The 144,179-nt window shown below is 44.3% G+C and overlaps 1 protein-coding gene across 1 annotated transcript; it reads right to left on the bottom strand.

The window, feature by feature from the left end:
- Nucleotides 1–61,740: 61,740 nt before the first annotated feature.
- On the bottom strand, nt 61,741–128,337 carry LOC121584204 (5-hydroxytryptamine receptor 7-like). Its single transcript, XM_041900036.1, has 2 exons — nt 127,691–128,337; nt 61,741–64,387 (listed from the first exon to the last, which is right to left on the bottom strand). Exons 1-2 carry the CDS (start codon nt 128,155–128,157, stop codon nt 63,649–63,651), a joined length of 1,206 nt encoding a protein of 401 aa, XP_041755970.1. The 5' UTR covers nt 128,158–128,337; the 3' UTR covers nt 61,741–63,648.
- Between the last annotated feature and the right edge of the window lie 15,842 nt (nt 128,338–144,179).

Raw genomic sequence — 144,179 nt, 5'->3', positions numbered from 1 at the left:
GTTGACATAAGGAAACCGCTCGCCCACAGGACACCATACACGCTGTCTGCCGTCTGCCTGACGCAGTTGAAACTGGGATTCATCAGTGAAGAGCACACTTCTCCAGCGTGCCAGTAGCCATAGAAGGTGAGCATTTGCCCACTGAAGTAGGTTACGACGCTGAACTGCAGTCAGGTCAAAACCCTGATCAGGACAACGAGCACGTAGATGAGCTTCCCTGAGATGGTTTCTTCGGTTGTGCAAACCCACAGTTTCATCAGCTGTCCAGGTGGCTGGTCTCAGATGGTCCCGGAGGTGGAGAAGCTGGATGTGAAGGTCCTGGGCTGGCACAGTTACACGTGGTCTGCGGTTGTGAGGCTGGCTGGATGTACTGCCAAATTCTCTAAAACGACGTTGGAGGAAACTTATGGTAGTAGAGAAATGAACATTACATTCTCTGGCAACAGCTCTGGTGGACATTCCTGCAGTCAGCATTCCAAATGCACGCTCCCTCAAAACTTGAGAAGTCTGTGGCATTGTGTTGTGTGACAAAACTACACATTTTACGGTGGCCTTTTATTGTCCCCAGTACAAGGTGCACTTGTGTAATGATCATGCTGTTTAATCAGCTTCTTGACAGCTGATGAATCTGAGGAGTATTTCTGTCTGTAATAAAGCCCTTTTGTGGGGAAAGACTCATTCTGATTGGCTGGGCCTGGCTCCCCAGTGGGTGGGCCTATGCTCTCCCAGGCCCACCCATAGCTGTGCCCCTGTCCAGTCGTGAAATCCATGGATTAGGGCCTAATTTATTTATTTCAATTGACTGATTTCCTTATATGAACTGTAACTCATTAAAATCGTTGAAATTGTTGCATGTTGTGTGTATATTTTGTTCAATATATATGTTTACAGACTAACAATCTATGTAGACAGGTGCGTCCGGGTCTGGCCCTCTTGGCCCCCGGCCTCTCCGGTTGCTTGCTCCGTCCCGGATTTGGCACACCAGATCGAAATAGCCATTTAACTAGCAAACCCTGGACCTGTGTTGTCTGTTGTGCTGGTGTCGGTATTTGGAGTGGCCGGGAGGCGCGGAGGTCGATCTGAGAGGCACTGTCACAGACTATTAAATAACTCTGAAGGTGAGGAAATAAAACGATGATGTGTGTCAGACGGAACCACTTAGGAAAATATAATGATGAATAAATAAATGAATTGAAATGTACCACTAAATCTAGACCAATAACTGTACTTCAACAACCAATTTAATACCAATGTTTGAATAATTGTACTTGTAGTTTTTGCTTGGTTTCTTGTGTTATTATTTATGTTTATGACTTGCTTGTAATGATATGTCTGCTGTTTTCCCATCCATAGGGAAGAGCTGGGTGGGGTTGTTGGGAAAAGTGAAGATGGGAAATTGGGTGAGGGGTGGGGTTAAAAGTGGGTGGGCAAGAAAATAACAATTAGTGTAGGATGAATTACTGTTCAGTTGTATATTATGTGATTGTGCAGGAATAATTGTCAACATTTAATAAAAAATGTATTTAAAAAATGCCTACCTGGTATCATGATCTCATGATTATTTGCATCAATCCAGTGGCCATTTGTTTTGCAAACTCTTTCTCATGTGCGCTACAGAAACACTGCTAATCCAAATTTCTTAGATTTTTCCAAGACCTCAAAAGTGGTCTCCTAATGTGGTTTAAGCATTGTTGTGGACTTAGAACATCCAATTTGTTAGTTGTATTATTTTAAGAATGTGACTTTGAGAGTGAAAACCGTTTTACACAAGGGCGCCTTTCCTGCACCGGGCGGGCCGTTTTGGATTTATTTTGACAAATTACAGTATACAGTACCCACTTCTGCAGGCACCACTACACCACTGGTAAATGCGTAAGTGAAGTGCACGATTCCAATATCTAATAGGCCTAGGTTACACACATGGGTGATTATAATAGTGATTAGTAATAATGCTTTCACTTTATAGAGCACTTTTATTGCAACGCTGGTGATATTATGTGTCAAGGCTATAGCCTAATATTTAAGTTGTAGTAGCCTGTCACAATTGAAATGGTAGGCCCATTCCATAGCCTAAGTAGGATGAATAATAATTTATTGAATTCATAGAGTGCTTTTCATGACAACACCGGCAACAACGTGGTCTATGTTTAGTTGTAACCCGATGGGAGTCACAGATCATCTGACAAAATATGTAAGGAAGAACAAGTTTAATGACTGTTTCTGAAAATGATTTGGTTTCTTGAAAGTGTAGGCTATAGTATTCAATAGCTACCTGTTTGTTTATGATGAGAAAATATTTTCTATTCATGTAGTCTCCTTCATTTGGTCCAGAGGGTTTTTGAATGGGGATATGTGTCCCATCTATAGCACCAATGACGTTTGGAAAATCTGCGGGTTGAATTAGGCACATGTGCGTCAATCTAAGTAACATAATTTAAAAATCCCCATCAAAATCCATCACTTTAAGCTATCACGTTTTTTTGAATGTGCTGCATCTCAATCCACCACATCCGCCTATGTCGACCTTCCGCATCTGCAGTGGAAGGTGGCCGAGCTACAGCTGTGTTTGTCAGACCATCAGACATCCCGAAAATTGGTCTTCTCACGAAAACGTCTGTAGGGTCCGAACAGTTTGGCCTACAAAACTAATGGCCACTCTATGGAAAGGAGAGACTCTCACATACACGATGGTGTTCTCTGTTTTGACTCTATGACCCCCACAAGTGTCACTGGACTCGTCTGAAGGTAACCCATACAAACAAATGGAAGTATGGAGGTAGTTTTGTGCCAACAGAAATAAGGGGTTAAATATGTGTCCAAAAAATATATATACACTACCGTTCAAAAGTTTGGGGTCACTTAGAAATGTCCTTGTTTTCTAAAGAAAAGCAATTTTTTTGTCGATTAAAATAACATCAAATTGATCAGAATTACAGTGTAGACATTGTTAATGTTGTAAATGGCTATTGTAGCTGGAAACGCCTGATTTTTTATGGAATATCTATATAGGCGTACAAATCAAATCAAAATCAAATCCATTTTTATTTGTCACATGTGCCGAATATAACAGGTGTAGACCTTACAGTGAAATGCTTACTTACAATGCAGTTTTAAGAAAGAATACCAAAAAATATAAACTAATAAGAAATAAAAGTAACAAATAATTAAGGAGCAGCAGTAAAAATAACAATAGCGAGGCTATATACAGGGGTACCGGTACTGAGTCAATGTGCGGGGGCACCGTTTAGTCGAGGTAATTGTGGTAATATGTACAAGTAGGTAGAGTTATTAAAGTGACTATGCATAGATAATAAACAGAGAGTAGCAGCAGCGTAAAAGAGGGGTGGGGGGCAATGCAAATAGTCTGGGTAGCCATTTGATTAGCTGCTCAGGAGTCTTATGGCTTGGGGGTAGAATCTGTTTAGAACATTTACATTTACATTTACGTCATTTAGCAGACGCTCTTATCCAGAGCGACTTACAAATAGGTGCATTCACCTTATAGCCAGTGGGATAACCACTTTACAATGTTTTTTTTATTTATTTATTTTTTTCTGGGGGGGGGGGTTGGAGTAAAGGGGAGGATAGGGGACATAGAGAGTCAAAGGATGCAGAAAGAGAGGAGAGGAGGGTTGAGGAGGCAGAATCAGGAGATTGGAGGGAGAAGGATTGAGCAGAGGGAAGAGATGATAGGATGGAAGAGGAGAGAGTAGCGGGAGAGAGAGAGCGAAGGTTGCGACGGCGCATTACCATCTGTGTAGGGGCGGAGTGAGTAGTGTTGGAGGAGAGGGAGAGAGAAAAGGATACAAAGTAGTGGTCGGAGACTTGGAGGGGAGTTGCAGTGAGATTAGTAGAAGAACAGCATCTAGTAAAGATGAGGTCAAGCATATTGCCTGCCTTGTGAGTAGGGGGGGACGGTGAGAGGGTGAGGTCAAAAGAGGAGAGGAGTGGAAAGAAGGAGGCAGAGAGAAATGAGTCAAATGTAGACGTAGGGAGGTTGAAATCCCCCAGAACTGTGAGGGGTGAGCCATCCTCAGGAAAGTAACTTATCAAGGCGTCAAGCTCATTGATGAACTATCCAAGGGAACCTGGAGGGCGATAGATGACAAGGATATTAAGCTTAAATGGGCTAGTGACTGTGACAGCATGGAATTCAAATGAGGAGATAGACAGATGGGTCAGGGGAAAAATTGAGAATGTCCACTTGGGAGAGATGAGGATTCCTGTGCCACACCCCGCTGACCAGATGCTCTCGGGTATGCGAGAACACATGGTCAGACGAGGAGAGAGCAGCAGGAGTAGCAGTGTTTTCAGTGGTAATCCATGTTTCCGTCAGCGCCAAGAAGTCGAGGGACTGGAGGGTAGCATAGGCTGGGATGAAGTCTGCCTTGTTGGCAGCAGAACGGCAGTTCCAGAGGCTGCCTGAGACCTGGAACTCCACGTGGGTCGTGCGTGCAGGGACCACCAGGTTAGAGAGGCAGCAGCCACGCGGTGTGAGGCGTTTGCGTAGCCTGTGCGGAGAGGAGAGAACAGGGATAGGCAGAGGCATAGTTGACAGGCTGCAGCAGATGGCTACCATAATGCAGAGGAGATCGGAATAAAATGAACTAAACATCTGGGAAAGGAGAAGCCTCTTGGACCTAGATTTGGCACTCCGGTACCGCTTGCCGTGCGGTAGCAGCGAGACCAGTCTATGACTAGGGTGGCTGGAGTCTGACAATTTTTAGGGCCTTCCTCTGACACCGCCTAGTATTGAGGTCCTGGATGGCAGGAAGCTTGGCCCCAGTGATGTACTGGGCCATACGCACTACCCTCTGTAGTGCCTTGCGGTCGGAGGCCGAGCAGTTGCCATACCAGGCAGTGATGCAACCAGTCAGGATGCTCTCGATGGTGGAGCTGTATAACCTTTTGAGGATCTGAGGAGCTTACATATCGTGCACCAGCTGTTGTTTACAAATATTAATAGACCGCCACCCCTTGTCTTACCAGAGGCTGCTGTTCTATCCTGCCGATACAGTGTATAACCCGCCAGCTGTATGTTATTCATGTCATCATTCAGCCACGACTCTGTGAAACATAAGATATTACAGTTTTTAATGTCCCGTTGGTAGGATATTCGTGCCTCTAGTTCGTCCATTTTATTCCCAAGCGATTGTAAATTGGCCAATAGTATCGATGGCAAAGGCAGATTAGACACTCGTCGCCGGCTCCTTACCAAGCACCCCGATCTCCTTCCGCGATATCTCCTTTTCTTTCTACTGCGAATGACGGGGATGAGAGCCCTGTCGGGTGTCTGGAGCAAATCCCTCTCGTCCGACTCATTAAATAAAAATTATGAATCTAGTACAAGGTGAGTAATCGCTGTTCTGATGTCCAGAAGCTCTTTTCGATCATAAGAGATGGTAGCAGCAACATTATGTACAAAATAATTTAAAAACAATGCGAAAAAACACACAAAATATCACGGTTGGTTAAGAGTCCATAAAACGGCAGCCATCCCCTCCAGCGCCATTACTCACCAGAGGACCATTATCAGCAACCATCAGTCCTGTGTTCCAATGGCACGTTGTGTTTGCTAATCCAAGTTTATCATTTTAAAAGGCTAATTGATCATTAGAAAACCCTTTTGCAATTATGTTAGCACAGCTGAAAACTGTTGTGCTGATTAAAGAAGCAATAAAACTGGCCTTCTTGAGACTAGTTGAGTATCTGGAGCATCAGCAATTGTGGGTTCGATTACAGGCTCAAAATGTCCAGAAACAAAGAACTTTCTTCTGAAACTAGTCTATTCTTGTTCTGAGAAATGAAGGCTATTCCATGCGAGAAATTGCCAAGAAACTGAAGATCTCGTACAAAGCTCTGGACTACACCTTTCACAGAACAGCGCAATTTGGCTCTAACCAGAATAGAAAGAGGAGTGGGAGGCCCCGGTGCACAACTGAGCAAGAGGACAAATACATTAGAGTGTCTAGTTTGAGAAACAGATGCCTCACAGGTCCTCAACTGGCAGCATCATTAAATAGTACCCCGCAAAACACCAGTCTCAACATCAACAGTGACGAGGCAACTCCAGGATGCTGACCTTCTAGGCAGAGTTGCAAAGAAAAAGCCATATCTCAGACTGGCCAATAAAAAGAAAATATTAAGATGGGCAAAAGAACACAGACACTGGACAGAGGAAGATTGGAAAAACATGTTATGGACAGACAAATCGAAGTTTGAGGTGTTCCGATCACAAAGAAGAACATTTGTGAGACTCAGACCAAATGAAAAGATGCTGGAGGAGTGCTTGATGCCATCTGTCAAGCATGGTGGAGGCAATGTGATGGTATGGGGGTGCTTTGGTGGTGGTAAAGTGGGAGATTTGTACAGGGTAAAAGGGATCTTGAAGAAGGAAGGCTATCACTCCATTTTGCAACGCCATGCCATACCCTGTGGACGGCGCTTGATTGGAGCCAATTTCCTCCTACAACAGGACAATGACCCAAAGCACAGCTCCAAACTATGCAATAACTATTTAGGGAAGAAGCAGTCAGCTGGTATTCTGTCTATAATGGAGTGGCCAGCACAGTCACCGGATCTCAACCCTATTGAGCTGTTGTGGGAGCAGCTTGACCGTACGTAAGAAGTGCCCATCAAGCCAATCCAACTTGTGGGAGGTGCTTCAGGAAGCATGGGGTGAAATCTCTTCAGATTACCTCAACAAATTGACAACTAGAATGCCAAAGGTCTGCAAGGCTGTAGTTGCTGCAAATGGAGGATTTTTGTACGAAAGCAAAGTTTGAAGGACACAATTATTATTTCAATTAAAAATCATTATTTCTAACCTTGTCAATGACTACATGTCCTATTCATTTTGCTATATTTCCTATTCAAACTAATTTCATGTATGTTTTCATGGAAAACAAGGACATTTCTAAGTGACCCCAAACTTTTGAACGGTAGTGTATATATTTCCTGAGCTTTCTTATATCTCCTAGATATAGGACAGACACTTCAAAACCTTATCCTTATGATACATTTTTTGACTGACTTTTTTGCCTTTTAAGACCGTGTCTGTCCCCCCCCCCCCCCACACACACACACACATATTTTAAAAGGAAACTTCCAGTGACATAAAAATGCAACCAAATACAAGGAGTTTGTTACAAAGTGGGATTTAAATAGATTTAATTGTAATTTTTTTGTCGACGATCTACACAAAAGAATTCCAATGTTTAAAAAAAATATATGGAAAATAAAACACTAATATATCTTCATTAGATAAGTATCCATCCCCCTGACTCAATGCATGTTAGAATCACCTTTTGCAGCGATTACAGCTCTTAGTCTTTCTGGGTATGTCTCTGAGAGCTTTGCACACCTGTATTGTACAATATTTGACCATTGTTCGTAAAAAAATTATTCAAGCTCTATCAAGTTGGTTGTTGATTATTGCTAGACAGCCATTTTCAAGTCTTGCCATACATGTTCAAGGCAATTTAAGTCAAAACTGTAACTAGGCCAATCGGGAACATTCAATGTTGTCTTAGTAAGCAACTCCGGTGTATATTTGGCCTTGTGTTTTAGGTAATTGTCCTGCTGAACGGTGAATTCATCTCCCAGTGTCTGTTGGAAAGCAGACTGAACTCTATTCCGTTTCTTTTTATCAACAAAAAAAACTCCCTAGTCCTTACTTTAGGGCCTTATTGCAAACAGGATGCATGTGTTGGAATTTTGTATTTTGTACAGGCTTCCTTCTTTTCACGCTATCATTTCTGTTAGCATTGTGGAGTAACTACAATGTTGTTAATCCTTAGTTATCTCCTATCACAGCCATTAAACTCCGTAACTATTTTAAAATCACCATTGGCCTCATGGTAAAATCCCTGAGCGGTTTCCTTACTCTCCGGCAACTGAGTTAGGAAGGGTGTCTGTATCTTAGTAGTGACTGGGTGTATTGATACACCATACAAAGTATCATTAATAACTGCACCATGCTCAAAGGGATATTCAATGTCATTTTTCTTTTTACCACTCTACCAATAGGTGTCCTTCTTTGCGAACCATTGGAAAACCTCCCTGGTGCTTGTGGTTGACACTGTGCTTGAATTGCACTGCTCGACTGAGGGACATTACAGATTGTATGTGTGGGGTACAGAGGTGGGGTAGTCATTTAAAAATCATGTCAAACACTATTATTGCACACAGAGTGAGTCCATGCAACTTATTATGTGACTTGTTAAGCACATTTTTACTCCTGAACTTATTTAGGCTTGAATAATTGACTCAAGACATTTCAGCTTCTCATTTTAATTAATTTGTAAACATTTCTAAAAACATAATTCCACTTTTACATTATGGGGTATTGAGTGACACAAAATTTAAATTCAGGCTGTAACACAACAAAATGTGGAAAAAGTCAAGGGGTGTGAATACATTCTGAAGGCACTGTAAAATGATCTATTCAATGTCCATTAATTCATTTCCCTTTGTAATGCATGGCAAACAATGCAGGTCCATATAGCCTGACAACTCACTAAATTCTGCGTAGCATTTGGCAGGAGCAAGGAGTCTGGGTAGCCAGGCAACAGGCCATACTGTCGTACAATAATCTGATTGGCGGAGAAGCCCCCTCAAGTTAACCTTGTAGGTAGAAGGTTTGCTATAGAGCATTCGTTGCTATGGTTTCTGATCAGGCTATACGTCGAGCTCACTTTCTGAAACCGGAAATTCTGAGGTTGCTCAAATTCTGGTTTGACGGATCTCACTAACTCACTAATCCAGCTTTCTGGAATAACCCTCAGGTATGTGCACTTTGAGAGCAATCCATTTCCAGGAAAAAGAGAAAAACAACAGACACACTCTCAGGCCCCCAACTTCCAGACGACTAAAGTTGTCCATCCTTGCCCTACAGTCTGGTGGAATGTGACTGTAGTCAGACGGACACAGTTCCATTCTTTCCTTTTGAACAGAGCAGATTGTTCCTTTTGTTTGTTGAATGTTACAAACGCAAATGTGAAATGTACTTTTCTTAGTCTCGCTCTAGCCCTCTAATTAACTTACCCTCAGTAATAGGAATAGGGAGGCTGCTGCTGACTGAGGTTTGGCCAGTCAGAGCCTCCTCTGAAAAATGACCACAGGGAGGTGCTGTTGCTCCACTACTCTCTGATCAACAGTATGAGTGGTGGGTCTGGGTGTGAACCATTCCCAGCCCAGACAATACACATTACAGTACCTTCTGTGCTCAACTGAGGAGACACATTATACATGGGGTCCACAGGATATACACTGAGTATACCAAACATTAGGAACACCTTCTATTATGATGAGTTTCTAGGCTATCAAGTGATTATGAATGTAAGGATGTACTTAGACACTTTTGATGGGGAGTTCAAATAATATATTTCATATGGTACCATGGTTAGTTATAACAGACAAAGGACATAGCCCTGCCTCTGCCATCTTCCTAACTCCAGAACAAAGATCCACTCTCTCTCTATATACACTCTGTTACAAGCCTCTCCACGAACATCTGGTAAACCTCCATGGGCACTCCCATTCTTTGATGTTATTACTCTTTACCCCCAAGTCATATATCCTGTCCATCAATCATTTCTAAGATCAACATCAGTAATCTCCTTTGACATAACGGAATGTAGACTCTGTGGCAGCAAACCACTTACTGTATCTACTAACTCTCCCCTGGTCCACACAATACTATGACATGACATCATTATACCTTCCTAATATTGAGTTGCCTCAATTCGTCAGGGCATGGACTCTACAAGGTGTTGACTCCAATGCTTCCCACAGTTGTGTCAAGTTGGCTGGATGTCTTTTGGGTGGTGGACCATTCTTGATACACACGGGAAACTGTTGAGCATGAAAAACTCAGCAGCGTTGCAGTTCTTGACAGAAACTGGTGCGCCTGGCACCTACTATCATTCCCCGTTCAAAGGCACTTCAATATTTTGTCTTGCCCATTCACCCTCTGAATGGCACACACACAATCCATGTCTCAATTGTCTCAAGGCAAATCCTTGTCTACACTGATTGAAATGGATTTAACAATTGACATCAATAAGGGATTATAGCTTTCACCTAGATTTACCTGGTCAGTCTATGTCATGGAAAGAGTAGGTGTTCTTAATGTTTTGTATACTCAGTGAATGTGGATCATGAATATATACACACCCCAAGTCAAAACTACAATCTGTTTGCATGGACTTGCATCACTCCCATATAAATAGACATACAGTGTGATATCATTGGGCGATCCTGATGTAGTGTAAGTAAAGCTATGTGGAACTGGGGAGGTGCAGCTTTTTAGACATGCTTGAGCAGCCCCACTCCTTGTTTATTTATTTCCCACATCCTGCCTTCCAATTGCCTTTCACGCTCTCCCCGCTGCATAATCATGTTTGGGGTTTTGATAATCATAATGCTGATCCTCACTGTGTGTAAGCCACTGATGGCTGGATGCCGTACAAGGTCTCCCACTATTTGCCCTTAACGTTTCATTTGCCCTTAATATAGCAAATCTCTGATTTAACTCATCTGATTTGTCCCGGGGAGGGGGCACCTTAATTGGGGAGGACGGGCTCATAATAATGTCTGGAACGGTGTAAATGGAATGGTATCGAATGCATTAAACACATGGTTTCCATGTGTTTGATACCATTCCATTCACTCCATTTCAGCCATTATTATGAGCCATCCTCCCCTCAGCAGCCTCCTGTGTGTTTGACCAATGTTGTCTGACTCTCGGTCAGTCCGTCGGTAACTTTTATCACACAACCACTTCTTGTCTCTGAATTTTAAGAACATCTGTATCAGCGCTGAGCAGAGACGTGGGAAAAAATGATCCATACAGACGGACCAGCCTGTGCTCCTCTTGCTGAGAAAGAGGTATCAGAACAAGTAACATTTCACCAACATTGTCTTGTCGACCTTAACCTTTTTCAGCTCTGAGAGGAGACAGTGGAAAGGATCCATACTGTACTGCCAGATGTACTCCGCAGCCTGTTCTCTCAGCATGCTGAGCCGGGCCACCAGCCTGAGCCTTGACTAATCAGCGTCAGCTGTTGTCCTCAACACATTTCTCAGTAGGATATCCTGTTGGTATATTGAATCTGGAGTCTGGACGCTCATGTTTTGTTTACTTACTCCCCCGCCGTCGTGAGTCATGACGGGAGGGAGAGTCCTCCAGAAGGGTCCACTTTCATCATCATGTATGTGTTTTATTAGAGGGAAAGTATCATGGCTCACCCAAGCCAGCCAAAGAGAGAAAGAGAGTCACACACAGACACACATACTTGATTAATAGCATCATAGGAAAACAATTCATTTGTGTTTGTGTCAGAGGCCCCAATAGAAGGCACACACATTATCTGTAAAGCAACATCAAAAGTGATGAATAGACAATAAAAACGTCAATACAAATTAACTTTGGCTGTGTGTGTTTCTGTATTGGAGGAGGGTTCATGCCCTTTGTGGTTATAAAGGAATTCATAGGTTCTGAGAAAGGAAAATGGATCTGAACATGAAGGGAGTTAGAGCTGGATTCAATGTGCATTGCTGAAGTATTGCGGAATATCTGCGTTAAAATGTAGGGAGAATGGGGTAAATTGAAGGAAAAGGTTTAGTTCAGCCACCCCTTGTTTCTAGGAAAACATACACAAAATGAATCATGTGACCAAATATTTAGGAAGAAGTCATCATTTCATGGAGTCTGTGAAGGAAGAAACCACGTGGAAAAAGAAAATGTCCCCCATACAAATCATAATTACATTTAGTCCGTTTTATACAATGTGTCATGTACAGTGGGGAAAAAAAGTATTTAGTCAGCCACCAATTGTGCAAGTTCTCCCACTTAAAAAGATGAGAGAGGCCTGTAATTGTTATCATAGGTACACGTCAACTATGACAGACAAAATTAGAAAAAAAAATCCAGAAAATCACATTGTAGGATTTTTTATGAATTTATTTGCAAATTATGGTGGAAAATAAGTATTTGGTCAATAACAAAAGTTTCTCAATACTTTGTTATATACCCTTTGTTGGCAATGACACAGGTCAAACGTTTTCTGTAAGTCTTCACAAGGTTTTCACACACTGTTGCTGGTATTTTGGCCCATTCCTCCATGCAGATCTCCTCTAGAGCAGTGATGTTTTGGGGCTGTCGCTGGGCAACACGGACTTTCAACTCCCTCAAAACTGTTCTATGGGGATGAGATCTGGAGACTGGCTAAGCCACTCCAGGACCTTGAAATACTTCTTACGAAGCCACTCCTTCGTTGCCCGGGCGGTGTGTTTGGGATCATTGTCATGCTGAAAGACCCAGCCACGTTTCATCTTCAATGCCCTTGCTGAGGTTTTCACTCAAAATCTCACGATACATGGCCCCATTCATTCTTTCCTTTACACGGATCAGTCGTCTTTGTCCCTTTGCAGAAAAACAGCCCCAAAGCGTGATGTTTCCACCCCCATGCTTCACAGTAGGTATGGTGTTCTTTGGATGCAACTCAGCATTCTTTGTCCTCCAAACACGACGAGTTGAGTTTTTACCAAAAGGTTCTATTTTGGTTTCATCTGACCATATGACATTCTCCCAATCCTCTTCTGTATCATCCAAATGCACTCTAGCAAACTTCAGACGGGCCTGGACATGTACTGGCTTAAGCAGGGGGACACGTCTGGCACTGCAGGATTTGAGTCCCTGGCGGCGTAGTGTGCTACTGATGGTAGGCTTTGTTACTTTAGTCACAGCTCTCTGCAGGTCATTCACTAGGTCCCCCCGTGTGGTTCTGGGATTTTTGCTCACCGTTCTTGTGATCATTTTGACCCCACGGGTGAGATCTTGCGTGGAGCCCCAGATCGAGGGAGATTATCAGTGGTCTTGTATGTCTTCCATTTCCTAATAATTGCTCCCACAGTTGATTTCTTCAAACCAAGCTGCTTACCTATTGCAGATTCAGTCTTCCCAGCCTGGTGCAGGTCTACAATTTTGTTTCTGGTGTCCTTTGACAGCTCTTTGGTCTTGGCCATAGTGGAGTTTGGAGTGTGACTGTTTGAGGTTGTGGACAGGTGTCTTTTATACTGATAACAAGTTCAAACAGGTGCCATTAATACAGGTAACGAGTGGATGACAGAGGAGCCTCTTAAAGAAGAAGTTACAGGTCTGTGAGAGCCAGAAATCTTGCTTGTTTGTAGGTGACCAAATACTTATTTTCCACCATAATTTGCAAATAAATTCATTAAGAATCCTACAATGTGATTTTCTGGATTTTTGTTCTCAATTTGTCTGTCATAGTTGACGTGTACCTATGATGAAAATTACAGGCCTCTCTCATCTTTTTAAGTGGGAGAACTTGCACAATTGGTGGCTGACTAAATACTTTTTTCCCTCACTGTATATGAACTCAAGATGCATTTTTATTGTTACAGAGCAGACATCATCATGCCCTGTGTATACAAACGTAAAACAAGCAGGGATCTAGCTCCCCTTGAGATTCTTGCAAGAGCAAGACATTTTCATCACTAATGATATGTCACCCCCAATGTCAAACCTTCTGTCTGTCGGTCTGTGTCTGTGATTTTATAAAGAACAAGAACAAAACAAAAAGAGTGTGATCTCATCTGTTTCTTTCTTATGGCTGCTAGAACATCCACCATCCTCCTCTGCTTCCTTCCTTCTTCTCCATTTCATGTTTACAATGGCACTAATGAATCCTATCTGTTTATCAGGCTTGGAATGCTACAGAGCCATAGCCAGCCTGTTATGATGCACTGCCATGTTCCTAAATCATGCGCTCAATTGAGAGGCAGCGGGTGTCACGGTGGCGGCTGTGTTAGCTATGTTAGCCATTTTGTCAGGCAGGACAAAAGCCCAGCGCCCCCTCAGGGAAGCGGAGATGGGATAATGATCCCTAATTAATTGTGCACCGGGGGTCGTGGGCCTCATCTCTCCTCCACCGGCAGGCACACAGAAGACATATGAGTGGATGATTCACCCTGTACAGGAGATGAGGCAGGTTGGGGGGGTGGGGGGATGATCGCCCAGAGACGTCTGTAAATCACAAGGGCTGTATTCAGTGATTTGAAACGTTATGAATGTTGCAGATATAAATAGAATGAAAATAGCTGACATGATTCCCTGTTCTATCTGACAGAAAATAATTTAACCACTCAATACATATCTATTTGAATGCTCTGTAATGTTACATATTCCTAAACAAGCGACTTTACATATTTTTTTTGACAACCGTTACCATCCACATGTCTAAGTGGTTGGGAGGGAAAGGATTACTGAGCTGTTTGGGCTGAGATTGACATTGAGTTTTCTCTCTACAGTGTTGATTAATAATCAATTAAAGTCTAAATAAATTAAATCCAGACATTGTAATGAGCTGTCCAATAAGCAGTTGTGCACATCAAAATAATTAAGCAAAAAAATGTTCACCAGATGAAGTCTGAAGTGGTTGTTAAGTAGAGCATTCCTAGAACCACTTGAAGTGTAGTGGATGTATTCACTAATGAATATTCAGTAGTTGGGCACTTGAAAGGGATTCAGTCGAAGGGGCTTTAGACCCAGCTCAGTTGTTTATTAATTACATCCCCTACAAAAATGGATGTTGAATATGTATGTGTGGAATCATCATTAACACATGTTCATATTTTATAGGCATGATGCAACACAGGGAAATCCTTTATGAAAGAAGGCACCTTACTTTTTATGAAAGAGCTATAGAGGTAGTCATTTGAACTTACAGTATATTGATTAATTGAAGGACATGGGGTGGAAAAAGCATGGACCTCATTTTTGATCATGTGGATGTGATTATTTTTGGTTTTCAGAGGTAGATGCCTGTATGTTGTTTTGTCCCTTTCAGGACCTTAGAGACAGGTTGGTTGTTTAGCAACAAAACCGACCCATGCGCAACTATGGGGCAAAACAGATGAGGTTGGCTTAGATTGTTGACAACATGTAAACTATATTTTGTGTCCTATGCTTATTGAAAACATAAATACATTTGCACAACGGGCACTTTTTGTCTCTCAAATACATCATTACAGTTGTTGGGTATCTAGCTAGCGAATTTGAGCCATATTAGCATTGACATGAAATCAGTCAAAACACCTCAAAACAAGACATGATATCAAGAACAAGATGAAACTAGCTGAAACAAGTCACTTACATTTTCCCACATGGCAGTTTCTTGTTATTGTTGGTAGCTATCTGGCCATACAGAATCACAACAACTCACCCCATTGAAGAGTGAACATCGTTTTTGTGATGTTGTCATCTAACCCATCTATGCAATAGGACAGGGTTCCACATAATGGGACTAAACGTATGGTTGGTGTGAATATGTGTGTGACTGTGAATGGTGTAAACCCGAGATTATTGTTTAATTAAAAACCCTTGAAACCTTCATAACAGTGTCTGTGTGGTGGCATTGGATCTTAGAAACCTGTATTAATATCTGTCCTGGGAAATTAGCAAATCCAGATTGTCTAGCCCAGCTGATTTGTAGGGGTCCAGATTTTTCAGCTCTTTCAGAACATCAGCAGTCTGAATTTGTGTGTAGGAGAAGCAGGGGGGGGGGGGGGCATGGGCAAGTTGCAGCGGAGGCTGCAGAGCTGGTGGCCGGGGTAGTGGTAGCCAGGTGGAAAGCATGGCCAGCCGTAGCAAAATGCTTGTTGAAATTCTCGATTATTATAGATTTATCGGTGGTGACAGTGTTTCCTGGCCTTTGGGAGGAGGTGCTCTTATTCTCCATGGACTTTACAGTGTCCCAAAACTTTTTGGAGTTAGTGCTACAGGATGCAAATTTCTGTTTGAAAAAGCTATCTTTTGCTTTCCTAACTGATTGTGTATATTGGTTCCTGACTTCCCTGAAAAGTTGCAAATCGCGGGGGCTGTTCGATGCTAATGCAGTACGCCACACAGTATCGTTCGTTGTTATTAAACTCGCTAACTGCACCAACTGCACTCCCTGCGTCTACGTTACACGTACATTCAAAATTATTTGTCAATCCTCATTTATTTGAAAAACACAGTTTCCATCATAATTCGTTGCAATAAAGAAAGTTAGTCCCCCAAAAAATCCACCCATGTCAAAGGGATAAACATGTTGTCGATCTTTAGAACTGAAAGATTATTGGATTCTGTGTGTGTAGCCAGACAGGTAGGATGACTGACAATGGTGAAGGTGAACAGGTGGTTGGTTAGGTGACTGAGAGGAATGGAGGAGACTGAGGCAGGAATTATTTTAACCAAAGTGGTACATTTACTGGATAGTTTTGTGTGCTGTATAACAAAGGAAACATAATAACATGTATCAAATCAAATTCATAATCACAAAAGTCAAATCATAACAACAATCATACTCATGAACATAACACGTTACAGTCTTATTCTAAAATGGATAAGATAAATTGTTTTCCTCATCAATCTACACACAATACCCCATAATGACAAAGTGAATACAGGTTTTTACATAAGTATTCAGACCCTTTGCTATGAGACCTGAAATTGAGCTCAGGTGCATCCTGTTTCCATTGATCATCCTTGAAATGTTTCTACAACTTGATTGGAGTCCACCTGTGGTAAATTCAATTGATTGGACATGATTTGGAAAGGCACACACACCTGTCTATATAAGGTCCCACAGTTGACAGTGCATGTCAGAGCAAAAACCAAGCCATGAGGTCAAAGGAATTGTGCCTAGAGTTCCGAGACAGGATTGTGTCGAGGCACATATCTGGGGAAGGGTACCAAAAATAATCTACAGCATTGAAGGTCCCCTTAGATGGAAGAAGTTTGGAACCACCAAGACTCTTCCTAGAGCTGGCCGCCCAGCCAAACTAAGCAATCGGAGAAGGGCGGTGACCAAGATCCCAATGGTCACTCTGTCAGAGCTCCAGAGTTCCTCTGTGGAGATGGGAGAACCTTCCAGAAGGACAACCATCTCTGCAACACTCCACCAATCAGGAATTTATGGTAGAGTGGTCAGACGGAAGCCACTCCTCAGTTAAAGGCACATGACAGCCTGCTTGGAGTATGCCAAATGGCACCTAACGGACTATCAGACCAAGAGAAACAAGATTCTCTGGTCTGATGAAACCAAGATTAAACTCTTTGGCCTGAATGCAAAGCATCACGTCTAGAGGAAACCCGACACAATCCCTACGGTGAAGTATGGTGGTGGCAGGGACTGGGAGACTAGTCAGGATTGAGGGAAAGATGAACGGAGCAAAGTACAGAGAGATCCTTGATGAAAACTTGCTCCAGAGCGCTCAGGACCTCAGACTGGGGTGAAGGTTCACCTTCCAACAGGACAACGACCCTAAGCACACAGCCATGACAATGCAAGAGTGGCTTCGGGACAAGTCTCTGAACGTCCTTGAGTGGCCTAGCCAGAGCCCAGACTTGAACCTGATAGAACATCTCTGGAGAGACCTGAAAATAGCTGTGCAGCGACGCTCCCCATCCAACCTGACAGAGCTTGAGAGGATCTGCAGAGAATGGGAGAAATTCCCCTAATACAGGTGTGCCAAGCTTGTAGCGTCATACCAAAGATGACTCAAGGCTGTAATCTCTGCCAAAGGTGCTTCAACAAAGTACTGAGTAAAGGGTCTGAATACTTATGTAAATGTGGTATTTCCGTTTTTTATGTCTTATACATTTTCAAATAAATCTAAAAACCTGTTTTTGCTTTGTCATTATGGGTTATTGTGTGTAGATTGATGTGGGGAAAAAAACAATTTAATCCATTTTAGAATAGGGCTGTAATGTAACAAAATGTGGAAAAAGTCAAGGGGTCTGAATACTTCCCGAATGCACTGTATCAATGGCATTATCGTCCCGTGATGATCTGTAGGGCCGTGATCATTGTCCATTGATATAACACAATAGGTTTGAAGTGTGCGCTCAAAGCCGCGCTCGGCGGTAATAACTATAAACAATAACTGAATGCCCGCTCTCCCGTGCGCAACAGACAATTCAGATAAAAGATTTGGTGGCCTTACGTTGATTTGTGGACGCACACAATGTCTGGAGTTGGGGGAGAGAAAGCAGCGAGGTCAGGTGGTGGTGATTTCCTCCTTTTAATGAGTTGAGATCTGTCGTACATTTCCACCTGACCTAATTAAAGCTCTCTGGCCCAGCTGCGCAAGTGGCCATGAATTAAAGGGCGATTCCACCAACTCCATGTGCCTTTTCCACAATAACATTTCTCCTATATCTGCCATTTCCATTACACGTCAGAAATATTTTTTGCGGCATTGCTTTTGTCTAATAAACCTGGGTCAATGGAAATATGCTTAGTAAGTGAGTGAAAGCCTTTTCTGTTCACATAGTTTACCTCGTTTTGGGATGGTGCTTTTATAGCTATGCACCATTTGCATTTGGGAACCCATTGATGGCAAATAAACCCCGCTTGACTTCAACCTGTTGTGCAATGGTGTATGGAAATGGTATGTTACTGTTAGGTTTGCTGATGATTGCATCCAAAACATTGGCTCATTGAGGGCTATGAGATGCCGATCGGCAAAGTGCCCGTTGCCAAAAACCCGATGGATAGCACTTGGATGCAAAAATCCTACAAGATTGGTTTTGGGAAACAATATTTGATGAACCAACCTGTATCTAAAAACGTGCTCTCTGTGAAATGCAGCGTGTGTCAAATCTGCCACCAGAGCAATATCAACCATCTCTCATTCGATTTCCCATTATCTCTGTCTTTTATAGTATTTCAACAATGGTTTCACTTTCACACATGCCTCTAATTTAATAAAGTACAATACTTTGTATTTTCATAACAAATGCACTGATGTGGTCAAATTAAATGATATTTGCCATACATTTTTATTTGGCACAACATAATCTGAAACATAGCCAAAGTAAACTGCAAATTTAACCAACAAGTTTGTAGATTCACAAGCTTGATATAGTCATTGCCTGCTAGGAATATATGTCAAAATACTAAACGTTTGACTACTTTAATATACATATAATTGAATTTGTCCAAATACTTATGACACCTTCAAATGGGGGGACTAGATACATGAAGTGCTTTCATTTCTAAATGGTAAAATAGATATGTATGAAAATACCCACAATTAAAAGGTGACATTCTGTACTTTCGCCTGATATGAAACATTTGATCTCAAATCCAAAATGCTGGAGTATAGAGCCAAATTAAACGTTTAAGCTTCACTGTACAATATATAAGTTGGGGAGTGTATGTACTGTAACAACACTTGGCCAGAGGTGGGCCCCTAATCGTATAACCCCGAACCTTTAAAGCTGCAATATGTAACTTTTTGGGTGACCAATTTCAAATAGAAATGTGAGTTATACAGTGAGGGGAAAAAAGTATTTGATCCCCTGCTGATTTTGTACGTTTGCCCACTGACAAAGACATGATCTGTCACACCCTGGCCTTGAGAGCCCGGTTTTCTTTAGTTGGTTTGGTCAGGGTGTGAATTTCTATGTGTAAGATCTAGATATTGTAGATCTATGTTGGCCGGGTGTGGTTCCCAATCAGAGGCAGCTGTCGATCGTTGTCTCTGATTGGGGATCATACTTAGGCAGCCATGTTGCCTACCTATGTTGTGGGATCTTGTTTCTGTGTGTTTGGCTTGTTTGACGTTAGCCTTTAGAACGTCACGTCACATGTTGCTTTTGTTGTGTTGTTCAGTGTTTATTCAATAATGAACATGTACGCATGCCACGCTGCACCTTGGTCCAATCCTGTACTCAACGAACATGACATGATCAGTCTATAATTTTAATGGTAGGTTTATTTGAACAGTGAGAGACAGAATAACAACAACAAAATCCAAAAAAACGCATGTCAAAAATGTAATCAATTGATTTACATTTTAATGAGGGAAATAAGTATTTGACCCCTCTGCAAAACATTACTTAGTACTAGGTGGCAAAACCCTGGTTGGCAATCACAGAGGTCAGATGTTTCTTGTAGTTGGCCACCAGGTTTGCACACATCTCAGGAGGGATTTTGTCCCACTCCTCTTTGCAGATCTTCTCCAAGTCATTAAGGTTTCGAGCCTGACGTTTGATAACTCAAACCTTCAGCTCCCTCCACAGATTTTCTATGGGATTAAGGTCTGGAGACTGGCTAGACCACTCCAGGACCTTAATGTGCTTCTTCTTGAGCCACTCCTTTGTTGCCTTCGCCGTGTGTTTTGGGTCATTGTCATGCTGGAATACCCATCCACGACCCATTTTCAATGCCCTGGCTGAGGGAAGGAGGTTCTCACCCAAGATTTGATGGTACATGGCCCCGTCCATCGTCCTTTGATGCGATGAAGTTGTCCTGTCCCCATAGCAGAAAAACACCACCAAAGCATAATGTTTCCACCTCCATGTTTGACGGTGGGGATGGTGTTCTTGGGGTCATAGGCAGCATTCCTCCTCCTCCAAACACGGCGAGTTGAGTTGATGCCAAAGAGCTCGATTTTGGTCTCACCTGACCATGACACTTTCACCCAGTTCTCCTCTGAATCATTCAGATGTTAATTGGCAAACTTCAGACGGGCCTGTATATGTGCTTTCTTGAGCAGGGGGACCTTGCGGGCACTGCAGGATTTCAGTCCTTCACGGCGTAGTGTGTTACCAATTATTTTCTTGGTGACTATGGTCCCAGCTGCCTTGAGATCATTCACAACATCCTCCCGTGTAGGTCTGGGCTGATTCCTCACCGTTCTCATGATCATTGCAACTCCACGAGGTGAGATCTTGTATGGAGCCCCAGGCCGAGGGAGATTGACAGTTATTTTGTGTTTCTTCCATTTGCGAATAATCGCACCAACTGTTGTCACCTTCTCACCAAGCTGCTTGGCGATGGTCTTGTAGCCCATTCCAGCCTTGTGTAGGTCTACAATCTTGTCCCTGACATCCTTGGAGAGCCATTTGGTCATGGCCATGGTGGAGAGTTTGGAATCTGATTGATTAAGTGCTTCTGTGGACAGGTGTCTTTTATACAGGTAACAAGCTGAGATTAGGAGCACTCCCTTTAAGAGTGTGCTCCAAATTTATACAGCTCGTTACCTGTATAAAAGACACCTGGGAGCCAGAAATCTTTCTGATGGAGAGGGGGTCAAATACTTATTTCCCTCATTAAAATGCAAATCAATTTATAAAATTTTTGACATACGTTATTCTGGAAATTGTAAACCCCCCCCCACATCGAGCATTATATTGGTTACTGCATGAACACCCCCCCTCGAGTACACCATCTTCATGCTTGTGTGACACTTTTGATATTCTGGATTTCCCTTCATTGTGTATGCAATTACATTTTGGGTCAAAAGGGAAATAAAAGTATTATCTGAATTTTTCGGGGGCGAAGGACACTGTCTACTGGTGTCCTAGCTAGCTAGCTACCGGTGTCGCCCTCGCTTCCTGTGTACCAGAGTCCTCCTAGCTAGCTAACTAGATAGCTAGCACACAGTGCCCTTTGCTCCCGCCTGCCGAATACCTACCCTCACTGTCTACCAGTGTATTAGCTATCGTTAGCTAGCTACCTATCCCGCCTGCTGTGTACCGGAGTCCTAGCTACAGTAGCACCCAGTGTCCTTCACTAACGCCTGTCGAACACTTGCCGTCAGTAACAGAACAACGGGAAAGCAGTGCGGAGAGGCGGGGGCAAAGTACACTGTCTACCGTTGTGCTAACTAGCTACCTATCCCGCCTGCTGTGCTTCGAAGTCCTATCTAGTTAGTTAGCTAACTCGCTAGCTAGTACACAGTGTCCTTCGCTCCCGCTTGCCAAACACTTGTCCTTGCCGTCATTAACAGAACTGCGGGAAACCAGTGCCCGACAGGCGGGGCAAAGGTCACTGTCTACCGGTGTCTTAGCTATCATTAGCAAGTTAGCTAGCTACCTAACTGGGTGCTAGCTAGTTAGCTAGCTAGTGTCCTTTGCTGACGCCAGCCGAACGCCTGCCCTCGCCGTTGTTAACAGAACTGCGGGAAAACAGTGCCTGATAGACGGGGGAGAAGGACACTGTCTATCGTTGTTCTAGCTAGCCACCAGCTAGCTACCCCACCTCTTGTTCTGTGGGGTTTATTGCCGGTTGGCATTCAAAGTTATGGTGCAATACCGCCGCCTACTATACTGGTCCTAGGTGTCCACCCTTCTCAAAACATGTCCATTGTGACTAAGTGTAATAAATATATGTATTACTTTATTTGCAAATGCTGACCATCTTTTTAATTTAGGTCAAATTACTCCTCCTCAGCTACAGCACTCAAATATGTATTTCAATAGTTGAGTCAGATTTTGCACAATCGGCGAGCCAGCCAGTGGAGACTGTAACTGGAGAGACGTTAATATCCTGACAGGGCTCATCCAAAGGCTATCCACCAAGAATCCTAACATAGTCTGTCAGGTGTCTGAAATTGTTCCCTGTATGCCGAAAAGTGCACTAGGGTGCCATTTCATATTTGCCCTCTGCGTGAAAGACGTGTCAAAGAGGGCAGAGACAAACTTGTAATGACAACAAAGACACTTGCAGCATGCCATCCATTACACCCAGTGCAGCTGTCTTTGTGAGTCACTGGATAGCGGCAGCTTTGTGTGTATGGTGATGGCTTATTGATGAGACACCAACCATGCCTTTAAAAGGCAGATCACATCTGTACCTGTGTCTTCCTGATGAGACTGTCCTGCAGGGCCAGACTAGACCTGTGGAGCTGCTGTGAAGAAGGCCTGATGAGGTGCCACCACACTACTCTGTGTACCACAGACACATACAGCACAGGGAGGCTATAGTTACATAGATAGAGCACAACACAAACAAAGAACATCTAAGTGCATCACATGTGAAATTCCCTCTTGAAGTAAAGGATTGTAAGTTAAACTTGTTCTCCTTTACTGTTGCATCTTTGTCTGTGAGAAGACACAGGCCTATTCACTGTGACTGCGGTGATGGTATTTTATTATCCGATGTTGTCTGAACTGTTTGTTTTCATGTTACGGATGGTGTTTGGTCCACAGAGCCTTGTGTGTCGTCTCCTCCCGAGCCTGACATTATTTTCACCTCTGTGACTCAGTGGCGGCTGCTGCTGCAGTGCTTGACATTCTGATGTGGAACAAACAGCCGGCAGTCCACTGCCTCACCATCATCACCCAGCCCATTTAGATATATCCCCCTCTCTCTCTTTCTCTCTCCCTTCCTTATTACCATGATTTAATTTGTGCTTGCCCTTCAGCCTATTGTGTTCTGTGGAGGAAATGTGTACAGCTCATTGGTAAATCCGAAGCAAGATTAGACCACTGTGTGGATATGAATGACCTGTTTAAAGGTGAATTCCACAAGTATTTGTAATGACTGGGTTGTATTACTGTAGCATTACTGTAACATTGGTAACACTTTACTTGACACACAGCGTCATAACACGTTATGCCACAGTCATAACCATGTCATAACAATCTATTATAATATGGTCATAACACTGTCATGACACATATACTTTGACCTGTTGTGACATATATTGCATTATTTTATGGCTGGTTATGACACCTACATAAGAGTTTAAAAACCCACAAAACCAACCACAGTAGTTATTTTATGTCTGGTTATGACACCTACATAAGCGTGCCAAAACCCACAAAACCCACCACACAAGGCAAAACATTCCATTACACCATAGCCTACATGTCAACAGTGTGTTTATGTTTGATTTTTTTATTGACCATATTCAATTATCATTGTAATTGCGCACACATTGATGTCAGACATGCTCTGTTGCTGATGACTGAAATGAATGTAAAGGACATGGATGTGTGAAACTTACTCCTCAACCTTAAGTGTCTCGCTTGTGTCGCCTCATTAGCTAGCTTTTGAGGTGGCGCGATTGGCTAAAACCCTTGAGGGCGGTCACGTGTGTTTGTCGAGGCAGAGGTCCCGAGTTCGCGCCAGGTACAGTATGGGGCGAATCTGGAGGAAGTGGTACTCGCTAAGCAAGCAGAATGACGTCCTTTACAAATGCAGGAGCAGATTCCAGGTGCAGGACAAGACATCCTCTTTTTGACTGATGACTGACATAAGGGCATGTACATGTATGTATTTTTTTAGTCCAAGTAAAGTGACAAAGGATGGTCATAATGCTTCATGACAGTGTCATGTTATTTAAAATGTTATTTAAAAAAACATGACTGTAAAGAATTCATTACAACAACAACAAAGGATTTAAGAAACTTTCAAACGAAAGGAAACTTCTTGGCAGGTAAGAAACTCATTTGATTAAATGTGGGTTTTGATACTTTTATGTAGGTGTTATAACCAGCCATAAAATAATGCAATATATGTCACAACAGGTGTAAATATATGGGTCATGACAGTGTTATGACCATATTATGACAGGTTATGACAAGTTATGACATTATGACATGGTTATAACGTGTTATAACAATGGGTGTCAAGTAAACTGTTACCGTAACTTCCTATATTGTTTCGAGTTTTACTTACTTTCTTCTCTTGACACAAAGGCCATCTGAGAATCTCAAGAGCAATCCCAGGAGCCATGCCCCACAATGGCTCTGTAAGTCAGAGCGAAAATGAATCCTAGCTTGTGTTAATTAAAACAGTGTTGTGGCTGTTTGTCACAAAGGAAAACTATTTGCTAAAAGACTGACCTGTGCCATAAGTTACTCAACTGGTTGCTCTGTAATAATGACCATATTACAACAGTATTTTACCAGCACAATGTCCATTCAATTGCCACCTACACTCTGTTCCTTACAATACATAACCAAACAAAAGAAAGCATGCATTTTCAGAGATGTATTATTTACAAATATATATGTCTGAATGGCTGGTGGGGTAATAGCGAGGCCGTAGACTTGGCTGCGTCTGCCACTATTCTTCTCAGCCTGCTTAGACAGTAATAACAGGTGTGTGTGTGTGTGTGTGTGTGTGTGTGTGTGTGTGTGTGTGTGTGTGTGTGTGTGTGCGTGCCCTTGTGTTTGCCTGTGTGTCTGAAGGCTGTGGAGAATGGGATAGCAGCATTGATGACGCCCAAGGCTGAGCCCCATGGTGTATTGTGTGGGGGAAGTGAGTGTCTGTGAAGGAGACCTTTGGAATAAAAGCCTTCTCGCTGTGAGGTGTCCAGGTGAAGAAAAGATTATGCTCTCATAAAAGGAGACTCAATGCAAAGGCCTCCCCTGCCTTACTCCCAAGCTGCCATGTCTGTCTGAATCCTCTTGATTTCCTCCTAATGGAAATGAACGGTGGTGGTTGTTGCATTTGAATTATTTTGTGGTTTGTTTGGTTTTGTTCACAAAGGCAACACAGCAGTCATGAAGCAGGGAAAAATCAGACTTTCTAACACAGACACAGTGGGTCACACATGACAACAAAGGAAGACTGTTTGATGTCCAGAATGGTGAATCAGAATGGGGTGATAACTAATTGTTCCCACTTCTCTGCCTGTCATACTGTAATGACGTGCTTACAGTAATTTGTATTCTGCTTTGTCTTACTCACTGCAGCTGCCTCCTTTACATACATCAGCCTATTGTGTGTGCTGCTTTTCTATAGCCTAGCTACATACCAGTACATTAGATAGCCATGACCATGTGTGACATACTGTACAGGTAGCAGTAAAATCCATCTCCTCAAACCTCACCCTCTCTGCTCTTACATCATACACTCCTGCTCTCACTCCTCCAGGAGTTGCTGATGGGTCTTGGCGCGTGAGGGAGAACACAAAATAAAAACACTCAGAAGATGGCTTAGGGAAAGCCTTGTAGGAGAGTTAGAAGAGAATAGATAGGGCTTTGAGGTGCTGGACACTTGTGGTACGAGGTTTTCTAATCTGTTTTAACTGCCTCATTCCCCAGTCACAATTTATCAGTACATGTAGGGTAATGACAATGCTTTATTCAAGTGGCAAACGTGACTAATTTTAGCTATGCATATGCTTGATAATGGGTTTCTGTTGTTATAATGAACACATATGTATTATGTATCGTCATTACGTTGTGCTTTGTGCCAGTCCTGGTAATCCCCAGATGTTTGTTCTTCAAGTTCTTCAATTATCTTTATCATCCTATCCTAACAGTGGAAATTATTGTCCTTGGATGTTACCTCAGCTAATCTTAACTGCTGTTGTGACATTAATATGATGTCTCATTACATAAAGGATTTCTTGTTTTTCTGTCTCTGGTGGTACGGAAAATACATTTCATTATGACAGGCATGTTTTACCTGAGCCTCTTGCTGTTGGGTAAATACAACTAAATCTAATCTCAAAGCCCTGAGATCTACTCGAATCAGACCTCATCTCAAATATATTATAGCACTGATCTATGAATAAAATGGACTCAAACTGTTTTGTATTCCCCACCTACATCAGGAGACTGATTGAATTCATCATCAGAGGAAGGGACAAATGAAATACTGAATGTATGATTTGTTCTGTAGCCTCAAGAGTTGAGCTGAATTTAAAAATGTGTGACCAGAATATAATGTGCTAGGAAGTGACTAAGATTGCATGGGGGATATATTTGTTTACTGCGGTAGGTAGCTCTGGATGTGTTTAATCCTCCTTATCCAGTCAGAAAATGTGTGTGACTCACACATTTCATATCACACGTGATAGAAAGCATGCAGTCCAACAGTGATTAAGAATCAAAGTACTGTCCTTCAGAAAGTATTAATTCCCCTTGACTTTTTCCACATTTTGTTGTATTACAACCTCAATTCAAAATGGATTACACACTACACACAATAACTGATCATGACAAAGTGAAAACATGTTTTTAGAAATGTCACGAGTTGCTAAGCCAGAACCCAGAAGCAGACCAGGACAAGGTAAGTTGAAACGAAGGTGAGTGTTTATTACAAATTCAAGAGTGATGCTGAATAATCCAGGGAACAGAGCGGGCGGCGTTGATTAGTTGTTGGGGGTGCAGTGGTTGATCCCATCCTGGGTCGGCAGCCGCCGACCACCAGGCAGAGGTTGGATGAAGGTTCCGGACGGGTGACTGTTCATGGCTAACGATCCGGCAGGGACTGGATGTTAGGCCAGAGCTTAAGAAGGGTGATGATCAGGACCAGGTGTGCAGATTGCTGATGGGATGCAGGTGCGGAAATCAAGAGAGCTCCCCGGAGCGTTCCCGAACCCTCGGGAAACTGGAGATCACGAACAGAAAAACTAGTCACCAGACAGGACCCGACTCAGACTGCCGGGATCGTTACAGTACCCCCCCTCCGACGAACGCCACCGGGCGGACTCCCCGGAGCGCCAGGATGGAGGCGGTAGAAGTCACTGATGAGGTCAGCATCTAGGACCTGTCGCCGCGGAATCCAACTCCTCTCTTCAGGACCATACCCCTCCCAGTCCACGAGATACTGGAAACCCCGGCCCCGCCGTCTGGAATCCATGATGCGACGCACCGTGTAGGCAGGACCACCTCCGATCATCCGAGGAGGAGGAGGAGGAGGCGGAGGAGGCAACAGAGGACTGAGGAAAACAGGCTTGAGGCAGGAGACATGAAAGGTGGGATGGACTCTGAGCGTCCTCGGTAGTTTGAGTCGAACTGCCACTGGATTGATCACCTTCTCCACCACAAACGGACCAATGAACTTCGGTAACAACTTCCTAGACTCAGTCCGTAACGGAAGATCCCGTGTGGCCAACCAAACCCTATCTCCGATGGTATAGGTGGGAGCGGGGATCCGGCGACGATTCGCCTGGAGCTGATACCGGTCCGAAACTCTAAGGAGTGCCTTTCTGGCCCGATGCCAGGTCCGGTGGCAACGACGAATATGGGCCTGAACAGAAGGCACTGAGAGCTCCTTCTCCTGAGAAGGGAACAGGGGAGGTTGGTAGCCATACAGGCACTGGAAGGGAGACATCCCAGTGGCAGATGTAGGGAGAGTATTGTGGGCATACTCAACCCAAGGCAACTGAGAGACCCAGGAGGTGGGGTTGGAAGAGACCAGACAGCGTAGCGTGGATTCCATCTTCTGGTTGGCTCTCTCCGCCTGACCATTGGATTGGGGGGTGAAAACCAGATGTGAGACTGACTGTAGCTCCAATGGCCAAACAGAAGGACTTCCAGACAGCAGAGGTAAACTGAGGGCCACGGTCGGAAACGATATCACTGGGCAAACCGTGGACCCTGAAAACCTCCCTAACCAGGATCTCGGACGTCTCCGAGGCAGAGGGAAGCTTGGCAATTGGCACAAAGTGGGCGAACTTGCTGAATCTGTCCACGATAGTCAGAACGACCGTGTTCCCCTCAGAAGCGGGCAACCCAGTGACGAAGTCCAGGGCCAGATGCGACCATGGTCGCCGGGGAATAGGAAGGGGGTGAAGTAGTCCAGAGCTGGGCCGATTGGTACTCTTATTCTGCGCACACACTGGACAGGCAGCAACAAAACCCCGAGTATCCTCGGCCATGGCAGGCCACCAAAAACGTCTGCGAAGAAACGCCATTGTCCGAGCCACGCCAGGGTGACAAGCCATCTTGCTGGCGTGGGACCATTTGAGGACAGCAGGACGAACCGACTCAGGCACAAACAACCGACCGGGTGGGCCGTTACCGGGCCCGGGCTGAGTCCGAAGGGCCGCCAGCACCTCCTCCTCAATCTTCCACATAACTGCTCCCACGACGCAGTTCCGGGGGAGAATTGTCTCGGTCTTGGACCCACTCTCCTCCGTCTTGGAGAACATCCGGGACAAGGCGTCCGCCTTGCCGTTCTTAGATCCAGGTCGGAACGTCAGGGAAAACTTGAATCGTCCGAAAAACAACGCCCACCTGGCCTGGACGGGAGTTGAGACGTTTAGCCGATTGCACGTAAGCAAGATTCTTGTGGTCAGTCCAAACAATAAACGGTTGCTCCGCCCCCTCCAACCAGTGGCGCCACTCCTCCAAGGCAAGTTTCACCGCGAGAAGCTCCCGGTTACCCACATCGTAATTCCTCTCCGCAGGCGAAAGGCGACGAGAGTAGTAGGCGCAGGGATGGAGTTTACTGTCCGTGGAGCATCGCTGCGACAGGATGGCGCCAACTCCCACATCAGACGCGTCCACTTCAACGACGAACTGACGGGCCGTGTCCGGTTGAGAGAGAATCGGTGCGTTGGTGAATCGCCTCTTCAAATCCAGAAACGCTCGATCCGCCTCCGGATTCCACTTGAAGGTCCTGATACTGGAAGTCAAGGCAGTTAACGGAGCGGCCACACGGCTGTAATCCCCGGATGAATCTGCGGTAGAAATTCGCAAACCCCAAAAATCTCTGGAGCTGCAATCTCGTACCGGGCTGGGCCCATTCCAGAACCGCTCTAACCTTCTCCTGGTCCATCCTAATCTCTCCCCTGGAGATGATGTACCCGAGAAAGGATGTCGTGTGGGCGTGAAACTCGCACTTCTCGGCCTTCACGAACAGGCGATTCTCCAACAATCGCTGCAGAACCTGCCGGACATGCTGGACGTGGTCGGAAGGTTCCTTCGAGAAGATCAGAATGTCATCCAGGTAAACAAACACAAAGAGACCGATCATATCTCTCAGGACGCCGTTCACCATACTCTGGAATACCGCTGGAGCATTGGTCAGTCCAAACGGCATCACCTGATACTCGAAGTGACCCATCGGTGTATTGAAACCCGTCAACCACTCGTCCCCCTCTCTGATCCGGACCATGTGATACGCATTGCGTAGGTCTAGCTTGGTGAACATCGTAGCACCCTGTAAGGAGTCGAAGGCAGAACTCATCAAGGGCAGGGGATACTTGTTCTTGACCGTGATGTCATTCAACCCCCGATAATCAATACACGGTCGAAGAGAGCCATCCTTCTTACCCACAAAGAAGAATCCTGCCCCCAGGGGTGATGACGAGGGACGAACGAGACCAGCAGCTAGGGACTCCTTGATGTAGGTCTCCAAAGCCTCACGTTCAGGTCGGGAGATACTGTATAACCTTCCCTTGGGGTAGACAGCTCCAGGGAACAGGTTGATGGCACAATCATATGGTCGGTGGGGAGGGAGTGACAGAGCCTTCTGCTTACTGAAAACTTCCCCAAATCGTGATATGTCTCGGGAACCAGGGACAAATCTGGGGGTTTAGCCTCAATCACCTGACTGGGAACCGAATGGGGGCAGGCAGTCTTGAGACAGTTAGCATGACAATCAAGGCTCCAACTCGTTACCTTGCCCGTCACCCAATCGAACGTGGGATTGTGTTCCTTCAGCCAGGGGTATCCAAGGACCAGAGGAACATGGGAAGACGGCAGAATGAAGAATGAAATCATCTCAGAATGATTCCCCGACAACCGCATCTTAACCGGTTCAGTCCTCATCGTGATACGTGCCAGACTACTGCCGTTCAGAGTGGTCGCTTCAATGGCTTCCCGCAATTGCTCCTTGGAAAGCCCCAGCTGTTCCACCAACTCGGCATCAAGAAAGCTTCCATCGGCACCTGAATCGATAAAAGCGTTAATCGCTAAGCTCTGATTCCTGTTCACCAGGGTAGCCGGGAAACGGGGTCTGACAGAGGTACTGAGAGGTTGAAACTGGCTCGCTAAAAGTCCTCCCAACTTTAGCGAGCCGGGCAGTTTGACGACCGCCGGGAACAAGTGGAGATGTAATGTCCCGAGCTACCACAGTAGAGGCAGCAGTTGGTCTTACGTCTATGTTGACGCTCCTCCTTGGTTAACCCGTGCCGCCCCACTTGCATGGGTTCAGAATCGGGAGAGAGGACCTCTCCACTAATCCTTTGTGGTGGAGAATGATCGACGTGTTCTGGTCCACCAGCCGACCCGACTGGGAACTGAGAAGCTGATCGATTGGACGGACCCCATTGCTTCTCCCTCCTTCGCTCTCGGACTCGATTATCCACCCGAATAGACAAGGCTACCAAGCTGTCCAGGTCACTAGGCTCCGGATAGGAGATCAACTCATCCTTGAGCTGCTCCGACAGACCCTGGTAAAAGGCCGCTTGCAGAGACTCCTCGTTCCACCCACTCTCCACAGCCAACGTCTTGAACTCGATCACGAAGTCGGCCACGCTGCGAGTTCCTTGGTGAAGCGAAAACAGGCGCCTAGCTGCGTCCCTCCCTCGGACGGAATGGTCGAAGAGCTTCCTCATCTCGGCCGTGAACCCCTGGTATGAAGCCATGCAGGGGTCTTGTCGTTCCCAAACGGCTGAAGCCCACTCCAGCGCTCGACCACGCAGCAACGCAATCACAAAGGCTATCCTAGCCTTGTCTGTGGCATAAGAGTAGGGCTGTAGATCGAACACTAATCCACACTGCATAAGGAAGGAACGGCATCTTCCCAGCTCCCCCTCATATCTATCCGGCGTCGGAACCTTGGGCTCACGGAAGGACACAGCTCCAGAAGCGGCAGGCGAGATGGGTGAAACCGGTAGTGGATCCTCCACCGGAAACTTGCGTTGGTTCTGGACCTCCGTCAGACCGGTAGAAAGGTTCCGAACTGACAACGCGATCTCCTGTAGTACCGTGCTATGATGGCCCAACATCTTCTCCTGATGGGTAATGGCATGGCGAACAGAGTCCAGGTCCGCTGGGTTCATTACGGGCCGGATCGTTCTGTCACGAGTTGCTAAGCCAGAACCCAGAAGCAGACCAGGACAAGGTAAGTTGAAACGAAGGTGAGTGTTTATTACAAATTCAAGAGTGATGCTGAATAATCCAGGGAACAGAGCGGGCGGCGTTGATTAGTTGTTGGGGGTGCAGTGGTTGATCCCATCCTGGGTCGGCAGCCGCCGACCACCAGGCAGAGGTTGGATGAAGGTTCCGGACGGGTGACTGTTCATGGCTAACGATCCGGCAGGGACTGGATGTTAGGCCAGAGCCTAAGAAGGGTGATGATCAGGACCAGGTGTGCAGATTGCTGATGGGATGCAGGTGCGGAAATCAAGAGAGCTCCCCGGAGCGTTCCCGAACCCTCGGGAAACTGGAGATCACGAACAGAAAAACTAGTCACCAGACAGGACCCGACTCAGACTGCCGGGATCGTTACAAGAAATGTTTCCAAATGTCTTGAAAGTATTCACACCCCTGAGTCAATACATGTTAGAATAATGTTTGGCAGCGATTACAGCTGTGCGTCTTTCTGGGTGAGTCTCTAAGAGCTTTGCAAACCTGGATTGTACAATAGTTGAACATTATTCTTAAAAAAAATATTCAAGCTCTGTCAAGTTTGTTGTTGATCATTGCTAGACAGCCATTTTCAAGTCTTGCCATAGATTTTCAAGCCGATCTACAGTTGAAGACGGAAGTTTACATACACTTAAGTTGGAGTCATTAAAACTCGTTTTTCAACCACTCCACACATTTCTTGTTAACAAACTATAGTTTTGGCAAGTCGGTTAGGACATCTACTTTGTGCATGACACAAGTAATTTTTCCAACAATTGTTTACAGACAGATTATTTCACTTATAATTCACTGTATCACAATTCCAGTGGGTCAGAAGTTTACATACACTCAATTAGTATTTGGTAGCATTGCCTTTAAATTGTTTAACTTGGGTCAAATGTTTCGGGTAGCCTTCCACAAGCTTCCCACAATAAGTTGGGTGAATTTTGGCCCATTCCTCCTGACAGAGCTGGTGTAACTGAGTCAGGATTGTAGGCCTACTTGCCAGCACACACTTTTTTTTCTATAGGATTGAGGTCAGGGCTTTGTGATGGCCACTCCAATATCTTGACTTTGTTGTCCTTAAGCCAATTTGCCACAACTTTGGAAGTATGCTTGGGGTCATTGTCCATTTGGAAGACCCATTTGCAACTTCCTGTCTGATGTCTTGAGATGTTGCTTCAATATATCCACATAATTTTCCTTCCTCATGATGCCATCTATTTTGTGAAGTGCACCAGTCCCTCCTGCAGCAAAGCACCCCCACAGCATGAAGCTGCCACCCCCGTGCTTCACGGCTGGGATGGTGTTCTTCGGCTTGCAAGTGACCCCATTTTTCCTCCAAACATAACAACGGTCATTATGGCCAAACAGTTCTATTTTTGTTTCATCAAACCAGAGAACATTTCTCCAAAAAGTACGATCTTTGTCCCCATGTGCAGTTGAAATCCGTAGTCTGGCTTTTTTATGGCAGTTTTGGAGCAGTGGCTTCTTCCTTGCTGAGTGGACTTTCAGGTTATTTCAATATAGGACTCATTTTACTGTGGATATAGATACTTTTGTACCTGTTTCCTCCAGCATCTTCACAAGGTCCTTTGCTGTTGTTCTGGGATTGATTTGCACTTTTCGCACCAAAGTACTTTAATCTCTAGGAGACAGAACGCATCTCCTTCCTGAGTGGTATGACGGCTGCGTGGTCCCATGGTGTTTATACTTGCATACTATTGGTGTACAGATGAATGTGGTACCTTCAGGCGTTTGGAAATTGCTCCCAAGGATGAACCAGACTTGTGGAGGTCTACCATATTTTTTCTGAGGTTTTGGCTGATTTCTTTTGATTTACCCATGATGGCAAGCAAAGAGGCACTGAGTTTGAAGGTAGGCCTTGAAATGCATCCACAGGTACACCTCCAATTGACTCAAATGATGTCAATTAGCCTATCAGAAGCTTCTAAAGCCATGACATCATTTTCTGGAATTTTCCAAGCTGTTTAAAGGCACAGTCAAGTTAGTGTATGTAAACTTCTGACCCACTGGAATTGTGATACAGTGAATTAAGTAAGAGATGACTAGGTGAAAAATCTGTCGATGTGCCCTTGAGCAAGGCACTTAACCCTAATTGCTCTTGTAAGTCGCTCTGGATAAGAGTGTCTGCTAAATGACTTAAATCTTAATACTCCATTGGATCTTAAGGAGTAGGTGGAGGAGAATGGCCACCCAACCCAAGCTTGCGCAAACCTTTTATTTTCTATTTCTGATAGGTGAGTTTCTTGTATACTGAACAAAAATATAAACGCAACATGCAACAATTTCAACTATTTTACTGAGTTACAGTTCCTATAAGGAAATCAGTCAATTGAAATAAATGAATTAGGCCCTAATCTATGGATTTAACATGACTGGGCAAGGGCACAGCCATTGGTTGGCCTGGGAGGGCATAGACCCACCCACCCACTGGGGAGCCACATTTCATGTAATGGACATACACAAAATAGTCCAAATTGGTGAAGTGAAATGAATGTTTCTAAACATTCTAAAAAATACATAACGGGAAAGTGGTGCGTACATATGTATTCACCCCCTTTGCTATGAAGCCCCTAAATAAGATCTGGTGCAACCAATTACCTTCAGAAGTCACATAATTAGTTAAATAAAGTCCACCTGTGTGCAATCTAAGTGTCACACGATCTGTCACATGATCTCAGTATATATACACCTGTTCTGAAAGGCCCCAGAGTCTGCAACACCACTAAGCAAGGGACACCACCAAGCAAGCGGCACCATGAAGATCAATGAGCTCTCCAAACAGGTCAGGGACAAAGTTGTGGAGAAGTACAGATCAGGGTTGGGTTATAATTATAATAATATAATAATTATAATGAACATCCCACGGAGCACCATTAAATCCATTATTAAATTTTTTTAAAGAATATGGCACCACAACAAACCTGCCAAGAGAGGGCCACCCACCAAAACTCACGGACCAGGCAAGGAGGGCATTAATCAGAGAGGCAACAAAGAGACCAAAGATAACCCTGAAGGAGCTGCAAAGCTCCACAGCGGAGATTGGTGTATCTGTCCATAGGACTACTTTAAGCCGTACACTCCACAGAGCTGGGCTTGAAGAGTGGCCAGAAAAAAAGCCATTGCTTAAAGAAAAGAAAAAAGCAAACACATTTGGTGTTTGCCAAAAGGCATGTGGGAGACTTCCCAAACATATGGAAGAAGGTACTCTGGTCAGATGAGACTAAAATTGAGCTTTTTGGCCATCAAGGAAAACACTATGTCTGGCGCAAACCCAACACCTCTCATCACCCCAAGAACACCATCCCCACAGTGAAGCATGGTGGTGGCAGCATCATGCTGTGGGGATGTTTTTCATCGGCAAGGACTGGGAAACTTGTCAGAATTGAAGGAATGATGCATGGCGCTAAATACAGAGAAATTCTTGAGGGAAACCTGTTTCAGTCTTCCAGAGATTTGAGACTGGGACAGAGATTCACCTTCCAGTAGGACAATGACCCTAAGCATGCCACTAAAGCAACACTCGAGTGGTTTAAGGGGAAACATTTAAATGTGTTGGAATGGCCTAGTCAAAGCTCAGACCTCAATCCAATTGAGAATCTGTGGTCTGACTTAAAGATTGCTGTACACCAGCGCAACCCATCCAACTTGAAGGAGCTGGAGCAGTTTTGCCTTGAAGAATGGGCAAAAATCCCAGTGGCTAGATGTGCCAAGCTTATCGAGACATACCCCAAGAGATTTGCAGCTGTAATTGCTGCAAAAGGTGGCTCTACAAAGTATTGACTTTGGGGGGGGGGTGAATAGTTATGAACGCTAAAGTTTTCTGTTTGTTTGTCTTCTTTCTTGTTTGTTTCACACAAAAAAATGTTTTGCATCTTCAAAGTGGTAGGCATGTTGTGTAAATCAAATGATACAAATCCCCCCAAAATCTATTTTAATTCCAGGTTGTAAGGCAACAAAATAGGAAAAATGCCAAGGGGGTGAATACTTTCGCAAGCCACTGTAAAGGGAATAGGGTGCCATTTGGGAGACGCTCTAGTGCTGCTACTAATGCGTCCCAACCTCAGTATGGAAAAGATTAACTGAAGCACTCCACACTTACATTTGCTGTTTGTCTGTCTGTTGGTGTGTGTTTCATTATTGCCCTCCAGGCATGAGTCTTTTGGGTAGAGGGAAGAGGGAGGCAGTGGACACTCCAATGAATATGTATGGGGACATTTCTGTGTCTTGTTTATCATTACCACAGTTTTTTTTATATTTCTCCCCTGATATTGTTACTTTCACCAAGGATTTTAGCCAGATGGCAATGCATGTGGTGCCATATTTCATACTGTGTGTTTGTAGTGTGTGAATGTGCTTCAGTGAGTACTTGAATTTGGAGCTGAGATGTAAAATATCAAATATGTATCATCAAATGTATTATCATAATTGCAGTGTAACTGCAGTGTCCTTTCAAGAGTGAGTAATCTGGATTCAGATATCAGCAGTGGAGATCTCTGAGACTAAATCTACATTTACTCTGACTCTGCTCCCCGGACGCATGGAGACCAGGGACACAAATGGAGATGACTCTGTCCTGAATACATTTCCCCCCCCAAAAAAACCACTGGGCACAGATGTCAGTTCAATGTCTAGTTTTGATTTACATTTGGTTGAGTTGTCAGCTAACGTGAATTCAACGTGAAATCAACAAAACATTTCACCATGTCATTGGATTTAGGTTAAAAGTTTGGTGAAAAAAAGACAAAATGCCCTTATGTTGATTACTTTTTGTAAATAAAATCAGTTTTTCAAGTTGATTCAACGTCATCACATTGAATTTTTGGGGTTCAAATGATGTGGAAATAACTTTGATTCAACCAGTTTTTGCCCAGTGGGAAGAGCTCTCTCCCCTGTCTCCCATGTCTGAGACAACCTCCTCCCTAAAAACCTTGATGAAAATAACAACCACTGTCAGTGGCCAAGGAGCTTTTCTGTCCTATCTGATGCTATCTAAGGAAAATGGATTTGGACTCCTGCTGAACATCATACTGTTCCAACCTCCATTCTAAGCAAATGAGAAATGGAAATGACGTAAATAAATGAATGAATTGATATAGAAATTAAAATATATACTGGTTAAAAGTAATGACTAAATGTTCCACCCTTAAATATAGTTGTGAAATGTTCTTGTTTTAAGTATGATTAGTACTTAGTAGTGACTAATTATTATACTCCGAAACTGTGTGAGATGTGTTAGAATCTACTACCTGGTAATGTGTGAGTGTAGGACCAGTAAAGATTATGACATTGTGTTACTATTTAGCAATGTGAGTAAGAGTTAGGCCAGACAACAAAGGACAAGGAGAAATGTCTACAGGCAACTGAGAAACCAAGATAACTGAGGAATTTAGGGAGGAGGGAAACTGTTAGGCTTGGAAGAGTGTGTGTGTGTGTGTGTGTGTGTGTGTGTGTGTACTGATGGAGAGAGTGTCAGGAGAGCAGTTTTAAAGTGGAAAACTACAGCCCGCCTACAGGTGGGGAGGGATTTTCGTATGACGTGTGCGTATAAAAATATTGTACGACCATTTTGTGGCAGAATTCTGAATGAATAAACATCTGACTATGCAGACCGGGACTCTGTCCGTTTCTTGATTTTGGGAGACGCACAGAGACACTGAAATAGTTTGTTAAATAATTCACATAACGTTAATGGATTACAAATTACCCACCCAAATGGGCAAAGTTTGATTCATTATTATGAGGAGGAGTAAGAGGGGTTTGAGATTCACTTCATTTGGTTGTTTACTGTTAACTCAGTGACGCAATCAGGCTGTATTTGGGTTTTTGTCATCCCGCTCCGAAGTGGACAGTGTTGATGTCTAATCTGCATGTGGTAAGTAAGGTAAAGGATGCTTCAATAAGCAGTAATGTTGGGCTGGTAACATGAAATCAAATGTTATTTGTCACATACGCCAAATACAACAGGTGTAGACCTTACCGTGAAATGCTTACTTACAAGCCCTTAACCAACAATGCAGTTTAAAGAAAAATAAGAGTTAAGAAAAATATTTACTAAATAAACTAAAGTAAAAAATAAAAGAGAAACAATAAAATAACAATAACGTGGCCATATACAGGGGTACCGGTACGGAGTCAATTTGCGGGGGTACAGGTTAGTCGAGGTAATTCAGGTACTATGTACATGTAGGTAGGGGTAAAGTGACTATGCATAGATAATAGATAATAAACAGTGAGTAGCAGCATCATAAAAATGCAAATAGTCAGTGTAGCCATTTGATTAGCTGTTCAGCAGTCTTATGGCTTGGGGGTAGAAGCTGTTAAGAAGCCTTTTGGACCTAGACTTGGCGCTCCGGTACCGCTTGCCATGCGGTAGCAGAGAGAACAGTCTATCACTATGGTGGCTGGAGTCTTTGGCAATTGTTAGGGCCTTCCTCTGACACCCGCTAGTATAGAGGTCCTGGATGTCAGGAAACTTGGCCCCAGTGATGTACTGGGCCGTACGTACTACCCTCTGTAGCGCCTTGCGGTCGGAGGGCGAAGAGTTGCCAAACCAGGCGTTGATGCAACCAGTCAGGATGCTCTCGATGGTGCAGCTGTATAACTTTTTGAGGATCTGAGGACCCATGCCAAATCTTTTCAGTCTCCTGAGGGGGAATAGGCGTTGTCGTGCCCTCTTCACGATTGTCTTGGTGTGTTTGGACCATGATAGTTTGTTGGTGATGTGGACACCAAGGAACTTGAAGCTCACAATCTGCTCCACTACAGCCCCATCGATGAGAATGGGGGTGTGCTCGGCCCTCCTTTTCCTGTAGTCCATGATCATGTCCTTTGTGTTGATCACATTGAGGGAGAGGTTGTTGTCCTGGCACCACACTTCCAGATCTTGGCTGTCTCATTATTGTTGGCGATCAGGCCTACCACCGTTGTGTCATCGGCAAATTTAATGATGGTGTTGGAGTCGTGCTTGGCCACGCAGTCATGGGTGAACAGTGGGTACAGGAGGGGACTAAGCACGCACCCCTGAGGGGCCCCCGTGTTGAGGATCAGCATGGTAGATGTGTTGTTGCCTACCTTTACCACCTGGGGGCGGCCCGTCAGGAAGTCCAGGATCCAGTTGCAGAGGGAGGTGTTTAGTCCCAGGGTCCTTAGCTTAGCGATGAGCTTTGAGGGCACTATGGTGTTGAACGCTGAGCTGTAGTCAATAAACAGCATTCTCACGTAGGTGTTCCTTTTGTCCAGGTGGGAAAGGGCAGTTTTGAGTGCAATAGAGATTGCGTCATCTGTGGATCTGTTGGGGCAGTATGCAAATTGGAGTGGGTCTAGGGTTTCTGGGATGATGGTGTTGATGTGAGCCATGACCAGCCTTCAAAGCACTTCATGGCTACAGACGTGAATGCTATGGGCCGGTAGTCATTTAGGCAGGTTACCTTGGTGTTCTTTGGCACAGGGACTATGGTAGTCTGGTTGAAACGTAGGTATTACAGACTCGACCAGGGACAGGTTGAAAATGTCAGTGAAGACACTTGCCATTTGTTCAGCGCATGCTCGGAGTACACGTCCTGGTAATCCATCTGGCCCTGCGCCCTTGTGAATGTTGACCTGTTTAAAGGTCTTACTCACATCGGCTATGGCAAGCATGATCACACAGTCATCTGGAACAGCTGGTGCTCTCATGCATGCTTCAGTGTTGCTTGCCTCAAAGCACACATAGAAGTAATTTATCTCGTCTGGTAGGCTTGTGTCACTGGTCAGCTTGCGGCTGGGCTTCCCTTTGTAGTCCATAATAGTTTGCAAGCCCTGCCACAACCAACGAGCGTCAGAGCCGGTGTAGTAGGAACAGATTACAGTTACAGTTGTTTTGTAATCAGATTAAGTTACTCCCTAACCCTGTGTGTGCGTGTGTGTGACTGCGTGTGTTTGTGCATGTGCGCATGTGTGTGACTGTGCGTGTGTACGTTGTGCTATTGTTGCATGACCGCAAACATTTTTATTTGTAAGTCATTTTCATCCAAGGTGAGCCGTTAAAAACTAGTGTGCCTGAAGTTTCTAAAATCAATCAGAAGTCAAGGTTTATGAGATATTTGTGTGTGTGTGTGTGTGCATGTGTGTGACTGTGCGTGTGTGTGTATGTTGTGCTGTTGCTGCATGTTTTTATCTGTAGGTAATTTTCAGCCAAGGTGAGCCATTAAAAAGTACTGTGCCTGAAGTTTCTCAAATCAATCAGAAGTCAAGGTTTATGTGATTGAAAACTATGTAGAAACGCACACTGTCATGAGGCAAAAAGGAAACTGGTTTGTCTTTTATCTTGGTGTATTTTGTTCAGTGCCATTGATTTTGTATGACTGGGCTTTCAGACCTGCAGCTCAGTGCATCTGAGCTAGGTGTGTGATCTCTTTAATTGTATGGCTGGTCAATGCGAGGCGAGAAACTTTTTTTCTACTGTGGAACCTTGAGCTTGGGTTTCTGCCCCAATGTACACTTTGCAGGCCAATATACTGTACGAAACAATTCCACTAGTCAGTGTCAGCACATTTATAACCCAATGTACGAAGGGTCTCTGTTTTCTGTCAGGCAAACAAAATAGAGAGGAAGGGGTTCTGGCCAGAGCCATATAGGAGAAAACTGTATGTGTATACAGTATGTCTCTGCTTCTGGCTTTTGAGACTGACAATTATAATCTCTTCATCACCAATTTAAGCTGCATATTTTAAGTAGTCAGTTTGAATTGGAGATCGCTACGGCATGGCTATGGCAATAGAAACAAGGTTGTGGATTGGTCATGTTTTTTTTGTACCATCTCTGTCCATGCACAAGGGATACCACAAAGTGAACATTTAATAATAAACTGTTTAACAAAATTAAATGACATTGAGTGAGCATATCTGAGAGCAAAAATTGAATTTCAAAGATTCCCTCCCTACCTCCCATCGTGTAGCAGTGGTCAGAGAAAATACTCACAGGAGAGTAACTAGAGGAAGAAAAGGTTGAAAGAGTATTACAAGAGGAGGCATATTTAGCATGACCTAAAGCAGTGACGGTTTTTGATGTGTGACTAAAGCCTTGTTCACACTGGCATTTGAAGTGACTGAAATCAATTTTTTTTGCATATCTGATTCGAATCTGTTCATTTTACTGCACTCTGAACAGCCAAAAAGCACAGGGAATCAGATATTTTAAGCCACATTTCAAATCTGATTCCTGGCCATGCGACTTGGGTCTGTCAAGGCGTCAGTGTAATGTGGTAGGATGAAGTCAGACGCAGGACACAGAGCTAATCGAAAAACGTACTTTACTCGTAGTTATCTTAATGAACATACCTCCACGCAGGGAGGAACAAATTTGGTCACTTGTAACTTGCTGTTTGGACAGTCAGTATTCCAAAACGGATTTGAAATACGAAACTGGTTTGAGCATTAAGGCCCGCAGTGTGAACAAGGCTTAATATACTTTAATGCATTGTGGGAGGCCCTTGTAGCAGGCTCAGATCTAGGAGAGTCTGACAGACAGGGTGTCAGCCAGGAAGAAAAAGTCTAGCAGCTGCTAAAGTTATTGATCAGAACCAATGTGCTCTGACACCAGGCAGGTCAGGGGTGACTGGCTGTGTGACAGCAAGAGAGCACCTGGCTGTACTATCAACATTTACATTTTAGTCATTTATTAGATGCTCTTATCCAGAGCAACTAACAGGAGCAATTAGGTTTAAGTGCCTTGCTCAATGGCACATCAACAGATTGTTCACAGCCTGGCAACAAGGGCGCATCCAATTATTTGCGGTTGTTTTTTGACACAGCTGTTGATGTCATTAAATATCAATTATATTTGTCAAAACTTTTGAATAACATACACAGAATTTGAAAGATATAGTAGTTACAGTGGGGGAAAAAAGTATTTAGTCAGCCACCAATTGTGCAAGTTCTCCCACTTATAAAGATGAGAGAGGCCTGTAATTTTCATCATAGGTACACGTCAACTATGACAGACAAAATTAGAAAAAAAATCAAGAAAATCACATAGTAGGATTTTTAATGAATTTATTTGCAAATTATGGTGGAAAATAAGTATTTGGTCAATAACAAAAGTTTCTCAATACTTTGTTATATACCCTTTGTTGGCAATGACACAGGTCAAACGTTTTCTGTAAGTCTTCACAAGGTTTTCACACACTGTTGCTGGTATTTTGGCCCATTCCTCCATGCAGATCTCCTCTAGAGCAGTGATGTTTTGGGGCTGTCGCTGGGCAACACGGACTTTCAACTCCCTCCAAAGATTTTCTATGGGGTTGAGATCTGGAGACTGGCTAGGCTACTCCAGGACCTTGAAATGCTTCTTACGAAGCCACTCCTTCGTTGCCCGGGCGGTGTGTTTGGGATCATTGTCATGCTGAAAGACCCAGCCACGTTTCATCTTCAATGCCCTTGCTGATGGAAGGAGGTTTTCACTCAAAATCTCACGATACATGGCCCCATTCATTCTTTCCTTTACACGGATCAGTCGTCCTGGTCCCTTTGCAGAAAAACAGCCCCAAAGCATGATGTTTCCACCCCATGCTTCACAGTAGGTAAGGTGTTCTTTGGATGCAACTCAGCATTCTTTGTCCTCCAAACACGACGAGTTGAGTTTTAACCAAAAAGTTATATTTTGGTTTCATCTGACCATATGACATTCTCCCAATCCTCTTCTGGATCATCCAAATGCACTCTAGCAAACTTCAGACGGGCCTGGACATGTACTGGCTTAAGCAGGGGGACATGTCTGGCACTGCAGGATTTGAGTCCCTGGCGGCGTAGTGTGTTACTGATGGTAGGCTTTGTTACTTTGGTCCCAGCTCTCTGCAGGTCATTCACTAGGTCCCCCCGTGTGGTTCTGGGATTTTTGCTCACCGTTCTTGTGATCATTTTGACCCCACGGGGTGAGATCTTGCGTGGAGACCCAGATCGAGGGAGATTATCAGGGGTCTTGTATGTCTTCCATTTCCTAATAATTGCTCCCACAGTTGATTTCTTCAAACCAAGCTGCTTACCTATTGCAGATTCAGTCTTCCCAGCCTGGTGCAAGTCTACAATTTTGTTTCTGGTGTCCTTTGACAGCTCTTTGGTCTTGGCCATAGTGGAGTTTGGAGTGTGACTGTTTGAGGTTGTGGACAGGTGTCTTATATACTGATAACAAGTTCAAACAGGTGCCATTAATACAGGTAACAAGTGGAGGACAGAGGAGCCTCTTAAAGAAGAAGTTACAGGTCTGTGAGAGCCAGAAATCTTGCTTGTTTGTAGGTGACCAAATACTTATTTTCCACCATAATTTGCAAATAAATTCATTAAAAATCCTACAATGTGATTTTCTGGAGAAAAAAAAATCTCAATTTGTCTGTCATAGTTGACGTGTACCTATGATGAATATTACAGGCCTCTCTCATCTTTTTAAGTGGGAGAACATGCACAATTGGTGGCTGACTAAATACTTTTTTTCCCCACTGTATCTGGTGAGTAGCTATGTTTCCATGAACTTGACCAGTGATTTTTTGTCAACATTTAGAAAGTTTGCATAGAAAATAGATGTGACAATTGACTGCTATGGAGCATTTCCATTGAACTGTCTTGTGTCGATAAATAACAGCTGTACGTAATGACGTCACACCAACAACACAAAAACAGTGTTCAATACAAACAAAGTGCTTGAAGTGTTTCCATTATCCATTTAGGCAAATTGCATATTAATAAATTGGCGACAGCCTGTATGCCCTTCCACCTATATGTTTCATGTCTCAGGTAGCTCGCAAAAGCCAGCATGGACAGAATGCAAGAATTTACTAATATTTGCCATATTGTAATAATTCTCACCGTATCGCCACAGTCCGTGCCATGGTGAAATCTGAAATAATTAGATGGTGAAACTTGCATCCAGCCAACCACAAAAGCAAGGCGAAGAAATTCAGTCATTCTTTAAAGTCAAGGCAATCCTGGTCCTGCAAAGAAACATAATTTTTATAGTTGAAAAATAGATTTAGCAAGCAGTAAGCATTTAGAATTAAATGTGGAGTGGAGCTTTATAGTTACATGATGACATCACGTGCCCCACCTACCATCAAAATTATTTTACAATTATAATTTATTCGAAAAACACTGTCCATCATTTGTCGCAATAAAGAAAGTTAGACAAAAGAGAAATCCACTCCTGTCTAACAGATAAAATGTTGTCGATCTTTAGAACATTTCTCCTATAGCTACCGTTTCTGTTTTTTTAAATTTCTTTTGTCTAATTAACCTGGGTCAATGGAATCCTGCCTATTGATATTCTGTGTCTAACAACATTGCCCTTTCAAGCGTTGATCTTTGATTTAAAAGGGATACAGCCTGTATAGATAACAGCAATTAGATACAGTCAAATATGTAAGGATTGGTGTGAGGTGTGACCAAGGTGCGGTGCAGGATAGACAGTAGGCAGTAGGCAGAAATGGTGAAACAAGGCTCTTTACTGGTGGTCCCAAAACCAGGATACAAAATAACAGACTTGTCACAATAAAATAAAGGAGGAGCAAATTGGTCTCCAAAAACAGGCTGAAAGCAAACATACGAAATACTAACTACGACTGAAAACAACAATGAAACAGGGAGAACATTTCTCAAGAACCTGTACATACGCCTCGTGATCAGACACTGATTAGTACTGTTTGGCATCGAGAAACTAGCAGAGAAAACAGAGCAAGGGAACACAGGGAAGTGAGGGCATAAATACACAGGTGAACAGGTAGACACAGGTGACACCAATATGATAATAATTAGTCCAGACTGTGAGTGAAGAGGTGCCTAAGGTTGTCGGAGGATGACACCTAGTGGGTCGCTTCGGAACTGCGACCCCCTCCTGTAACACTGCCCCCCAACCGACGAACGGTCCCAGCCATTCACCTCGGCGCCCCCGGGTGGAGGCGACAGAATGTTGTTATTAGCCCTGGGTCCAGAATGTTCCTCCTGGGCACCCAGGACTCTCCCCACCCGCCGGCAGTCCAGGATCCGGTCCACAGTAAAAGCTGGCTGCCCTCTGACGAGGCGCAGCGGGGGAACCGGACGAGGAGGAGGGGCCAGAGGACAGGTGGCGACGGGCTTGAGGAGGGATACATGGAACGTGGGATGCACTCGCATGGTGGGGGGAAATTGCAGGCGGTAGGCCACTGGGTTGAATCGCTGGACCACTCTGAATGGCCCGACAAACCGGGGGGACAGCTTCCTGGACTCCACGCGGAGGGGAAGATCCTGCGTGGAGAGCCACACCCTCTGTCCTGGATGAAAAACCGGGGCCAGGCAACGCCTGCGGTTGGCCTGATGTTGAGACCTGACCGAGGCCAGCTTAAGTACCGCCCATACCTGCCTCCAGGTGCGGCAACAGCGACTGATGTGGGCCTGGACCGACAGGACCGCCGCCTTCTCCTCCTCCCCGATGGACCTTCGCCCGGATTGGGCTCCCGTAACAGCGCTGCTCTGACCAGCCTATCAATTCCCCACGAAACTGGGGCAGCAATCAGGGCATTGGGGACAATGGGGTCATCCCTCTCCACCAGGTCCACGGGGTCGAACTGACGGGAGAGCGCGTCAGGCTTGGTGTTCTTCGACCCCAGACGATATAAGATCGTGAAAAGGAACCTGGTGAAGAACAATGCCCACCTGGCCTGGCGCGAGTTGAGCCTCTTGGCCCCCTGAATGTAGGCTAAGTTCTTATGGTCAGTCCATTTGACGAATGGATGGGCGGCCCCCTCTAGCCAATGCCTCCACTCCCCCAGGGCGAGCTTGACCGCTAGCAGCTCACGGTTCCTCACGTCGTAATTCCGACGGGAAAATAACGCGCAGGGGTGAGTCTTACCATCCGTGAGGAACCGCTGGGACAGGATTGCTCCCACCGCAACGTCTGAAGCATCCACCTCCACAATGAACGGCAGGGACAGATCAGGATGCCCTAGGACCGGGGCCGATGTAAATCAAATGCGTTCCCCGCTTCCGGGTTCCAGGCGAAGGGGCGCACGCTCGTCTGGGTGAGGGCTGTCAGGGGAGCAGCTAGGGAGCAAAATTAGCAAATAAATCGCCTATAAAAATTAGCGAACCCTAAAAACTGTTGTAGTTGCTTGAGAGATGAGTGCTGGGGCCAATCCAGTACCGCGCTGACCTTGGCTGGGTCCATCCGTAGGTCCCACTGGGTGACGATGAACCCCAGGAAGGAGACTGACACTTCTCCACGTTGACATAGAGCTGGTGACGAAGAAGGCATTGGAGGACCTGCCGAACGTGCTGCTGGTCCTTTGAAAATATTAGAATGTCATCCAAATACACAAAGACGCTGCATTCGAGGAGGTCCCAGAGCACGTCATTGATCAACGCCTGGAACACCGCAGGCGCGTTGGCTAGACCGAACGACATGACTTCGTACTCGTAATGCCCACTGGGTGTGTTAAAAGCCGTCTTCCACTCATCCCCCTCCCGAATCCTCACCAGGTTGTAGGCATTTTGTAAGTCCAGCTTTGTGAAGACCCGGGCTCCCTGAAACGACGCGAATGCTGTCGTCATCAGGGGAAGTGGGTAGCAGTTCAATTGCCCTCGCTTGGGCAGGCACCCGGGCAGGAGATAGATAGCGCAGTCGTATGGCCTGTGAGGAGGTAGGCCCTTGGCACACCTCTTACTAAACACCTCCCCCAGATACCAATATACCCGGGGAACGCCTGCCAGGTCAGGGCCGGTGACAGAGTCTGTAGCCACCGTCCTCCCGGTGGAAACCGCCGCTAGGGCGGTAGGCGGTTCAGAGTGGGGGACCTGGGGAAGAGGTGAGGACTGTAGGTGGTCTGGGACGGTGGTTTGGGCTGATGAGTGGTCGGTGGAGACCGGAACAGGACAGAGGCGGAGCCTTCCTCCAGGATGAGCCGCCCCGTGGACCAGTCTATCCAGGATTTGTGGGCGGCCAGCCAGGGGTGCCCAAGGAAAAGGGGACACTCCTGAGAGTCCACAATGAAAAACTGGATATCCTCCCATAGCCCCCCTGCCACCCGGACACACACGGGGACAGTGCGCCGGGTGATGAAGCCCGACCCCAATGGCCGGCCATCCAGGCCCATGACCGGAACTGGCCCGGAGAGTAACGGAACGCTCCACTCTTGGGCCAGCCCCACGTCCATCAGGTTTCCCACGGCCCCCGAATCCACCAGTGCATGCGCCCAACGCGCAGTGCAGTCCGGGAGAAAAGTCTGGGAGTCTCTGGGGTTGGGGTTGGGGTTTCGGTTCCGGCTCGCTAGCACCCCTCCCGATATTAGCGAACCCTCCCGTTTCCCGGCTTCTTCGGGCATGAGTCGCAGTGCTACCCTGTCTGGCCGCAGTACAGGCAACGTCCCTGGCACAGACGTCTCTGCTTCTCCATCCTGGACAAGCGCGCCTTGCATCATCCCTCTCTCGTGCGGCCTCTCACAATGCCGATTGTCTACCCGCACCGAGAGTTCGATGAGGCCGTCCAGTCACTCAGGCAGCTCCCTGAAGGAGAGTTCATCCTTCATCCACTCCGATAGCCCCTGCGCGTAAAGGACGACCAGGGCGGCCTCCTCCCATCCTGCCTCTCGAGCCCGGGTCCGGAACTCCACGGAGTAGTCCGCCAAAGAACGGTCACCCTGCCAACAGGCCGTGAGCCGCCTCGTGCCCCGACACCACCCGAGAGGTGTCGAACACCTTGCGTAGCTCCCGGGTGAATTGGTAGGAGTCAGAGCACGCCGGAGTTTGGCTCTCCCACTCTGCGGTAGCCCAGGAAAGGGCCTGACCATCAACAGAGTGATAATGTAGGCCACCGGGCCCTGCTCCTTTGGGAAGAAGGAGGGTTGTAGACTGAATACCAGGGAACACTGGGTGAGGAATTCCCTGCAGCCCTCTGGACGTCTGTCGTACCTCTCCGGAGGTGGTAGGCGGGGTTCCCGCAATGTCGCAGGCGAGACTGGAGATGCCGCTGCTGCGGCTTCCTCTCCGCCGGCTGCCGGGGCTGGTCGGGTGTCCACCCGGCCCTGCACGGCGATCGTCAGCTGGCGGAGATTCTCGGTGATCTGCTGCAGGCTGCGGTCATTCTGGTTCGGCATAGCTCCCTGCATTGCCAACGATGGTTTTGCTTGTTTGTCAGTGGGCTGGAAGCAGAAAAACAGTCAAGTTCGATCAGGAACTGTGTCAAGTGGGCGGGGCTACATAAAGTGGATACGCTGTGATCGGTTGTGACTAGAAGGAAGTGACTTTTCATAGCAGGTTAGAAGAGCATTTTTCTAACTTTAACCTAAGTCTCCTAACCAGCAACATTAATTATCCTAACCTGCGGCGTAAATTCTCCTAACCTGCTATGAAAAAGTCCCTTCCAGTAGTAACTTTACTCCCTCTAGTCAGAACCACTTTGTTCCCTTCCCAATTCTGTCCCATCCCCAATAGTGACCAGATTGTTTAAAGATGTTTTCAGTGAGTTGTGAATGTACAGTAGATACCGTATGTATGATCAAAGTTGGTGAGAAATCTGGATTAGAAATATGACAAATGATAATGATAATGTTTTGTAAGGGAGAAAACACTGGTTTGTTACATCTGCATGTGCACTGAAATGTGCTTCCTTACCTGACTTGTGTGTGAGGGTAAAGCTTATGACTCAACAATACCGTGTGGGTGGAAAATTTGACTTGTCATAATCATCAGATTAACAAAGAAACTCGCAGCACGATACCAGACATAAAAGAGAAAAGCATGAGAAAAAATATAAAGTATACTTATTGTATGTAATGCTGTGTGTGATCTTATAAAGGAAAAACTGTTTAGGATCTTATCTGACCGCCACAAAGCAGTTGTCTCCCCCACTGGCCTGGGGAGATAGAGTGGAGGTGAGGCAGAATGCCTGCTAGACTAGAACAGATAACAGAACAGCAGGACACTCACTTGGAATAAATATGAGATGGAAGCAGAGAATGAACAATAGTAGTATTCAGGCTAACGGGCCGTCTGTTGTGGAAATTCTACTTTAACGATAATGAGGAGAGACAAGGTCAATCACCAATCAGGATATTACTTTATTCAAAACGTATTAATAAGGGAGCAGGTCATACCATACACACTAATGAATAGAGTGAGTGCTCCTGTGATACAGAAACACAAGGGATTTATATAGAAACCCCAAAACTGCTTAGTCATGGTTGGTTCCACCCCTCCCCGGCAGATCATGGCATCATAAGCTATCTTGTTTTCTTCTTGTGGCCAGGTGTATCGGGTGTGTGAGGTTATAGCGCACAAATAAGTGTCAACGGCAGTTCCGTTACTCCTTTCGCTACCAAGCTAGCCTCCGTTCTCTTCTATCTCCCCACAGCTGTGCCCTTCAGGATGGGCTGAATAACTGTGGTCACTCTCAGAGGCTCTTTGTCTCATGCCGTGTGACCAGGTTACTCAGAACCAAAGAGAAATTGAAACAATACAGGTCTATCTGTTCCTCAAGTTTATCTCTATCCCATGTCCTTGACTACACACTTAGACCAGCTGCGGGGAGTGAACATGGAAGAGATTAACCATCCTTTCTCAGAAGCACAGCATTGGCACTAAAGAAATGTCTTTACTATTGCTAAGCATATTAATTGTTAAGTAAATTACATTCATGCATTTGTACTCATTCATCCCTGTTTTTCTTTTGCTGAGCCCTGACAAAAAAAAAAACTATTCTCTCATCATTCCCTAAAGCTCTGATGCTAAACACTGAGGCTGTCAACAGCATGATAGGACTGATTGAAGGACCTGTTTGTGGGGATTACTTTCTGTACATTGTGAGAATATGCAAAAAATGTCATTTAATATGCAGCACCTTCCCACACAAGACTCTGGTTGATGTCACAGTACTGGATATATATATATATATATATATATATATATATATATATATACAGTTCGTAGGAGTGTAATCTTGGCACTGACCCTATTGATTATACTGTGTTAGAATGCAAGACGGTGAATCAAGACTCAAATATACTGTGATGTTGGAAAGTAATTACTTATTGTTCCAGAAAAGACAGAGGTATAGGGCTGTATGGTGGGTAAGATCCACTTTAACTCAAAGGGCGGAAGGGAAGGGCTGCATCATGTAGGCTACAGTAGTTATTGCTTTGATGCCATGTTTATGTTTACAATCATGTTTTCCCTTTGCTACATGAATGAAAGGATATAGGCCTCCTGCTGTGTTCACTGACAGAAAGCAAACAACAATTACTGACTGTCAGTCAAGTCGACACGCTATCCCTTGTGTGTGTGTTAATCTCATGCTTGTAGAAGTGGCACTGTTAATAGCTGTCTCTCGTGCAGCGGTCGGCCCAGAGGCTATGTTTGTCTGTGGGAGGAACTTGATATTTAAGGTCACACCAAATCAATTGGATTACTCAGTAATTTACATGTTTACTGGTAGTCTTATTTATAGCTGTGGCTTGAACGAGGTTGGTAGGAGAGAGAGTGGTGCAAGGGGAGAAATGAGTGTGTATCAGTGTGCCTGGCTATGCATGTTTTGGCCTCCCAGCATTATGGTTCACCTACCACTGCATTAGTCCAGTAAGATGCCCACAGTACCTTTATTCATCCTAACAGAAGGAGACATAGGCATTAAGTGAATTAAAGTACTTCTCAAGTGTGTGGTGGTACTGGTAATAACCCTGAAGAAGGCACAGTGATGCCGAAATGTTGGTGTTTTACCCAATAAATTACTGGGAGTTTATATACAGTGAGGGAAAAAAGTATTTGATCCCCTGCTGATTTTGGACGTTTGCCCACTGACAAACAAATGATCAGTCTATAATTTTAATGGAAGGTTTATTTGAACAGTGAGAGACAGAATAACAAACAAAAAAATCCAGAACAACGCATTTCAAAAGTGTTATGAATTGATTTGCATTTTAATGAGGGAAATAAGTATTTGACCCCCTCTCAATCAGAGAGATTTCTGGCTCCCAGGTGTCTTTTATACAGGTAACGAGCTGAGATTAGGAGCACACTCTTAAAGGGAGTGCTCCTAATCTCAGCTTGTTACCTGTATAAAAGACACCTGTCCACAGAAGCAATCAATCAATCAGATTCCAAACTCTCCACCATGGCCATGACCAAAGAGCTCTCCAAGGATATCAGGGACAAGATTGTAGACCTACACAAGGCTGGAAGGGGCTACAAGACCATCGCCAAGCAGCTTGGTGAGAAGGTGACAACAGTTGGTGCGATTATTCGCAAATGGAAGAAACACAAAAGAACTGTCAATCTCCCTCGGCCTCGGGCTCCATGCAAGATCTCACCTCGTGGAGTTGCAATGATCATGAGAACGGTGAGGAATCAGCCCAGAACTACACGGGAGGATCTTGTCAATGATCTCAAGGCAGCTGGGACCATAGTCACCAAGAAAACAATTGGTAACACACTACACCGTGAAGGACTGAAATCCTGCAGCGCCCGCAAGGTCCCCCTGCTCAAGAAAGCACATATACAGGGCCGTCTGAAGTTTGCCAATGAACATCTGAATGATTCAGAGGAGAACTGGGTGAAAGTGTTGTGGTCAGATGAGACCAAAATCGAGCTCTTTGGCATGAACTCAACTCGCCGTGTTTGGAGGAGGAGCAATGCTGCCTATGACCCCAAGAACACCATCCCCACCGTCAAACATGGAGGTGGAAACAATATGCTTTGGGGGTGTTTTTCTGCTAAGGGGACAGGACAACTTCACCGCATCAAAGGGACGATGGACGGGGCCGTGTACCGTCAAATCTTGGGTGAGAACCTCCTTCCCTCAGCCAGGGCATTCAAAATGGGTCGTGGATGGGTATTCCAGCATGACAATGACCCAAAACACACGGCCAAGGCAACAAAGGAGTGGCTCAAGAAGAAGCACATTAAGGTCCTGGAGTGGCCTAGCCAGTCTCCAGACCTTAATCCCATTGAACATCTGTGGAGGGAGCTGAAGGTTCGAGTTGCCAAACGTCTACCTCGAAACCTTAATGACTTGGAGAAGATCTGCAAAGAGGAGTGGAACAATATCCCTCCTGAGATGTGTGCAAACCTGGTGGCCAACTACAAGAAACGTCTGACCTCTGTGATTGCCAACAAGGGTCTTGCCACCGAGTACTAAGTCATGTTTTGCAGAGGGGTCAAATACTTATTTCCCTCATTAAAATGCAATTCAATTTATAACATTTTTGACATGCGTTTTTCTGGATTTTGTTGTTGTTATTCTGTCTCTCACTGTTCAAATAAACCTACCATTAAAATTAGAGACTGATCATGTCTTTGTCAGTGGGCAAACGTACAAAATCAGCAGGGGATCAAATACTTTTTTCCCTCACTTGTATGTAGAGTGTGAGACTCAATTTTTATAGCTTACAGTTTATTCGCCGTTAGTCAGCACCTCTAAACTAAATAATTTTCTCTGGGTGTGTGCCAGCTCATGCTTTTTATTAGTACTGGTAATACCAACATACATTTACATAACTTTTCCTTGCTGTGCTGCACACATCAAAAACAGTTACTAGCGCTTTAGGACATGAATATCTTCTTGTAGTGCTCTTTCAACCTTGTCGCTAATCAATTGTTTTACAACTTTAGATATTTTTCCTTTAATGTTTAATCAAAACATTCGCCTTAATTTCCATGCGGGATTAAAAATAGCAGTGTGTGTGTTCACCCTTCACCCCCTCACAGGCTGTCATTCTGTAGTTGGCAGTGGGAGCCTTTGGGCAGCATATGTGAAGGAGTCATCTGTTTCTGTCTTGTTTCCCTTTGATGAACAGACATCACATGGGAACATTTGCCCCCATCTTTGGTGACAGACATTGAGGCCAGCACAGTGACAGGGACAGGGACAGCTCGCTAGCGAAGCTGTGTGCTGACATGCAGGGTGGGTGGCTTCCTCTCAAGGTTTGCTCTGCTCATACCTCAGAGTGTAATCCCTGTTGCCATGGCTGTTAGGAGATCAGATGCTGTTGGTTGGACAGTATGGGGCTGGCGGTCAGTCCTGTGTGTCTGACTGTTAGAATGTCAGCATGCTACAGGAGAAAAGCCAATTTTCTTTCTCTCTCTTTTTCTTTAGTTTGTTGTGTATGCTATTTTCTCTCCCCTCAGTCATGTACTGTGTAGCTACTGTGTGAAGCAATATCCTTGTTCCATTTGTTCCATAGATTTGTTCCAGTACCTACTACCTAAATTACTCTATATGACAGCTGCCACACTAGTTTTGAATAAAATATTTTGCTGGAAGCAGCACAGGATTAAAGGGGAGTTTTTGGGTCACTGTCTTCATTCATTCCTCCAGAGTTACTCAAGTTTCAGGAGGGAACCTTTTTTATGATTGTTTTGAGTTCATCTGAAAATCTATGAATATTTCAGAACAAGGCCTATACCATGCCTTAAGGTCTATGAAAGGTCTATCAATCTAGCCAGCTTTGTCGATATATTTTGCACTATTTAGGTTTCACTCTATGATGAGGTGTCATGCGTCAGTGTGTAGCGGTAGGACGGAGTCAGGCGCAGGACACAGAACTTAGTCAACAACGTACTTTACTTGTCACAAGTAAATAAACATATCTTCCACGCAGGGAAGAAAATACAGAGTCACAATGTCAATGACAACAAAACAACGAACAATCACGCACAACACCATGAGGGAACTAGAGGGTAAAATAGGGAAACAAATTATCGTAATTGGAACCAGGTGTGTGCAATATAGACAAAACAAATAGAACACAGAAACATAGATCGGTGGCAGCTAGTACTCCGGTGACAACGAACGCCGAAGCCTGCCCGAGCAAGGAGGAGGAGCAGCCTTGGCTGAATTTGTGACAGTATGCCCACCTTGACGCGCGGCTCCAGCCGTGCGCCGACACCGGCCTCGGGGACGGCCAGGAGGACGCGGAGCAGGGCGAGTCGGATGACGACGGTGGAAATCCCTCAACAGGGAGGGATCGAGGATGTCCCTCCTAGGAACCCAGTACCGTTCCTCCTGACTGTACCCCTCCCACTCCACGAGATACTGCAGGCCCCCCACCCGACGCCTCGAATCCAGGATGGAACGGACAGAGTACGCCGGTGCCCCCTCGATGTCCAGTGGGGGCGGAGGGACCTCCCGCACCTCAGACTCCTGGAGCGGACCAGCTATCACCGGCCTGAGGAGAGACACATGGAACGAGGGGTTAATACGGTAATCAGGAGGGAGCTGTAACCTATAACAAACCTTGTTCAATCTCCTCAGGACTTTAAATGGCCCCACAAACCGCCAACCCAGCTTCCGGCAGGGCAGGCGAAGGGGCAGGTTTCGGGTCGAGAGCCAGACCCGGTCCCCCGGTGCATACACCGGGGCCTCACTGCGGTGGCAGTCGGCGCTCGCCTTCTGTCACCTGATATCCCCATGCAGGCGTACATGGGCAGCGTTCCAGGTTTCCTCAGAGCGCCAAAACCATTCATCCACCGCAGGTGCCTCAATCTGGCTCTGATGCCATGGTGCCAAGACCGGCTGATAACCTAGTACACACTGAAATGGAGACAGGTTAGTGGAGGAGTGGCGGAGGGAGTTTTGGGCCATCTCTGCCTAGGGGATGTAAACCGACCAATCCCCAGGCCGGTCCTGGCAAGAGGACCTCAGAAACCTACCCACATCCTGGTTTACTCTCTCCACCAGCCCAGTACTCTCGGGGTGAAGTCTGTAGGGCCGTAGGGAGACCGGGCAAAGGAATGAGATGGCAGGACTTAGAAAACCGATCCACAACGACTAAGATCGTGGTATTCCCTTGTGACGGGGGGAGGTCCATACCGAAATCCACCGATAGGTGTGACCACGGCCATTGTGGAACGAGTAGGGGTTGTAATTTCCCTCTGGGCAGGTGTCTAGGTGCCAGGCACTGGGCGCACACTGAGCAGGAGGAAACATAAACCCTCCCATCCTTAGCTAAAGTAGGCCACCAGTACTTCCCACTAAGACAGCGCACTGTCCGACCGATGCCAGGATGACCAGAAGAGGGTGACGTATGAGACCAATAGATCAATCGATCGCGAACATCAGACGGAACGTACACACGACCCACTGGACACTGGGGGGGAGTGGGCTCCGTGCGTAACGCCCACTCAATGTCCGCGTCAACCTCCCATACCACCGGTGCCACCAGACTAGAAGCCGGAAGTATGGGAGTAGGCTCCCTGGACCGCTCCTCTGTGTCATACAGCCGGGACAGAGCGTCTGCCTTAGCATTCTGGGAACCTGGTGTGTACGAGAGGGTGAAAACAAAACGTGTGAAAAACATGGCCCACCTTGCCTGGCGAGAGTTCAGTCTCCTCGCCGCCCGGATGTACTCCAGATTGCGGTCGTCAGTCCAAATGAGGAAAGGGTGTTTTGCCCCCTCAAGCCAATGTCTCCATGCCTTCAGAGCCTTAACAACAGCTAACAGCTCCCGGTCCCCCACATCATATTTACGCTCCACCGGACTGAGCTTCTTCGAAAAGAAAGCACGGGGCGGAGCTTTGGTGGCGTACCCGAGAGCTGAGACAGTACAGCTCCTATCCCAGCCTCGGACGCGTCCACCTCGACTATGAATGCCAAGGAGGGATCCGGATGAGCCAGCACAGGAGCCGAGGTGAACAGAGCCTTCAGGTGACCAAAAGCCCTGTCCGCCTCAGCTGACCACTGCAGGCACACCGGTCCCCCCTTCAGCGAGGAGGTAATGGGAGCCGCTACCTGACCAAAGCCCCGGATAAACCTCCGGTAGTAGTTGGCAAACCCTAAGAGTCGCTGCACTTCCTTAACCGTGGTTGGAGTCGGACAATTACACATGGCTGAAATGCGGTCATTTTCCATCTCCACCCCTGACGCGTACAGGCGGTAGCCTAAGAAGGAGACTGACTGTTGAAAGAACAGACATTTCTCAGCCTTGACGTACAGGTCATGTTCCAACAGTCGACCAAGCACCTTGCGCACCAGGGACACATGCTCGGCTCGTGTAGCGGAGTATATGAGAATATCATCTATATACACCACTACACCCTGTCCGTGCAGGTCCCTGAAAATCTCATCGACAAAGGATTGGAAGACTGAGGGAGCATTCATCAACCCGTACGGCATGACGAGGTACTCATAGTGCCCAGAGGTGGTACTAAATGCCGTCTTCCACTCATCCACTTCCCGGATACGCACCAGATTGTACGCGCTCCTGAGATCCAATTTGGTGAAGAAGTGCGCCCCGTGCAATGACGCCGTCATACTAGCAATGAGAGGTAGTGGATAACTGTACTTTACCGTTATCTGATTGAGACCTCAATAGTCAATGCACGGGCGTAAACCTCCATCCTTCTTCTTCACAAAAAAGAAACTCGAGGAGACAGGGGAAGTGGAGTGCCGAATGTATCCCTGTCCCAGAGATTCGGAGACATATGTTTCCATAGCCGCCGTCTCTTCCTGTGACAGAGGATACACGTGACTCCGAGGAAGTGCAGCGCCCTCCCAGAGATTTATCGCACAGTCCCCCTGTCGATGTGGTTTTAATTGAGTCGCCTTCCTTTTACAGAAGGCGAGAGCCAAATCGGCATATTCGGGAGGAATGTGCATAGTGGAGACCTGGTTTGGACTCTCCACCTACACACCTCCCCGAGCACTGACGGGACCATCCCTTGAGAGCCCTCTGTTGCCACAAAATATTGGGGTCATGAGAGGCTAACCAGGGAAGCCCCAACACCACTGGAAACGCAGGAGAATCGATCAGGAAGAGACTAATTCTCTCCTCATGACCCTCCTGCGTTTTCATCCAGAGTGGAGCTGTGACCTCCCTAATCAGGCCTGACCCTAAATGGCGCCTATCTAAGGCATTTATAGGGAAGGGCACATCAACAGGCACAATAGGAATCCCTAATCTATGTGCAAATAGACGGTCCATAAAATTCCCAGCTGCGCCTGAATCTACGAGCGCCTTATGCTGGGAATGCGGGGAAAACTCAGGAAATTATACGTGAACACACATGTGCGCAACAGGGAGCTCTGGGTGAGTCGGGTGCCTACTCACCTGGGATGGTCCACCAGTGCCCTGCCTGCTGCCTCGACTCCCTGAGGACCCTCTCCAGCACCGACCAGCAGTGTGTCCTCTGCGGCCACAGTTGGTGCAGGAAACAGCCCCCCTTCCGGTCACCCTTAGATCAGCACCTCCGAGCTCCATCGGTGTAGGGTCGGAAGTGATGTGGAATGGACTGGACGAACCCTGATCCGACGTCCGCGGGTGGCCAACAGGTTATCCAGTCGTATCGATAAATCCACCAGCTGGTCCAGGTTAAGGATGGTGTCCCTGCAGGCCAGCTCCCTATGAATGTTCTCCCGTAGGCTGCATCGGTAATGGTCGATCAGGGACCTCTCATTCCATCCCGCTCTGGCTGCCAAGGTCCTGAAGTCCAGTGTGAAGTCCTGTGCGCTCCTCTTCCCCTGTCTGAGGTGGAACAACCGTTGAGGGCGGACACACTCTCGTATCCCGAGGGAGCCGGGTGGATGGTTGCCAGGTAGAGCTCCACCTGGAGCAGAAACCCCTGGCACCCGGCAGCTGTTCCATCATATGCCCTCGGGAGCGAGAGCCAAATGCCACTGGATCCAGGTGGTGAAGGGGTGGACAGCGGTGTGGAGTGAATAGTAGTGGAAGGAGGTGTAGAAAAACACCCCCACTCCCATCGCTCCATAGTCTGTACCACTCGATCCACTGTGCCAAGAGTCTGTAGCATGGTCGAGTGCTGCTGGATGCGTTCCTCCACTAATCCTGGAGGAATGGATGTACCTGCTGACTCCATAATGGTGCGTGATTCTGTCATGCGTCAGTGTGTAGCGGTAGGATGGAGTCAGGCGCAGGACACAGAACTTAGTCAACAACGTACTTTACATGTCACAAGTAAATAAACATATCTTCCACGCAGGGAAGAAAATACCGACTCACAATGTCAATGACAACAAAACAATGAACAATCACGCACAACACCATGAGGGAACCAGAGGGTAAAATAGGGAAACAAATTATCGTAATTGGAACCAGGTGTGTGCAATATAGACAAAACAAGTAGAACACAGAAACATAGATCGGTGGCTGCTAGTACTCCGGTGACGACGAACGCCGAAGCCTGCCCGAGCAAGGTGGAGGAGCAGCCTCGGCTGAATTCGTGACATGAGGAGATATTTTATGTGACAGTAGCTAGGTTTCCATCCAATAGCCAACAGATTTCCATGCGAATATTCTAGAATCCGCATAAAGAAAATATGCGTATTTTCCCACCAGTGGTATGTTTCCACCTAATGGACTTGTTGCGGATAAAAATCAGTGCGTGATGACGTGGTGCACACAAAATTTACTTTTTTGCTTAAGTTTTCATGTACCGAATAAAAATATCAAGTTCAATGTGTTTCCATCGCACTTTCAACTCTACCGATAGTTTTTTCACAAAAACTGTTACGTTAAATAGCAAATGTGCCTACTCTGGTCTTGGCACCTGCGCTCTAGCCAACAGCTCGCATATACAGTGCGGGTAGGCTATGTGGGTTGTCTAGTCTACATGATGAGATTATTATGGATAAGAGCAAGAATATTTGTATTTGTCAAATGGCAGTTAAGCATCGCTTGACCTTGAATGGTGTCGGAGAAGATGGCTGCCGTTTTACAGCCCTCTAACCAATTGTACTATTATGTGTGTTTTTTTGCGTAATTTGTAATTTATTCTGTACATAATGTTTCTGCACAGTCTCTTATAAACAAAAAGAGCTTCTGGATATCAGGACAGCGATTACTCACCTCGTATTGGACAAAGATTTTTTCTTCAGCGAGTCGGACGCGAAGGATATTCTACAGACACCCGACAAGGCCCAAATCCCCATCATTTGCATGAGAAAGAGACAGAGATATCGTGGACGTAGGTCGGGGTGCCTTGTAAGGATCCGACGGTGAGCGAGTAAACAGCCTCTTCCATCAATCCTATTAGCCATATTTTGAAAATTGGACAACCTAAGATTAAGGCTATCCTACCAACAGGACATTAAAAACTGTAATATCTTATGTTTCACCGAGTCATGGCTGAACGACGACATGGATAACATTCAGCTGGCGGGATATATACGCTACATCGGCAGGATAGAACGGCTGACTCCGGTAAGACAAGGGGTGGCGGTCTGTGTAAATTTGTAAACTACAGCTGGTGGATAAAATCTAATACTATGGAAGTCTGGAGGTTTTGCTTGCCCGAGGTAGAGTATCTCATGATAAGCTGCAGACCACACTATTTACCAAGAGAGTTTTCATCTATATTTTTCGTAGCTGTCTATTTACCACCACAAACCGAAGCTGGCACTAAGATTGCACTCAATGAGCTGTATAAGGCCATAAGTAAACAGGAAAACGCTCATCCAGAGGCGGCGCTCCTAGTGGCTGGGGACTTTAATGCAGGGAAACTTAAATCCATTCTACCTAATTTCTACCAGCATGTTAAATGTGCAACCAGAGGGAAAAAAACTCTAGACCATCTTTACTCCACACACAGAGACGCGTACAAAGCTCTCCCTCGCCCTCCATTTGGCAAATCTGACCATAACTCTATCCTCCTGATTCCTGCTTATAAGCTAAAACTAAAGCAGGAAGCACCAATGACTCGGTTAATAAGGAAGTGGTCAGATGACGCAGATGCTAAGCTACAGGACTGTTTTGCTAACACAGACTGGAATATGTTCTTGGATTCTTCCTATAGCATTGAGGAGTACACCACATCAGTCACTGGCTTCATCAATAAGTGCATTGATGACGTTGTCCCCACAGTGACCGTACGTACATACCCCAACCAGAAGCTATGGATTACAGGCAACATCCGCACTGAGCTAAAGGGTAGAGCTGCCACTTTCAAGGAGCGGGACTCTAACCCGGATGCTTATAAGAAATCCCGCTATGCCCTCCAACGAACCATCAAACATGCAAAGAGTCAATACAGGACTAAGATTGAATTGTACTACACCGGCTCTGACACTCGTCGGATGTAGCAGGGCTTGAAAACTATTACAGACTACAAAGGGAAGCACAGCCGCGAGCTTCCCAGTGACACAAGCCTACCAGACGAGCTAAATCACTTCTATGCTCGCTTAGAGGCAAGCAACACTGAAGCATCCATGAGAGCATCAGCTGTTCCGGATGACTGTTTGCTCACGCTCTCCGTAGCCAATGTGAGTAAGACTTTTAAGCAGGTCAACATTCTCAAGGCCGCAACTGGATCCTGGACTTCCTGACGGGCCGCCCCCAGGTGGTAAGGATAGGTAACAACACATCTTCCATGCTGATCCTCAACACGTGGGCCCCTCAGGGGTACATGCACAGTCCCCTCCTGCACTCACTGTTCACCCATGACTGCATGGCCAGGCTCGACTCCAACACCATCATTAAGTTTACCGACGACACAACAGTGGTAGGCCTGATCACCGACAACGATGAGACAGCCTATAGGGAGGAGGTCAGAGACCTGGCCGTGTGGTGCCAGGATAACAACCTCTCCCTCAACGTGACCAAGACAAAGGAGATGATTGTGGACTACAGGGGGAAAAAAAGAGGACTGAGCACGCCCCCATACTCATCGACGTGGCTGTAGTGGAACAGGTTGAGAGCTTCAAGTGCCTTGGTGTCCACATCACCAACTATCCTGGTCCAAACAAACCAAGATAGTCGTGAAGAGGGCACGACAAAGCCTATTCCCCCTCAGGAGACTAAAAAGATTTGGCATGGGTCCTCAGATCCTCTAAAAGTTATACAGCTGCACCATCAAGATTATCCTGACTGGTTGCATCACCGCCTGGTATGGCAACTGCTCGGCCTCCGACCGCAAGGCACTACAGAGGGTAGTGCGTAAGGCCCAGTACATCACTGGGGCCAAGCTTCCTGCCATCCAGGACCTCTATACCAGGCGGTGTCAGAGGAAGGCCCTAAAAATTGTTAAAGACTCCAGCCACCCTAGTCATAGACTGTTCTCTCTGCTACCGCATGGCAAGTGGTACCAGAGCGCCAAGTCTAGGTCCAAAAGGCTTCTTAACAGCTTCTACCCCCAAGCCATAAGACTTCTGAACAGCTAATTTTGGCTACCCTGACTATTTGCATTGCCCCCCCCCCCACCCCACCCCAATCCCCTCTTTTACTCTGCTGCTACTCTGTTTATTATTTATGCATTGTCACTTTAACTCTACCCACATGTACATATTACCTCAATTACCTCGACTAACCGGTGCCCCCGCACATTGACTCTGTACCGGTACCCTCTGTATATAGCCTCTCTACTGTTATTTTATTTTACTGCTGCTCTTTAATTATTTGCTATTTTAATTATCTATTTTTTACTTAACACTTTTTTCTTTAATTATTTTCTTAAAAAACTGCATTGTTCGTTAAGGGCTTGTAAGTAAGCATTTCACTGTAAGGTTGTATTTGGCGCATGTGGCAAATAAAATGTGATTTGATTTGATTTTATCATGTAACCAGAATAAGACCCTTGATATTTATTGGAAAGCAGCATCAAGCTCATCACCGTGCACTTTCAACACTCTGTGAAGTTCACCATAACTTATTTAATCTGTAGCCTAATAAACTGCATGGTTTCCTGAGTTGTAGTGGGAGGACCATATACCATATCATCGCCTGACTCCAAATTTACTTCGATATGATGGTTATTATATAAATATTTGCACATAAAGACGTTTCCCGCACAATTAATTTTCCAGACACAAAAAGACCCCACCATGTCAAACGAACAAATTAGGCCATTAGGCCAATTACACCAAAACTTCCTGTTTCCATCACAGCTGTCGTGATTTTAAAAAATACAATATGACTTTACTCGCATAAAAACTGTGGATGGAAACGTGGTTAGTGAAGGCTTCTTGTTTTAAAGTGTAAGATAGGTCTTGTTTTAAGTATGAAACAGCTGGCAGAGCTTTTAAATCTATGGGTATTAAATAGTTCATGACCACATACATGTCTGAGTGACTATATGTGCATTCTGGCAGAAACCCCTTTGAGATTTTGAACCAAGTGCTACTTTATTTAGAAAGTGATGAAATAAATATACTCTCATTTCTCCAGGTACATTTTAGAGAATAATGTTGGCAAAGCTGTTGGTATGTCAATGAATGTCGTCGACACTAGACACTTTAAATAACAAGGAATCATATGACAAAATAGAGTGCAAGCCAGGAATATATCTGTTTGCAATAATAATTAACAAGTATTTTCCTAAAATCGAGGTAGAGAAAAGCACACGCTGCTTCAATTATACAATTTTTACACCGATTAAAACAGATAATGTCAAGAGAACAGAGTTGTTGTGATCAAATTAAGTTGATGCAGAGTTCGTAAAAGTTTTGACCACATCCTGCTATGAAGGAGAGACGGAGAGCAGAAGTAGCAACACCTGCTGCTTCAGGCGTTAGCGATGAAGACTTTGATGGGTGGACTCATTCCTTGTTGGGTGAACCTTTTCAGCACAATGAGTGCATTTTCCTTAATGGGTTATAGTTGAACAGTTTGATCAGCTTTTGTTATAACACAATCAAATCAGTAGGGAAAATCAGGCTGTTTCGTGCAACCAACTAACTGTTTGTGTATGTGGTGAACACTGAACTCTGTGAAAATTTTTAAGATCTGTCATCACCCGTTGGGCACAGACGTCAATTCAACATCTATTCCACGTTGGTTCCACATGGAAACAAAGTTGATTCAACCAGTGTGTGCCCAGTGGGCACCTTCTATATGTTTTACACTTATGTGCCTAAGTGTGCTAGGGTGAAGTAAAGTATGAACCACTGTGCTGCTGAGCTATGTCAAATTGACTATGCACAACATTCTGCTCTTCCATGGATAATGCATAGCATGTTAAACAGATGTGAGCTTCAAGCAGAATCCACTGAACAATGAATGCCAAATGAAATGGTGAGGGTTCCTGTGGATTTTGTAAATGGGCATTTCTCAGAGATGTATGTAGCTAGTTACAGAACATTCTCCAACTCTAACCATTAGGCCTACTTGTTGTACCACCTCTCTTTTAATTACATGCTTGTTATCCCTACTACCCTCAAGTGCTTTGTGGTAACATTACAAGATTCACTTTTGTTTGTTAGCCTTCATTCACATTACGATTTATATTCCAAATGAATATATAATCTTGGCCATGTACTGTGTGTGTTTCCCTTGGGTCTGTGTGGGTGTCCATTGGGTTGACTTTGTTTTAGTTAGCTATTTAATACTGAAGTGATATTAGCCAGCAGAGATAAATGTGTTCAAAGGCATGTCTGAACATAAACTGACAATGGATGCTTTCTGTTCTGCAGTGTTTTTGTTGGTGAACAGTAAACACTTACCTGCCTCCACAAAATAATAGATTCACATATACCTATACAGACCACTTTCAATTGTTCACCATCATCACCTACTGGACCACGGACAAGTTGACCTGGAAACAGTTACGTAGATACAGATTCCGTGACCTTCACTGGTTTAAGTCAATAGCCAATGGCACCCCCTGCCCAAGCATCAATTTAGCAAATATCATTGTGCTTCTAATTACCTAGAATTATCGCCTGGGTCCGCATGTGATTTCCCAAGTCAATGCATCATCTGTCTGACATGAATATGAAGTCAGGACTGTATTGTAGCATATGCACAAAGTCAGTGTCAACTTGAATAGCCCGTCAAATACGGTCTATGGTTTTGGGTCCCAAAATAGAATGACTGAGTGAGTCAGACAGACACAGACGTACGTGAAGGCCTTGTCTCTGTGCCTCTACTGCGGGTTAGAGAGGTATTAACAGTCTGTCTCTGTCTTTATCTACAGCCACAGGTCGCAGGTCATCCCTCTGAGCCTCTATTATACAACCACAAATAGTAGTAACCAGTAGTCTTTACAATGAAGACAGGATTAGAAATTCCTCGGACACTTCTGGGGCCCCAAACTCTCCTCCTCCTTGTCACTGTCCTCTTCCTTCTACACCTTAAGGGCCTCGTGTACGCCTACGGCGGACAGGCGTCGGTTGATGTTGCGGTAGCGGCATCGCAGCAGGTCCTTGTAGGTGGAGCGCAGGTCCCGGTTAAAGAAGGCGTAGATGAAGGGATTCATGAGGGAGTTGGCGTAGCCCAGCCAGAGGAGGAACCTCTCCAGCCAGATGGGCACACAGCTGCACTCCACCCCGCAGATGAAGGGCCTGGCCGTGGACAGGATGAAGAAGGGCAGCCAGCAGATGGAGAACACGCCCACGATCACCCCCAGCGTGGTGGCCGCCTTCTGCTCCCTCTTGAAGATGGAGATGTTGCGGCGCTCGCGGGTCAGCAGACGGGACAGCACCGCACACTCCTCGGCCACGCCCTGCGGCTTCAGGCCCTGCATCCTCAGTGCCTCGTTGGCCACCGTCTCCAGCCGCTCGCGCCGGGCGAAGTCGGTGAAGCGGTGCTTGAGGCCGCTCTTGCGGGCGGCCCTGAAGATCTTGTAGTACATAAAGAGCATGACGAGCATGGGGATGTAGAAGGCCACAGCCGTGGAGTAGATGGTGTAGCCAAAGTCCTGGCTGATGAGGCACACGCCGCCCGTGTGGACGTTCTTGGCCCAACCGCAGAAGGGGGGCAGGGTGATGGAGGCGGACACCAGCCACACCCCCAGGATCATCTTGGCCATCAGCTGTCCGTTCTGCCTGGCTGGGTAAGTGAGGGGCCGGGTGATCCCCAGATACCTGAGAGAGAAGAAACAAAAATAATACAATACCATACAAAACATAATGACACAAGCGCAGCAGGATAATGAGTACTATACGCTGAAATTAGTACAATGAATCTCCTGCCTGTTTTTGCAATCGTTTGAGTCTCCTCTATCCTTGTTTTACATAGTTTTGTCCCCTCTGAGAAAACAACACAGCACTGCTTGCTTATCATTACCTTGAGCAACAAAAGAGCAGCCTCCTGCCCTAAATACATCAAGGCTGCTCGTAGTCTTAGCCTTGTACAGTACATCAAAGAGTTTATTATTCATTTCAAAGAGATAGTTCACTCTCTTTAAATGGGATGGTCAAGTATAAGCTCCATCATCTTTTTAAGGGCCATTGACTCCTTACCCTTCTGTAAAGAGGCTTAAAGGAATCTACAGAACTACTGTTCCGGTCATAAGAGCAGCTCCTGGGGTACAATGTACTGACAACACTGTACTGACTTTAGGGAATTCACATGTATAGTATAGTGTACTGTACTATACGTAAGCAATAAGTTAATGCACGACAGGCTGTGTATTATCGAGGAATGGTTACAGACCTGTTATCTACTCTCAATGGACAGTAGTGATTGACAATGACTGAGAATGGACTCCATGTTTCCTAGAAGTCTTCCAAAACAGAAGAAAGGAGACAGCAACACCCAATAAGGTTGTGTGTGTCATACCTTGGTTACACAACACCACAGTCATGCCACCACCACTCCACTCACTCCCACACCTCAACTCTGACTAATGCAAAAAAAAAAACATTGATCTTAAACTCTCTCTCTCAGTCAGTCCCAGTGCACTTACACAGCTGTGGTAAGACTGAATGGGTTTTAAATACATCTGGGGATAGGCCATGTTAAATGGATACATGACGTAGGCCACAGTATAATTGGATAGACATACTAGGTTATCCTCTGAGGAAATACACAAAAATACTTGATGGCTGCCACGGTAATGCCCCTCTCTGCACCATAAATGTTTTATTAAATGAGACGAAAATCTGTGGGAAAAGCAGAACACATGAGTGATTCTGTATCAGTGACTCATACTGCTTGGCCTTTCCATGATAATGGACGTTTTAAGAATCACTGATTTACATATGCTGGAATGCAAGTATTTTATACTTTTGTCATTCAAACTCCTCCATATAGTGACTCATGAAACATATGTAGCAGACATGAGTCAGTCATGGTCACGTGATGAGGTAGCCCCGCCTGCGAACTTCAAAACCTGTGTCGGCCCTCAGCCCGAGAGGGAATATCCTCTTGATCTAACAGTCTAAGATGTTGGTTGTTCCCGTGGGTGATCTGGGTTCATATTCCGCGTGTTACAAATACACGATCTCAAGCTTTCTGTTTTACATTATCTGAATGTTTTTTGTGAATCGAGATTTGCTATCCCAATATGCATTTGCAGTGTCCCACAAAAAACACATGAGGGAAACAGTCCAGTCCAACATCAAGGTAATCATGAATGTGTCACCACGGATGTCTATTAGTTATTATCACCTCCCCAGAATGACACAAAGTGGAAACAGGTGAATCACACTGTGTTTGTGTCCCACATTGCAACCTATTCCCTTTACAGTGCACTACTTTTGAACATAGCCCTTTGGGCCCTGGTTAAAAATAGTGCACTTTATAGGTAATAGGGTGCGATTTGGGATGCACCTCCTGATAGAATGTCACCACTTCTCACTGAGCCAGATAGAGACAGAAGAGGGACAGCTCTTATCAAATGAAGTTGAGCTCTTCTTTTCTTTTTAATGTTTTGCAGAGGGATTAGGGCCTATCCACGTTTGTTGTGTTCCTGAGCCCCAGGGGATTACAATACCCTAGACAAACAGAGTGGCTGAGCTAATGGAGAGTTCCATTACTTCTGCTAGGCTAGCGAAGCACAGTAAAGTGGAACTATTTTCTACACACATGCAGAATGGAAGGGCCTGGATATGCATCATGGTTGTAGTGGCTGTCACTCACCTCCAGGAGACAGGAGCACCACTTTTATATCTAAGATAGGAAACATGGTGAAATATTTAACTGGGCTGGAGTGTCTGATTTGGAATGGCTTCCCTCTTAAAAAAGCAACACACTAAAAAAGGAATATAGTCGGCTGGATAGCTTTTAGGCCTACATAGAGTGTCTCTCTAATCATAAGAGTAGAATTCTGTAACTTTCTAATAAATTGGGTTTATCTTAAAGGGAGGTTTTCAGTGTCAACAAAATAATTGGATTGAGTTTTTCGAATGTAGATGGCGGTCTGCTTTAGTAAAAATATCAGATGTACATGTCATTTGCATCTGCAATAACAACGCCCTGTATTTGTACAGACTAGAGAGCAGTGGATCTGAATGAAATGCACATGTGCAGCCAGGGCTGATGCTAATCTGAAAGGAAGTAGATGTTTTTTCAGAATGCAAGAACTGTCATGTTGCTGTTTTTTCTTCAACGTTCAGTACATTTGCTGCTTGCTTCATGGTTCGTTTGCTAAATATAAAGAAAATGTCAGCGCCATGGAAAAACTTGAATGCACAGAAAAACTGCAACTTCAGCACATATCATACTGAATAGCTCTGTATTGAAGTATGCTGCCGTTGCCTTACAAGTCCTCCTACTGTACAGTGCATCTCATTGAAACACTACTTTGTTCCAGATCTCAAGAGAAAGAGGTCAACTTCTAACAACTCTCACAAATGTGCCTGTATAATGACGTCAGTGACCCAATAACTCCTATCTAAAGTGCACAAAAAAGAGAATGGCCTTTTTAATTGGGCTTTCTCCCAGTAACCCCTGCCCCTCTTAGTATGTGTATAGACACTTGACTGACCCTGGCTGTCTAGCCCATCTCTGGCCAGGTCAAGGTTAAAATTAGTGAGCGGAGAGGTCAGTTAGGAGCAGTAAGTGCCCATATAAACTGGCTTTGTCTCTTACACACTGGCTGAGTCACCCCTGGACGGTTTTATCTGTTATTTTTTTCACATACTTTGAGAATTTGATTGAGACTGCAGATTGAGAGACTGATCAAGTGCCAGATGGGTGGAGTTGGGACCCTTCTGGGACGATTCCATTGGTTCCATTAGGCAATGTTCAATCAAGCACAGCTGAAGTATTTTTAAAGAAACAAATACTACACATGCTTCAGCTTCCATACCACTGTTCCCTAACCTGTGACGCTATTGGATACCTTGAAAAACTCCCTTAATGGAAAATGTATATGAACATCCGTAATGTGCTCTGTCTGGCCCCACCCTTGACAACCCTGATTTGTAAACAGTGACCAGGCCCACATTTATTCTAGGGAGAGCACTGCATTGATGACAGCCTGTTTAACATTGGAGCTCATAATGGTAACCAGTGAAGAGCTGTGGTGCAACTCACTCTCAACTATTTTTATGACCACGTGTGTTGAGATGGAGCTGACCAAACAGACTCCTATATTGTTTTACTTTTTACTTGCAGGTGCTGAAACATGGGAGAATCCCGCCTAAAGCATAATATAATCTGCAGACCTATTATTTGTCCGTCCTGTGCCTCATCGACTGGAAACCATAACATTGAATCTCTAATAACTCTTTCCACTTCAGAAGTGGAGGATGTTTGAGCAGTAACCCTTGCCCCTGAAACCTCTTGAGCACATACAGTGAGGGAAAAAAGTGTTTGATCCCCTGCTGATTTTGTACGTTTGCACACTGACAAAGAAATGATCAGTCTATAATTTTAATGGTAGGTTTATTTGAACAGTGAGAGACAGAATAACAAAAAAAAAAATTGATTTGCATTTTAATGTGGGAAATAAGTATTTGACCCCCTCTCAATCAGAAAGATTTCTGGCTCCCAGGTGTCTTTTATACAGGTAATGAGCTGAGATTAGGAGCACACTCTTAAAGGGAGGGCTCCTAATCTCAGCTTGTTACCTGTATAAAAGACACCTGTCCACAGAAGCAATCAATCAATCAGATTCCAAACTCTCCACCATGGCCAAGACCAAAGAGCTCTCCAAGGATGTCAGGGACAAGATTGTAGACCTACACAAGGCTGGAATGGGCTTCAAGACCAAAACCAAGCAGCTTGGTGAGAAGGTGACAACAGTTGGTGAGATTATTCACAAATGGAAGAAACACAAAAGAACTGTCAATCTCCCTCGGTCTGGGGCTCCATGCAAGATCTCACCTCGTGGAGTTGCAATGATCATGAGAACGATGAGGAATCAGCCCAGAACTACACGGGAGGATCTTGTCAATGATCTCAAGGCAGCTGGGACCATAGTCACCAAGAAAACAATTGGTAACACACTACGCCGTGAAGGACTGAAATCCTGCAGCGCCCGCAAGGTCCCCCTGCTCAAGAAAGCACATGTACAGGCCCGTCTGAAGATTGCCATTGAACATCTGAACGATTCAGAGGAGAACTGGGTCAAAGTGTTGTGGTCAGATGAGACCAAAATTGAGCTCTTTGGCATCAACTCAACTCACCGTGTTTGGAGGAGGAGGAATGCTGCCTATGACCCCAAGAACACCATCCCCACCGTCAAACATGGAGGTGGAAACATTATGCTTTAGGGGTGTTTTTCTGCTAAGGGGACAGGACAACTTCACCGCATCAAAGGGACGATGGACAGGGCCATGTACTGTCAAATCTCGGGTGAGAACCTCCTTCCCTCAGCCAGGGCATTGAAAATGGGTCGTGGATGGGTATTCCAGCATGACAATGACCCAAAACACACGGCCAAGGCAACAAAGGAGTGGCTCAAGAAGAATCACATTAAGGTCCTGGAGTGGCCTAGCCAGTCTCTAGACCTTAATCCCATAGAAAATCTGTGGAGGGAGCTGAAGGTTCGAGTTGCCAAACGTCAGCCTCGAAACCTTAATGACTTGGAGAAGATCTGCAAAGAGGAGTGGGACAAAATCCCTCCTGAGATGTGTGCAAACCTGGTGGCCAACTATAAGAAACGTCTGACCTCTTTGATTGCCAACAAGGGTTTTGCAAAGTCATGTTTTGCAGAGGGGTCAAATACTTATTTCCCTCATTAAAAATGCAAATCAATTTTGGACATGCGGTTTTCTGGATTTTTTTGTTGTTATTCTGTCTCTCACTGTTCAAATAAACCTACCATTAAAATGATAGACTGATCATGTCTTTGTCAGTGGGCAAACATTCAAAATCAGCAGGAGATCAAATACTTTTTTCCCTCACTGTAATATTCCAAAATGTTAGATTATCTCTCTTCTGTTATATGTCTCTTGCTTACTTCCTCACACCAACCAGCCTGTTCAGCGGCTGGTACTGTGTGTTGGTCAATAAAAAGTTGATGTTTTATGGCCCAGTGGATCATAATAGGCCTCAGAAACCACCTGCACCACTGCCGTTTATAGAGTTTCCCACAGATAAAGATAATAGCCGGCTATTAGTGTCAAAGCGATAAATGGCTAATGGGTGCACTAATACAGTGCACAGCTGGTCTGCCACTTTACATATGAGAGCAGGTGTGTATGTCAAGTTTGATTCTAGTGTGTGTGTGTATGAATTTGTGATTAGATAATAAGCTCTATCGTTCCTCTGGATATTGTGGGTAATTATCTCTAAAAACCAATTATAGAATCAAACTCATTTAGTGGGGGTCCTAAAACGGTCACTCAAATATTCATGAATGTGCCAACTCTTTTCTCATTATTATACAATGACAAATATATTGATGGAAGCTGAATATGAATGCTTTAACTAGTCCATCGCTTCAATCCAATCATGGTGGTCCATGCTTGCTTTACCCTATATTCTGTGTAATCTACATCGTACTGTTAATTACCCAATGTGCTATAGCTACGTCAAATGGAGCCTCTTAATGGATTGGGACCTGCTAGTAGGAGGTCTGCATTTCAACCTCTAAGGGGGACCATAAATACATTTACTAAAACCCTAACAGCACTTCGCAGGTCAACATCATAAAAAAAAAAGAGAGAATTAAGATTTCCTTCAAAGATCTCTAAGACGGAGGCATCAGTTTTTCAAAACAGCCAATCGTGTCATCAGCACACGGGATAACATGCTTTATAGAACAGCAGATCTGTCATGTTACAGTGTAAATTTATGATTTTCTCCTTCCTATGTTCTTCACACAGCATTCTAAATATCTGCTCAGACACTGTACATGTTTCTCTCTCTGTACTTTTGACATTTATGGGAACTGTCTCAAGCTAGATAGCTAGCCTACAGCTGGAAAGATAAGAGACTTTGGTTATGGTACAGTTTGTGAAAGCCTTCCCTGGAGAATATCAATATGTCTACTGCTCTGCAAACAGAGAGTGAAATGTGACTAAGACATCAGGTTTTATCAATGTAGACCAACGGTAATTGTCATCTAAATATTTATTCAGTGTTTCGTGGTGACATTCATGTTCCTACAAGGAAACAAACTTTTACTGGCAGAGGTAGATGTTGGTAAGTCTTTCTTTTGCTCAGAATAATCCACTTCTCCTGCGTCATAGAAAAATATGTCACAGAAAGTCCATATGCCGGTATTGTGTGTAGTTTGACCTTTGTTGCTGCAAACATCAAATATTACTGAGAGATTAGGGCAAAAAATTAAGATCAAATATATCAATATCTTAACATGGAAATTCATTACATTCATTTTAATCAAGAAGGAAAGGCAACTGTCTTTCTCTATTTCTTACATCAGCAATGAATACACCTCCCCCAACAGAGAGAAGGAAGCTAAATGTAATGTAATCTAATTTGAAACCAGGCACTGACATGCATCAGAAATGACAGATTCGGGGGAAAATCTATGTTTCTGTTTTTGTTTGTTTGTCCACTGTTATATTGTTTATCTTTTAAAACACATTTGGTGTTATGAGCAAAAACATAAGCATGGAATAGCTGATGCTCATACCTTCTATCTTTTCCATTATCTTTACAAGTTGGGACAAGTTTTAATATTGCCAGGACTTGTTATCTCTATGCTTTATATTATCCTCTTAGATAAACACCTGAAGTGTACCTGTTCAGGTGAGCAAACACAAAGTGTACTCTCACACGGTAAACATGGATTGCAGCAGGCATCTATAAACAACATATAACAGATATGTTTTCATACTACATATGTGAATCTAAAGTAGCATTGATGGATTGATTGAGGATTCCTAAAAAACGTAGTTAGGTTATTCTACATTAAGTGAAAGGGTTTTTATTTCTAGAAATGTTTCCACTCTGCTATGGCCTATTGTAAACTACTAAGTGGGTGTCAAAGTCATGACAGTCTATTCCAGCATGAAATAAGTAGCCTATTTGTTCTTTGAGAGAAGGTTACCTTTGAAAAATTGCTGCCCTGGCCTTTACTCATATTAAACGCTGAAAGAAAGACTAATTGCATCTGTGCATCACAGGAAATGTACAACTTCATAATGGTACTTTGTGTTCTCTCCCTGTGTCAGTAGTGGTGATTAGGGAAGCAGGAAAATGTGGTCATATTGCCGCAAAATCATAATTCTAAATGATGAGTTTTGGAATTAAGAGTGAATACTCTCACCGGATATGTGGAAGTGTATTGTGTAGAGTAGATACATGTCAACACACACACACACACACACACCAAATATTCACTGCCAATCATCATTTGTGTGGAAGACTGGAGAGCATTATACCAACGCCAAATCACACAAACACACACACACAAACATGTCCTGGTACTGGGTAAAGTTAATGACGCCCCAGTGGAAATCTAATTAGCATAATACAAATATCTCCATAAAAACTGGTCAGTTTAAGAAAGAGATATGCAGTGAAAGGTGAAAAAGCTAGAGCGGTGTTTGTCAGACCATGAGACATCCCAAAAATTGATCTTCTCACAAAACCGTCTGTACCCCTCTATGGAAAGATGAGACTCACACAAACATGAGGGTGTTCTCCGTTTTGCTCTACAGTGAGGGAAAAAAGTATTTGATCCCCTGCTGATTTTGTACATTTGCCCACTGACAAAGACATGATCAGTCTATAATTTTAATGGTAGGTTTATTTGAACAGTGAGAGACAGAATAACAACAACAAAATCCAGAAAAACACATGTCCAAAATGTTATAAATGTATTTGCATTTTAATTAGGGAAATAAGTATTTGACCCCTCTGCAAAACATGACTTAGTACTTGGTGGCAAAACCCTTGTTGGCAATCACAGAGGTCAGACGTTTCTTGTAGTTGGCCACCAGGTTTGCACACATCTCAGGAGGGATTTTGTTTCGAGGCTGACATTTGGCAACTCGAACCTTCAGCTCCCTCCACAGATTTTCTATGGGATTAAGGTCTGGAGACTGGCTAGGCCACTCCAGGACCTTAATGTGCTTCTTCTTGAGCCACTCCTTTGTTGCCTTGGTCATATGTTTTGGGTCATTGTCATGCTGGAATACACATCCACGACCCATTTTCAATGCCCTGGCTGAGGGAAGGAGGTTCTCACCCAAGATTTGACGGTACATGGCCCCGTCCATCGTCCCTTTGATGCGGTGAAGTTGTCCTGTCCCCTTAGCAGAAAAACACCCGCAACGCATAATGTTTCCACCTCCATGTTTGACGGTGGGGATGGTGTTCTTGGGGTCATAGGCAGCATTTCTCCTCCTCCAAAGACGGCGAGTTGAGTTGATGCCAAAGAGCTCGATTTTGGTCTCATCTGACCACAACACTTTCACCCAGTTCTCCTCTGAATCGTTCAGATGTTCATTGGCAAACTTCAGACGGCCCTGTATATGTGCTTTCTTGAGCAGGGGGACCTTGCGGGCGCTGCAGGGTTTCAGTCCTTCACGACGTAGTGTGTTACCAATTGTTTTCTTGGTGACTATGGTCCCAGCTGCCTTGAGATCATTGACAAGATCCTCCCGTGTAGTTCTGGGCTGATTCCTCACCGTTCTCATGATCATTGCAACTCCACGAGGTGAGATCTTGCATGGAGCCCCAGGCCGAGGGAGATTGACAGTTCTTTTGTGTTTCTTCCATTTGCGAATAAACGCACCAACTGTTGTCACCTTCTCACCAAGCTGCTTGTTGATGGTCTTGAAGCCCATTCCAGTCTTGTGTAGGTCTACAATCTTGTCCCTGACATCCTTGGAGAGCTATTTGGTCTTGGCCATGGTGGAGAGTTTGGAATCTGATTGATTGATTGCTTCTGTGGACAGGTGTCTTTTATACAGGTAACAAGCTGAGATTAGGAGCCCTCCCTTTAAGAGTGTGCTCCTAATCTCAGCTCGTTACCTGTATAAAAGACACCTGGGAGCCAGAAATCTTTCTGATTGAGAGGGGGTCAAATACTTAATTCCCTCATTAAAATGCAAATCAATTTCTAACATTTTTGACATGCGTTTTTCTGGATTCTTTTGTTGTTATTCTGTCTCTCACTGTTCAAATAAACCTACCATTAAAATTATAGACTGATCAGTTCTTTGTCAGTGGGCAAACATACAAAATCAGCAGGGGATCAAATACTTTTGTCCCTCACTGTACGTCCCCCACAAGCGTCTTGAGACTCATCTGAATTTGTCCACGCACACCAATGGTGGGTGTGGAATTGAAATGAGAATGCATAAGCAGAAAATAACCCCTTATCTACTGTCAAATAGTATTGAAAGGTATTGAATAAAAGGGGTGTCAATAATTTTGACCCCTGCCTTTTGAGAAAAATAAGTATTACTTGTTGAACAAAATCACTTTCTTTGAGCATTTGTATTAGTATAAAATAATATAATTCCCCCCCAAAAATTGCATACAATATAGCTCAGTATTTGAATTATTTATTTTATACAGTCATTTTTGCTAATCTTCATCAAGGGTGTCAATAATTTCGGACCCCACACAAATACTCAGCACACAGCACACTATCTACTGTATATAATCTGTTCCATCAATGGCATTCCCATTATCCTGCTCTGTATAAAATGTTTTGCTTTTGTTCATCCCAGATGAATAATGCACCACAGCCAAACACGCAACATGATTTATGCCAAACTCCCTTCGCCATTAAGACCCAGTTGATCTTTCCCCCCTGCATGCTCTCCCTCAGATTATACGTGGATGTGCTCTGGATAAGAGCGTCTGCTAAATGACTAAAATGTAAATGTAATGTCACTGCCAGGTTATATGCGCAGCAAAGAAGCAAGTCTCAATCTCCTGGAGGCTTATAGCTAATCCATAATGTCTATCCCCACCGTGCAAAATGTGTACATTATTCACACTATCAGCCCAATGATCCCTCACTGTAATCGTTACATTAACACCTTGCCTGAGGAAGTTTCTTCTGGGAAGTTTTCCAGGTCCCTGTTCCATCACTGTGCCTACTCTCTCTACGTATGAAGCTTACCTGGAAAGGTTTCAAGTTCTCTCTGATTAGTTTTTGTCTGACAGAGTAGCTACTGTAGAAAATAAAAACAAGACGAAAGAGGACCAAGAGGTGGGTCTGGTGAAAATCCATATCGGTCCAATGAACCAGTCTGTGCCTGTACTAAAATCAATATAAGGTATACAGTATATATGTTGTATGTGTGGAAAAATATCTAGTACCCTTATGAAAATGCAACAAGGAGTGTTTTGACTGGAGCCAAAGGTCGAAACCATCATTACGACCAAAAAGTTTTAAAAAACAAAACAAAGACGGTCTTATATTGAGGCCAGTGAGCAGAGGTGATTTTAACTGTAAGGGAGATGACGTGAGGCAAATATCTTCAATTCCCTATGAGTCAGCTGCCCAGACAGCTTATTGGAGACCCAAGTGAACGACCAAGGCAACTTCTGACCTCACAGAGTCAATATTGTAGAGGAGGGAATGTATTAAATAGGAAGATGTATTAAGTAGGAAGACAAACAACGTAGTCTAGGCATCTGGTCAGTGTTATTCTCCTTTCTGCTATCCTCTTGACCAAGTCCCAAGGGAACTTTTCTCTCTCACAGTTCATTATGATGGATTGGTACTGTATGTCACAGTTCCCTCAGCCAGAACCCAAAAGCAGACCAGGACAAGGAGAGTTGAACGAAGGTGAGGGTTTATTGGATACGACAAAAAGGTGCAGTATAATCCAGGGACAGAGCGGGCGGCGTGGTTGAGTAGTTGGGGGTGCAGTCTGGGTCCAGTGATGGCTCGGCAGCCGCCGACCATCAGGCAGAGGTGGAGTGAAGGTTCCGGACGTGTGACTGCAGGTGGAACAAAAACGGAGGTAAGAACACAAAACTCAACAAAGTACAAAATAACAAAAACTCACGCAAGATACTCTTAAACTGATACACAGTACACCTACTGTTCATGGCTAACGATCCGGCAGGAACTGGATGTTGGGCCAGAGCCTAAGAAAGGTGCTGATTAGGCCCAGGTGTGCAGATTGCTAACAGGAATCAGGTGCGGAAACCAGAGCGCTCCCGGAGCGTTCCCGAACCCTCGGGAAACTGGAGACTACGACCAGACCCCGACTCAGACAGCCGGGATCGTTACAGTACCCCCCTCCGGCGAAACGCCACCGGGCGGACTCCCCGGAGCGCCAGGATGGAGGCGGTAAAAGTCCCTGATGAGATCCGCATCTAGGACCTGTCGCCGCGGAATCCAACTCCTCTCCTCCGGACCATACCCCTCCCAGTCCACGAGATACTGGAAACCCCGGCCCCGCCGTCTGGCATCCATAATGCGACGCACCGTGTAGGCAGGACCACCTCCGATCATCCGAGGAGGAGGAGGAGGAGGCGGAGGAGGCAACAGAGGACTGAGGAAGACAGGCTTGAGGCAGGAGACATGAAAAGTGGGATGGACTCTGAGCGTCCTCGGTAGTTTGAGTCGCACGGCCACTGGATTGATCACCTTCTCCACCACAAACGGACCAATAAACTTCGGTAACAACTTCCTAGACTCAGTCCGTAACGGAAGATCCCGTGTGGCCAACCAAACCCTATCTCCGATGGTATAGGTGGGAGCGGGGATCCGGCGACGATTCGCCTGGAGCTGATACCGGTCCGAACCTCTAAGGAGTGCCTTTCTGGCCCGATGCCAGGTCCGGTGGCAACGCCGAATATGGGCCTGAACAGAAGGCACTGAGAGCTCCTTCTCCTGAGAAGGGAACAGGGGAGGTTGGTAGCCATACAGGCACTGGAAGGGAGACATCCCAGTGGCCGATGTAGGGAGAGTATTGTGGGCATACTCAACCCAAGGCAACTGAGAGGCCCAGGAGGTGGGGTTGGAAGAGACCAGACAGCGTAGCGTGGATTCCATCTTCTGGTTGGCTCTCTCCGCCTGACCATTGGATTGGGGGTGAAAACCAGATGTGAGACTGACTGTAGCTCCAATGGCCAAACAGAAGGACTTCCAGACAGCAGAGGTAAACTGAGGGCCACGGTCGGAAACGATATCACTGGGCAACCCGTGGACCCTGAAAACCTCCCTAACCAGGATCTCGGACGTCTCCGAGGCAGAGGGAAGCTTGGCAATAGGCACAAAGTGGGCGAACTTGCTGAATCTGTCCACGATAGTCAGAACGACCGTGTTCCCCTCAGAAGCGGGCAACCCCGTGACGAAGTCCAGGGCCAGATGCGACCATGGACGCCGGGGAATAGGAAGGGGATGAAGTAGTCCAGAGCTGGGCCGATTGGTACTCTTATTCTGCGCACACACTGGACAGGCAGCAACAAAACCCCGAGTATCCTCGGCCATGGCAGGCCACCAAAAACGTCTGCGAAGAAACGCCATCGTCCGAGCCACGCCGGGGTGACAAGCCATCTTGCTGGCGTGGGACCATTTGAGGACAGCAGGACGAACCGACTCAGGCACAAACAACCGACCGGGTGGACCGTTACCGGGACCGGGCTGAGTCCGAAGGGCCGCCAGCACCTCCTCCTCAATCTTCCACATCACTGCTCCCACGACGCAGTGCCGGGGGAGAATAGTCTCGGTCTTGGACCCACTCTCCTCCGTCTTGGAGAACATCCGGGACAAGGCGTCCCGCCTTGCCGTTCTTAGATCCAGGTCGGAACGTCAGGGCAAACTTGAATCGTCCGAAAAACAACGCCCACCTGGCCTGACGGGAGTTGAGACGTTTAGCCGATTGCACGTAAGCAAGATTCTTGTGGTCAGTCCAGACAATAAACGGTTGCTCCGCCCCTCCAACCAGTGGCGCCACTCCTCCAAGGCAAGTTTCACCGCGAGAAGCTCCCGGTTACCCACATCGTAATTCCTCTCCGCAGGCGAAAGGCGACGAGTAGTAGGCGCAGGGATGGAGTTTACTGTCCGTGGAGCATCGCTGCGACAGGATGGCGCCAACTCCCACATCAGACGCGTCCACTTCAACGACGAACTGACGGGCCGTGTCCGGTTGAGAGAGAATCGGTGCGTTGGTGAATCGCCTCTTCAAATCCAGAAACGCTCGATCCGCCTCCGGATTCCACTTGAAGGTCCTGATGCTGGAAGTCAAGGCAGTTAATGGAGCGGCCACACGGCTGTAATCCCGGATGAATCTGCGGTAGAAATTCGCAAACCCCAAAAATCTCTGGAGCTGCAATCTCGTACCGGGCTGGGCCCATTCCAGAACCGCTCTAACCTTCTCCTGGTCCATCCTAATCTCACCCCTGGAGATGATGTACCCGAGAAAGGATGTCGTGTGGGCGTGAAACTCGCACTTCTCGGCCTTCACGAACAGGCGATTCTCCAATAATCGCTGCAGAACCTGCCGGACATGCTGGACGTGGTCGGAAGGTTCCTTCGAGAAGATCAGAATGTCATCCAGGTAAACAAACACGAAGAGACCGATCATATCTCTCAGGACGTCGTTCACCATACTCTGGAATACCGCTGGAGCATTGGTCAGTCCAAACGGCATCACCTGATACTCGAAGTGCCCCATCGGTGTATTGAAACCCGTCAACCACTCGTCCCCCTCTCTGATCCGGACCAGGTGATACGCATTGCGTAGGTCTAACTTGGTGAACACCGTAGCACCCTGTAAGGAGTCGAAGGCAGAACTCATCAAGGGCAGGGGATACTTGTTCTTGACCGTGATGTCATTCAACCCCGATAATCAATACACGGTCGAAGAGAGCCATCCTTCTTTCCCACAAAGAAGAATCCTGCCCCCAGGGGGTGATGACGAGGGACGAACGAGACCAGCAGCTAGGGACTCCTTGATGTAGGTCTCCAACGCCTCACGTTCAGGTCGGGAGATACTGTATAACCTTCCCTTGGGGTAGACAGCTCCAGGAACCAGGTTGATGGCACAATCATATGGTCGGTGGGGAGGAAGTGACAGAGCCTTCTGCTTACTGAAAACTTCCCCAAATCGTGATATGTCTCGGGGAACCAGGGACAAATCTGGGGGTTTAGCCTCAATCACCTGACTGGGAACCGAATGGGGGCAGGCAGTCTTGAGACAGTTAGCATGACAATCAAGGCTCCAACTCGTTACCTTGCCCGTCGCCCAATCGAACGTGGGATTGTGTTCCTTCAGCCAGGGGTATCCAAGGACCAGAGGAACATGGGAAGACGGCAGAATGAAAATGAAATCATCTCCGAATGATTCCCCGACAACCGCATCTTAACCGGTTCAGTCCTCATCGTGATACGTGCCAGACTACTGCCGTTCAGAGTGGTCGCTTCAATGGCTTCCGGCAATTGCTCCTTGGAAAGCCCCAGCTGTTCCACCAACTCGGCATCAAGAAAGCTTCCGTCGGCACCTGAATCGATAAAAGCGTTAAGCGCTAAGCTCTGATTCCTGTTCACAAGGGTAGCCGGGAAGCGGGGTCTGACAGAGGTACTGAGAGGTTGAAACTGGCTCGCTAAAAGTCCTCCCAACTTTAGCGAGCCGGGCAGTTTGACGACCGCCGGGAACAAGTGGAGATGTAATGTCCCGAGCGACCACAGTAGAGGCAGCAGTTGGTCTTACGTCTAGGTTGACGCTCCTCCTTGGTTAACCCGTGCCGCCCCACTTGCATGGGTTCAGAATCGGGAGAGAGGTCCTCTCTACTAATCCTTAGTGGTGGAGAATGATCGGCGTGTTCTGGTCCACCACCCGATCCGACTGGGAACTGAGAAGCTGATCGATTGGACGGACCCCATTGCTTCTCCCTCCTTCGCTCTCGGACTCGATTATCCACCCGAATAGACAAGGCTACCAAGCTGTCCAGGTCACTAGGCTCCGGATAGGAGATCAACTCATCCTTGAGCTGCTCCGACAGGCCCTGGTAAAAGGCCGCTTGCAAAGACTCCTCGTTCCACCCACTCTCCACAGCCAACGTCTTGAACTCGATCACGAAGTCGGCCACGCTGCGAGTTCCTTGGTGAAGAGAAAACAGACGCCTAGCTGCGTCCCTCCCTCGGACGGAATGGTCGAAGAGCTTCCTCATCTCGGCCGTGAACCCCTGGTATGAAGCCATGCAGGGATCCTGTCGTTCCCAAACGGCTGAAGCCCACTCCAGCGCTCGACCACGCAGCAACTCAATCAAAAAGGCTATCCTAGCCTTGTCAGTGGCATAAGAGTAGGGCTGTAGATCGAACACTAATCCACACTGCATAAGGAAGGAACGGCATCTTCCCAGCTCCCCCTCATATTTATCCGGTGTCGGCACCTTGGGCTCACGGAGGGACACAACTTCAGAAGCGGCAGGCGAGATGGGTGAAACCGGTAGTGAGTCCTCCACCGGACACTGGCGTTGGTTCTGGACCTCCGTCAGGCCGGTAGAAAGGTTCCGAACTGACAACGCGATCTCCTGTAGTACCATGCTATGATGGCCCAACATCTTCTCCTGCTGGGTAATGGCATGGCGAACAGAGTCCAGGTCCGCTGGGTTCATAATTGGCCGGATCGTTCTGTCACAGTTCCCTCAGCCAGAACCCAAAAGCAGACCAGGACAAGGAGAGTTGAACGAAGGTGAGGGTTTATTGGATACGACAAAAAGGTGCAGTATAATCCAGGGACAGAGCGGGCGGCGTGGTTGAGTAGTTGGGGGTGCAGTCTGGGTCCAGTGATGGCTCGGCAGCCGCCGACCATCAGGCAGAGGTGGAGTGAAGGTTCCGGACGTGTGACTGCAGGTGGAACAAAAACGGAGGTAAGAACACAAAACTCAACAAAGTACAAAATAACAAAAACTCACGCAAGATACTCTTAAACTGATACACAGTACACCTACTGTTCATGGCTAACGATCCGGCAGGAACTGGATGTTGGGCCAGAGCCTAAGAAAGGTGCTGATTAGGCCCAGGTGTGCAGATTGCTAACAGGAATCAGGTGCGGAAACCAGAGCGCTCCCCGGAGCGTTCCCGAACCCTCGGGAAACTGGAGACTACGACCAGACCCCGACTCAGACAGCCGGGATCGTTACACTGTAGCTCTATAACAATGTGTTTTGGTAATTAATGGCTATGTGATTTAAACAGACAGTACTTTATTCCCAATGGTGACATTATAGGACTGTCACATTGATTAGACACTATTGACCGATTTTTCGTCTTGTCTATTTTTGTCAAATGCCCAATAACGGAGGGGGATTGTTGTGAATGAATGTTACCATGAATAAAGCCCCGAGCTAACATCATTATTAATTCACGTTTTGACAAATTCCAGCACGTCGGGTGAACTCCAACTTCCCATTGTTTAGAAAACACTGTTTGCAGCCTGCTATGCATAACTTCCCATTGGGAAAGGGGTGTAGAGAGGACTGAATACTTCACTGCTATACAATGATGGACTTGATGAAAAAACACAGATGAAAAAACATCTTATTTTTTTGTTGCATATTAAAGGATTACATGAGAAGTAGCATGCCTCTCCAAGTACAGTACGCATTCACTTTGATCTGACCGTACTACTGTAGAGGAGATCATCTCTCCTCGGCCATGTTTCTCCTCTCCTACATATTTCAGAGCAGGTAGGGCACTGCATCTGTGGAGAGGTGGAGGAGGGAGGGAGGGAGAATGCCACTGAGTGTGTATCCTCCTCGGTGTCACTCTGTATTACTTGTGCAACCGTCATCCAGGTCAACTCATCTGTGGTGGTGGCCGGGTGCTGCTGTGCTGTGGTGGGTGGATGTTCACTCTGCACCAAACAGCTACACACACACCCACACACCCAGGCCTCTCCTGGGTTGAACGTATTCACTGGCTCACAAACAACAATCAAAGGTAGAGGGGGGACTATAGTGTATACTGTACTGGTATGTTGAACAGTTCTATGGAATAGGCACTGGCTCACATGCAATAATGAACAGCAGCAGAAGGGGGACTATATACAGTACATTCTACCAGTGCCGGCTCCTGAAAAAATTCTCAGGGGGGGCAATTTAGGTGACCTACACACATTTTAAAAAAGATATGTCCAGCAACAACATGAAGACAGGGGCAGCATATAAGTCAATGCCAGAAGCATTTATTGACTGATCTCAAAAGTGTTGGCTTACAAAAGCAAAATAAGTTATCACAGTAAAAATAATCAAGGGTGTTCTTTCACATTCCTCAACACTGCATAAACAATATGCATTTCCATAAACAAATGAAATATCAGCTGAAAATACAGCATCTTGGTATTTGTTCAGATTGCAGGATCAACAAGAGCTTTTACCACATTTTTTGCCTCATGGTTGAATTGGAAATATGTGCACCTGAGCATAATTCACAACAAGCAAGCAGGAGCTTTTGATAGAGGCTACTGAAAACATTGATGCAAGTTATTGGTAATAAGAAATTTTTATAGACTTCCATATTCTGCCCTCTTGTATAGATTTGTGAAAATGAACAGTGATAGACATTTTGCCTGAAAACAGAATTTGAAAATAATTTATAGAAAAGGTAAACACAGCTATCTGTATGGCTTTGTAAAAATGAACAACCATATTCTGCCCTCTTGTATAGATTTGTGAAAATGAACAGTGATAGACATTTTGCCTGAAAACAGAATTTGAAAATAATTTCTAGAAAAGGTAAACACAGCTATCTGTATGGCTTTGTAAAAATGAACAACCATATTCTGGCCAATTGTATAGATTTGTAAATATGAACAACCATATTCTGGCCAATTGTATAGATTTGTAAAAATGAACATGAACAGATTATTATTTTTTTTTACTTTTTTTTAAATGAAAAATAACTATTTTAAACAACATCAACTGTGAACTGATTTGGGCGTGTGTGTGTTAAAGAGACAGACAGGGAGGGACAAAGAGAGAGAGAGGCTACATTACTTGTACTGAAACTGTTCTCTTCTCTCTTTCAATGCAGCAAAGCGGTCAATGACTTTCTCATTGAAATCAGGCATGCTGAGGACTAGTTCCCTCTCCATGGAAAGCATGGCCAGTGCATTCAGACGTTCCTGGCCCATTGAATTTCGCAGGAATGTCTTAACTCGTGTCAAAGTTGAGAAACATCTCTCAGCTTCAGCTGTTGTCATGGGAGTAGTTATGAGGATGTTCAACAGCGTCACAGTCTCAGAGAACGTCTCCTGGAGGTTGTAGCTCATGAGAACCTGGTACAGTGCCAGTGCACCACAGTTTGACTTTCTCGTCGTCGGCAAAAAGACCGTTCAGTCTCTCCAAAAGCACACTGGCGATTGAGACTGAGGTTGATTCCGAGATGGGAAGGAACTCAAAAAGCGCTCCTGCACTTTGTGGTTGCTATCTATGTACCTCAGCACAAGCACCAGCTGTGTCTGTGTAGAAACGTCCGTGGTCTCGTCAGCTTGGATAGCTACGAAGTTCGCCGACTTCACCTCCTCCACAATATGTTCCCTCATGACCGCTAGCATACACTCCAGTAGCTCGTTTTGAATGGTCTTTGATGTGAACTTCTTTCAAAGAGACAATCGAGTTGCACTGAACGCTAGCCATCTTGATAGTAGTACGTGAATTGATTGACGCTGCTACCCGCTCTTTTCTTAGTTACGTTCATGGTTATGTTACGTATGACGAAAGCGCCGTAAGTGCAAGCCCTCAGAAACCCATAGAGATTGTATTGAAAGCTCTGATATTTGAAAAAAAAAGATTTTACATGAGAGGCTATGAGACACTTCTGGGCGATTTTCAACCTGACTGAAATCGCCCCAAAAGGGGCGGGGCCATTTGAAGCACGACTTTAGCCTGATTGGACATTTAGTGGCAGATCAGACGTCTAGATTAGAACACTGATAACTACTGTTGCCGTGATATAATTGATTAGAAAAAAAATCCCTTCCTTTTCCCGTTTGGCAGTGCGTCGCCCATATCGCCCTAATGAACACACCGCCCCTGCATTCTACACAGGATTGTCACGTCAGGCTATGGGCTTACCCAGGTTCTAACTGCCCCTGGTGTGAACTCTGTCAAAGCACCAATCTGGTTCTGGGTAAATTAGGCAGAATGTAAGGGCCAAAACAGTCTGTCACAATGGAGGGGAATCACATCAGGGCTTGACATTCATGTAAATTTGCCAGTGTCACACAAAGCAAGTTATGCATGCAGAATTTCAATCGTGGCTGGTTTTATGTTTCATTTGCAGTCTGGGCAAGTACCTTTATATTATGGCCAACCATAAAATCTGATATTTGGAAAACAAAAATAAAACCATACCCAATGATGACATATAACCTTAACATATGAAACCGTTTAAAATGTAATATTCCCCTCCAGAAATGAGTGCCCAATAACATATAGATGAAAAACAACATATTTAGGCCCTATACACATAGCCGCGGGAATTAGGGGTGCATAGGGTGCTGCATCACCCCCTGATAAATCGTAATAAATAAATAAAAACAAATAATATTTGTATTTATTTTTAATTGGTGAACTAAGTCTTTATTACTCCTCTATTAGCGGAGAAGAATACTCCTCAGCACCCCCGACATCACACAAAACATCTTCCCGCTGCCATGCCTATACATGATCCATATTATCAGGCAGGTGTGCTATTTTAACAATAAGCATAATCACCTGTAGCCTGATGCAGCATCGTGACTACATGGCTGAAGCATGGGGTTGCTCCTCTGCATTGTTTACCCCAATGGGCTAATCATTAGCTAGTTCACAGACACTAAATATGATCTTGTTGCCTGTTTAATGTCCTAAAACAACTACCACTGGCACTAATAAAATTCTGTGATTTTTACAGTGTTTATAAATAGTGTAATTGTGTAAATTTTACAGTGAATATACAGTGGGGAAAAAAATTATTTAGTCAGCCACCAATTGTGCATGTTCTCCCACTTAAAAAGATGAGAGAGGCCTGTAATTTTCATCATAGGTACACGTCAACTATGACAGACAAATTGAGAAAAAAAAATCCAGAAAATCACATTGTAGGATTTTTTATGAATTTATTTGCAAATTATGGTGGAAAATAAGTATTTGGTCACCTACAAACAAGCAAGATGTCTGGCTCTCACAGACCTGTAACTTATTCTTTAAGAGGCTCCTCTGTCCTCCACTCGTTACCTGTATTAATGGCACCTGTTTGAACTTGTTATCAGTATAAAAGACACCTGTCCACAACCTCAAACAGTCACACTCCAAACTCCACTATGGCCAAGACCAAAGAGCTGTCAAAGGACACCAGAAACAAAATTGTAGACCTGCACCATGCTGGGAAGACTGAATCTGCAATAGGTAAGCAGCTTGGTTTGAAGAAATCAACTGTGGGAGCAATTATTAGGAAATGGAAGACATACAAGACCACTGATAATCTCCCTCGATTTATGGGCTCCACGCAAGATCTCACCCCGTGGGGTCAAAATGATCACAAGAACGGTGAGCAAAAATGCCAGAACCACACGGGGGGACCTAGTGAATGACCTGCAGAGAGCTGTGACCAAAGTAACAAAGCCTACCATCAGTAACACACTACGCCGCCAGGGACTCAAATCCTGCAGTGCCAGACGTGTCCCCCTGCTTAAGCCAGTACATGTCCAGGCCCGTCTGAAGTTTGCTAGAGTGCATTTGGATGATCCAGAAGAGGATTGGGAGAATGTCATATGGTCAGATGAAACCAAAATAGAACTTTTTGGTAAAAACTCAACTCGTCGTGTTTGGAGGACAAAGAATTCTGAGTTGCATCCAAAGAACACCATACCTACTGTGAAGCATGGGGGTGGAAACATCATGCTTTGGGGCTGTTTTTCTGCAAAGGGACCAGGACGACTGATCCGTGTAAAGGAAAGAATGAATGGGGCCATGTATCGTGAGATGTTGAGTGAAAACCTCCTTTCATCAGTAAGGGCATTGAAGATGAAATGTGGCTGGGTCTTTCAGCATGACCATGATCCCAAACACACCGCCCGGGCAACGAAGGAGTGGCTTCGTAAGAAGCATTTCAAGGTCCTGGAGTGGCCTAGCCAGTCTCCAGATCTAAACCCCATAGAAAATCTTTGGAGGGAGTTGAAAGTCCGTGTTGCCCAGCGACAGCCCCGAAACATCACTGCTCTAGAGGAGATCTGCATGGAGGAATGGGCCAAAATACCAGCAACAGTGTGTGAAAACCTTGTGAAGACTTACAGAAAACGTTTGACCTGTGTCATTGCCAACAAAGGGTATATAACAAAGTATTGAGAAACTTTTGTTATTGACCAAATACTTATTTTCCACCATAATTTGCAAATAAATTCATAAAAAATCCTACAATGTGATTTTCTGGAAAAAAAATTCTCATTTTGTCAGTCATAGTTGACTTGTACCTATGATGAAAATTACAGGCGTCTCTCATCTTTTTAAGTGGGAGAACATGCACAATTGGTGGCTGACTAAATACTTTTTTCCCCCACTGTATGCCTTCAATGTATGCAATGGAATGGCCAATGTGATTTGTGGTTCGTTTATTTTATTGTCATGCCAGACACTCAAGATTGTAAAACTATGCCAATTGCGAAACAATTGGAGTTGAGAAATAATTCATACAGCACTAAAAAGCTGGGATGCTGCTCTTTTCAATAACTACCATCAAAACTGTTGTCTTTTCCAAAGATTGCACTTAGAAATGTTGTGCAGGGACTGGGCTATTAGAACACATTTCTTTCTGCACAACAATCAGCTGTGTGAGGAGTTGTCCTGTCCACACCTGCCACCCAACAGTTGATATTCACCTGATAAATAAACAACATAGGTCATTAACAGCTTCAGGAATTAATCTTTTTATTTTTTTACCATTATATAGACTACAGAATAGCATTTTTACCATTTTTATTTCTTCCTATAGGCTATTTAGCCAACAAGTGATTTGTGTAAATAATGTTAATCACTTGGAAAGCAAGCAGCTCCATAGTGTAGGCCTAGTCCTACCTAAAACTTTCTTTGCAAATAATGACATCGATGTGTAGGATGTCTGATATGAAAAAATACTGAAAAGCAGGTGGAGGACTTTTATTCTGTGATTGTGGAATGTGTGTGCCAATGTTCAACTCTGAATTGATGGGCTTCCCGCCTCCACCAGTCTGGTGTGAGTATCCAGAAAGTAGTCTACTGAGGCGGGGCTCACTCAAGACGAAAGCCTTTGCTTTGAAACCGAATGCTGGTTGATAACAAGTGTGAAGCATCAGACGTCGGGAAGATTGTGAAGGATTAAATACAAATATAAATGCCCAGCGGGCAGCCCTGAATGTCGAGCCCTGCACATCACACATACAGAAGGGACATCTTTAGTATAGCAGCCTGGCTGATCCCAGGCAAGAGCGATACCTGCCCATTTTTAAGACAGATCTACACTCACCGTCATATGCAAAACATTACCCAAATCACAACCAAAACAAACTGCAAATGCATCTAACAAGTTTGTATAGTCACAAGCTTGATGTAGTCATTGCGTGCTAGGAATATGGGACCAAATACTAAAAGTTTTACTACTACACTATAAGTGAATTTGTCCAAATACTTATGACTTCTTTAAGTAGGAGGACTCGATACATAAAGGGCTTTCATTTCTAAACGGTAAAACAGATATGTACGAAAATACATTCTGTACTGAACATTTGTTCTCAAATCCAAAATGAGTATAGAGACACATTTTAGCTTCACTCCAAATACATATGAAGGTGAGTATATATCCGTCCCTCAATCCCAAAAATGAATTGAGTGCAAGACAGTGTTATTTTTTATTTTTCTTTGCAATAACAAACTCTTCCATTCCCCAAGCACTATCTAGATATTGTCAACGGCTGGGTGACTCTAGACAGGGAATATCCTCCCTCTCCCCTCTGTTGCCAATTAATTATTCATATCTGTCTTAAAAAAGTACAAATAATATTACTCTCAGAGGGGTGAGAACTAGAACGGCCACAAGAGAAAGCACCTTTTTAGGAACTGGACAAGGGCAGGTCTAGTGCTTTCACATTGGAGAAGGTAAGACTAACACTAATTGTTCCTGAATAAGAGCGACTTACAAATGGTGCAGAAACCACCCATGAAGAAAATCCATACCAAGACAAAAGAAGCAATCTTCAATCATTGTGAAGTGGGGCCACACTCTCCAGTGTGCAGTGTGTGTGTGCGTGTGTGTGAAGCTAGGGACCTAACAACATGATGGCCAGGGAAATGTCAGAGAAGCACAGAGATTAGTTCCAGCAGAGTGGTCCATGTTTTTCTATGCATCCTTTATCGCTGTCTGAGCTGCTGACAGGATCATGCTAATCCAGAGGTCCTCTCAGGCTGCATTCCAAATGGCACCCTATTCCCTTTATAGTGCATTTTTGACCAGGGGATATATATTATTTGGGATGCAGCCTCAGTCCAAACACAGACCAAAAACCACTGTGCATTCGGAAAGTATTCAGACCCCTTCCCTTTTTCCAAATTTTGTTACGTTACAGCCTTATTCTAAAATGGATTAAATCCATTTGTTTCAACATCAATCGACACACAATACCCAATAATAAAAAACTGAAATATATCCTAAGTATTCAGACCTTTTGCTATGAGACTCGAAATTGAGCTCAGGTGCATCCTGTTTACATTGATCATCCATGAGATGTTTCTACAACTTGATTGGAGTCCACCTGTGGTAAATTCAATTGATTGGACATGATTTGGAAAGGCACACACCTGTCTATATAAGGTCCCACGGTTGACAATGCATGTCAGAGCAAAAACCAAGCCATGAGGTCGAAGGAATTGTCCGTAGAGCTCCGAGACAGGATTATGTCGTGGCACAGATGTCGCAGCATTGAAGGTATCCCCAAGAACACAGTGGCCTCCATCATTCTTTTTTAAATAGAAGAAGTTTGGAACCACCAAAACTCTTCCTAGAGCTGGCCGCCCAGCCAAACTGAGCAATCGGGGGAGAAGGGCCTTGGTCAGGGAGGTGACCAAGAACCCGATCTGAATACTTTCAGAATTCACTGTACGTAACGTGTTTGAGATTCACTATAATAATAATAATAATATGCCATTTAGCAGACGCTTTTATCCAAAGCGACTTACAGTCATGCGTGCATACATTTTTGTGTATGGGTGGTCCCGGGGATCGAACCCACTACCTTGGCGTTACAAGTGCCGTGCTCTACCAGCTGAGCTACAGAGGACCACTAATTAGTACATTGTGATTCATGCAGTCGGACTGTGAAGAATCACTGATCTACAAATCACCACCTTGCATCCCAAATAAGTTAACTTTATGTAATCAAGATTAACGATTCTGCACCTCGCCTTGCTCAAATTGATTCCCTGAAACACGCTGACACTCTCTCTTTGATCCACAATCATGTGGTAGCTACATTCCTCTGCTGAGACCTACAGTAAGGAGATCTCAGGGACTATTGACAGGCAACGACACAAGACAGTCAAGTAATCCTAGGTGAGTTGGGACCATATGGCCTATATCAGGGGTTCCCAAACCTTTTCACTCAGGCCCCCCTTCCATCATTGGGGAACATCCCGTCAGTACCAGTAACAGTCAAAACATTTGGACACACCTACTCATTCAAGGGTTTTCTTTATTCTTACTATTTTCTACATTGTAAAATAATAATGAAGACATCAAAACTATGAAATAACACATATGGAATCATGTAGTAACCAAAAAAGTGTTCAATAAATCAAAATATATTTTAGATTTTAGATTCTTCAAAGTAGCCACCAGATTGGCATTCAATCAAACAGCTTCATAAGGTAGTCACCTGGAATGCTTTTCCAACAGTCTTGAAGGAGTTGCCACATATTCTGAGCACTTGTTGGCTGCATTTCCTTTACTCTGCGGTCCAACTCATCCCAAACCATCTCAATTGGGTTGAGGTCGGGTGATTGTGGAGGCCAGGTAATCTGATGCAGCACTCCATCACCCTCCTTCTTGGTCAAATAGTGCTTACACAGCATGAAGGTGTGTTTTGGGTCATTGTCCTGTTGAAAAACAAATGATAGTCCCACTAAGCCCAAACCAGATGGGATGGCGTATCGCTGCAGAATGCTGTGGAAGCCATGCTGGTTAAGTGTGCCTTGAATTCTAAATAAATCACAGACAGTGTCACCAGCAAAGCACCCCCACACCCTCACACCTCCTCCTCCATGCTTCACGGTGGGAACCACACATCTGTTCACCTACACTGCATCTCACAAAGACCCAGAGGTTGGAACCAAACATTTTAGATTTGGACTGATCAGACCAAAGGACAGATTTCCACTGGTCTAATGTCCATTGCTCATGTTTCCTGGCCCAAGCAAGTCTCTTCTTCTTATTGGTGTCCTTTAGTAGTGGTTTCTTTGCAGCAATTCGACCATGAAGGCCTGATTCACGCAGTCTCCTCTGAACAGTTGATTTTGAGATGTGTCTGTTACTGGAACTCTGTGAAGCATTTATTTGGGCTGCAATCTGAGGTGCAGTTAACTCTAATGAATTTATCCTCTGCAGCAGAGGTAACTCTGGATCTACCTTTCCTGTGGCGGTCCTCATGAGAGCCAGTTTCATCATAGGGCTTGATGGTTTTTGCGACTGCACTTGAAGAAACGTTCAAAGTTCTTGACATTTTACGGATTGACTGACCTTCAAGTCTTAAAGAGAGAATGTCAAGAGAGTGCAAAGCTGTCATCAAAGGGTGGCTACTTTGAAGAATCTCAAATATAAAATATTTTTAGATTTGTGTAACACCTTTTTGGTTACTACATGATTCCATATGTGTTATTTCATAGTTTTGATGTCTTCACTATTATTCTACAACATAGAAAATAGTAAAAAATAAAGAAAAAGCCTGGAATGAGTAGGTGTGTCCAAACTTTTGACTGGTACTGTATATACAGTGGGGAGAACAAGTATTTGATACACTGACGATTTTGCAGGTTTTCCTACTTACAAAGCATGTAGAGGTCTGTAATTTTTATCATAGGTACACTAAAACAAAAATCCAGAAAATCACATTGTATGATTTTTAAGTAATTAATTTGCATTTTATTGCATGACATAAGTATTTGATACATCAGAAAAGCAGAACTTTATATTTGGTACAGAAACCTTTGTTTGCAATTACAGAGATCATACATTTCCTGTAGGACTTAACCAGGTTAGCACACACTGCAGCAGGGATTTTGGCCCACTCCTCCATACAGATCTTCTCCAGATCCTTCAGGTTTCGGGGCTGTCGCTGGGCAATACGGACTTTCAGCTCCCTCCAAAGATTTTCTATTGGGTTCAGGTCTGGAGACTGGCTAGGCCACTCCAGGACCTTGAGATGCTTCTTACGGAGCCACTCCTTAGTTGCCCTGGCTGTGTGTTTCGGGTCGTTGTCATACTGGAAGACCCAGCCACGACCCATCTTCAATGCTCTTACTGAGGGAAGGAGGTTGTTGGCCAAGATCTCGCGATACATGGCCCCATCCATCCTCCCCTCAATACGGTGCAGTCGTCCTGTCCCCTTTGCAGAAAAGCATCCACCTCCATGCTTCACGGTTGGGATGGTGTTCTTGGGGTTGTACTCATCCTTCTTCTTCCTCCAAACACGGCGAGTGGAGTTTAGACCAAAAAGCTCTATTTTTGTCTCATCAGACCACATGACCTTCTCCCATTCCTCCTCTGGATCATCCAGATGGTCATTGGCAAACTTCAGACGGGCCTGGACATGCGCTGGCTTGAGCAGGGGGACCTTGCATGCGCTGCAGGATTGTAATCCATGACGCCGTTGTCACGGTTTCGGCCGAGGCTGCCTCTCTCCCTTGTTCGGGCAGGCTTCGGCGTTCGTCGTCTCCGGAATTCTAGCTGCCACCGTTGTATGTTTCATGTTCGTTTGCTTTTGTCTGTTTGTTTTCACACCTGTTTCTATTTTGGCGTAATTAGTGTCCTATAAGTTTCTCGTTGTGTTTGTCTAGTGTTGTGTGTAATTGATTTTACGTCAGTCGTGTGTTTCGCTCGGTTGAGCTTCTCTCCACTGCGCTGGAGTATTTTCGCACCTGTTTGTGCGCTGTTACTATTTCGCCTTCGTGCGTATTTTCGCCTTCGGGCCAGTTGTCCTTTTGCCTTGGTTTTGGCTTTAATACAAGTCTTTGGATTATCGTTCTGAGTCCTGCGTTTGATTCCACCACTACACCTACAGCACGCCCTGACAGGCGTAGTGTGTTACTAATGGTTTTCTTTGAGACTGTGGTCCCAGCTCTCTTCAGGTCATTGACCAGGTCCTGCCGTGTAGTTCTGGGCTGATCCCTCACCTTCCTCACGATCATTGATGCCCCACGAGGTGAGATCTTGCATGGAGCCCCAGACCGAGGGTGATTGACCGTCATCTTGAACTTCTTCCATTTTCTAATAATTGCGCCAACAGTTGTTGCATTCTCACCAAGCTGCTTGCCTATTGTCCTGTAGCCCATCCCAGCCTTGTGCAGGTCTACAATTTTATCCCTGATGTCCTTACACAGCTCTCTGGTCTTGGCCATTGTGGAGAGGTTGGAGTCTGTTTGATTGAGTGTGTGGACAGGTGTCTTTTATACAGGTAACGAGTTCAAACAGGTGCAGTTAATACAGGTAATGAGTGGAGAACAGGAGGGCTTCTTAAAGAAAAACTAACAGGTCTGTGAGAGCCGGAATTCTTACTGGTTGGCAGGTGATCAAATACTTATGTCATGCAATAAAATGCAAATTAATTACTTAAAAATCATACAATGTGATTTTCTGGATTTTTGTTTTAGATTCCGTCTCTCACAGTTGAAGTGTACCTATGATAAAAATTACAGACCTCTACATGCTTTGTAAGTAGGAAAACCTGCAAAATCGGCAGTGTATCAAATACTTGTTCTCCCCACTGTATATATCTTTTAAATATATTCTCCTTCATTATTTTCCACTAACCCTACCATCCCTCCCCTAATTGGAGTAAACTAATGGAGAACAACACTTAGGCTTCTACTTCCAGCTTATACATACTATATACATTTCACTGACACAGTATATTTTACAATAGTTATCTTTTGTTTGTTTTTATTCCCATCCTTCAGCTCCACTCAACCACTTCCATCTATCTCTGAACACCATCCAGTTTTGATTTCTATTAGCCATATATTTTTAAACTGTGCTGTGATGTTTCACAAAAGTTCTGAACCTTTCTATTCTCATAGATTCTACATACTGTAAATTAAAGATAAACATTTTTGCTAAGAGTATTATTATATTATTGATCGATTGACTATGACTTTTTAAATCACCCAGCAGTGCTTTTTGCTGAGTTAGCTCCAGGTAAATGTTGCAATTTGTCAGCCATTCCTGAACCTGCGACCAAAAACAAGCTACATATGGACAGTACCAAAACAAATGATCTAATGATTCTATCTCTTTGCAGCAAAAGATGCAGAGCTGGGATGGTTGTATCACCCATATATATAACATTCTATTGGTTGCAAGAATTTTTTATAATAATTTAAATTGGAAAAGTTTTGAATCCAGCGTTGTTTTGTGTATCAGTTCATAAACCATGTGCCATGGAATCGGTACATCGAAAATCTCTTCCCAACTATTTTGCAATCTATATGGCACATCTGTCCATTTTTTGGTCCTTAAATTAAACTGGTATTTTGTTTATTTATCACAATTTTCTTTAACCAATTTTGGTCTTTAATGCAGGGCCGACAGACAAGTTCCTTACTGTCTCCCCCTTTTCCACTTGCCTCTTCCATATTTGCTGTAATTCTGCAATCAGTTGGTTGTAAAAAATAAAATATTACAGAAATATTGGTTTTTTATCAATTAGTACTATTTGAGTTTAAACTGAAATTGCATCCAACTTTCTATGGCTTGTTTTAAAAAAGGATATATTTTGGAGATTATTTCATTTTCAAATAACCGAAAGTGAGAGGTTGCAATCTGAAAAAAGGGAAAAAGGCCATTCTTGAAAATGGGGTGAGACATTCTTACTAATCTGCTAGAGAACCAGTTCGGATTTAAGTATAATTGTTGTATGACTGAAGCCTTTAGTGAGAGGTCTAATGATTTAATATATAATCATTTTTGCCCTCCGCATTCATATTCATTATATAAATAGGCCCGTTTAATTTTGTCTGGCTTGCTGTTCCAAATAACATATAATATTTTTTGCTCATATGATTTAAAAAAAACAAGTCACTAGGTGTAGGAAAGGCCATAAGCAAATAGGTAAACTAGGATATGACTAAAGAGTTAATCAGGGTGATTTTTTCACAAATAGACAGGTATTTTCCTTTCCACGGTAGCAAGAGCTTATCTATTTTTGCCAACTTTCTATTAAAATGTATTGTAGTGAGATCATTTATTTCTTTCGGGATATGAATACCGAGTATGTCCACTTCACCATCAGACCATTTTATTGGTAAACTACACGGTAATATAAATGTTAGATTTTTTTGTGATCCAATACGTAATATAGTACACTTATCATCATTTGATTGTAATCCAGAGAGGTTAGAAAACGTATCTAGATCATCTATGAGGCTGTGGAGGGATCGAAATTGTGGATTTAAAATAAAACATGAATCATAATAATAAGCCATTTAGCAGACGCTTTTATCCAAAGCGACTTACAGTCATGCGTGCATACATTTGTTTGTTTATTGTGTATGGGTGGCCCCAGGGATCGAACCCACTAACCTGGCGTTACAAGCGCCGTGCTCTACCAGTTGAGCTACAGAGAACCATCAGTGTACAATGACACCTTTGTTTTTAAGCCCTGCATTTTTAGGCCCTTGATATTATTGTTGGATCTGATTTTAATAGCTAACATTTCGATGACCATAATAAATAGATATGCCGATAGTGGACAACCTTGTTTTACTCCTCTTGACAGTTTAATACTTTCTGAGAAGTAGTTATTATTTACTATTTTACACCTAGGGTTACTATACATAACCTTAACCCATTGTATAAGAGATTCTCCAAAATTGAAATATTCCAGGCATTTATAAATAAATTCCAGTCGTACTTTATCAAAAGCCTTTTCAAAGTCAGCTATGAATACCAGGCCTGGTTTCCCATATTTTTCATAGTGTTCTATTGTTTCCAGTACTTGTAATTTGGCCTTCACATGAGCCTTTCTGTACAGCTGTTAATTTTACATTATTAATAGGAAACAATTCTTACAATTAACTTCGGTTAGTGGAGATGGAGGACACTGAAACGAAAACATATGCTTAAAGTACTTTGCTTCCTCTTTCAAAATATTGTTTGGTGAATTGTGGGTGACTGTCATTTGTAACAAAATATCAGTAAATTACATTTTGGTAGCATTTCTATGTTGAAGATCGTTTATTTTTTTTATTGTGCATTTTTCCCCATATTCCATCCAGTTCGCTTTATGTTTATAATATTTTACACTTGATCTTTCTTGAATAAGTTCCTCCATTTCCTTTTGTTTAAAAAACGTTTGTAAACTGTTTGGGAACCACTGGCCTACAGTGGGGGGAAAAAGTATTTAGTCAGCCACCAATTGTGCAAGTTCTCCCACTTAAAAAGATGAGAGAGGCCTGTAATTTTCATCATAGGTACACGTCAACTAAATCTCACGATACATGGCCCCATTCATTCTTTCCTTTACACGGATCAGTCGTCCTGGTCCCTTTGCAGAAAAACAGCCCCAAAGCATGATGTTTCCATCCCCATGCTTCACAGTAGGTATGGTGTTCTTTGGATGCAACTCAGCATTCTTTGTCCTCCAAACACGACGAGTTGAGTTTTTACCAAAAAGTTCTATTTTGGTTTCATCTGACATTCTCCCAATCCTCTTCTGTATCATCCAAATGCACTCTAGCAAACTTCAGATGGGCCTGGACATGTACTGGCTTAAGCAGGGGGACACGTCTGGCACTGCAGTATTTGAGTCCCTGGCGGCGTAGTGTGTTACTGATGGTAGGCTTTGTTACTTTGGTCCCAGCTCTCTGCAGGTCATTCACTAGGTCCCCCCGTGTGGTTCTGGGATAATTGCTCACCGTTCTTGTGATCATTTTGACCCCACGGGGTGAGATCTTGCGTGGAGCCCCAGATCGAGGGAGATTATCAGTGGTCTTGTATGTCTTCCATTTCCTAATAATTGCTCCCACAGTTGATTTCTTCAAACCAAGCTGCTTACCTATTGCATATTCAGTCTTCCCAGCCTGGTGCAGGTCTACAATTTTGTTTCTGGTGTCCTTTGACAGCTCTTTGGTCTTGGCCATAGTGGAGTTTGGAGTGTGACTGTTTGAGGTTGTGGACAGGTGTCTTATATACTGATAACAAGTTCAAACAGGTGCCATTAATACAGGTAACGAGTGGAGGACAGAGGAGCCTCTTAAAGAAGAAGTTACAGGTCTGTGAGAGCCAGAAATCTTGCTTGTTTGTAGGTGACCAAATACTTATTTTCCACCATAATTTGCAAATAAATTCATAAAAAATCCTACAATGTGATTTTCTGGAATTTTTTTCTCAATTTGTCTGTCATAGTTGACGTGTACCTATGATGAAAATTACAGGCCTCTCTCATCTTTTTAAGTGGGAGAACATGCACAATTGTTGGCTGACTAAATACTTTTTTTCCCCACTGTATATGGCCAGGACACAGACTGCTTGACCAAACAGAATATATCTGTATAGGTGTTAAAGTCCCTGTGAGGTACAGGGACAACTTTAGTTTTATCACGTGACCTTGCTGGGAATCTTAAAAGGCATGTAAAACACAGCATTATCAGGCCTAATTTATTTTACAACTGAATCTCTTTCATTCTCTTTTCCACAGATATCAAGTGTATAGGCCTATACATGTTTTTACAACTGCACAGTAGTTTTCGAAATGAGTGTGCCACACTGAAGAGCAAATCATTTTCTGGCTTTCAAAGATATGACTGAAAAGTGTGCAGCAGAGGAGGATGGTGGGAGGAGCTATAGGAGGATGGGCTCATTGTAATCGCTGGAATGGAATAAATTGAACAGAGTCAAATGTGGTTTCCATACATTTGATGTGCTTGATACCATTCCATTTATACCATTTCAGCCATTTAAATTAGCTTGTCATGCTATAGCTCCTCCCAACAGCATCTACTGGTGTGCAGATACAGTCAATCCCTCTAAATACATAGTTTGACAATAATACTAAAACACAGAAGATTATCTCCTGATAATCTCAAGCATGTATCTCAAGATTACTTTATTTCTTTATAAAATTGCCTTATTGAGCTGGGGCTCTAAATCAGTTTAGACGTTATTGTTAATTTCCCATCAAAGGAGTAAATTTCAGCATGAGCCTAAACTCTGGAAAGGTCTTTCCTTGCTCGAGGATTGTTTTGTGCACACACGTCTTATTTGTCTCAAGTAGTTGACAGATCCAATTGTCCATCTTATCATTTTAGACATGCTTTATCTCACATAACATATTTTTCTCCCCGGGTCCGGTGAACAAATCAAATTGTATTTGTCACATGCGCCGAATACAACAGGTGTAGACCTTACAGTGAAATGCTTACTTACAAGCCCTTAACCAACAATGCTGTTTTAAGAAAGAAACCCCCCCCAAAAAAAAGAAATAAAAGTCACAAATAATGAAAGAGCAGCAGTAAAATAACAATAGTAAAATAACAATAGCGAGGCTATATACAGGGGGTACCGGCGCATGAGTCAATGTGCGGTGGCACCGGTTAGTCGAGGTAATTGAGGTAATATGTACATGTAGGTACAGTTATCAGAGTGACTATGCATAGATAATAAACAGAGAGTAGCAGCAGCGTAAAAGAGGGGGGGGGGAGGCAATGGAAATAGTCTGGGTAGCGATTTGATTAGATGTTAAGGAGTCTTATGGCTTGGGGGTAGAAGCTGTTAAGAAGCCTCTTGGACCTAGACTTGGCGCTCCGGTACCGCTTGCCATGCGGTAGCAGAGAGAATAGTCTATGACTAGGGTGGCTGGAGTCTTTGACAATTTTTAGGGCCTTCCTCTGACACCGCCTGGTATTGAGGTTCTGGATGGCAGGAAGCTTTACCCTTACCACTACCCTTTGTAGTGCCTTGCTGTCGGAGTCCGAGCAGTTGCCATACCAGGCGGTGATGCAACCAGTCAGGATGCTCTCGATGGTGGAGCAGTAGACGGGGACAATGGTGGTCTGCTTGAAACATGTTGGTATTACAGACTCAGACAGGGAGAGGTTGAAAATGTCAGTGAAGACACATGCCAGTTGGTCAGCGCATGCTCGGAGTACACGTCCTGGTAATCCGTCTGGCCCTGCGGACTTGTAAATGTTGACCTGTTTAAAGGTCTTACTCACATCGGCTATGGAGAGCGTGATCACACAGTCGTCCAGAACAGCTGATGCTCTCATACATGTTTCAGTGTTCCTCGAAGCGAGCATAGAACTAATTTAGCTCATCTGGTAGGTTTGTGTCACTGGGCAGCTCGCGGCTGTGCTTCCCTTTGTAGTCTGTAATAGTTTGCAAGCCCTGCCACATCCAACGAGTGTCGGAGCCGGTGTAGTACGATTCGTTGTTAGTCTCCTGTATTGACTCTTTGCCTGTTTGATTTCTTATAAGCTTCCGGGTTAGAGTCCTTGAAAGCGGCAACTCTACCCTTTAGCTCAGTGCGGATGTTGCCTGTAATCCTTGGCTTCTGGTTGGGGTATGTACATACAGTCACTGTGGGGACACCATCATCGATGCACTTATTGATGAAGCCAGTGATTTATTTGGTGTACTCCTCAATGCCATCGGAAGAATCCCGGAACATATTCTAGTCTGTGCTAGCAAAACAGTCCTGTAGTTTAGCATCTGCTTCATCTGACCACTTTTTTATTGACCGAGTCACTGGTGCTTCCTGCTTTAGTTTTTGCTTGTAAGCAGGAATCAGGAGGATAGAATTATGGTCAGATTTGCCAAATGGAGGGCGAGGGAGAGCTTTGTACGCGTCTCTGTGTGTGGAGTAAAGGTGGTCTAGAGTTTTTTTCCCTCTGGTTGCACATTTAACATGCTGGTAGAAATGAGGTCAAACAGATTTAAGTTTGCCTGCATTAAAGTCCCCGGCCACTAGGAGCGCCACCTCTAGATGAGCGTTTTCCTGTTTGCTTATGGCCGTATACAGCTCATTGAGTGTGGTCTTAGTGCCAGCATTGGTTTGTGGTGGTAAATAGACAGCTACGAAGAATATAGATGAAAACTCTCTTGGTAGATAGTCTGGTCTACAGCTTATCATGAGATACTCTACCTCAGGTGAGCAAAACCTTGAGACTTCCTTAGATATCGTGCACCAGCTTTTGTTTACAAATATTCATAGACCGCCACCCCTTGTCTTACCAGACGCTGCTGTTCTATCCTGCCAATACAGTGTATGACCCGTCAGCTGTATGTTATTCATGTCGTCGTTCAGCCACGACTCAGTGAAACATAAAATATTACATTTTTTTATGTCCCATTTGTAGGATATACGTGCTTTTAGTTCGTCCACTTTATTATCCAGCGATTGTACGTTGGCCAATAGTACCGATGGCAAAGGCAGATTAGCCACTCGTCGCCGGCTCCTTATCAGGCACCCCGATCTCCTTCCGTGATATCTCCATCTCTTTATGGGGATGAGGGCCCTGTCGGGTGTCTGGAGCAAATCCCTCTCGTCCGACTCATTAAAGAAAAATGATTAGTTCAGTTCAAGGTGAGTAATCGCTGTTCTGATGTCCAGAAGCTCTTTTCGGTCATAAGAGATGGTAGCAGCAACGTTATGTACAAAATAAGGTACAAAAAATGCAAAAAAACTAACAAAATAGCACGGTTGGTTAAGACCACATAAAGCGGCAGCCATCCCCTCAGTTCAGACCCCTAATTACTAGGACATTTTAAATCACACGATGGTCCCTGATAAACACCAGTCACGATCACGCTCACACCAGTCACGATCACACTCTTTTTCATTTAGGGAGAGACTGAGACAACTATAGAATTAGGAATAAGAATACTAGAATGGACTTGAACCTTCTTATGATGGTCTAAAGCAGTGGTTCCCAACCTTTTTCGGTTACTGTACCACCAACTGAATTTTGCTCTGCCCGGAGTAACCCTGAAGTACCCCCTCATGTGCATTTGACCAGTTATCCTATGGTCTCATGAGTCTTCTTAAGTACCCCCTCTGGATAAGCCAAGTACCCCCAAGGGTCCTAGTATCCTGGTTGAGAATCACTGGTCTAAAGGTCAGCCATTTTGGGCAGGGAGTTGGTCAGCCATGGTTAGCCAGTGCTGTGATAAGATAAGCCAGCCAGTTTTAAAGGAATTATTCCATTGCAAAGGAGTGATTCCAACGCAGACCGTTCCATTGACCAGATTGGCGCACATTCAACAAATCTGATCTAACATAGTGGATATTAGTCAAATCCATCATAATTTATGTATTGAAACAGGCACACAATGTGGTTACTTTAGTCCGATTTGGATATACTGTATTTGTCTGTTTTCGCTGCATAACATTTAGAAGTTGTCCCTTTTCCGGATTAGAAGAAGTGACTGCTAAATGCTAACTCCTGTTCGTATAAGCTGGTTAGCATCGCTAGAATACAGAAATCGGTGGTGGTAGTCAACGTCATTTTTAACTGTCATGCAGTTGATTGGTGACAATGACATGAGCATGTGTTGGGGTTGACTTCCATACAAGCCTTATACTCAGATTTTACCTCAACATTGTGTGAAATACACATACAGTGCCTTGCAAAAGTATTCATCCCCCTTGGCGTTTTTCCTATTTTGTTGCATTACAACCTGTAATTTAAATGAATTTTTATTTGGATTTCATGTAATGGACATACACAAAATAGTCCAAATTAGTGAAGTGAAATGAAAAAAATTACTTGTTTGAAGAAATTATAAAAAATTAATAACAAAAAAGTGGTGCGTGCATATGTATTCACCCCCTTTGCTATGAAGCCCCTAAATAAGATCTGGTGCAACCAATTACCTTCAGAAGTCACATAATTTGTTAAATAAAGTCCACCTGTATGCAATCTAAGTGTCACATGATCTGTCACATGATCTCAGTATATATACACCTGTTCTGAAAGGCCCCAGAGTCTGCAACACCACTAAGCAAGGGGCACCACCAAGCAAGCGGCACCATGAAGATCAAGGAGCTCTCCAAACAGGTCAGGGACAAAGTTGTGGAGAAGTACAGATCAGGGTTGGGTTATAAAAAAATATCAAAAACTTTGAACATCCCACGGAGCACCATTAAATCCATTATAAAAATTTTTAAAGAATATGGCACCACAACAAACCTGCCAAGAGAGGGCCGCCCACCAAAACTCACGGACCAGGCAAGGAGGGCATTAATCAGAGAGGCAACAAAGAGACCAAAGATAACCCTGAAGGAGCTGCAAAGGACCACTTTCAGCCGTTTACTCCACAGAGCTGGGCTTTACGGAAGAGTGGCCAGAAAAAAAGCCATTGCTTAAATAAATAAATAAGCAAATATTATGATGAGTTTCTAGGTATCAAGTAATTACGAATGTAAGGAGGTACTTAGACACTTAGATGAGGAGTTCATGTAAGATATTTAATATGTACATGTTAGTTTATAACAGACACTGGGACATAGCCCAGCCTCTCTACTCTTGCTCTATCCCGAACAAAGATTCACTATCTCTTATATACACACACTGTTACAACGTTCCCCCAACATCTGATTATCATCATAGGCACTCCCTTTCTCTGTTGATATTACCCTTTGACCCAAGCCAGTACACCATATCCATCCCTCATACTATTCTAAACATCAGTAATCTCCTTTGACATAATGGAATGTAGACTTCCTGAATCCAAACCCATGATCTACTAACTATTGACTTTCACGATACTATGACATGACATCATTACACTATAAAAAAACATAATATCAGCAAACACGGCATGTGGGAGACTCCCCAAACATATGGAAGAAGGTACTCTGGTCAGATGAGACTAAAATTGAGCTTTTTGGCCATCAAGGAAAATGCTATGTTTGGCGCCTCAATCCAATTGAGAATCTGTGGTATGACATAAAGATTGCTGTACACCAGTGGAACCCATCCAACTTGAAGGAGCTGGAGCAGTTTTGCCTTGAAGAATGGGCAAAAATCCCAGTGGCTAGATGTGCCAAGCTTATAGAGACATACCCCAAGAAACTTGCAGCTGTAATTGTGGCAAAAGGTGGCTCTACAAAGTATTGACTTTGGGGGGGGTGAATAGTTAATGCACGCTCAGGTTTTCTGTTTTTTTTGTCTTATTTCTTGTTTGTTTCACAAGAAAAATATTTTGCATCTTCAAAGTGGTAGGCATTTTGTGTAAAGAAAAACAATTTTAATTGCAGGTTATAAGGCAACAAAATAGGAAAAATGCCAAGGGGGGTGAATACTTTCGCAAGCCACTGTATAAACCATAGCCTAAATGTAGGAACATTTTCCGGGGGCAATGAGGAGATTCAGTATCTTTCCCCCACGGCCCTTTCCCCCACGCATTTCCATGGCAATTCCATTGTTTTGGTCGAATTCAATTGACCTCTTTACCACATCTACAGTAGGCCAACAATACATTCAAACAATGCAGTCAATCCACAGCCATACAATGGCCAAAATCAGCTGATTATAGGACAAGTTGTAAATGCAACAAGTACTGATATTGTATCATATAAGGGAGTGAACGTTATTTATAACAAGGGTTACATGGAGAAAATCAAACCTCTCTGAAATGAAAATGGGTGGCCCTCCCTTCAGCAAAATACATTTAACCTAAACCCTCCATGAATGCTTGAAAACAACAAGTGACCGTCCCCTACACCCAAAATAAAGTGATAGCAGAGAACATGTACAGTATACCGTTTACCCTTACTTCTTGGACAGACCAGAGCCTTAGATATGCAGTTTTAGAAACTGTTCTTCGTCCTGTAAGAATGACATGGCAACACATGAATTTTTAATGTTGTGGGTTCGCAGACCACCGTGGACAAGAGTAGGGGTGAAAATATCTCCTTAATACCAAAAGCATTGCATGAATATATCATCGTATTTGCAGGTCCGAGAAAAAAAAGGCTTTTATAAAAACTTCAAGCAATTCTACGTAATTTTACATATTAGCTAAATATGTTTTTATACCCCACAAATTACTGAAATTACAGGCTAAGAACGGACAGTGAGATAGGCCTATGTGTTGATCTTATCATATTTGTAGAAATGCCAAATAAGTGTGTCTTGTTTGCAACAAAACTGTCCCTGTTTGCAAATAATAAAAACTAGTACCCCTGAAAGTACCATGCTTAAATTAGGAATTTAAGCATGGTACTTTCAAATATTTTTATTTTTTAAATTTTTTTATTTAACCTTTATTTAACCAGGTGAGCCAGTTGAGAACAAGTTCTCATTTACAACTGCGACCTGGCCAAGATAAAGCAAAGCAGTGCGATAAAAACAACAACACAGAGTTACATATGGGGTAAACAAAACATAAAGTAAAAAATACAACAGAAAATATATATACAGTGTGTGCGAATGTAGTAAGTTATGGAGGTAAGGCAATAAATAGGTCATAGTGCAAAAATAGTTACAATTTCGTAATTAACACTGGAATGATAGATGTGCAAAAGATGATGTGCAAATAGAGATACTGGTGTGCAAATTAGCAAAATAAATAACAATATGGTGATGAGGTAGTTGGGTGGGCTAATTTCAGATGGGCTGTGTACAGGTGCAGTGATCGGTAAGGTGCTCTGACAACTGATGCTTAAAGTTAGTGAGGGAGATAAGAGTCTCCAGCTTCAGAGATTTTTGCAGTTCGTTCCAGTCATTGGCAGCAGAGAACTGGAAGGATTGGCGGCCAAAGGAGGTGTTGGCTTTGGGGATGACCAGTGAGATATACCTGCTGGAGCGCAGACTACGGGTGGGTGTTGCTATGGTGACCAGTGAGCTAAGATAAGATGGGGATTTGCCTAGCAGTGATTTATAGATGACCTGGAGCCAGTGGGTTTGGCGACGAATATGTAGTGAGGGCCAACCAACAAGAGCGTACAGGTCATTTGGTGACAAAACGGATGGCACTGTGATAGACTACATCCAATTTGCTAAGTAGAGTGTTGGAGGCTATTTTGTAAATGACATCGCCGAAGTCAAGGATCGGTAGGATAGTCAGGTTTAAGAGGGCATGTTTGGCAGCATGAGTGAAGAAGGCTTTGTTGCGAAATAGGAAGCCGATTCTAGATCTAACTTTTGATTGGAGATGCTTAATGTGAGTCTGAAAGGAGAGTTTACAGTCTAACCAGACACCTAGGTATTTGTAGTTGTCCACATGCAAGCAGCGTTCGGTTGAAGAGCATGCATTTAGTTTTACTAGTGTTTAAGAGCAGTTGGAGGCTACGGAAGGAGTGTTGTATGGCGTTGAAGCTCGTTTGGAGGTTTGTTAACACAGTGTCCAATGAAGGGCCAGATGTACAGTGGGGAAAAATAAGTATTTAGTCAGCCACCAATTGTGCAAGTTCTCCCACTTAAAAAGATGAGAGAGGCCTGTAATTTTCATCATAGGTACACGTCAACTATGACAGACAAATTGAGAAAAGAAAATCCAGAAAATCACATTGTAGGATTTTTTATGAATTTATTTGCAAATTATGGTGGAAAATAAGTATTTGGTCACCTACAAACAAGCAAGATTTCTGGCTCTCACAGACCTGTAACTTCTTCTTTAAGAGGCTCCTCTGTCCTCCACTCGTTACCTGTATTAATGGCACCTGTTTGAACTTGTTATCAGTATAAAAGACACCTGTCCACAACCTCAAACAGTCACACTCCAAACTCCACTATGGCCAAGACCAAAGAGCTGTCAAAGGACACCAGAAACAAAATTGTAGACCTGCACCAGGCTGGGAAGACTGAATCTGCAATAGGTAAGCAGCTTGGTTTGAAGAAATCAACTGTGGGAGCAATTATTAGGAAATGGAAGACATACAAGACCACTGATAATCTCCCTCGATCTGGGGCTCCACGCAAGATCTCACCCCGTGGGGTCAAAATGATCACAAGAACGGTGAGCAAAAATCCCAGAACCACACGGGGGGACCTAGTGAATGACCTGCAGAGAGCTGGGACCAAAGTAACAAAGCCTACCATCACTAACACACTACGCCGCCAGGGACTCAAATCCTGACGTGTCCCCCTGCTTAAGCCAGTACATGTCCAGGCCCGTCTGAAGTTTGCTAGAGTGCATTTGGATGATCCAGAAGAGGATTGGGAGAATGTCATATGGTCAGATGACACCAAAATATAACTTTTTGGTAAAAACTCAACTCGTCGTGTTTGGAGGACAAAGAATGCTGAGTTGCATCCAAAGAACACCATACCTACTGTGAAGCATGGGGGTGGAAACATCATGCTTTGGGGCTGTTTTTCTGCAAAGGGACCTGGACGACTGATCCGTGTAAAGGAAAGAATGAATGGGGCCATGTATCGTGAGATTTTGAGTGAAAACCTCCTTCCATCAGCAAGGGCATTGAAGATGAAACGTCGCTGGGTCTTTCAGCATGACAATGATCCCAAACACACCGCCCGGGCAACGAAGGAGTGGCTTCGTAAGAAGCATTTCAAGGTCCTGGAGTGGCCTAGCCAGTCTCCAGATCTCAACCCCATAAAAAATCTTTGGAGAGAGTTGAAAGTCTGTTTTGCCCAGCGACAGCCCCAAAACATCACTGCTCTAGAGGAGATCTGCATGGAGGAATGGGCCAAAATACCAGCAACAGTGTGTGAAAACCTTGTGAAGACTTACAGAAAACGTTTGACCTGTGTCATTGCCAACAAAGGGTATATAACAAAGTATTGAGAAACATTTGTTATTGACCAAATACTTATTTTCCACCATTTGCAAATAAATTCATTAAAAATCCTACAATGTGATTTTCAGGATTTGTAAAAATCATTTTGTCTGTCATAGTTGACGTGTACCTATGATGAAAATTACAGGCCTCTCTCATCTTTTTAAGTGGGAGAACTTGCACAATTGGTGGCTGACTAAATACTTTTTTTCCCCACTGTATACAAAATGGTGTCGTCCGCATAGAGGTGGATCCGAGCGTCACCAGCTGCAAGCACGACATCATTGATATACACAGAGAATAGAGTCGGCCTGAGAATTGAACCCTTTGGCACCCCCATAGAGACGGCCAGAGGTCCAGACAACAGGCCCTCCGATTTGACACATTGAACTCTATCTGAGAAGTAGTTGGTGAACCAGGCGAGGCAGTCAAATCAAATCAAATCAAATCAAATTTTATTGGTCACATGCGCCGAATACAACAGGTGCAGACATTACAGTGAAATGCTTACTTACAGCCCTTAACCAACAGTGCATTTATTTTAAACAAAAAACGTAAAAATAAAACAACAACAAAAAAAGTGTTCAGAAAAAAAAGAGCAGAAGTAAAATATAGTGACAGTAGGGAGGCTATATATACAGGGGGGTAGCGTTGCAGAGTCAATGTGCGGGGGCACCGGCTAGTTGAGGTAGTTGAGGTAATATGTACATGTGTGTAGAGTTAAAGTGACTATGCATAAATACTTAACAGAGTAGCAGCAGCGTAAAAAGGATGGGGTGGGGGGGCAGTGCAAATAGTCCGGGTAGCCATGATTAGCTGTTCAGGAGTCTTATGGCTTTGGGGTAGAAGCTGTTGAGAAGTCTTTTGGACCTAGACTTGGCACTCTGGTACCGCTTGCCGTGCGGTAGCAGAGAGAACAGTCTATGACTAGGGTGGCTGGAGTCTTTGACAATTTTGAGGGCCTTCCTCTGACACCGCCTGGTATAGAGGTCCTGGATGGCAGGAAGCTTTGCCCCAGTGATGTACTGGGCCGTACGCACTACCCTCTGTAGTGCCTTGCGGTCGGAGGCCAAGCAGTTGCCATATCAGGCGGTGATGCAACCAGTCAGGATGCTCTCGATGGTGCAGCTGTAGAATTTTTTGAGGATCTGAGGACCCATGCCAAATCCTTTTAGTCTCCTGAGGGGGAATAGGCTTTGTCGTGCCCTCTTCACGACTGTCTTGGTGTGTTTGGACCATGATAGTTCGTTGGTGATGTGGACACCAAGGAACTTGAAGCTCTCAACCTGTTCCACTACAGCCCCGTCGATGAGAATGGGGGCGTGTTCAGTCCTCTTTTTTTTCCTGTAGTCCACAATCATCTCCTTTGTCTTGGTCACGTTGAGGGCGAGGTTGTTGTCCTGGCACCACACGGCCAGATCTCTGACCTCCTCCCTATAGGCTGTCTCATCGTTGTCGGTGATCAGGCCTACCACTGTTGTGTCGTCGGCAAACTTAATGATGGTGTTGGAGTCGTGCCTGGCCATGCAGTCATGGGTGAACAGAGAGTACAGGAGGGGGACTGAGCACGCACCCCTGAGGGGCCCCCGTGTTGAGGATCAGTGTGGCAGATGTGTTGTTACCTACCCTTACCACCTGGGGGCGGCCCGTCAGGAAGTCCAGGATCCAGTTGCAGAGGGAGGTGTTTAGTCCCAGGATCCTTAGCTTAGTGATGAGCTTAGAGGGCACTATGGTGTTGAATGCTGAGCTGTAGTCAATGAATAGCATTCTCACGTAGGTGTTCCTCTTGTCCAGGTGGGAAAGGGCAGTGTGGAGTGCAATAGAGATTGCATCATCTGTGGATCTGTTGGGGCGGTATGCAAATTGGAGTGGGTCTAGGGTTTCTGGGATAATGCTGTTGATGTGATCCATGACCAGCCTTTCAAAGCACTTCATGGCTACAGACGTCAGTGCTACGGGTCGGTAGTCATTTAGGCAGGTTATCTTAGAGTCCTTGGGCACGGGGACTATGGTGGTCTGCTTGAAACATGTTGGTATTACAGACTCAGTCAGGGACATGTTGAAAATGTCAGTGAAGACACATGCCAGTTGGTCAGCACATGCTCGGAGTACACGTCCTGGTAATCCGTCTGGCCCTGCGGACTTGTGAATGTTGACCTGCTTAAAAGTCTTACTCACATCGGCTACGGAGAGCGTGATCACATAGTCATCCTGAACAGCTGGTGCTCTCATGCATGCTTCAGTGTTGCTTGCCTCGAAGTGAGCATAGAAGTGGTTTAGCTCGTCTGGTAGGCTTGTGTCACTGGGCAGCTCGCGGCTGTGCTTCCCTTTGTAGTCTGTAATAGTTTTCAAGCCCTGCCACATCCGACGAGCGCCAGTGTAGTACGATTCAATCTTAGACCTGTATTGACTCTTTGCCTGTTTGATGGTTCGTCGGAGGTCATAGCGGGATTTCTTATAAGCGTCCGGGTTAGAGTCCTTTTCCTTGAAAGCGGCAGCTCTACCCTTTAGCTCAGTGCGGATGTTTCCTGTAATCCATGGCTTCTGGTTGGGGTATGTACGTACGGTCACTGTGGGGACGACATCATCGATGCACTTATTGATGAAGCCAGTGACTGATGTGGTGTACTCCTCAATGCTGTCTGAAGAATCCCGGAACATGTTCCAGTCTGTGCTAGCAAAACAGTCCTGTTTTGCTAGTACAGAGAAATCAAGGCTATTTAGTCTGCCAATAAGAATGCGGTGGTTGACAGAGTCGAAAGCCTTGGCCAGGTCGATGAAGACGGCTGCGCAGTACTGTCTTTTATCGATCGCAGTTATAATACCGTTTAGGACCTTGAGCATGGCTGAGGTGCACCCATGACCAGCTCAGAAACCGGATTGCATAGCGGAGAAGGTACGGTGGGATTCGAAATGGTTGGTGATCTGTTTGTTAACTTGGCTTTCAGCTACTTTTGAAAGGCAGGGCAAGATGGATATAGGTCTGTAACAGTTTGGATCTAGAGTGTCACCCACTTTGAAGAGGGGGATGACCGCGGCAGCTTTCCAATCTCTGGGGATCTCAGACGTTACGAGAGAGAGGTTGAACAGGCTAGTAATAGGGGTTGCAACAATTTTGGCGGCTAATTTTAGAAAGAAAGGGTCCAGATTGTCTAGCCCAGCAGATTTGTAGGGGTCCAGATTTTTCAGCTCTTTCAGAACATCAGCTGTCTGAATTTGTGTGAAGGAGAAGCGGGGGGGAGCATGGGCAAGTTGCAGCGGAGGGTGCAGAGCTGGTGGCCGGGGTAGTGGTAGCCAGGTGGAAAGCATGCCAGCCGTAGCAAAATGCTTGTTGAAATTCTCGATTATTGTAGATTTATCAGTGGTGACAGTGTTTCCTAGCCTCAGTGCAGTGGGCAGTTGGGAGGAGGTGCTCTTATTTTCTATGGACTTTACAGTGTCCCAAAACTTTTTGGAGTTAGTGCTACAGGATGCAAATATCTGTTTGAAAAAGCTAGCCTTTGCTTTCCTAACTGATTGTGTATATTGGTTCCTGACTTCCCTGAAAAGTTGCATATCGCGGGGGCTGTTCGATGCTAATGCAGTACGCCACAGGATGTTTTTGTGCTGGTCAAGGGCAGTCAAGTCTGAGGAGAACCAGGGACTATATTTGTTCTTAGTTCTGAATTTTTTGAATGGGGCGTGCTTATTTAAGATTGAGAGGAAAGCACTTTTAAAGAACAACCAGGCATCCTCTACTGACGGAATGAGGTCAATATCCATCCAGGATACCCGGGACAGGTCAATTAGAAAGGCCTGCTCGCTAAAGTGTTTTAGGGAGCGTTTGACAAAGATGGGTGGTCGTTTGCCCGCGGACCCATTATGGACGCAGGCAATAAGGCAGTGATCGCTGAGATCCTGGTTGAAGACAGCGGAGGTGTATTTAGAGGGTAAATTTGTCAGGATGATATCTATGAGGGTGCCCATGTTTACAGATGTAGGGTTGTACCTTGTAGGTTCGTTGATAATTTGTGTGAGATTGAGGGCATCTAGATTAGATTGTAGGTTGGCCGGGGTGTTAAGCATTTCCCAGTTTAGGTCACCAAGCAGTACAAACTCTGAGGATAGATGGGGGGCAATCAGTTCACATATGGTGTCCAGGGCACAGCTCGGGGCTGAAGGGGGTCTGTAGCAAGCGGCAACAGTGAGAGACTTATTTCTGGAAAGGTGGATTTTTAGAAGTAGAAGCTCAAACTGTTTGGGCACAGACCTGGATAGTATGATAGAGCTCTGCAGGCTATCTCTACAGTAGATTGCAACCCCACCCCCTTTGGCAGTTCTATCGAGACAGAAAATATTGTAGTTGGAGATGGACATTTCTGAATTTTTGGTGGCCTTCCTAAGCCAGGATTCAGACACTGCTAGAACATCAGGGTTGGCAGAGTATGCTAACGCAGTGAATAACTCAAACTTAGGGAGGAGGCTTCAGATGTTAACGTGCAAGAAACCAAGGCTTTTACGGTTACAGAAGTCAACAAATGATAACGCCTGGGGAGTAGGAGTGATACTTGGGGCTAAAGGGCCTGGGTTAACCTCTACAGAGGAACAGAGGAGGAGTATAATAAGGATACGGCTAAAGGCTTTAAGTACTGGTCTTCTAGTGCGTTGGGTACAGAGAAAAAAATGGGCAGATTTCCAGGCATTGTAGAATAGATTCAGGGCATTATGTACAGACAAGGATATGGAAGGATATGAGTACAGTGGAGGTAAACCTAAGCGTTGGGTAACGATGAAAGAGATAGCATCACTGGAGGCACCGATTGAGTCGGTCTCCGCGTGTATGGTGGGTGGGACAAAGGAGCTATCTAGGGCAGGTTGAGCTGGGCTGGGGGATCTACCTTTAGGCCTACCTTTCCACTCCAGACATAGTAGGCCTACTCTTAAAGGGAGTGCTCCTAATCTCAGCTTGTTACCTGTATAAAAGACACCTGTCCACAGAAGCAATCAATCAATCAGATTCCAAACTCTCCACCATGGCCAAGACCAAAGAGCTCTCCAAGGATGTCAGGGACAAGATTGTAGCCCTACACAAGGCTGGAATGGGCTACAAGACCATCGCCAAGCAGCTTGGTGAGAAGGTGACAACAGTTGGTGCGATTATTCGCAAATGGAAGAAACAAAAAACAACTGTCAATCTCCCGCGGCCTGGGGCTCCATGCAAGATCTCACCTTGTGGAGTTGCAATGATCATGAGAACGGTGAGGAATCAGCCCAGAACTACACGGGAGGATCTTGTCAATGATCTCAAGGCAGCTGGGACCATAGTCACCAAGAAAACAATTGGTAACACACTACGCCGTTAAGGACTGAAATCCTGCAGCGCCCGCAAGGTCCCCCTGCTCAAGAAAGCACATATACATGCCCATCTGAAGTTTGCCAATGAACATCTGAATGATTCAGAGGAGAACTGGGTGAAAGTGTTGTGGTCAGATGAGACCAAAATTGAGCTCTTTGGCATCAACTCAACTCACCGTGTTTGGAGGAGGAAAAATGCTGCCTATGACCCCAAGAACACTATCCCCACCGTCAAACATGGAGGTGGAAACAATATGCTTTGGGGGTGCTTTTCTGCTAAGGGGACAGGACAACTTCACCGCATCAAAGGGACGATGGACGGGGCTATGTACCGTCAAATCTTGGGTGAGAACCTCCTTCCCTCAGCAAGGGCATTGAAAATGGGTTGTGGATGGGTATTCCAGCATGACAATGACCCAAAACACATGGCCAAGGCAACAAAGGAGTGGCTCAAGAAGAAGCACATTAAGGTCCTGGAGTGGCCTAGCCAGTCTCCAGACCTTAATCCCAAAGAAAATCTGTGGAGGGAGCTGAAGGTTCGAGTTGCCAAACGTCAGCCTCGAAACCTTAATGACTTGGAGAAGATCTGTAAAGAGGAGGGGGACAAAATCCCTCCTGAGATGTGTGCAAACCTGGTGGCCAACTACAAGAAACGTCTGACCTCTGTGATTGCCAACAAGGGTTTTGCCACCAAGTACTAAGTCATGTTTTGCAGAGGGGTCAAATACTTATTTCCCTCATTAAAATGCAAATCAATTCATAACATTTTTGACATGCGTTTTTCTGGATTTATTTTGTTGTTATTCTGTCTCTCACTGTTCAAATAAACATACCATTAAAATTATAGACTGTTCATTTCTTTGTCAGTGGGCAAACTTACAAAATCAGCAGGGGATCAAATACTTTTTTCCCTCACTGTATAGGCTATGGATCACTTGATTGAGACCACACTAAATAGCCTATAGGCACACTTGATATTGCGTGCTCAGTGAAGAATCAGAGATGAGGGGCGGCATTGAGCACACACAGATATAAAAAGAAATATATATATACAGTGGGGAAAAAAAGTATTTAGTCAGCCACTATTTGTGCAAGTTCTCCCACTTAAAAAGATGAGAGAGGCCTGTAATTTTCATCATAGGTACACGTCAACTATGAAAGACAAATTGAGAAAAAAAAATCCAGAAAATCACATTGTAGGATTTTTTATGAATTTATTTGCAAATTATGGTGGAAAATAAGTATTTGGTCACCTACAAACAAGCAAGATTTCTGGCTCTCACAGACCTGTAACTTCTTCTTGAAGAGGCTCCTCTGTCCTCCACTCGTTACCTGTATTAATGGCATCTGTTTGAACTTGTTATCAGTATAAAAGACACCTGTCCACAACCTCAAACAGTCACACTCCAAACTCCACTATGGCCAAGACCAAAGAGCTGACAAAGGACACCAGAAACAAAATTGTAGACCTGCACCAGGCTGGGAAGACTGAATCTGCAATAGGTAAGCAGCTTGGTTTGAAGAAATCAACTGTGGGAGCAATTATTAGGAAATGGAAGACATACAAGACCACTGATAATCTCCCTCGATCTGGGGCTCCACGCAAGATCTCACCCCGTAGGGGTCAAAATGATCACAAGAACGGTGAGCAAAAATCCCAGAACCACACGGGGGGACCTAGTGAATGACCTGCAGAGAGCTGGGACCAAAGTAACAAAGCCTACCATCAGTAACACACTACGCCGCCAGGGACTCAAATCCTGCAGTGCAAGACGTGTCCGCCTGCTTAAGCCAGTACATGTCCAGGCCTGTCTGAAGTTTGCTAGAGTGCATTTGGATGATCCAGAAGAGGATTGGGAGAATGTCATATGGTCAGATGAAACCAAAATAGAACTTTTTGGTAAAAACTCAACTCGTCGTGTTTGGAGGACAAAGAATGCTGAGTTGCATCCAAAGAACACCATACCTACTGTGAAGTATGGGGGTGGAAACATCATGCTTTGGGGCTGTTTTTCTGCAAAGGGACCAGGACGACTGATCCGTGTAAAGGAACGAATGAATGGGGCCATGTATCGTGAGATTTTGAGTGAAAACCTCCTTCCATCAGCAAGGGCATTGAAGATGAAACGTGGCTGGGTCTTTCAGCATGACAATGATCCCAAACACACCGCCCGGGCAATGAGAGAGTGGCTTCGTAAGAAGCATTTCAAGGTCCTGGAGTGGCCTAGCCAGTCTCCTGATCTCAACCCCATAGAAAATCTTTGGAGGGAGTTGAAAGTCTGTGTTGCCCAGCGACAGCCCCAAAACATCACTGCTCTAGAGGAGATCTGCATGGAGGAATGGGCCAAAATACCAGCAACAGTGTGTGAAAACCTTGTGAAGACTTACAGAAAACATTTGACCTGTGTCATTGCCAACAAAGGGTATATAACAAAGTATTGAGAAACTTTTGTTATTGACCAAATACTTATTTTCCACCATAATTTGCAAATAAATTCATTAAAAATCCTACAATGTGATTTTCTGGATTTTTTTTCTCATTTTGTCTGTCATAGTTGACGTGTACCTATGTTGAAAATTACAGGCCTCTCTCATCTTTTTAAGTGGGAGAACTTGCACAATTGGTGGCTGACTAAATACTTTTTTCCCCCACTGTATATCCTAATAAGCAACTAATTCTAAAACACTGAGAAATATTGACATTTCATCAACTACAAATTACATGACCCTCCTCTGGACTAGATTTTAATAAACTAAACCCTCCCCTTGACTGAAATTGAAAAAGCATGACCCTCCCCCATTTTCCTCCAGGTAACCATTCTGAAAATATAGATTCGTCCCTAATAGCACTCACAGCTTTCCAAGAAAACAAACATTTAAACATGTATGATCTGTTTACATATACTGTATTTTAGAGGCTATTTATACAGAAAATGTACATCAATTATAATTATATGACAATATTTTAGGTTGACAATTACACCATTTCTGATATCACATGCCTTACTTTCATTTTCCTGCATAAGAAACATCTGGATTATGCCTCTAATGCCATTCATTCCAATTAGACTGGTTTAGAGTTCTCCCTGACCAATATGTCTGCCATTTTCACCCCATTCTGGAACTTTGAGGGTTTATGACATATCCCCTATAGTAATTTAATAGGATCTCTATGGAGGCACAGATATCCATTAAATGTTCCAGATCCTCAAGTAGCCGCTCTAGCAATGAAAATAATGGAAGGCAGTCGGGAGGAGGCAAGATCAGGTGGGACCATTCTAGCTAATGAAGGCAGATACATTTTAGTCATTACGTGTGTGAACAACAGGCACAACTCCGATATAAAGTGTTTTTTCTCAAAGTTGCCGGGATTTCACGTGTCCTACTTATATCAGTACACTCGTAACAACCTAAGCATTACGAAACTTCTACGCAATCGCTTGCTGAGCAAAAAAAAAAAAAAAAAAAAAAGCCACCTGCTGGATAAGACAGATTTTGGGCCCAGTTATCCCTCTCGCTTCGCCTCTTCCTCTCGGACTGGGGCCAATTGTCTGTCTGTCATCAAGTAAGGAAGACCAAATTTGGCAGCAATGCCCAATGAGGGGTGAGGTCACGTTGACTTTGCTCTCAGTGCTGCTGACCTCAAAAGCAAGGTTATGTTTAACACGTTAGCTTTGTTTATTTCTCCTTTAAAAGGTTAGCTAGATGGAATATATACAGTGAGAGAATTAAGTATTTGATCCCCTGCTGATTTTGTACGTTTGCCCACTGACAAAGAAATGATCAGTCTATAATTTTAATGGTAGGTTTATTTGAACAGTGAGAGACAGAATAACAACAAAAAAATCCAGAAAAACGGATGTCAAAAAATGTTATAAATTGATTTGCATTTTAATGAGGGAAATAAGTATTTGACCCCCTCTCAATCAGAAAGATTTCTGGCTCCCAGGTGTCTTTTTTACAGGTAATGAGCTGAGATTAGGAGCACACTCTTAAAGGGAGGGCTCCTAATCTCAGCTTGTTACCTGTATAAAAGACACTTGTCCACAGAAGCAATCAATCAGATTCCAAACTCTCCACCATGGCCAAGACTAAAGAGCTCTCCAAGGATGTCAGGGACAAGATTGTAGACCTACACAAGGTTGGAATGGGCTACAAGACCATCTCCATGCAGCTTGGTGAGAAGGTGACAACAGTTGGTGCGATTATTCGCAAATGGAAGAAACACAAAATAACTGTCAATCTCCCTCTGCCTGGGGCTCCATGCAAGATCTGACCTCGTGGAGTTGCAATGATCATGAGAAAGGTGAGGAATCAGCCCAGAACTACACGGGAGGATCTTGTCAATGATCTCAAGGCAGCTGGGACCATAGTCACCAAGAAAACAATTGGTAACACACGACGCCGTGAAGGACTGAAATCCTGCAGCGCCCGCAAGTTCCCCCTGCTCAAGAAAGCACATATACAGGGCCGTCTGAAGTTTGCCAATGAACATCTGAATGATTCAGAGGAGAACTGGGTGAAAGTGTTGTGGTCAGATGAGACCAAAATCGAGCTCTTTGGTATCAACTCAACTCGCCGTGTTTGGAGGAGGAGGAATGCTGCCTATGACCCCAAGAACACCATCCCCACCGTCAAACATGGAGGTGGAAACATTATGCTTTGGGGGTGTTTTTCTGCTAAGGGGACAGGACAACTTCACCACATCAAAGGGACGATGGACGGGGCCATGTACCGTCAAATCTAGGGTGAGAACCTCCTTCCCTCAGCCAGGGCATTGAAAATGGGTCGTGGATGGGTATTTCCAGCATGACAATGACCCAAAACACACGGCCAAGGCAACAAAGGAGTGGCTCAAGAAGAGGCACATTAAGGTCCTGGAGTGGCCTAGCCAGTCTCCAGACCTTAATTCCATAGAAATGACTAAAATGTAAATGTAAATGTAAAATCTGTGGAGGGAGCTGTAGGTTTGAGTTTCCAAAGGTCAGCCTCGAAACCTTAATGACTTGGAGAAGATCTGCAAAGTGGAGTGGGACAAAATCCCTCCTGAGATGTGTGTAAACCTGGTGGCCAACTACAAGAAATGTCTGACCTCTGTGATAGCCAACAAGGGTTTTGCCACCAAGTACTAAGTCATGTTTTGCAGAGGGGTCAAATACTTATTTCCCTCATTAAAATGCAAATCAATTTATAACATTTTTGACATGCGTTTTTCTGGATTTTTTAGTTGTTATTCTGTCTCTCACTGTTCAAATAAACCTACCATTATACTGATCATGTTTTTGTCAGTGGGCAAACGTACAAAATCATCAGGGTATCAAATACTTAATTCCCTCACTGTATGCGAGAAAGGAGGGAATTTATGGCTGATTGATTAGATGAAAGGATCTTGCCCTTCTTGCGCAAAGAAAACATTGGAGTCGTTCTGTATACAGGAAGACAAGGAGGTGTTAGGATAATTTCTTTTTTTTACATTTACCTTTATTTACCAGGAAAGTCAATTAAGAACAAATTATTATTTACAACAACAATCTGTTATAAATTGTTTTGAAAATGTAGGCCTATAGAACCACCTGCATGAGGGACAGCGGAAGGCTTTGTTGTGAGACGATCCATGAGTGACGTGCTATAGAAAGGCAGATGAGTTCACTGGAGGGTGAAAAACCACTGGCAATATACCACAGTTTCTGTTTCTCTGAGCCATCAATGTCACTCACTGCACATTTCAAATATGTTCTCCAACCATATTTTGCCATAGACATGAACGCTACTGTCACATAAGATCATACAGTGCCTACAGAAAGTATTCACACCCCTTGACTTTTCCACATTGTTGTGTTACAGCCTGAATTTAAATGGATTGAGATTTTTTTGTCACTGGCCTACACACAATACCCCCATGTCAAAGTGGAATTATGTTTTTCAACATTTTTACAAATGAATTACAAATGAAAAGCTAAAATGTTATGGCAAGCCTAAGTTCAAGAGTAAACATTTGCTTAACAAGTAACATAATAAGTTGCAATAATAGTGTTTAACATGATTTTTGAATGACTACCTAATCTCTGTACCCCACATATACAATTATCTGTAAGGTCCCTCAGTCGAGCAGTGAATTTCAAACACAGATTCAACCACAAAGACCAGGCAGGTTTTCCAATGACTCACAAAGAATGGCACCTATTGGTAGATGGGTAAAAATGTAAATTGAATATCCCTTTGAGCATGGTGAAGTTATTCATTACACTTTGGATGGTGTATGAATACACCCAGTCACTACAATGATACAGGGGTCCTTCCGAGAGGAAGGAAACCGCTCAGGTATTTTACCATGACGCCAATGGTGACTTTAAAACAGAGTTTAATGGCTGTGATAGGCGAAAACTGAGGATGGATCAACCACATTGTAGTTACTCCACAATACTAACCTAATTGACAGAGTGAAAAGAGGGAAGCCTGTACAGAATAAAAATATTCCAAAACATGCATCCTGTTTGCAACAAGGCACTAAAGCAATACTGCAAAGAAATGTGGCAAAGCAATTCACTTTTAGTCATGAATACAAAGTGTTATGTTTGGGGTAAATCCAATACAACACATTACTGAGTACCACTCTCCATATTTTCAAGCAGTGTATAGTGCATTTTTAGGTTACTGTAACTATAAATGTATTCTTATGTAATCATATAAAGCGTGCATGTTCAACATAGCATGCATAGGTCATCGCAGGTCTGTGGAGATCTTCACAATTGCTGTAATAATCTGCTCAGAATCTCGAACGGCACTGAGCACTTGAACCATCTCCTTTTAATGTAATCTCAACTGCAATCCAGGTCATTTGCTATTAGATGAAGCACAGTGATTACACATTCATCTGTTGTATAAATAAACAAAATATCTGACATTGTATTCCCATTTTAACTTTTCTGTGCTTTTAAATTGTTGAAAGTACAGTGATAGACATTTGGGTGACAACTAAACCAAAAACCTGACATCGTTTTTCCATTGGAATTTGGTAGTGCTTTTTGATGGATGAAAGCATAGTGATAACACATTGGAAATTCAACTAACTTTTGGCTGTCTTTTTGAGTCTGTGAGTATGGCTGTAATCTCATTGATCAACATCTCAACCAAATATTACCCAAATATCCACGTTGAAATTATGTAGTGTGCCCGGTGGGATATGTCATCACATGTCATATGTATCCTCCATAACATTTGGGCATCAGGAAGGGAGTGCCATAACAATACTAAAGATTAAGAAATGCTCATATCACAGTGTTCCTGTTCCCCCTTTAATAGCTCTTCCGACATACAGAATCATTCTGTTTTTGCGAAAGCACTGCTGGCGCAATGAATAATTTATTGGTGTAATGTATTGTACTAATAAGGCATTATGAGCAAGAAGGGATAATCTGACCATTGTAGCCGCTATTAGTCTTAATTGGGGCCTCTGAGTGAGGCGGAGCAACCTGATTGATCACTTGAATTTATTTTATAGTGTATTATAATTGGGGAACAGTGGAGTGCTTCCAATCTGTCTCCTCTATGAACAATCAACAGTGCTATAAGGGCATCCTAGAACCAGTCAATCACAGTGAGCAATGATTCCCACTAGCAGGCTTCTCTTCTTTCCCTCTCCAGCCAGACAGTGATAGCTCTTAAAGAGGGGAGTGAAAGGAGGAGAAGAAGGAAGATGGGGATGAGGAAGGGGAATAATGCTGGAGATTATTTTCTATATTTTCAATGTAGTTCTAATCAGGGTATCAGTCTTGATCCGGAGAAATATGTGTGGATGGATGCAAGAAAAGATACATTGAGGAAATCATTTGGTTTGTTTGCATTCCTAATTTTGGCACATCAAAAAGCATCACTGGTGTGTAAACCCCTGTGAGCATTGTGTATACTCTGAGTACACTTGCTGAACAGATGCCCATTGTGGTGCATTTTATCTACATATTAATATCAGGGATCAGTTTAATTGGCAGAGAGCATGTGTTTATTTTTCCTGTTGAAAGCAGTGGGGTTTGGCAATGGGTCGGTCCAGTTTGCTCAGTTGGAAAGTGAGTCACATCCCACTTGGCACAAACTGGTCGAATCAACGTTGTTTCAAAGTAATTTGTCAATATACTGTGTTGCGTTGAATCTACATGGAAAATGTTTTGATGGTGACATTTTAACCACAGGATTATGTCATCATGGTAACCAATTTTCAACATAGACAAACCCTGTATAAAATATGTTGAATTTGTACCTTTGAAACAATGTCAGATCTTCAACATTATATCCACTATCAGAAAAAAAACTATAGACTGGGCAAGACCTCCTACTGGAGAGTTGATCCATCTAAAGCTATCCATTTGGTCTCCCATCCAGGCTTTTAACCAAGCCCTGCTTAGCTTTGATATTTGACACTGACTACTACCAATGTGCTATTGTGAGAAGTATTTTTGAGCGAGTTGGTGAATAAAGGTTGAAATCTAATTGATCAACGTCTAAACCAAATATTACCTACAGTGGGGGAAAAAAGTATTTAGTCAGCCACCAATTGTGCAAGTTCTCCCACTTAAAAAGATGAGAGAGGCCTGTAATTCTTATCATAGGTACATGTCAACTATGACAGACAAATTTAGAAAAAAAATTCCAGAAAATCACATTGTAGGATTTTTATGAATTTATTTGCAAATTATGGTGGAAAATAAGTATTTGGTCACCTACAAACAAGCAAGATTTCTGGCTCTCACAGACCTGTAACTTCTTCTTTAAGAGGCTCCTCTGTCCTCCACTCGTTACCTGTATTAATGGCACCTGTTTGAACTTGTTATCAGTATAAAAGACACCTGTCCACAACCTCAAACAGTCACACTCCAAACTCCACTATGGCCAAGACCAAAGAGCTGTCAAAGGACACCAGAAACAAAATTGTAGACCTGCACCAGGCTGGGAAGACTGAATCTGCAATAGGTAAGCAGCTTGGTTTGAAGAAATCAACTGTGGGAGCAATTATTAGGAAATGGAAGACATACAAGACCACTGATAATCTCCCTCGATCTGGGGCTCCACGTAAGATCTCACCCCGTGGGGTCAAAATGATCACAAGAACGGTGAGCAAAAATCCCAGAACCACACGGGGGGACCTAGTGAATGACCTGCAGAGAGCTGGGATCAAAGTAACAAAGCCTACCATCAGTAACACACTACGCCGCCAGGGACTCAAATCCTGCAGTGCCAGACATGTCCCCCTGCTTAAGCCAGTACATGTCCCGTCTGAAATTTGCTAGAGTGCATTTGGATGATCCAGAAGAGGATTGGGAGAATGTCATATGGTCAGATGAAACCAAAATAGAACTTTTTGGTAAAAACTCAACTCGTCGTGTTTGGAGGACAAAGAATGCTGAGTTGCATCCAAAGAACACCATACCTACTGTGAAGCATGGGGGTGGAAACATCATGCTTTGGGGCTGTTTTTCTGCAAAGGGACCAGGACGACTGATCAGTGTAAAGGAAAGAATGAATGGGGCCATGTATCGTGAGATTTTGAGTGAAAACCTCCTTCCATCAGCAAGGGCATTGAAGATGAAACGTGGCTGGGTCTTTCTGTTATGTGGGCAGCTTGTCTCTCCCTTTTCTGTTTCCCTTCCTCCTTGTTTTGTCCCCTCTTTGTCTGTTGTATCTGTATGTGTGTTTGTCCCCTTTATGTGGGTGTGTCTGGAGTGGATCAGGGGGCGTGCTCAGGATCTGCCTCTCCTGTGCAGCTGCGGGTTGTTTCCAGTGATTCCTGCCTACGCAGCTGCATCCTATTCTCTCATCAACCTGCACTACTTATTCCTGGGCATGGCTCTCCACCGGCGCCAGATCGTTGTTCTTACTAGAGCGGTAACTTGGCTCACCAGTAAAGTTATATTATCTTAGTCTTCAGCCTGGCTTTTTACTCTCCTTAACCTGTCGTTTGTTTTGTCTTCAGTTCAGACATACCTCCCTGCCTGCCTGCCTTCGTGCCTGCCTGCCTGCCTGCCTCAGCCTCTCCTTCCTCCGGAGCCGACTAGCCCACTCTGTTCCTTTTTCTTCAGTTGTTTTTTGGACTATGACAAATTGAACTTTTATTAAAAGTATTTTTGTTTCCTCCACTCCCTTAGTCGTGTTTGTTTCTCTGAGTGCTGGGTTGAACCATAGCGTAACAGAACGATCTGGCCATGGACCCAACAGAGAAACAGCACGGGGCAAACGAAGACAGCTTCCAACAAGCTATCCAGGCTCAAGGAACGTTGCTAGGACAGCATGACCAATTGATTCGGACTCTTGTGGAAGATAATCATCAACTGCTGAACCAGGTGACTCAGTTAACTACACAAGTCTCTAAATTGTCTGTTATCAGTTCTCCATCTCTCTCTGACCCCCAGTTTGATGCACCCCAAGTTGTTTCCTCTGACATTATGCAGGCTTCGTTCCGTCGGGAACCCCCTGTCACGTCGCCTGAACCGTTCAATGGTGAATTGGACAAGTGCCGGGGATTTTTGCTTCAGTGTGACTTGATTTTTCGGCAGAGACCACTGTCGTTTTCTACTGATTCCTCTAAGGTACATTATGTTCTGGGGCTGTTAAGAGGGAGAGCTCTGGTTTGGGCTGAGGCTGTGTGCTCAGATCAAACTTTGACTGGATTGACTTTTGCTGATTTTTCTGCTAAATTGAAGACTGTTTTTGACCATCCTGACCATGTGGGTAATTCCTCCAAGATACTTTTTAATTTGAGGCAGGGTTCTAACAGTGTGGCAGAGTACTCTATTGAGTTCTGGACGTTGGCAGCGGACTCCAAGTGGAACAATGTGGCACTTCAAGGAGCATTTCTAAACGGTTTGAATGAAGCCATTAAGGATGAACTGGCTGCTCGTGATGAGCCACATGATTTACATTCTCTCGTTTCCCTGTCCATTAAGCTAGACAACCGGTTGCGGGAGAGGCGTCGGGAGAGAGGCGGTCGGCCACATCTAGGAGGACGAGTTCCCCCGCCTTCAACCACTCGAGTCTCGCCTCCCCGGATCCGGCAGCTTCTTGTTCCTGATCCCATCCCGAGCACAGAGGAGGAACCAATGCAAGTGGGTCGAGCTCAACTACCTCCAGCAGAGCGGCAACGGCGCCTCCAGGCAGGTGAGTGCCTGTACTGTGGAGACGCCACACACATTCTGGCTACATGCCCTAAGCGACCCAAAAGACAAGGCTCGCTTATAACGGTGGGTCTACTTGCGAGCCCAGAGTTAGATCCGGAACCCGTCATTCCCCGATTACAAGTACCTGTAACCTTACGTTTCCAGAGTAATTCCCTGCCACTCTCAGCTCTCATAGACTCAGGTGCAGAAGACAACTTTATTAGCCACCAGTTCGTTACACAAGCTCGTATCCCCATGGAGCCACTACCTACCCCCATTCGGGTCACAGCCCTTGATGGGCGCCTCCTCGCGGAGATAACTCATCAAACCTCCCCCGTTTCCCTAGTGATTTCTGGCAATCATTGTGAAAGCATTCAGTTAAGAGTTATGTCTGGCTCAGCTACCTCCCTAATCCTTGGCTTCCCCTGGTTGGCTCTTCACAACCCACAAATTGATTAGACACGTCACACCATTCTCAGTTGGAGCACTAACTGCCATTCAGAGTGCCTTAGATCAGCGGTTCCCCCCACTAAGTGTAACCCAACTCATCCCTCAGCTCCTCTCGATCTGTCATCTGTCCCCAAAGAATACCATGACTTAGCGGAGGTTTTCAGTAAGGACAAGGCTCTGTCTCTACCACCACATAGGCCTTATGATTGCCCTATTGAACTGCTTCCTGGTGCTCCCTTGCCCTCTAGTCGCTTATACAATCTGTCCCGACCGGAAAGAGAGGCAAAGGAGCAGTATATTGGGGATTCTCTGGCCTCGGGCATAATCCGTCCCTCGTCGTCTCCTTTGGGTGCAGGGTTCTTTTTCGTGGAAAAGAAAGACAAGTCGTTACGCCCCTGTATCGATTTCAGGGGTTTAAACAACATAACTGTTAAAAACAAGTATCCCCTTCCACTCATCAACTCAGCTTTTGAACCTCTGCATGGTGCCACAGTTTTTTCCAAGCTCGACCTCAGGAACGCTTATCACCTTGTCCGAATCGGAAAGGGAGAGGAGTGGAAAACCGCTTTCAACACTCCACTGGGACATTTTGAGTATTTGGTCATGCCCTTTGGGCTCTCAAACGCCCCTGCTGTTTTCCAAGCCATGGTGAACGATGTTCTTAGGGATTTTTTGAACCGTTTTGTCTTTGTATACCTGGATGATATTCTTGTTTTTTCCAAGTCACCCGAGGAGCATGAGTCACACGTCCGTCAAGTCCTTCAACGGCTCTTGGAGAACAAGCTGTACGTCAAAGCAGAAAAGTGTGAGTTCCACAAACAGTCTACATCATTCCTTGGTTTCATAATTGAGAGCGGGCAGGTGAAGGCGGACCCCGAGAAGATCCGGGCAGTGACGGAATGGCCCACACCCACCACCCGTAAGCAACTTCAACGATTTTGGGCTTTGCTAACTTCTACCGTAGATTCATTAAGGGTTTTAGTAAAGTGGTGGCACCCCTTACTAGACTCACATCCCCAAAAGTCCCTTTTCTGTGGTCCCCTGAGGCGGAGCAGGCGGTAGGGGTTTTGAAGGAACTGTTTTCCACCTCCCCCGTGTTGATACACCCCAATACCTCTCTGCAGTTTGTTGTGGAGGTGGACGCGTCGGACTCAGGTGTGGGAGCAGTCCTCTCCCAGTGCTCCCCCACTGACCAAAAGCTTCACCCCTGTGCTTTTTTCTCCAAGAAATTGTCACCCACAGAACGGAATTACGACGTTGGAAACCGGGAACTGCTGGCGGTCAAGCTAGCACTGGAAGAATGGCGGCACTGGCTGGATGGAGCTGAACTGCCGTTTGTGGTCTGGACAGACCACAAAAACTTGGCTTACATCCAAGCCACTAAGAGACTCAACTCACGCCAAGCCAGATGGGCCCTGTTTTTTAGTAGGTTTAACTTTATTCTTACATACAGACCGGGGTCAAGAAATGTTAAACCAGATGCTTTGTCCCGCCAGTTTGCTGACCCTTCGGAGACCAGCGAGCCTGAGGCAGTCCTGCCTTCCTCATGCGTCGTGGCGGCAGTACAGTGGGAGATCGAGTCTCTTGTGAAGACTGCACTTGCCACGGACCCGGGACCGGGTGATGGACCTCCCAACCTACTCTTTGTTCCCGAGACGGTCCGGTCTCAGGTGTTGCAGTGGATTCACACCTCCCGTTTTGCTGGTCACCCTGGGATGAGACGCACGTTGACGCTGCTTAGGAGACATTTTTGGTGGCCTTCAATGGAAACTGACGTTCGGGCTTTTGTGGCAGCCTGCTCAACCTGTGCTTGAGGCAAAGCCTCCCATCAGTCCCCTTCGGGGCTGCTGCTACCCCTCCCAGTTCCCAGCCGTCCCTGGTCCCACATTGCCATGGATTTTGTCACCGGCCTACCCAAGTCTGAAGGTAATGATACTATACTTACCATTGTGGACAGATTCTCTAAATCTGTCCACTATATAGCATTACCAAAATTACCGTCTGCCAGTGAGACAGCGGACCTCCTAGTCCAACATGTTTTCCGTCCCCATGGAATACCTGTGGACATCGTATCTGATAGAGGCCCACAGTTTACTTCCCGTGTTTGGAAGGTTTTCTGTTCTGCTTTGGGTGCTTCCATTAGTCTGTCCTCAGGGTTTCATCCCCAGACCAACGGTCAAACAGAAAGAGCCAATCAAAACCTCGAAGCAACCCTTCGTTGTGTGGCTGCTCAACATCCATCATCCTGGGCCAAACATCTGCCTTGGATAGAGTACGCCCACAACTCCCTCACCACCTCTGCCACCGGTCTTTCACCCTTTGAGGTTACCATGGGTTATCAACCCCCTCTGTTTCCTGCTCAGGAGAAGGAATTGGCTGTTCCTTCGGTTCAGGAGAACCTCCGCCGCTGCCAGAGAGTGTGGAGCGACGCTCGGGAAGCATTGCTTCGGACCACCGACAGGAACAAGACGACAGCGGATAGGAGCAGGACTCCTGCACCTGTGTTTCATCCTGGTCAAGAGGTTTGGCTGTCATCAAAGAACGTACCTCTTCGTACCAAATCACGCAAGCTGTCTCCTCGGTATCTGGGTCCGTTTGTGGTGGAGTCCATCATTAACCCCGCTGCGGTTCGTTTGAAGTTGCCTTCAGCCATGAAGATACACCCTACTTTCCACGTCTCCCAACTGAAACCTGTGTCCTCCAGCCTTTTGTGTCCGCCGGCAGATCCACCTCCACCTGTTCGCCTCATTGACGACCATCCGGCCTACACCGTCAGTAGGCTCCTGGACTCTCGGAGGCGGGGTAGGGGTCTCCAATACCTAGTCGATTGGGGAAGGTTATGGACCAGAGGAGAGGTCTTGGGTCCCTAAGCGTTTTGTGTTGGATCCTCAGCTGATCACGGACTTCCATCACGACAACCCTGACAGGCCTGGTGGGTCGCCAGGTGGCGACCATTGAGGGGGGTACTGTTATGTGGGCAGCTTGTCTCTCCCTTTTCTGTTTCCCTTCCTCCTTGTTTTGTCCCCTCTTTGTCTGTTGTATCTGTATGTGTGTTTGTCCCCTTTATGTGGGTGTGTCTGGAGTGGATCAGGGGCGTGCTCAGGATCTGCCTCTCCTGTGCAGCTGCGGGTTGTTTCCAGTGATTCCTGCCTACGCAGCTGCATCCTATTCTCTCATCAACCTGCACTACTTATTCCTGGGCATGGCTCTCCACCGGCGCCAGATCGTTGTTCTTACTAGAGCGGTAACTTGGCTCACCAGTAAAGTTATATTATCTTAGTCTTCAGCCTGGCTTTTTACTCTCCTTAACCTGTCGTTTGTTTTGTCTTCAGTTCAGACATGCCTGCCTGCCTTCGTGCCTGCCTGCCTGCCTGCCTCAGCCTCTCCTTCCTCCGGAGCCGACCAGCCCACTCTGTTCCTTTTTCTTCAGTTGTTTTTTGGACTATGACAAATTGAACTTTTATTAAAAGTATTTTTGTTTCCTCCACTCCCTTAGTCGTGTTTGTTTCTCTGAGTGCTGGGTTGAACCATAGCGTAACACTTTCAGCATGACAATGATCCCAAACACACCGCCCGGGCAACGAAGGAGTGGCTTCGTAAGAAGCATTTCAAGGTCCTGGAGTGGCCTAGCCAGTCTCCAGATCTCAACCCCATAGAAAATCTTTGGAGGGAGTTGAAAGTCCGTGTTGCCCAGCGACAGCCCCAAAACATCACTGCTCTAGAGGAGATCTGCATGGAGGAATGGGCCAAAATACCAGCAACAGTGTGTGAAAACCTTGTGAAGACTTACAGAAAACGTTTGACCTGTGTCATTGCCAACAAAGGGTATATAACAAAGTATTGAGAAACTTTTGTTATTGACCAAATACTTATTTTCCACCATAATTTGCAAATAAATTCATAAAAAATCCTACAATGTGATTTTCTGGAATTTTTTTCCTCATTTTGTCCATCATAGTTGACGTGTACCTATGATGAAAATTACAGGCCTCTCTCATCTTTTTAAGTGGGAGAACTTGCACAATTGGTGGCTGACTAAATACTTTTTTTCCCCACTGTACATTTCCATGTTGAAATGACGTGGAGTGCCCAGTGGCATATGACATAATGACATCGCATGAATTTTAATAATTTTAAATGTATTCATGTGAAATATAGGCCAATATTACACTGTGTTTAGGAGGACTATAATATAGCCTATATGGCGTATGTGGAGAATTAACACAAACACTGCATACAATCCATAGAATACACAATACATTAACCAGCATGCGTAATTAGGCTATGCATGATTGTATCCATGTTCTGGTGCAAGAGGATAACCAAATTAAATTAGGCCTACTATACATTCATCGCAGTCTGCTTATTGATTTTCTGGGGGGAAGATCACTTGACCGCACAGAAGACATCCCTCAGGAACCAAACACCTGAAATGCATTCGTTTTTCCAGTTGTCTGCTGATTATTTTACTGAAACCCACTTGCGCGTAATCGTGTCATTGGCGCGACTCGCAGATTCATGATATTTTAGGCATTCATATTTTATTAATTACGTTTATTTGAGTAGGGACAGATGTAATAACATTGACACATTGCAATTTACAACAGTAGCCTAAGATGCATTGCACCATAACACGTTAGCTTGCGCTAATGTACAGTGCCCGTCCCTAGACAGTAGCCTAACATCACAAGAAAATCTAATTAGTCAGTCACACGTTCTTTGCAATGACCAAAATAAACGTTGACATTTTACATTGGGCATGTAAGATCTACCCACTGGGCATACACTGGGCATACACTGGTTGAATCAACATTGTTCCTACGTCATTTCAATGAAATTACGTTGAAACAACGTGGAATAGACGTTATTAAATATAATTATGTGCCCACAGCCTGTGCCCAGTGGGTAGCGACCCTTACAAATAGTTATATCCACTCAAGGGGCTATTAATCAATAATTAGACTATACCCTATTTATCAAATGGAGAATAGCCCTACAAAAGGTGTTATTGTTCGCTCATGTTGGCTTATTAAGAGCTCATGTTTTTTTTTCTGTGGACATCAATATCAAGCAAACCAATTATCATCCGGCTGATGTGTGTCATTTGGCGCAATAAATGTTTTGACTTATGTCCCCGAATAGCCCAGGTGAATAACCTATATTAGATACTTCCTTGTTGTACATTTGATTGCACTGGTAAGTTTAACTAACTCACCTGTCAACGCTGATCACGCACAGTGTCATGATGGAGGCTGTGCAGCACATTACATCCATACCAATGAAGATGTTGCAAAACACCTCCCCAAAAAGCCACTTGCCCCCAGTTAGGTCTGTCACTATAACAAAGGGCATGACAACAATGGCCACGGAGAGGTCTGCCACAGCCAGGGACACAAGAAGATAGTTTGACGGTTGTCTTAATTTTTTCACCACGCAAACCGCTATGACAACCAATGTGTTTCCCATCACAGTGACCGCTGTGATGATAGCCAACATCACTCCGATAATTATCTTCTCTCCACTGCCGAAATCAAGTAGTGGCTCCCCGCACGTATCGTTCCACATGGCTGTTGGACCAGCTGTGACGGGGACGTTATAGAAAAGCTCCAGAGTGCCATTGATAACTTCGGAAACATCCTCTCTCTTATTGAAAGTGGGATCGACGCCCGAAGTATTGAACATTACGAAAACGTGATCCCGGCGGTGATGCAGGGGACACCTCGCCAGTGTACTCCAATTAAGCGCATACTTGATCAGTAGGCTACGTCTCTGATCTTGGGTCCAGTAGTTTGTTATTTTCCTATGTTACAACACAGCCAGTACTGAGAAACGTAAGCCCACACCTTATAGCCATGCACAGTCAGAGCGTTTCACCTTCCCAAAATAGTGATCCGCGCCTCTCCAAATGCGCAAGAGGAAGAGGCGAAAAACAATGATGCATTTTATGAAATCTTCACAGAAAAATAAAAAAAACGTCATAAAAAAACGTTAAATGTTAAACTATTTTTAAGTTGGTTTCACAACGAGCTTGTTTCCCAGTGTGGCTTAGGGTAGGCTAATTCGCTGACAGATATACATTTTCCCACGAGCGGTTTAGTTCCATCTGCGAACGCTCAAACACAAAAATGTATTCACAAACATAGGAGTCCACGCAAAGTAATTGAATCGTATCCAAAATTTGATTTCTCATGTACTTAAGGCTATAGGACATGATGCATGCTACTATATTATATTGATATATTGTTAGTTTTTTTCAGCAGGGAAAAAAGGATTTATACCAAGAAGCAAACTGATCATATTTACATAATCTCCAATCTTAATTGAGGACAGTAGGTCTACACAGGTTCAAATTGAGCACATTGATGTAGGGTTGTAGGGGTAACTAGCCCCCTGGGGTAACTGCCCCCCTTTAAGACCACAAGAAGTCACCAAATTATTTTCCCAAAATTTTCCCTGGCTGCCACTGCTCTGTGTCATCATAGCTTTTGGAGATATTTCAACAAAACAATTTTGTGGTAAGTTTATCTAATTTTTTTAAATTTGGAAAAAGTTGTAGATATTTTCCAATGAAGTTAGATCTATAATTGATTTTTAAATATACAAGTAGGAACGCCTTAAGATAAATAATCCACTTGTTTAGAGAGAAACATTTAGATCATTTAGATAAGTAGTAATATGTTGGATGAGTGTGTTAGGGGCAACCACAGGTGGGGACTAGATTAGGTGTGAGCAGTGCAGGAGGTGGACTCATGAGTTGTGCTCCAATTTTACTGGGGATAGCTTTATTTGTGACCTATGTACAAATTAGAATCGTGCAATAGCAGAGCATAAGAGAGTTGCCACATCAATGTTACACTGAGTTAATTAGTATAATTAAATGTTTTAGTCCAATGTTATTTAATGTCATTAGTTATATTTCCTTCCATTATTATATTCCAATTAATTTTTTTTTTTTTTATGAATTAAAAACAACTTTTGAAAACATTTTGCTCCTGAATGTCATTTTAAAGACTGCTGGGATTTACAATCTTACAATATTCAAATAATATTTAGTGCAATTGTACATAATGTATTGTATGGAAAAGGAACAACAACAAAAAGAACAAAGAAAATTAATGTGCAGGTGAGTAAAAAAAAAAGGACTTTACATTAAATCTCCTCATAGTGCGGATATTAATGGTGACATGTGCAACACCATTCCCCCCCCATATTTTATTTAAATAATTAAAATAAGACAACTAGACTTAGTTTTTAAGTATTACTTAATAAATAATGTCTAAATTAAATGGATTTTAACACACTTCTACCGGGATAACTGGCACCCCCAGGGGCACCCCCGGGAGCAAGAACCAAGCCATGAGGTCGAAGGAATTGTCCGTAGAGCTCCGAGACAGGATCGTGTCGAGGCACAGATCTGGGGAAGGACACCAAAACATTTCTGCAGCATTGAAAGTCCCCAAGAATACAGTGGCCTCCATCATTCTTAAATGGAAGAAGTTTGGAACCACCAAGACTCTTCCTAGAGCTGGCAGCCTAGCCAAACTGAGCAATCGGGGGAGAAGGGCCTTGGTCAGGGAGGTGACCAAGAACCCAATGGTCACTCTGAAGGAGCTCCAGAGTTCCTCTGTAGAGATGGGAAAATGCTCCAGAATGACAACCATCTCTGCAGCACTCCACCTATCAGGCCTTTATGGTAGAGTGGCCAGATGGAAGCCACTCCTCAGTAAAAGGCACATGCGAGCACGCTTGGAGTTTGCCAAAAGGCACCTAGACTTTCAGACCATGAGAAACAAGATTCTCTGGTCTGATGAAACCAAGATTGAATTCTTTGGCCTGAATGCCAAGCGTCACGTCTGGAGGAAACCTGGCACCATCCCTACGGCGAAGCATGGTGGTGGCAGCATCATGCTGTGGGGATGTTTTTCAGCGGCAGGGACTGGGAGACTAGTCAGGATCGAGGGAAAGAGGAATAGAGCAAACTACAGAGAGTTCCTTGATGAAAACCTACCCCAGAGCACTCAGGACCTCAGACTGGGGAGAAGGTTCACCTTCCAACAGGACAACAACCCTAAGCACACAGCCAAGACAACGCAGGAGTGGCTTCGGGACAAGTCTCTGAATGTCCTTGAGTGGCCCAGCCAGAGCCTGGACTTGAACCCGATCTAACATCTCTGGAGAGACCTGAAAATAACTGTGCAGCGACGCTCCCCATTCAACCTGACAGAGTTTGAGAGGATCTGCAGAGAAGAATGGGAGAAACTCCCCAAATACAGGTGTGCCAAGCATGTAGCATCATACCCAAGAAGACTCGAGGCTGTAATCGCTGCCAAAGGTGCTTCAACAAAGTACTGAGTAAAGGGTCTGAATACTTACGTAAATGTGAACTTGATTTTTAATACATTTGCAAACATTTCTAAAAACCTGTTTTTGCTTTGTCATTATGGGGTATTGTGTGTAGATTGATGAGGGGAAAGGCTGTAACGTAACAAAATGTGGAAAAAGTCAAGGGGTCTAAATACTTTCCGAATGCACTGTATATATACATTTATATAAACTACCAGTCAAAAGTTTGGACACAACTACTCATTCAAGGGTTTTTCTTTCTTTTACTATTTTTTACATTGTAGAATAATAGTGAAGACATCAAAACTATGAAATAACACATATGGAATCATGTAGTAACCAAAAAAGTGTTAAACAAATCAAAATATATTTTATATTTGAGATTCTTCAAATAGCCACCCTTTGTCTTGATGACAGTTTTGCACACTCTTGGCATTCTCTCAACCAGCTTCATGAGGTAGTCACCTGGAATGCATTTCAATGAACAGGTATGCCTTCTTAAAAGTTAATTATGGCAAGAACAGCTCAAATAAGCAAAGAGAAATACAGTCCATCATTACTTTAAGACATGAAGGTCAGTCAGTACGGAAAATGTCAAGAACATTGAACGTTTCTTCAAGTCCAGTCGCAAAAACCATTAGGCGCTATGATGAAACTTGCTCTCATGAGGACTTCCACAGGAATGGAAGACCCAGAGTTACCTCTGCTGCAGAAGATAAGTTCATTAGAGTTACCAGCCTCAGAAATTGCAGCCCAAATAATTGCTTCACAGAGTTCAAGTCACAGACACATCTCAACATCAACTGTTCAGAGGGGACTGTGTGAATCAGGCCTTCATGGTCGAATTGCTGCAAAGAAACCACTACTAAAGGACACCAATAACAAGAAGAGACCTGCTTGGGCCAAGAAACACGAGCAATGGACTTTAGACCAGTGGAAATATGTCCTTTGGTCTGGAGTCCTAATTGGAGATTTTTGGTTCCAACCGCTGTGTCTTTGTGAGACGCGGTGTGGGTGAACGGATGATCTCCGCATGTGTTGTTCCCGCTGTAAAGCATGGAGGAGGAGGTGTTATGGTGTGAGGGTGCTTTGCTGGTGACTCTGTCTGTGATTTATTTAGAATTCAAGGCACTCTTAACCAGCATGGCTACCACAGCATTCTGCAGCGATACGCCATCCCATCTGGTTTGGGCTTAGTGGGACTATCATTTGTTTTTCAACAGGGCAATGACCCAACACACCTCCAGGCTGTGTAAGGGATATTTTACCAAGAAGGAGAGTGATGGAGTGCTGCATCAGATGACCTAGCCTCCACAATCCCCCAACCTCAACCCAATGGAGATGGTTTGGGATGAGTTGGACCGCAGAGTGAAGGAAAAGCAGCCAACAAGTGCTCAGCATATGTGGGAACTCCTTCAAGACTGTTGGAAAAGCATTCCAGGTGAAGCTGGTTGAGAGAATGCCAAGAGTGTGAAAAGCTGTCATCAAGGCAAAGGGTGGCTATTTGAAGAATATCATATGTGTTATTTCATAGTTTTGATGTCTTCACTATTATTCTACAATGTAGAAAATAGTAAAAATATAGAAAAACACTTTAATGAGTACGTGTCCAAACTTTTGACTGGTTCTGTATATACATTTTTAGGAACTCAGTCAGGGTCTCAACTTACTGTTGAGAGTTAGAATTGTGGAATACACCAAATTTAGTTGTGCATCAGCAGTTTTTCTCTTGATATGTCAGTCACTGACAGTCACTCAATTAGTCCAAATACTGAAAACGTTTCTCTCCACCCTATGGCAAAATGTGTATAATTGCAGGAAATTAGCTGTAAAACTTCTATTTTTCCTCTCCGCCTCCTGGCAAAATGAGAGAATTGCATGAAATTAGTTATTAAATTGCTAAATCTTCTCCCTGCCCCATGGCAAAATGTGTAGAATTGCAGCAAACTTGCTCTAAAACTAAAAAAATGTATCTGCGCCCAATGGCAAAATGTGTAGTATTGCAGCAAATTAGCTGTAAAAGTGCTATTTTTTCTCTCCGTCCCATGGCACAATGTGTAGAATTGCAGGAAATGAACTATAAAACTTCTAAAATATATACGCTCTCAAGAGGGGGGCCATAAATATCCTTACGCATTATTAAACATAAACCAGCTAAATGACTGCTTTCTGTTCTTTTTCATCTACATTTTATCCAGATGTTTTGGACATATTACTGTTTTGTATAATATAGTGAATGAAGGGTAATCCTTGCTGGCGCTTGAACCAGCGACCCATGGAGTAATAGATCAAGTGCATTATCGCCTGTGCCATAAACACTCGGACCTCTTTGCAGAGGTCATATTATGATTGATTACAGGGATGGTATACAAAAACGAATGTGTTTGGAAAAGTGATATATTATTAAGACATTAATTGATTATCCTGCCAAAGCCAGGTCATGATTGTTTATAAAGACCATTTAGTTGTGTTGGTTTTGAGGTGTCAAGGACAGTGTTATCGGACTTAGAATAAACAAAACAAAACAAATGGTTGACGTGCACAATAAATACAATAATAAAAGGACCTGATTTTCCCATGCAGATGCTCTGTGGACAGTGACATTGCAGATCAGATAGGAAACAGTCATTCTGGTGCCTTCTATGCCACCCCTGGGCATTACAGAGGGCACCTGTCTATAAAAATAAACTGATGAGGAATATTCAGTCAAAACCACTGGAGTTTAAAAAACATTATTTTCAACATTGAAAATATGCTGGGGCAGCATGGACAGGACATAAGGGATAGAGAGCTTCCCAGGCTGTTCACATCATCATCCAGGGAACAGCTGTGGTTCGTTAACCCCTTTGGGCCTTGGGAAGCCCAGATCCTTCCCACGTACCACCACTGCCTGGGCTGTCTGTCTCTCCCCCGGATGTGATCACCAGCACAGCCTAGGGCTTTGCTCGTCATTACCCACTGCTGGGCCTGATGGGCACGCTGGTAATGATGATTGTCACATTAGATTATCAACAGTGTCTAGTGACACCAGTGATTGGCCAGCCCTACTGTCATTGAAATTGCCCCACTTACAATGAGGCACATTATTAATTATTATTATTATTATTATTATCACTGCCAAGGACACAGTGGTACACGTTGTTACCCAGGAAAACAGGGAGGGCACATGCATCGAGAGCTTATGAAAACAACCTGTCAGCAGCCAGTCAGTTTCTTGTAATTGAGAGGAGGGGAGAAGCAGATGTGATTAAATGGGATTAAAGCTGCACTGGGAGAATGGGGGAACACTCCTGCTGTGGAATTTTATGCAAGAGCGACAGTTTATGCAGTGAGTGACAGCGCAAACTAACTGTAGATAGTAGCTGCTGATTGGGATGTCACTTTGGCTTTGTGAGATAGTCAGACTGCAAAACAAGTTCAAGGAAATCACGAAAACAAATCCTGTATTTATTTTTGTATTACGGGCCTCTTGTCATGAGATTTACAAGTGTAGCACACCCTCTCCCGTCTTTGTGTGCAATCAGTCAGCCCAGCAATCTCTGTTCTCTCTGTGACTCCAGGTAAGGAATCAATTCCATAAAACTCTGCCTTTGTGATAATAGAGTAGAGTGAAAATGTTGTTATCTGAGGTGACTAAATTGGGAGAAATGGGTATAGGAGTCAGTCTGCCCAAGCTACTGCGACTTTGACACGGTAAAAATAGGTATAATCGTCCTGGCCAATCAAATCCATTCTCTGCTGTCTTCTCTTTTAACAGCAGATTGTACATTCTGTGGGACAGCTTGTGATTATGTCGGCTCATTCTAGGCGAGATGAAGATAAACGTTGTTTATCTCGTTTAGATGCTGGTAAATTGAGGATTATTTGTTTCTGTGACCTTAATCCCCTGACATTATCTGGCAGGGGACTCGGTTCTGGGATCTGAAATAATCACATGATGATGATGATGATAACAAATGCCAATAATCAGAGTAATTATAAAAGTTGTATTCAGCGGTTTGTGGCTTTGCAACAGCCTCATCTCCTTGAAGGTAGTAATTAACTGGACTAATGTCCAGGATAGGTGATGAATTGATTGCTGACAGGATTGCAAATTATTACATTTGTTGCTTGATAATATTGCCAAGGTATGCAACATCACTAAACACATCTGGTAAAAGGGAGCTCAGCTCAAAATGTAAAGTATGTTATGCTAAGAGGACAGAAATTTGGTCAATCTCTGGACAATAATGGGTGAAAAGGGTTGAGCAGTGGGGTATGTGCTGCTTTCTGCAAGAACCACTCAGTTATTCTGGAACCAGGTGCAGGCAAGAAACTAATCTACTTAGCGTATCTGGGAAAACGTTTGTGATTACCTCAAGCAATTCTAAGAATAATTGCAAATATGAAACCTATTGACCTTCTTCACCTGCGGGATTGTCTGAGACCGGACAGCTGATGAAACTGTGGGTTTGCACAAACAAATAATTTCTGCACAAACTGTCAGAAACCGTCTCAGGGAAGCTTATCTGCATGCTCGTCTCTTATATCAATTATTATTATTATTTTATATTTTTATATCGATGGCAATTTGAATGCACAGAGATACATTTTAGTCATTTAGCAGACGCTCTTATCCAGAGCGACTTACAGTTAGTGAGTGCATACATTTTTCATACATATTGTGGGAATCGAAACCACAACCCTGGCGTTGCAAGCGCCATGCTCTACCAACTGAGCTACAGGAGGCCTTGACGATACCGTGACGAGATCCTGAGGCCTATTGTTGTGCCATTCATCCGCCGCCATCACCTCATGTTTCAGCCTGATAATGCATGGCCCCATGTCGCAAGGATCTGTACACAATTCCTGGAACCTGAAAATGTCCCAGTTCTTCCATGACCTGCATACTCAGTTCCCACCAATATCCAGCAACTTCGCACAGCGATTGTAGAGGAGTGGGACAACATTCCACAATCTCTGTGCGAAGGAGATGTGTCGTACTGCACAAGGCAAATGGTGGTCACACCAGATACTGACTGGTTTTCTGATCCACGCCCCTACCTTTTTTTTAAGGTATCTGTGACCAACAGATGCATATCTGTATTCCCAGTCATGTGAAATCCATAGATCAGGGCCAAATTAATTTAATTCAATTGACTGATTTCCTTATTTGAACTGTAAATCAGTGAAATCTTTGAAATTGTTGCGTGTTTTTGTTCAGTGTATGTTGTTAATTGTAGCTATAGGTTATTATACATGACCTCTTTCCTGAGACATGCAGTAACTGTCCTCCTAGAACCATAGAAGGTGAGCTGTTCTGCTGTAGTGTTACTGACAGTAGCTTCAGAGGGCTCAGTGCTGGTTGTAACATGGTGTTGAATCTCAGTTGGTGCCTTGGAATGGAAGAGAATGGAACAACATTGATGGTATGTTTTGTCAGGGTAAGGTATAGGGTAGCTAATAAATCAATGACTAGTGCGACATTACTAGCTTTTCCAGCTGGCGGATAGCCTTTGATACATAGGTAGTGTTAAGTAATCCAATAATGTGTATGCCGCCATGTTGTCTATTTCAAATATTCTCTCATTGATTGAGACAGGTGTCTCAATGTCATTTAACACAATGCTTGATTTTTGAGTCACGTTCATGACATGCAGCACTTTGGGGTGGACACCCACCTATCTCGATCAATGAGAGAAGATTTGAAATAAACAAGATGGCGGTGTACACATTGTTGGATTACTACATGGAGCAAAACATTTATTTTATTTAATAACGGAACCTTTTCTAAATTCCAACTGCAACTAGCCATGGAAGTTTAGAAGACAGCAGTGGCTTCTAAGTTGTGAATTGAAGAAGTACTGTCAAGTAAAGGTTGGTCGAAAATGTGCTGCTTACCCTTAAAGGGATACTTCGGGATTTTGGCAATGAAGCCCTTTATCTACTTCCCCAGAGTAGGATGAGCTCATGGATACCATTTTTATCTCTGCATCCAGTATGAAGGAAGTTAGTGGTAGTTTCGCGAGCCAATACTAATTAGCTTTAGTGCAATGACTGGAAGTCTATGTTATCTACCAGCATGCTAGCAGTTACTATAGACTTCCAGTCATTGCGCTAATGCAACGTCCTTCAAAATGCACGCAGTCATAAAAATAGTATACACAAGTTCATCTGATTGCCAAAATCCTGAAGTATCCCTTTAACAATACTTTTTTTTTACATTTTAGTCATTTAGCAAACACTCTTATCCAGACTGACTTACAGTATTGAGTCCATACATTTTCATACTTTTTTCATACTGGTACCCCTTGGGAATTGAATCCACAACCCTGGCGTTGCAAGCATCATGCCCTACCAACTGAGCTACACTACCTACGTATCAACGGCTATCCGCCAGCTGGAACAGTTATGTCGGACTAGCCATTGATTTATAAGCTAGGTATAGGTTACGGTTAAAGGGCTGGCAAATAACGCACCTGAGAGATATTTGGACTAGAAGACTAGCTACATAGTGAGGTGACGTTTTCAATATGCCTGTAGCTGCGTTTACACAGGCAGGTCAATTCTGATATTTTTTCCACTAATTGGCGTTTTGACCAATCACATAAGATCTTTTCACATCAGTGCTTTTTCAGAGCTGATCTGATTGGTCAAAAGACCAATTAGTGGGGGAAAAAATCAGAATTGACCCCTCGCTAAACCCTGCCCCAGAATTTGGGGCAACCAATGGTAGCACTCCAATGGATAGCAACTGTCATCGAGTCAAACACCTCAGACAAACTCACAGTTTGAGATCATTGTGAGGAGATTTTGCCAGTGGTTGAATGGGGAATTGGGCTTCCTGGGAAAATGTTGTCCCAGGCTGCAACAGTAACCAAGGATGGTGGGGCTTGGCGAAGGGTCAATTACTGAGAGCACCACTCTGGATATCCACTTGGACATGTCAGCCTGATTCCTGTTTGTTTTTTTTGTTCACGCCACACTACAAAACAGAAGGAAACGTACCTCCTTGATGAGAAGTGTCGGATGGCTCCCTCTCAGCCCTGTCCTGTCCTTCTTATAAGATAAGATCAGGGGTAGAGACTCGGGTCACACTGAGGTTAACCAAATGGACCCCAGCAATAGTCACTGTGGATAGGTCCCAAATGGCACCCTGGCTATTACCTATGAGCCCTGTTTTTCAGGAGTAAGAGAGAGTTGCCCCTTGACACTGATCTAACACCAGTTTTATGTTTCCCCAATAATGGTTAAGGTCAGGATTTGGGGAGGGTACGCTGATCTTAGATCTGTGCTTATGGGAAATATCTACATCCGCCATATTTCGGAGTTCAACTTAAGGGTCTGCTATCGCGACCTAAACATTCACAATCAAGGCTGCCGTTTTATAATTTCCATCCACTCAACAGAGGGAAATGAAGTGTTCATAGATTCCTGGAGACAGAAGATATGACTTGCCAAGCACTATGAAACTAATAGTTTCATGTCAAACTTTAGCATGCAACAATTCCTCTTCCAGTGAGTGGTGTCATGTTGCCAAGTTTGAACTATCTTGCTCCCTTATCTTTTTCTGAAATGTTGCCCAAAATGCCACTTGTCAGGACACTGCATCCCTCTTGTACAGTAGACTGGGCTATAGTAACTTGTGAGTCACACCAGAGAGGAATAGGCGAAGCGAGCGGGATAACTGGGCCCAAAATGTTTTTTCTCCAGCAGGTGGCGTTTTTCTTTGGCACATGACATGGAGTACAGGGAGTGGATTAGCTAAAGAGACTGCAGAACTTGACATTCAGGGCTACCCACTGGGCCGGCAATATCTGCCGAGCTCACCGGGCCAGTTAATCAAGATGTCATATGGCCCGTAGGAGGTGGGAAGGACATCAATTCAGAGTTGAACATCAGCACGCGCATTCAAAGTCCTTTTTCATATCAGACACAGCAATGTCATTACTAGCAAAGAAAGGTTTGCTTACATAGCCGCGGGAAGTAGTGCTGAGGGTGCCCCCTGATAAATCAAAACGTTAAAAAATACACTGCTCAAAAAAATAAAGGGAACACTAAAATAACACATCCTAGATCTGAATGAATGAAATAATCTTATTATTTTTTCTTTACATAGTTGAATGTGCTGACAACAAAATCACACAAAAATTATCAATGGAAATAAAATGTATCAACCCATGGAGGTCTGGATTTGGAGTCACCCTCAAAAGTAAAGTGGAAAACCACACTACAGGCTGATCCAACTTTGATGTAATGTCCTTAAAACAAGTCAAAATGAGGCTCAGTAGTGTGTGTGGCCTCCACGTGCCTGTATGACCTCCCTACAACGCCTGGGCATGCTCCTGATGAGGTGGCGGATGGTCTCCTGAGGGATCTCCTCCCAGACCTGGACTAAAGCATCCGCCAACTCCTGGACAGTCTGTGGTGCAACGTGGCGTTGGTGGATGGAGCGAGACATGATGTCCAAGATGTGCTCAATTGGATTCAGGTCTGGGGAACGGGCGGGCCAGTCCATAGCATCAATGCCTTCCTCTTGCAGGAACTGCTGACACACTCCAGCCACATGAGGTCTAGCATTGTCTTGCATTAGGAGGAACCCAGGGCCAACCGCACCAGCATATGGTCTCACAAGGGGTCTGAGGATCTCATCTCGGTACCTAATGGCAGTCAGGCTACCTCTGGCGAGCACATGGAGGGCTGTGCGGCCCCCAAAAGAAATGCCACCCCACACCATGACTGACCCACCGCCAAACCAGTCATGCTGGAGGATGTTGCAGGTAGCAGAACGTTCTCCACGGCGTCTCCAGACTCTGTCACGTCTGTCACGTGCTCAGTGTGAACCTGCTTTCATCTGTGAAGAGCACAGGGCGCCAGTGGCGAATTTGCCAATCTTGGTGTTCTCTGGCAAATGCCACCTGTGGACGTCGGGCCCTCATACCACCCTAATGGAGTCTGTTTCTGACCGTTTGAGCAGACACATGCACATTTGTGGCCTGCTGGAGGTCATTTTGCAGGGCTCTGGCAGTGCTCCTCCTGCTCCTCCTTGCACAAAGGCGGAGGTAGCAGTCCTGCTGCTGGGTTGTTGCCCTCCTACGGTCTCCTCCACATCTCCTGATGTACTGGCCTGTCTCCTGGTAGCGCCTCCATGCTCTGGACACTACGCTGACAGACACAGCAAACCTTCTTGCCACAGCTCGCATTGATGTGCCATCCTGGATGAGCTGCACTACCTGAGCCACTTGTGTGGGTTGTAGACTCCGTCTCATGCTACCACTAGAGTGAAAGCACCGCCAGCATTCAAAAGTGACCAAAACATCAGCCAGGAAGCATAGGAACTGAGAAGTGGTCTGTGGTCACCACCTGCAAAACCAGTCCTTTATTGGGGGTGTCTTGCTAATTGCCTATAATTTCCACCTGTTGTCTATTCCATTTGCACAACAGCATGTTAAATGTATTGTCAATCAGTGTTGCTTCCTAAGTGGACAGTTTGATTTCACAGAAGTGTGATTGACTTGGAGTTACATTGTGTTGTTTAAGTGTTCCCTTTATTTTTTTGAGCAGTGTATATATAACCCCCCCCCCACCTCCCATGTTTACATAGGCCTACACTATGGAGCTGCTTGCTTGTCAAGACATTAACATTATTTACACAAATCACTTATTGGTTAAATACAAAATGAATATTGTAATAATGCTATTCTTTATAGGCCTATATAATTGTTTAAAAACCACATTAATTGCCAAAGGTGTTCATGAGCTATGTCGTTTATTATCAGCTGAATATCAACTGTCGGGTGGCAAGAGCGCGCAACTCCTCACACAGCTGATTGCTGAGTGGAAAGAAATGTGTCACTGCGCAACATGTCAGTCACTGCGCAACATCCCTAAATGCAATCTCCGGAAAATACAACAGTTTTGATGGCAATTATTTAAAAGAGCAGCATCCCAACTTTCCAGTGCTGTATGATTTATTTCTCAACTTTTGCACAATTGGCAGTGCTTTACAATCTTGAGTGTCTGGCATGACAATAAAAAAGTAAGAAGTGTGTCGGCCATTCAAATGCATAAACGGTAGGCCTACATTCACTGTACAATTCACACAATTACATTGTATTTATGAACACTAAAAAATCACATGATTTTATTAGCGCCAGTGGTCGTTTTTTGGGACATTAAACAAGCAACAAGATCATATTTAGTGTCTGTGAACTAGCTAATGATTAGCCCATTGGGGTAAACTATGCAGAGGAGCAACCCCATGCTTCAGCCATGTAGTCACAATGCTGCATCAGGTTACAGGTGATAATGCTTATTGATAAAATAGCACACCTGCCTGATAATATGGACCATGTCCCTAAAGATATTGCTTTTCATCAATATGTTATTGGGCTCATTTCTGGAGGGGAATATTACTTTATAAACGGTTTAATATAGGCTATATGTCATCATTGAGAGGGGGATGGTCATATTTTTGTTTTCCGAACCATCAGTGTACATATCAGATTTTATGGTTGGCCATAATATAAAAGGTTCTTGCCCAGACTGCAAATGAAACATGAAATCACCCACGATTGAAATGCTGCGTGCATAAATTGCTTTCCTGTGATCTTGGTCCGGCCCAGTCATTTTCTCATTCGGGCCAGTAGTTTTCACTTGGTACTGGCCTGGTGTGACACTGGCAAATGTACCTGAACGTCAAGCCCTGGATTGGTACACAGGCTAACTGCCTTCCATTTCTTGAAGACATTTATTTGAATTGTTAAAGCGGCCACTTGAGTGGTCAATATAATTGATAATATGTGGTCACACACGATAACTGACATTTGTTAGTCACACGCGATATCTCAATTGGCCCCAGGGGGGGCGCTGCATCATTGGTGGGGGACGACAGGTTTATTGTTGCCTTGTTAATGCTAAACATTTCAGCCTTTAACTAATCATGTCTTATAGGGGAACCAAACTCTCCATCAAATGTATTCCTTCATCTTTTTTCAAATAGACACTTACAGAGACAGACAGCCTACCCCCATCATGCAGATAACACGTCAATGACAACCTTCCCCTATAACACATGTCAATGACAGCCTTCCCCTATTACACGTCTCAATGACAGCCTTAGCCTATAACACATATCAATCACCGATGCAGAATTCAGAATAGTCAATGCTGGAGGTTGAGAGGGTGTTAGTTACTATTGTAGGTGTATCCCTCCTTGGACGACTCACCACCACATTGATGCCATGGCTGGACTCAGGGATGCATCTGGCCTAAGAGGAAAACAGCAGGGTGACTGCAGCAGCCATAAATATGTTTGTGAGTTAACATAAAATGGCAACTGCCTGCAACACAAGGTATGTTCAATTTTATCACGTTTCGACACATCAAGCAAATCCCTCACAGCCCCTTGTGTACAGCTATAAATTAACAGTATGAAGGAACTGTAATCCAAACAGCAGGCCCACCTTCCATCTCCCACTCAGGTGATATGTGCTGCTGGTTTTGGTGATATGCTCTCCTGATATCATCCAGCAGCAGCATCAGATGATTTAGAGCACTGCAATGACAAGTCACAAGACAACCTTTTTCTTGACTCTGGTGAGTTTATACAGGATGAAATCATTCAGAGAAATAAATAAAAACTACTCGCTACAGTAGCCTATAACCACACTATATAACCTTGAAAATCAAATGTAATGGTAAGTCTGACTGATGATAAGTATTGATGCATGTGAAACAACTGTCTTACAGGGATTGGCAATGATGGGCATGTTTAGAATTGTCCATAGCATCTTCTACAAAATCATGTAAAATATTATAAAATAGATAACATTTTTACAGCATCATTTGTGGAAATGCATGCTGTCAAATAAAATATTGCATTATAATTTTCTTACACACATACAGTACCAGTCAAAAGTTTGGACACACCTACTCATTCAAGGGGGTTTTCTTTATTTTTACTATTTTCTACATTGTAGAATAATAGTGAAGACATCAAAACTATGAAATAACACATATGGAATCATGTAGTAAGCAAAAAAGTGTTAAACAAATCAAAATATATTTTATATTTGAGATTCTTCAAAGTAGCCACCCTTTGCCTTGATGACAGTTTTGCACACTCTTATCATTCTCTCAACCAGCTTCATGAGGTAGTCACAGGTGTGCCTTGTTAAAAGTTAATTTGTGGAATTGCTTTCCTTCTTAATGCATTTGAGCCAATCACCAAGAAGGAGAGTGATGGAGTGCTGCATCAGCTGACCTGGCCTCCACAATCTCCCAACCTCAAGCCAATTGAGATGGTTTGGGATGAGTTGGACCGCAGAGTGAAGGAAAAGCAGTGAACAAGTGCTCAGCATATGTGGGACTCCTTCAAGACTGTTGGGAAAGCATTCCAGGTGAAGCTGGTTGAGAGAATGCCAAGAGTGTGCAAAGCTATCATCAAGGCAAAGGGTGGCTATTTGAAGAATCTCAAATATAAAATATATTTTCCATATGTGTTATTTCATAGTGTTGATGTCTTCACTATTATTCCACAATGTAGACAATAGTAAAAATTAAGAAAACCCAGTGAATGAGTAGGTGTGTCCAAACTTTTGACTGGTACTGTATATATACACATATTTATTTATTTTATTCACTTGAGTCTTTTGTCAGACTAGCTGTGTTTCCATCCAATTGGCGACAGGTTTGTATGCGAATAGGCATAAAAACAATATGCGCATTTTCCCACCAGAGATGTTTCCATCAATTTGACTTATTGCAGTTTAAAGGCTGTGCATGATGACATAGTGCATATAAAAATACATTTTGCGGTTAAATTCCCATGTACCAAATAAAAAAAAAAAAACGAAAGTTAAATGGGTTTCCATCACCTTTAAAACAAAGGAGCATCAAGCTCAACCTTGTACTTTCATCACCCTGTGAAGTTCATCATAATTTATTTTATCTGTAAATTCATAGGCCTAAACTGCATGATTTCCCGAAAAATTTACATTTACATTTTTTACATTTTAGTCATTTAGCAGACGCTCTTATCCAGAGCGACTTACAGGAGCAATTAGGGTTAAGTGCCTTGCTCAAGGGCACATTTACGTCATTTAGCAGACGCTCTTATCCAGAGCGACTTGCAAATTGGTGCATTCACCCTATAGCCAGTGGGATAACCACTTTACAATTATTATTTTTATTTTTATTTTTATTTTATTTTTGGGGGGTAGAAGGATGACTTTATCCTATCCCAGGTGTTCCTTAAAGAGGTGGGGTTTCAAATGTCTCCGGAAGGTGGTGAGTGACTCCGCTGTCCTGGCGTCGTGAGGGAGCTTGTTCCACCATTGGGGTGCCAGAGCAGCGAACAGTTTTGACTGGGCTGAGCGGGA

This window comes from Coregonus clupeaformis, chromosome 16, assembly GCF_020615455.1.
Source record: "Coregonus clupeaformis isolate EN_2021a chromosome 16, ASM2061545v1, whole genome shotgun sequence".
NCBI classification, from domain to species: Eukaryota; Metazoa; Chordata; class Actinopteri; order Salmoniformes; family Salmonidae; genus Coregonus; species Coregonus clupeaformis.
The sequence above is the reverse complement of the archived record's forward strand: the minus strand, read 5'-3'. Positions and strand labels throughout refer to the sequence as shown.

Coding starts and splice junctions, on each gene's coding strand:
- LOC121584204 (XM_041900036.1), bottom strand. CDS start 128,157: ATGTTCAATACTTCGGGCGTCGATCCCACTTTCAATAAGAGAGAGGAT. Junction 64,388..127,690: donor TGCGTGATCAGCGTTGACAG/GTGAGTTAGTTA, acceptor CTTCTCTCTCAG/GTATCTGGGGATCACCCGGC.